General features: G+C 38.6%; 3 protein-coding genes across 4 annotated transcripts; all 3 read left to right on the top strand.

The window, feature by feature from the left end:
* Positions 1-49,869: 49,869 nt before the first annotated feature.
* Positions 49,870-52,023, top strand: LOC137271943 (uncharacterized). The gene is made up of 2 exons (XM_067804325.1): positions 49,870-49,962; positions 51,160-52,023. The coding sequence occupies exons 1-2, from the start codon at positions 49,870-49,872 to the stop codon at positions 52,021-52,023; spliced, it is 957 nt and encodes a 318-aa protein (XP_067660426.1).
* Positions 52,024-75,955: 23,932 nt separating this feature from the next.
* Positions 75,956-90,196, top strand: LOC137274122 (beta-1,4-mannosyltransferase egh-like). The gene is made up of 2 exons (XM_067807132.1): positions 75,956-76,086; positions 88,542-90,196. Exon 2 carries the CDS (start codon positions 88,638-88,640, stop codon positions 90,003-90,005), a length of 1,368 nt encoding a protein of 455 aa, XP_067663233.1. The 5' UTR covers positions 75,956-76,086; positions 88,542-88,637; the 3' UTR covers positions 90,006-90,196.
* Positions 90,197-111,041: 20,845 nt separating this feature from the next.
* On the top strand, positions 111,042-135,534 carry LOC137274128 (post-GPI attachment to proteins factor 2-like). Of its 2 annotated transcripts, XM_067807140.1 has the most exons (6): positions 111,061-111,335; positions 122,961-123,225; positions 123,627-123,736; positions 124,466-124,574; positions 124,965-125,001; positions 132,912-135,534. In XM_067807140.1, exons 1-6 carry the CDS (start codon positions 111,174-111,176, stop codon positions 132,934-132,936), a joined length of 708 nt encoding a protein of 235 aa, XP_067663241.1. In that variant the 5' UTR covers positions 111,061-111,173; the 3' UTR covers positions 132,937-135,534. The 2 variants fall into 2 exon arrangements, with proteins under 2 accessions (XP_067663240.1, XP_067663241.1); XM_067807139.1 differs by lacking the exon at positions 124,965-125,001 and having other exon boundaries at positions 111,042-111,335.
* Positions 135,535-144,179: the final 8,645 nt, after the last annotated feature.

The raw sequence follows: 144,179 nt of genomic DNA, 5'->3' as shown, positions 1-144,179 counted from the left end.
AGCGGGTACAATGTGTGAAGCCCATTTCTTATGTCCCCTATTGTGATTTTGTTGGAATATTGTTAAAAGTAGCATAAAAGTAAACTCTCACTCATGCTAAGAGGTCATCTGATAATGTATAGTAACAGGAATGAAAGTTTGAGATTAAGTGAGATCGCCGATGGAAACTGGTCATAACACCCTCTGTACCATGTTCTGTATGCCATCTGTACCATGTTCTGTATACAGTCTGTACCACGTTCTTTATATCCTCTACACTATGTTCTGTTTAGCCATAAAAACATAAGAATCAGATCACTGTTTTTGTAAATAGAGGAGTCCTTTTAGTTTTGTGCCAATTCTAACCCTGATCAAGAGAAAGAAGAATTAATGTTGGCTATATGTGATATATTGCATGCAAAGTATTACTATTACTAGTCTTTTCCTAAACACACAAATCCCAAAATATAATGCATCATTTTAACTTGGTAACCTCTGTGATTCCATTGTTGTCATAAAGCTTTTGAAACTGCACCTATGTGAATTATTCAAAAGAAAAAATCGTGGAATTCCCATGGTTTTAAATGCACACTGAGTGTATTGAACAGAAATAGTCTTGGCTGAATTCATTGGCATTGTTCCCACATCGATAATGACAGGGTAATAGCCCATTGGGGCATTTCACACTTACAGCCTCAGTGTCGGCTGGAGACTGGAGGTGGATCAGCAGGTGGGTGGGGTGACTGATCAGGGCAGTGATGACAGGGTAGGTGAGGGTGATCAGAGTTTCATGACGGGGTAGATGATAAAAATAATAAGGATATTTGTGAAGTGCCAGTGTCCATCCACAAATGCATGCTCATGGTGCTGGTGGTGAGTAATCAGCATTATGTGATAAGAAGATGGAGTAGATCTGTTGGTGAGTGATCAGTGTTAGTAGGATGGGGCAGATCTGTTGGTGAGTGATTAGTGTTAGTAGGATGGGGTAGATCTGTTGGTGAGTGATTAGTGTTAGAAGATGGGGTAAATATGTTGGCGAGTGATCACTGTTAGAGTATAGGGTAGATCTGTTGGTGAGTGATCAGTGTTAGTAGGATGGGGTAGATCTGTTGGCGAGTGATCAGTGTTAGTAGGATGGGGTAGATCTGTTGGTGAGTGATCACTGTTAGAGGATAGGGTAGATCTGTTGGTGAGTGATCAGTGTTAGTAGGATGGGGTAGATCTGTTGGTGAGTGATTAGTGTTAGAAGATGGGGTAAATATGTTGGTGAGTGATTAGTGTTAGAAGATGGGGTAAATATGTTGGCGAGTGATCAGTGTTAGTAGGATAGGGTAGATCTGTTGGTGAGTGATCAGTGTTAGTAGGATGGGGCAGATCTGTTGGCGAGTGATCAGTGTTAGAAGATGGGGTAAATATGTTGGTGAGTGATCACTGTTAGAGGATAGGGCAGATCTGTTGGTGAGTGATTAGTGTTAGAAGATGGGGTAAATATGTTGGTGAGTGATCACTGTTAGAGGATAGGGTAGATCTGTTGGTGAGTGATCAGTGTTAGTAGGATGGGGTAGATCTGTTGGTGAGTGATTAGTGTTAGAAGATGGGGTAAATATGTTGGTGAGTGATTAGTGTTAGAAGATGGGGTAAATATGTTGGCGAGTGATCACTGTTAGAGGATAGGGTAGATCTGTTGGTGAGTGATCAGTGTTAGTAGGATGGGGTAGATCTGTTGGCGAGTGATCAGTGTTAGAAGATGGGGTAAATATGTTGGCGAGTGATCACTGTTAGAGGATAGGGTAGATCTGTTGGTGAGTGATCAGTGTTAGTAGGATGGGGCAGATCTGTTGGTGAGTGATTAGTGTTAGAAGATGGGGTACATATGTTGGTGAGTGATCACTGTTAGAGGATAGGGTAGATCTGTTGGTGAGTGATCAGTGTTAGTAGGATGGGGCAGATCTGTTGGTGAGTGATTAGTGTTAGAAGATGGGGTAGATCTGTTGGTGAGTGATCAGTGTTAGTAGGATGGGGTAGATCTGTTGGCGAGTGATCAGTGTTAGAAGATGGGGTAAATATGTTGGCGAGTGATCACTGTTAGAGGATAGGGTACATCTGTTGGTGAGTGATCAGTGTTAGTAGGATGGGGTAGATCTGTTGGCGAGTGATCAGTGTTAGAAGATGGGGTAAATATGTTGGTGAGTGATCGCTGTTAGAGGATAGGGTAGATCTGTTGGTGAGTGATCAGTGTTAGTAGGATGGGGTAGATCTGTTGGCGAGTGATCAGTGTTAGAAGATGGGGTAAATATGTTGGCGAGTGATCACTGTTAGAGGATAGGGTAGATCTGTTGGTGAGTGATCAGTGTTAGTAGGATGGGGTAGATCTGTTGGCGAGTGATCAGTGTTAGAAGATGGGGTAAATATGTTGGTGAGTGATCACTGTTAGAGGATAGGGTAGATCTGTTGGTGAGTGATCAGTGTTAGTAGGATGGGATAGATCTGTTGGCGAGTGATCAGTGTTAGAGAATGGGGTAGATCTGTTGGTGAGTGATCACTGTTAGTAGGATGGGATAGATCTGTTGGTGAGTGATCAGTGTTAGAGAATGGGGTAGATCTGTTGGTGAGTGATCAGTGTTAGTAGGATGGGGTGGATCTGTGGCAAGTGATCAGTGTTAGTAGGATGGGATAGATCTGTTGGTGAGTGATCAGTGTTAGAGGATAGGGTAGATCTGATGGTGAGTGATCAGTGTTAGAGAATGGGGTAGATCTGTTGGCGAGTGATCAGTGTTAGTAGGATGGGGTGGATCTGTGGCAAGTGATCAGTGTTAGTAGGATGGGATAGATCTGATGGTGAGTGATCAGTGTTAGTAGGATGGGATAGATTTGTTGGTGAGTGATCAGGTTTAGTAGGATGGGATAGATTTGTTGGTGAGTGATCAGTGTTAGAGGATGGGGTAGAACTGATGGTAAGTAATCAGTATTAGGTGATGGAGGTGAGTAGTCAGGGTTGGAGCAAGAGGTAGATCTGATGGTAAGTAATCAGGTTTAGATGATGAGATATGATGGTAAGTAATCAGGGATAGAGGATGGGATAGATATGATGGTAAGTAATCAGGGTTAGAGGATGAGGTAGATCTGGTGGTGAGTGATCTGGGTTAGATCCACAGTTTCAGCTTAAATATATTTGATTCCCTCATGAATACAATGTGTGAAGACCATTTCTCGTGTCCTCCACCATGATGTTGCTTACATATCATGTATTTGTATGCCATGTATATTTAAAACTGGGGATGAGTACAAAGCCTTCATCCCATAATGTATATATTTTTAGACCAATCGAGAATACAATTGCGAAAAAATGGGAAGGGCTTAATTGAAGCTTATTAGAGACCCGGTGCTTATGAGAGACCTGGCTCTTAGTTTTTAAAGCACTGCTTTATTCTCAGTGCTTTTTTAGGCCCAGTGCTTAATAGAGACCCAGGGCCTTATAGAGGCAATATGGTAACTTTGTATGGTTTGAATAAGTACCTCCAGACTAATTTCCCAAATTTCCCAGGGTGATCATTTAGGTCAATGTGGTAAGATATAATTCAGTAGTCTCTGTTTCATGTCTGTTTTACAAACTGCTAATGACCTAACTGTGTAAATATTCTTCTAGCTAGGGTGAATTGTAAGCACTCTATGCTATATTTCACAAGTCCATGTAAACCTCCATTTACTTAGAGCCTTTTGTTGATAGAAGTATGTGAGCTGGGGCTCATTGGACATATGTCAGGACAAAAGGCTTCAACACTGTCCAGCAGCTGCCCCTCATAGCTCTGGACCTCACTTCCAAGGGAAAACTAGAGGTGTGACAGTGCAGAATGTTCACATAGGTATTGTGATATCTTGGAACAATGTGATTCAGTGTATATCATGACATGCTATCTTTAGTTATTTTCTTTGAAAAATGTATATTTTTGTAGCAAGGAACAGAGCAAATTTTGACATCACAGTCAATTTCTAATGAAAATGAACAATTTTAAGGTCAGTGATGCATATCACGATAAAAAAAGAAAAGCAATGATATATTTGTTGTCATATTTTTGATACAACGATATATCATGACAGCTCTAGAAAGTAAACCATTATAAACAGATGTTTGAATTACAGACATTTTTATTTTTAAGAGATACAGCATTTGTTCATTTGCGTGTATGGAATTGCTCTATCTGCCATCATGTATTTGATACCAGATACTTTATACTATGTTTTTTATCCTTCATTAACTGGATATGGGGTCTGTTGTATTGTATTTTGTGGATTATGGATTAGAATAGATCATACAAGTGGGATTGTGAGTTAAAATGCATATTCTGCTGCTGTTGCATGTTGTTCTTTAAGGATTGTGACTTAAAAAGGGTTTACCAACATCCGTTGCTGTTGTGCCTTTGGGACTGTGGCTTAGAATAGGTCTACTGGCAAGATATGCAGCTAGGACATAGTAACCTAACATTGGTCTACATCACTTACTGCATCAACCACATGTCAGTCTGATGCTCCTTTGTTTACAGATCACCATCATATAAATTGTTTCTGTAGCAATAAGTATCTGAGATGAATGCCAGAAATGTATAAAACAACACTGACGTATCTGTTGAACCCAGTGAGGATTCCTAGTTATGACTGGCCACCACAACCTATACTAAAGAACCAACTGGATAGATAAAATAAGCATGGCATGGTTGATTTCTTGATCACCTCACCTATGAGCATCTGTTGTGGCTCACAATATTGACCTCTTGATTATCCCATTGGGACATGATTGTTTACTTGTTGTCATTATGCTGTTGGACTTGAATAAAGTGTAAACAATGAACAAGGAAGAGATGAAAAGCAAACACGTCTGAATTTGACCCAGTATGAATGAAGTCACAGTCAGCGATTCAGGTCACTGTTTGTTTCTGATCTGTGCCACTTGATGCTGGTGTTTATTCAAGGGTTAACAGCGTGTAGGTGGTGACCAGTACCAAATCTATGGCTGCTCTGCTACTGGATGGGATGAAAATCAACCAGATGTATTTTGTCCTTGCTGCAACGGGTCTGCCATATTGTGTCTGACTGTGATAATTTGTGCTTTATAATGGATTTGTAATCTTCTGATGACCACCCTGTCCACCCACCCACATTACTACCCTGCCTGCCGACCTATATAACCACCCACCCTCACAGTACATTCACCCACATTACTACCCTGCCTGCCGACCTATATAACCACCCACCCTCACAGTACATTCACCCACATTACTACCCTGCCTGCCGACCTATATAACCACCCACCCTCACAGTACATTCACCCACATTACTACCCTGCCTGCCGACCTATATAACCACCCACCCTCACAGTACATTCACCCACATTACTACCCTGCCTGCCGACCTATATAACCACCCACCCTCACAGTACATTCACCCACATTACTACCCTGCCTGCCGACCTATATAACCACCCACCTTCACAGTACATTCACCCATATTACTACCCTGCCCACCGACTGGCATAACCACCCACCCCTACTCCTCATGTACATATCCACTCGCACAACCACTCACCCTACCAACCGACCCACGTGACCACCCACCAACATTACCACTCACCAACATAACAATGAACCTGACCACCATCCTAATTATCCACTCATGCAACCACTCACCCTACCACCCCACCCACATGACCACCCACCAACATAACAATAAACCTACTTTTCAAATTCGTCCCCTTGCCCCCTGACTCATCTTCCCACTCACAAACACATCCTACCCACCCAGTACTCACCTACTTGCTCAAACACCTTCCCATCATCCAAGGCACTCTATCCACACCAAGCCAATCCTACCATCCTAGTCACTAACTTTATCACCCAAGCACTTTCATTCACTTGTTTTTGTCTCAGTAAAATAGGTCTTCAGCAACCCATGCTTGCTACAAATGGCAACTATGCTTGTCGTAAGAGGTGACTAATGGGATCAGGTGGTCAGGCTCAGTGACTTGGTTGACAAGTCATCGGTTCTCAATTGCATAGATCAATGCTCATGCTGTTGATCACTGGGTTGTCTGGTCCAGATTTTATTATTTACATATTGCTGTTGGAACATTGCTGAGTGTGGCGTAAAACTAAACTCACTCACTCACTCACTTATTCACTTGATTTCTGTCCAAAAGAGATGGGTTTTTTTCTAACAAGTCCATAAAGGTTATGTTATATTATGAGCTGACAAGAAGAGAAGGTATTGGTAAAAGAACCATAAATATTAGCTTCACATATTTGAACAGCAATCTGTAGTTTGCCAAAAGCACCAGCAAATGTCAGCAAAATGTAGACACCATATATTATTTACTTGATTTCTGAATTCTGAAGACACATTCCAAGTGCCAGTCAGTGCATTAACGTTATCTCCAGGAGACGCACCAAAAACCACTTGTGTGATTGCATTGGATTCTCCCAACTATGAAGAACACATTATTGAATGGTGGAGCACCTGTGACCAAACACTACTTCTATAAAACACAACTATCACGTGTAAATGTCATTGTCAAGTGTGTCAGTGATTTTTCTGGGAATCTCAAAGATAGGCTGAAAATAGACACAGACTTTTAACTTGATTTGAAAAGAATTTTTTCCTGATCTGTCAGCCCCGCTCCTGGCAGAAAGGTCGTTTGGTCTATTCGGTATTTGATACAATGTTCCGAGGTGTCTGAAATGTTCACTTTCAGCAGATCTGCCAGACTCAAGTTGATGTATCAATAAGATGTGGAATTGCAGAGTTATATTTAGTGTACCGGTAATGTGTATTTGATGCAGTGCCAAGACGGGTGGTTTTGCCTGGCTACATGCTAGTGTGGTTGAACAGTGTTAACAATGTTACATTGCATTGCTGGAACATTATAGTCAGTTGGAGGGTTTTGTCATGGGTTTCACACTGGTTGGTGAGGTGGTTGCGTCAAGGGTTCACAGGGTTTGGTGAGGTGGTTGTGCCAAGAGGATGACAGTGGTTGGTGAGGTGGTTGTGTCAAGAGGATGACAGGGTTTGGTGAGGTGGTTGTGTCACGGGGATGACAGTGGTTGGTGAGGTGGTTGTGTCAAGAGGATGACAGTGGTTGGTGAGGTGGTTGTGTCAAGGGTTCACAGTAGTTGGTGAGGTGATTGTGTCAAGAGGATGACAGTGGTTGGTGAGGTGGTTGTGTCAAGAAGATGACAGTGGTTGGTGGGGTGGTTGTGGCAAGGGGATGACAGTGGTTGGTGAGGTGGTTGTGTCAAGAGGATGACAGTGGTTGGTGAGATGGTTGTGTCAAGGGTTCACAGTGGTTGGTGAGGTGGTTGTGTCAAGAGGATGACAGTGGTTGGTGAGGTGGTCTTTATCAGTCTTAATGTCGGACTCATCTGTCATGATCCAGACTTGCATTTTCTACAACTGCTTTCATTGTCTCTGGTGCTAGGGATTTGGTTATGATAGTTTTAGTTCTCGTACTGTTTTCTTCACAATCTGACTAAGTTTCGGAAATTCAGAGGTCAGCCAGTCATTCATCGGATTAGGTTATCCTGAAGACTGCTTCTGACTTCATGTTTATTGACGATTGTACACTTTCTTTTCTCATAAACATGATTTAGTTTCTCATTAAAATTCTTGATGTGAAGTGTAGCCTTGAAGTGTTCCTTAATATCAAAAACTCCAGAAGCAGCCACCCGTACTAAAATGGTGCAACAAGTGAAATGCTAACCTTCTTTTGACTTCCCAGTGACTCCTTTGAACATTGATATCCTAGGATTCATGACTGGTTGCAATCAGGTTTACTTGAGCAGGCAGTAACATGGTTTCAAAAATGATCATTTGTAAGGCCTCGGTAATTTCCGTATGCTTCAGGAAAATCAGAACATCTTCCCCAGTGCGATGCGCAAATGTGTCTTCTAGACAGAACTCAGTCACTTAATGGTGGATCATTGGTGTCTCCAATGGAAAAGCTAGTCCTTAAATGTTTTGTGTGTCACATCAACACAAGTCACCAACCGATACCGGATATTTGCGTCCCCATGTTTGCTTGTTTTGGTCAAGTTGGAATTAGAAGTTGATGTAACTCGTGTTCTGATTGGATAAAAAGAGGGGAGATAATTTGTGTTTAGATTTTTTGCCACTTAGGGGTTTTATGAGAACTGGGAAATATGGGCATATCAGAACAGAGTTTCGTAGGAAGATATGACAAGTAACCTCTGTGGGAAGAAAATAGCCCATCCATACAAGTTCAAATGTATGAACAGGTTACGTTTAACATTGTATGCAACACAATAGCCCTGTGGCATTTTCAGTGTTTACCATGTTGTTAGAAGAGGTTTCAGGAAAATATTCATGTATTAAATTTCCATCTTAAAAAAAAATATAAATCCTATATACTGTTTAACTACCAGATTTGAGGATTTTCCCTCAAGCGGATGAACAATAGCAACTTGATCCTGTCTGGCCTGTTGCTGTTTGTTCAGTCAGACTGTCGGTACTGTCGGTACTGTGTCACTACACAACATGCAACTCACTTTGCAAAGTTTTCATATTCTCAAAGCCATTGGGTGTTACAACAGTGTGACAGTGTAACACTAGGGGTCAGCAAGCACTCAACTGAAGGGGGAGACGTCCACAGAATAGAAGAAAGACAGAGTGTTTGAACTAGGTCATGGTAACGCCTCTCACTATCAAAGTAGGAAAAAGGGGACGGTGACATGAAGGGAAAGCTGTGTTACTTCATACCACAGTAGGTACTTTCTCAATACAAGCAGACTGCTGAGAGATTGTAGCGCACACTGTATGGCAAAGTTTATCATGTCAGCAAAATCACTTAAAACATATTGATTGTGAGTGTATGGGTACAGTTCTAGTTTGATCATACAGTTGATCTAAAATAACAACTGTCTATTTTCAAAGGATCTCATTCATTATTAATGTGAAACTGTCTGGGTTGTAAAATGTATGAGCTGCCATTGTCCAAACAAACATTTCTTATAAAAAAATTGTTTCATATAGAGGATATTATATGAGTGCCCACGTCATACTATGTTTACGACACGAGTGCCTAAATGTTGGCATTTCCTGAGTGAGAGCAAGGTTAGACACAAGTGTTGTAAACATAGTACGATATTACACGAATGTAATATTCTGTTTGTTACCGTTATCATCAAATTGAGCAAAAGTAAACCCAAATCTTCTTTCAAATACAGGCTGGCTACTCACCACCGCCACATGTAGAATGCAATGTCACAGAAGAAACGCAATGTCATAGCATTGTTCATGATGTCATGTCACCATGACAAAGTGATATTTTGCCCTAGGGCATCGTATGAAATATATGAACCCCGATATGTTCGCCTTCGTAGGTAATAAAGATATTTATCTTCCAAAACTCAGTATTCCACAGGAGGTATTGCTTGTGTGAGATCAGACGATATCTCCTAGGAGATATGGTTTTGACAGTAGATTTTGCACAATGCCCAGACAATGCTATGACATCATGAACTTGATGACATCACAATACTATGATGTTGCTGCACTGCATGTCAAATTGCAGTACTGATTTCAGAGATGATGTTGCTGCACTGCATGTCAAATTGCAGTACTGATTTCAGAGATGTACATTTTTCATTGGAAAGTAATGGAGAGTGATTTTGGATGATAAATAGTATCTCACTGATATCAAATATATCAACACATTGTTGATAAAAGTTAAAATGTAAATGTTAATGGAATTGATATCAGAAGACTTTTTGGGGAGATTCTCAATTTATCTGGATTTAAGAAACGTTAGAGCTTCACGAAAAGTTACTCAGTGATATAGGCTTTGCCTGATTTCTAATGTTAATTTATTATTCAATTACTATGATATTGTATGCTATGCAAAAATATTATATTGTACATATATGTGAGAGGGAAAAGATTTATATTCAAAATTCATTTTTAATGCGCTGTCATGTAGATGTTAAAGCACTATTTTGATACCCTGAAGAAAACATCATTGTATGTAAACACTTTTAGCTTGATAAGGATGTAGGAATCTACATTGAAACATGGTTTAACACAAAGAAGAAGCTATAATCCATGAAGTTGTTCATTTCACATTTTATGCATCTTCATGATTATGTGAGAAGAAGATCTATATTCAAAATCATAATATTTTTTAATGCCTTGTCGTGTATCTGAATAAAAAACATCATTGTATGAAAACACTTATATAATATATGCTCAGATATTACTTTCTGATGATTGATTTGTTTGAATAAGCATATATTAGAAGTAGTTGATAGTGAAGCTGTTTAAGGTTGCAACACTGTATAACCAAACATGCCTTAACCATGTTAACAGTCCATTTTACATTACGACTTGTATTGATGATGAGTGTTTGGGGCAACTAACAGGGTAAGGTGGTCAGGTCAACTGACTTGGTAGATGCATGTGATTGAGTGCATTGTCAGTTACTGCATTGTGTGGTTCATATTCAGGTCTAGAAGGCTTCCATCATGTGTATCGTTAACCAACAAAACGTGTTCGTTGTTTAACAACTAACTAACCAAACCGAAAACATTACAATACAAAATCACATACTAGTACTGAAACATTCAGCTTGTTGATCTCTGGACTCATTGTAATGTGTATAACTCTTTTGATGGATTGTTTTAACAACCAGTTCAAACAGGTAATTCGTCTCCTTCAATGGCATTAGAAGCAGACTAATGGCACATTTCTTTTTTTGTAATGTGTGATGATTGTTTGAAAAATTTATCTGGCATTGAAAGCCCATTTCTATGTCAATCTATGACCATATTTTGAGTGATTAGTGTTCAGTTACATACTGGATGTAGACAACGTCAGTGTTTCCATATTGATTTTGTTCTTGATGGGACTCAGGGGGCAAATTGATCCTGAATAACCTGTGCTTGTCTTCCCTATGGGAATCAAGCATAGAAGAGATCTATATACCCTATGCTTGTCTTTCCCATAGGGTGGTTTCAACAGAAATGGTCTCACAAATCAATTTCTGTTGTCCATACTGTGATACTGAATATGGTTGAATATTGCTAAAGGTGGCATAGAACTATGCTCACTCACTCACTTTACACAAAACCAGAGATAAAGGAATTTTCCTTAAATTACTTGTTAGGAGTAATGGGTGTGCCTTTCCACAGGATCAGCAGTTGAGGAAGTTGTCGGCTTATGATGTAAGTGAGGTAATTAAAACATGACCGAGCAGTTGTTGAAGGGAGATCCTCTAGTCTAATGATGTCTGATGGAATGTGCCCTTGATGTTGGCAATTAGAAGCTGATTAGTGCATAATGCCATGATGCAACCAATTGACATGATCTGTAGGTTAAGTAGACCCTCATCACATAATTCATCTAAGAGAATTAGTTGCCAAACCTCAGATGTAAAAACCCAGTTTAACCTCTTCCTGAGTGGGGTCACAGTGACCTATTAAAGCTGTTGGCTCAATATTACTGGTGTACCATGTTTTGACAATGCCTACAGCTGTAACAACAGCTTTATAGTGGTACAGGACTCATGTTATAAAATACTAGAGTAGGCCAGACTGATACATAGTCTCTGAAATGAACTGTTAGTAAATTAGTTTTCAGTTTTCATATAATAATTTTTTTTGCTAATTATGTACTTGTGTAACTGATAATACATGGGAGATTTGACTGATTGAATACTGAAGGTTGAAATGATAATGACAGTTTGTACATCAAGATTTAACTGATTGTGTATGGAAGGTTTAGCTTGTAATAAAGAAAAGTTTATCAGATTGTATATGGAAGATTTAACTGATTGTAATCGAAGGTTTAATTGCTTTTATGTGGAAGATTTAACCGATTGTAATTGAATGTTTAATTGGTTTTATGTGGAAGATTTAACGGATTGTAATCGAAGGTTTAATTGGTTTTATGTGGAATATTTAACTGATTGTTGTCAAAGGTTTAGTTGGTTGTATGTGGAAAGCTTTCCTGATAATACGTCATCCCCCGTTGTGGTCATCTGCCTGCGATGTATTTCCTGCATCAAGCCTTTCCCTAAATGTTAGTTTGACTTAAAAACTGACCAGCAACACCAAATACTAGTAGTATCTTTCGTGTGTGTTTGCTTACCTTTCAATTGTTTTGACTTATGTATTAAGGCAGGGGAAATATGCATAGTGGTCTGCCTTGGTGGGTTATACCAAAGACTGGGGTCAGTTTCACACATGGATACAATGTGTCAAGCCCAATTCTGGTGTCCCCTGTCGTGATGTTCCTGTAATATTGCTAAAAGCAGGGTAAAGCCATATTTGCTGAGCTACATATTAATGCAGGATAGTTAGGTGATGAGAGAAGGGTGCTTCACTAGCTAATTTGTTTTCACTATACTCATTGAATGTCAGAAGGCAATTCCTGGTGCCTCCTTCATCGATGGAGATGCTATCAATATCTTGCAAACAGTGACATAAAACTATACTCACTGAAATTGTGAAAGAACGAACTAGTTCAGTCCAATTTTACTGATGTCAGATTATATTTCAATTTTCATAAAACTCATGATGTCACCCATGGGACTCGCTTGGCTGGAAATTTTTAATCTGTAGACATGTTCATGAATTCATTTGAACCAGGTTATAAAAGCTTGATAGCAAATAACAACCTCCATGAAATTTTAATTTCAACACATATCAATAATTTTCTCTGCCATTTCAACCTAATATAACCAAGAGACTGGCATCGATTGTAGAGTTTTCAACTGGCAAATTGAGGGCATCTGTCATGTGTCATATTCTCATCACAAAAGCTGATGATGTGATTTCTCAAGGATAGTGCATTTGAAACGAAGTTGAGATTCCCTGATTGAAGTAATCGAAACAGAAGAATGGGCTTGACAGTCACAGCCTGGATTTGTGAAGAAAAGTGTTACAGCAGCTTGCTTCATTTAGTTTTATCTTCATGTGATTGAACTCATCTTTTGCCAACAGCAACCTTTCTTCATGATTTACCAGGATAATTTTGAAGGACTGATTGGCTTTAAAACTTCAAATCTGTGATCCACAAGTCTAAATAATGATTAAGTGTAAGAAAACCTTACAAGAGAGAATGTTAGGACAGGGATTCACTCGATATTGAGCAAATTGACTTCTGCTTGGTAGCGAGCTTCACTCTTCAACCCTGTCAATTTAGTGCAAGCAAGGTTGAGATTTACAGGAAGCACTGACATTTTAGGATTGATGTATTGGTACTTAAATAGAATGACTGTTTTAGGGTTTGTGATTGATAAGAATTTAATACAAGATATTTGGTTTGCTTGATGGAGGTTGAGAATGTTTCCACAAAATTTAACAGTCATGGATTTTTGCTTAAGTTTTTGTCTGGTTTATTTTCAGAGTCTGTTTATTGGTTTTTGGATGAAGAGTTGTGTGATCACAGCATGAGGTAAGTTGAGACAGGTCTTTAGGCATGTTTCAAGCAATATTCTTGATTTGTATGACCAGTTTTGAAGTTTGGTGAGGATGGAAAATTAATCTCATACAGATAAAAATGTGAGATTGAGAAAATCATTAGCTTCACTCAGTTAGATGCGTGCTTTGGGACCAAGTAATGTGACGTCTGCACTGAGGCTCAAGTCAATATTCATTGACATAATATGTCCATCCAACAGTATCAAAATATTCAAATGTTCCCTGAAATGCTGGAACTTGGATATTGCTAAATGTTGCATAGAATGGCTTTGATTAAGTTGCACAAATATATTTGAGGCTTTGGGAAGTTCAAATCCAAAGGAACTGAAGGAATTAAATGCTTATGATATTTACAAGGGAAGGATTGTTTTGTATTGAAGACTTTTGTGAATCATGAAATGGGACTCCAATTTTTCCTGTTAAACTGTCACATGATGAATAGGAAGTCAGCTGATGAATTTTACACACATTGGGCTTGACAAGGGAAATTTCTTGATCAAGAGCAAGCTTCAGTTCATGCTGTCCAGCAGAGCTATTCAGTGCTTGAAGGCATTTAGAGTATACGAGTGGCTGAGTATTTATCATCTGTTGTTCCTTTACATAGAGATGAGATGTTTTCAATGACAATCACAATATGGAGGGGTGTTAGGTAGACTAGTAGTTAAAGTGTTTGCTCATCGTTCCAAAGACATGGGTTCGACTTTCCATGTGGGGACAATGTGTGAGGAACATTTCTGTTGTCCCCCTACCATGATACTGCAGGGGTTAAAAAATCCCATTGCCCAATGCCCAGGACAAGTCAGTTTTCTTTAAGGGCAATCAGCTACTGGTACCTTACTTCTCCATGGACTACTACATAATTGCAATAAAAAAAGGTAGAGTTATCGTTCTTTGGAATTTATCACTCGTTGATAAATAGTCCTGTAAACATTACCATCAAACATTTAGGAGATAAACATCATGTGTTGGCCAATTTCTGGGTGTTATTGAGTATTTGAAGTACAGGAATGCATTTGGAACCGACGACGTCAGCCTGAGGTTTCACAAATGAAACATTCCCGTGTTTCAAATACTCAATAACACCCGGAAATTGGCCAACACATGATGTTTATCGACATTGTAAACACAAAAGTAAACCAAAGGGTTTTACTGTCTGCACTCGTTTACATCGAGTACAGGTACAGCAGTTAAGTGTCATCAGCAGGCCGTTTCAGCTGGTTCTCATGGTAGTGTCTGGAGTTGCTCATTTGTGACGTCATTCTGACTTTACGTCACAATATGATTTGAATGACGTTTCCACTGTTGATGACTCGACAAAACAATTGTTTGCGAGGTCAATACACAGTGAATAGTCTTCCAGTTTCTGGGAATCTAATACCATTTGATCATGTTTTTCAACCAATCAGATTACAGAACACAGTGACTTTTGGTTTACAATGTGTCATCAAATCTGGGTAAGTGGAAAATTAATTTGGGACAAGTTACTTTCTTGAACTCACGTGTCCGGTCACAAGTGGCTTTTAAAATAAAATCTGAACCCCTGTACTGCTGGAATATTTGTAAAAGCTGTGTAAAACTAAACTCATTCTCACTCACTCACTCACAGTTGTATGTTTTCAGCAGATGTCCTTCCAGGATGACATTTAGTACCTCAAGTTATGTTATGGTATTCAGTTTTAGATATATATCAAAATAAAAGAAAATAAAACAGCGTCCAGAACAGTCTTTGAGCTGAGGCATTTGGAACTTGCCAAATCATTCTACTTGCAAGTTTGACATCCATGTCATTCATTGTAGGGGAGAAGAACAATGTCATTTTGTCAATGTGTCAGTGATGTATGACTCACTATATTCAGTCCTTCACTGTCTGTGTGTATGTGACACATGACACATATCTTTTCCTTCACTGTGTGTCTGTGACACATGACACATCGTATTTTGTCCTTCGCTGTCTGGTGAGACTAGAGTTCAAAGGCCAACTTCCAGCTTTTGCGCAATTAATTGTCTTTAAAAAAATGAACAGATTTGGAAACCAAACAGGACTTCTTATGTATTGATTTCACTTTTGATCAACTTCTTACTTCAGTAAAGAAGCCATACTACAATGTTTTGGTATTTATTGGCAGGTTTCATCCAAAGTGGAAAGATATCTCACAGTGACACCAGTTTACACTCGGCTATAATCTTGAGTTATAACCCATTCCTGAAAGTGTAAAACATGAAACGTCCATGACAAGACTATAGATGAAGGCCTCTTAAACCAATATTTGTTGATGGAGAGGATATGGTTTCCGGATGACAGAAGGAAGAGTTGGTTCCCATATTTAGTATTAGATCAACATATTGAACGGTAAAACTAACCTTCCAGGTCATGTATCGAACAATATGTCATGCTGACCTTGAACATTGAATTTTCATAATCAATACATCATTTCAAGCAGGACAATGTTAGCAGTGTATCTATTGTTATATAACTTTTTTAACTTGATAAGTATAACTGTTACAACCATGATAATGATAATAATGATAATAATAATGCTTGTGCTTACTTTGGCTCTGTGAATTATACAAATGACGCCTTACTTAAAATACTCCAAAGCGACAAATGGCCAGCACCTCTCTCTCTCTTTCTCTCTCTCACACACACACACACACCTGAACAAAATCATAAAACAGGTGGATATATGCATTTTAAAATACTATAACAAAAGTGAGGTTCTTTGTGTCACCATAAAATGTACCTTGGAGGCAAGTCGAAGTTGGCATTGTAGATTAGGCATTACAAAATGTGTGTTGTCTTATTTACTGTCATAGTGCTCGTGATTTTAGTGTCTCATAGGCCAGATGGCCAGGTGCTTTTTATGTTTAATGTATTTTTGTAAAGTATTGTATCAACTGTAAAAGCATGTGACACTTAAATTAGGATTGTCTCCACCTGATGTTCAGGTTGTATCTATTGTATCTTGTGTAGTTACCTCTGTAATCTATCTCACAGTCCCTCAAACAGTATTTTTTAAGCCCAGTATAGATGAAGCTAGGCTACATTTCCCCAGGTTCCAAGTCACTGGGGCTTCTTTTCAATTTAAATGGGCTTCATTGTTACAATCAAAATTATATATTTTCAGAAACTAAGCATCAGTCTCTTGTATCTGTTGTACACCTGTATCTGTCATGTATTTAGGAATATGTAGAAAAGAACAAAACAAATTCCATTCTGTATGTAAGGATACATATGATGCTAATAAAGTGCATATCAAACCTTAAGGCATGTTGATAAACATTTTACCATTTAATACAGAGTGTTGTAATAGCTGGGTTAGAAGCAGAACCAATGACAGATTTGTTGACACAGATCAGTTTCCCCTGAAATGTTCTCTTGTTAGGAAATACAAGAATCAATATCATGATTATTTTTATAAATGTATGTATAATTACACTTGAAATTTGGGCTACCAAAAAAGTTACAGCTAATGTGCAAATGTTATGATTACTTGCAGTTTGGTCTTAAAGGGGCAGTGATGCGGGGCGAATAATGTTTCTCGCCAACGGTCTGATTACGAAACCAAGCTGCAAGTCGGTCAGCACCCGCTCCCTCTACCATGACGGACACGGGGACTGGGCTCCTGTCCGCATTAGCAGAATTTCTTCACCCTAAACAGTGAGGATGACCATCAAGACGTTATTTGAAAATATCCTTGGTATTCCTTGTTTGTTTGTAATAAAATATGCCAGCAGTGTAGTTTTTTCTGATGCCTGGATGGTATAGTGACATTGATCCCATTTCTGTGTTTTTGACCTTGATATTTAATCATGTCATGTAGAAATATGATGTCTACAGGCACGTAGCTGGCAAGTCCAATAGATTGTAATATTTTTTTATTTAGATTGTTTTGAGGGCTGGCCCATCTGTCATAGCAAAAATCAGACTTAAATTTTGGTATCTGTGTCCCTGGTTTATTATCTATGATAATAAAAACACATAATTAATTTATCTGAATTGGTAGAGAAATCTGATAATTTCTGAAAAAAAAAATGATTATACCTATTTACCCAAGTACACAGCAAATGCCTATATGTATTTATTGTGTAACATCGAAGTCTGATTGGTGTCCTCAAAACAGTTTCGGTGTTTTCAGGCTGCATGCGACGCAGAGATTACATCTTCCTTGCAGTATCCCGCGTTTGATAAACCTATGTATGTTATTTGTCTTTCACTTAATGGTCAATTAATGAATTTATAACAGTTGTAGTTGGTGGTAACCCTACTTGGATTACCTGACAGGTGCCCATTTGGCATTTCTAGAGTAAATACTCAACATTATAAATTAAGGTTTGATGTGGCAAATGTATTGCATGTTATGTAATATGTGCATGTAAGTGATGCAAGAGAGTTTATCAGCTGAGTTGCAAAAACAAACATTGATCTAAGGATTAACCGATAACACACTGATTGATTAATTACTTCCACAGTGGATTTGTCAAAAGGCAGTGTTTATGTGTGTGGATTTACTAATCTATACTGACTACAACTTGTCGTAAAGTGTGAGTGTAAAAACAACATCCTTCCTTCAAGGAATTAACCGCCACTACCTTGATTGTTTGATTGCTCATTATTGGCTAACTAATGGCGGACATCATGCAATAAGTTGACAGGTGTGCTATCATAGGGTGACCAATCTGACTATAGTTTGAAAAATTCTGAAACGATGTGTCACTTTTTCACATAGTAGACTGTTGAAAGACACAAGACATAGAGTAGGATCATATACCAGCTGCAGATGAATGGAATATCATTCTTGCATGTGGATATTGATGGATACATTCTTGAACGAGATAATAGCCTGGCATTGTTGCTATAACTTTAGTCTCATTTAGATTTAATATCTGCATGTTGTTTTAATTTATTCGTTGTAGCATTCAGCAGAATCTGTATTACAGAAAACATGCACTAGATCGTGAATAGGGTGTGTGTAAAATATGATTCATGTTGGCAATGTATACAATGTTAAGATATTACAGTCACGTTATAAATTCACTGTACGTATAAGCAGATCATGTGGGGTTTTTGCTAACTTTCAAAATGCATACCAATGTATCAAGAAACTAATTATGGTTATAAGACAAACTATTAATACATACACTGACTTCATTATTTTTTCAGTCCTAACCATTTTTTTTCCACTGGCAGATGATTAACTTCAAAGTGTTTCGTTTGTTGTCATAATAATGACTTCATCTTTGTTGATCAGTCTATGCTTAAACCATCAATTGCGCATATGGGTGGTGCAGCAGAGGTCGTGAACCAGTCACGAATTCTGGGATATCATCAGGGTACTCAAGGGAGAAAAACAATAACAAAAAACAACACCAGTCCACAGAAATTGCTCCACATCAGTGTCCCTTTAAGGTAAATTGAGGTGCTTATGTTTGAGGAGTGCTTTAATATGGTGATTCATCTACCTGTCTTTTCCAGAACAATATTTTATTCCACTTGATTTCACAAGACTTTTGCTCCTTGTGACAGAACATGGAAAAGTTAATCATTATTATTCATGTATGTAATAGGACGACATGGGGGAACACTTTATTAGTTTAAGTTGTAACCATGGTGATGGAAATAATTCTTGGTTACAGATATTTCTATTCTCTTGCAAAGAGTAGTTGGTCAAAAGTTTGGAAACAATATATCATTAAAAAGACATTTCAGATTACTTTTTGTCCTTAAAAAATGCACACATGAAGGTCCCGGGGTAAAATAGACCTTCAGCAACCTATGTTTGCCATAAAAGGTGACTATGCTTGTCGTAAGAGGCGACTATCAGGTCAGGCTTGCTGACTTGGTTGACACATGTCATCAGTTCCCAGTTGTGCAGGTCGATGCTCACATTGTTGATCACTGGACTGTCTGGTCCAGACTCGATTATTTACAGACCGCCACCACATAGCTGCAATATTGCAGAGTGCGGTGTAGAACTAAACTCACTCGCCCACTCTTAAAAAATATGTGAATGTCATGCCACGTGAGCAAGAATGTCTACGGGTCATGCAATCAAGCAACTGTACTCAGTATTTTGTGGTGAACACCTAAGACTGCAAGGGAAAAATGAAATGTGGTTATTGAATTTTTTGCTTTCAAGGAATCTATAATCCAGCTAACATGTACAAAGGGACAGTACAATGTCCAGGATTAAACTTAAAATCAAGGAGTCTTCTGTAATCAAGGGTCTTCAGGTCCACATGGTGGGGTTCCGCCAAGAAGCTTGTGCCTGACATGCAATGTGGCTCCTGAGTGCAACACCACTACTGCACTTGTAACATTGTATAATGTTTGAAAGGAAACATGAGTGTCTCTTATGTGCCCTGGTGTAACCCAAGTGTTGAAAGTAAAACAAAGAAGGGTGAAGATTTGAATTGAATGTAAAAGCAAACATCAAGGCACACGGGACTGATCCTCAAAGTATTTGTAACACGTCCATCAGCATTTGATAAACTGTAGTTATGGTAGCTTGTAACGATAAGAACACTTTGTAGAATGGGACCCTGGGCCCCATTTCACAAAGCTATTGCATACATAGAGTTAAGGTGATCGTAACAACAGTACGATAGTGCAAGTGCTACAGTCTCTTTGTAACATGGACAATCATATACCTGGAACAAAGGTGACTGTAACTATGGTTCATGATAGTCATAGTGCTAATGGGCCTTGGTCTGGTAATTTTGAACCCGAGTGTGAATGAAGGCATGTAAAGGACTGTCAGTCTTTGCATCTGCAACTTCTGATAAATGTTGTCATGGCCAGTAATTAGAGTAATGGTTCTTGATTGTCCCCACACATTCATGAATGCTTCCCTGAGGTGATTCTTAATGAGAATAGCTCCCAATCCTTCCATATGTGTGGAATTAAGAGGATCTTGTGTGAATGCCTAACCTGTCTGATGTATGTCAGCATATCCTGATGATGTGAAGTTTTTCTCTTGCTGTCCATCTTGTACGATTATACACAAGCTGTCGAGATGGAACTGGAATACCACTGACTCGTACAACAATTCACTAACTCAATACTGATACAGTCATTTTGCTAGGGGACATTGCTCAGTGTGTGTTATGTTATGTAAACCAGAAACATCTCCTTCTTGTAAACTGGAAAATGTACTGAGCATCGTGCTGCCTTAATGGATTCTCCTGAGATAGTGAAAGAATGGCAGAAGAGCTCCACTACCCAATTGATTACCAAGTGGCAGATGACATTTTTACAAAGTGATGCAGACACGCCAACTAAAAAATGGCTTTGGGGGGTTTGTTTAGATCTAATAAAATTCCCCCTCATGCATTAGAATGGTAAGCCATTCAGTGTGGATCAATTCCAGCACGATGCTGCTGCTGAAGCTGAGGCTGTAGTTTTCCCTCTCGCTGCTGCTGTCTTCAGAGCTTGCCATGCTCCACTGATCCTAGCGATTGCAACACACGAGTCTGCAGTGCCAGACATGAGTCATGCCGACTTTCCCCGCTTGCCAGTGTATGTGCTGAGACATAGAGAACGACTCACACAGACCGGCTGACTGATATTTAGGAAATCGGATTGAAAACTTGTTCAGTGCATATGGGATACCACCAACCATTTAACAAGATTGATACATTTGACATCCTTACCAGCATCAAGGTAGTGGAATGTTCTTTTTTCATCGTAGAAGATATGCAGGTAATGAATGTTTTGTCTTTAGACAAGTATTCCTGATTTGTATCAGTAAAGCTGGAGTGCAGTGTGACATACACTATATCCTGTGTTTGTTCAAGGGTTAAGGTTTTGAGATTTCAGTTATAAATGATGAATATCCTGTCTGAGGTAGATAAGCAGGTCTCATCCCAGCTTGTCGAAGTCACTTCAGTGACAGCCTCTTTGTAGTAGATGTTGGAATTTAGACTTCATGATTAGGTTGAGGTCACTGTAGAATAATATTTCCTTGCTGAGAGGGATCATTGAGACTAATTTGACAGACTAGTAAAGCCTAGTGAAGCCTAGTTAATAACACGTTTGTGTCACATTGGATACAATCCAAGCACCTCCATGTTGAGATTATCATTTTTAAAAGATATTTATTGGATGACACGTCCTTCCTTCTTTCAGTAGATGACAAATATAATTTTTAAAACGTTTAGATTTAGGTTATTTTCTGTTCCCACATTACGCTTGCAACAATACTGTTTTCTTGAATCTTGGCATCTATAATGATATAGTGTTCAATCTGGTATTCATGCTACATATGTAGGAAACAATTCCTTGGCCTTCATAGATGTTATGACAAAATTATCTCCGTTCTTTAGAAAAAGTGTTGAACATATTCTTATGATTAAGTCATTATTCATTCACATCTAAAGGTGCTGTTTCGAAGGAGTTTAAATGATAGATAGTATTCTGCTTGCCAAGTGTTTATTGATAATCAGGTTGAATATTTAAATAGATATTCTGGGTATCAAATACCAAGGAACTAATCATTACATTGTTAACTTTCATTTGTTCTACATTTGAATAATGCAGTGCCTTGAGATACCGAACATCAAATTATGCCTTCCTACCATATATTGCATACTTGAATTAATGAAATTACTCTGTCACCAAATTAACTTGCCTGTGGACCTATTTCCTAAGATGTGTCTTGAAAATCGTAATACAAGCTCAAGCTCTGATGTTTAAACATTAGGCCAGACCAATGTTTTACGAATCTGCCTGCCGTATTTTCTCAAGAATAAGAAAGAAATGAAAATTAATTTTCCCCACTCAAAAAATAAAATAAGTAAAATCCTAATGTTTCTATTGGCTAAACTCACAAGAAAATAGATTTATGTTGTTTTTTGACACATATTCGCTTCATAAATTGCTTCATAAAGTAAAATACTTTGTGTATTTAGAAGGAATATTACTTTGATCAGGAAATTTAAAAAAATAAATTTTCCTATCTGCCTTTAGATTTTTGGAGGACAAAAATCCATAAAACAAGAAGTAGAATTGGTCTGGCCTTATTAATAATGTATTCATCAAATGACAGTTCCTGGATACTTTACAGCCTACTTGATTATATATGGAATATATCCGGATTGGTGCAATATTCACTCACTTATTCCTCTGAAAAGGTCAAGGTCACTTTAAAAGCAGGATGTAACACTGTGGAAATGTGGACCCTGCAGTTAAGGGTTGGTAATGCTTATTAAGCATTATCATGAAGGAAATTTAACACTTATGAGCAGCATATAACAATTTAAGGATGAGAAGCTTGCAATTAAAGACAGGTAATATTTGCACTTGGAGGAAATTGTGATTTATAAATAACAAAATAAAACTATAGATTCTGCAGGTATCTGTTGTTGATTGACTAGGGGGGTTGAACTGCAATTTCAGCTGTACAAAGCTGATTAATATTCTCAGCCAAATCCAGAATGTAAGGTGTGTTCAAACTTGCTTCCTGACACCGAATATACAAGAGGGCCAATACTTGACTTTGAAATCTAGGAGACCTATGTTCATCTGGACGATTTTTCCATAAAGATGGCAGATTCAACTCCGATACTGAACAAGTAGACCTGCATAATTTCGTTCTGTCAGTCACAAAACCAGTTTGATATACACCATAACCTCCCAGAGATACTTATTACCCAGACCACTTGGGCATCCCTGAAATGCTGCTTCCCTACAACTGGGTATCAGGAGGTATATCATGCAGACACTCAGATGATTCTATCTGGCAGCAGACACAAATTGAATAATTTCAATTATTCAGTTTCAGTTGTTATGGCACAAATGTGGGTAGGTTGATTGGTGGTGGCCCATGGAGTTTGTGTAAAAGTCCTTGAAGGGAGAATGAATCAGTCTGTATAGACTCAGGAGAGAAAGCATTAGCACAGAGATAGAGGTTTGATGCTTATGAGGGAGATAAGCTAAACATGGATTCTCCGAGGAATCACCTTTTATCGTTAATTTGACTCAAGAACATTAGAGGACATACCATTTCAATGTCTGGCTTTGATATTGAGACAGTCAACCTGTTGAGATGCTATGGGGTAATGTAACTTTTATGTCCCTCTGTCAGTGATATTCCAGCTGTAGCGTAATCCATGAGTAAGTGACTGATTCTTGTGCAAGAAAAAAATTGATTGATTTTATGAACAACAATCCAACTGTGTGTGTGTTTTACCGATATTGTGTTTCAAGTTACCTGTATGTGCCTGACTTAGGATGTAAAACAAAGTTCTTTTATGAACATAGGTGGTGGAGCAGCCAAGCAGTTAAAGCATTTACTCATGACACTTAAGACATGGGTTGGATTCCCCACATGGGCGCAATGTGTGAAGCCCATTTCTGGAGTCACCCACCGTGATATTGCTGGAATATTGCTATAAGCGGCGTAAAACCATTCTCACTCACTCCTTCAAGTCAGTCAAGTGTTATCAGTCAATCAATCTATCAATCAATCAATTTTGAATCTTATTTTAAACAAAGTCAAGCAGTTTGGTCATTAGATCCACTTCAGACACACCAAAGACCAGTAACTGAGAGCTGGGAATGTCCCCATGCTGTGCAAACATCAGAGGTAGACTCAACAATGGTTCTGTGTGATGTTTTCATGCTCCACAATATGACAGCAGTCAGTAAATTAAAGTCTGGTAATCCTGGCAGTATAATGAGGAAAATGTCACAGTTCAAAAGCCTAAATCAGGGAGATAAAAATGCATTTTTTGAAAGGTGTCATAGTGCAAGTGTTAGTTTAATTTACATCATTTTAAAGCAGTACCGTTTTAATATTTATTGTGCTTTTGAATGAAAAGTAGTCACTATTTAGCACAGTGCAACAATCATATCAGAATGAGACAATATGCTGGTCCCTGCTGGTCCCTTATACAAACTTGTATGACACAGTCATCCAAATCACTCAGACCCTATTCAACAAAACTTCTATCTCAGTAACAGTTATAAGTCTATATAGAAGTTTGCAAATTATGATCATCTCAACCAGTAAAGGTCCTTGTTAGATTTGTTCTTTGCAACCCATGCTTGTGTTTGGAGCTAACTTGTGGAATAGGGTGTCCAACTTGGTAGACACTAGTCAGCACTGTATCATCTGCTTCAGACTATTTAGAATCACTGTCATAAAGCTGAAGTAATCCTGAGTGGTATTAAACAACAAACAACAATCACCTCAGAGCTTCTATAGATTTCTGGATCAGACTTCTGATCCATTTTGTCACTCCTCAGGTCTGCATAGTTTGCTGAAGGTCTGTTTTTCACATGATTTTCAGCTTCTTTGATCATTACAATCAGGATAGCACCACACATGATGCATTTGTAATGTCACCCAAATTAGTTGTGACCTGATTGGTTTTCTTGTGCCTGCTCTCTTGTACCAAGGTTTGCGTTGGAAGTTTTAGCATTTTTACAAGATGGATTTGTTTTTATGTAGTATCTTCACATGATACTGCTGAGAATGTGTTTGTTTCCAGGAATTGGATCCAAAGTTTTTGATCATCATATTTCACAGTTGGATGGTCCACTGTTCACTGATTAGCATTGCTGTACAAGACTTCATACCTGTGCTAGGCTCAGTTGTTGATGGATTCCTTTACCTCAGAGCTCATTGCAGAATATTAATTTTGTGGAGAAAAAAAATACAATCATAGCTTTTGTTTAAGAAGAATTGACAGATGTAAATATTAAATTGACCTGAGAACCATGAACTTGATGTGCAGAGTTACTACACAGTCATGCGAGAAGTGGTTGTATTACGTGCAGATGGAAATCTAAACGAAGAGTTCAGATTGACATTTTCAGTACTTGATGGGAAGATTTATCTTTCAGTATTACCACCAAATGAGGTATGTTTTTGGAAGTGTTCAACATTTGGTTTACTTAGTGTTTGACATTGTGCCTAGTCTTTCAAAACATCGATACATGAATCTTTTGTAATAGTTTATCTATTACATAAACATGCAGATTGCAGAATGTTTTGCAGAATTTTAGATGTGTTAGTAATTTCAAGTAAATGTTTTGGAATTAACTCCACTATCATTGTAGTATTGTCATCAGCCATATTCCTTATTACATTGCACTGTGAGTACCTGTTAGTTGCATTTGAATAATGATTTTTTGCATTGACATTGATACAATACAGGCATAATTTAATAAAGCTGTCATGGATTTAAAAGTGACTGATCATTAAGCAATAAACTCCTGAAAAAATCACAATAGAATAGGTCTTCATATCCCAATTGCATAGATTGATGCTCATGCTGTTGATCACTGGTCCAGACTTGATTATTTACAGACTGCCACCATATTGCTGGAATATGGCTGAGCACAGTGTTAAACAGTCAATCAGTCATTGAAGAACGTATGCTGATTAAGAGATACTAGTGATGCATTTGTCAGCATCCACGCTCATCTGTAACATTAAGTCATTGTTCCATGGCATGGGTGTAAGGAAACATTGTTCATTCTGCTTGACTTTGTAATGTAATGTAATATTTTGAAATGTGCATAAAAGCTTCCAGTATAAAAATCTCATACAAGATTCATGTGAAACTGCTGATGGCATTTTGGGTATTAATGGTTGGAGTCAAGGTCATAGCTTCATTTGTTGTGATATTACTCCTTGAGATGTTGAGCTAGTATCTTGAAATAGTGATGACATTTCAGACGGTATTGATATAGGGCATTGTCAGGCAGTATCATTTGATGTTATTGTAAGACAGTATCATTTGACGTTATTGGGAGACAGTATTGTTTGACATTATTGGGAGACTATCATTTGACATTGTTGTGAGAGGGTATTCTTTCACACTGTTGTTGGACATTGTTGTTAGCATTATTTAAGAAATACAGTTCGTTCTACCACCATGTATAGTGTGATAAAGCACACTTTTGCCCTGAAGTATTATAGTTAAAGCACGAGGGCGCTTGCGTAACGTTAAGACAAACCGTACTAGAAAAACAAATGATGAACACTTTGGTGAAGGTTTATGTTTGGGTTAAACATCTTCTCTGGATCATTTTAATTACATCTGTGATTCTCTTAAACCATACAAGGCAAAATGACCGTCTCATTTCTACTACCAACGAAAGTTTTGATCAGCACATTCAGCTGAAGCTGACTAGTCATGCGACATTCCACGATTGCATTGTTGGAATGTAAACATTGCAAACATGACTGTGTCTATGTAAAGTTTTGAGTGGAACTATGAGGCATTTTATCCTTCGGGAAAACAGAAACATATTGTTTCCACCTTGGATGTTAGCTGTTTGATGCAACTGCAAACCAAGAAACAAGATGCGACGAAGCAGTTTACTGTGGCAGGCTGTACGAGGCGATGGCAACCGACATCCATCATGACGTCGGTTACATTGTGACGTAATGCAAAAAAGTTCGATTATGAGGGGGCAGCCTGTAATGGCGCAGCAACGCCAACACATTGTGCCGTAATGCAAAAAGTGCACATTATCGTCTGATAAAGTATTGTCTGCACCTTTGATCTTTTGCCGAAGCATCTTAGAATTAACATTATTTGGAGACAATATCCCATCACGTTATTGATAGACCAAATTGTTTGACATTATCATTAATATTGTTTAACATTATTTGGAGACACTATCCTTTTACATTTTTGTAAGACCAAATTGGTTGAGATTTTTTGTTAGTATTGTTTGACACTATTGTGAAGCAGTATCATATGTTCAGGAGCTGTTGCACTTTGTCATGTTACAGTGTTCTGTAACAGCACCACCTGACAATAGCATGTGGTTATATTGTGTGATAGTATTGTATGTCAGCCTATCAGGAGTATACCTTCCTATAGTATCATATAGTGTACTAGGGGTGATGCCTTTATCTGTCAACTTGAAGTTTAAGGTGCGAAGAGTAGAACTAGTCCTATTGATACCATAACCGTTTATCATGACTACAGAACCCATTCTGTGACTGTGCCATGGCTTCTCATCAGGTCGTGATGGCATGTCAGGCTTGGTATTATAACAAGATACTGTTGTTCAATCAGGACACTGATGTAACCCACTGATTAAAGCTCTTGCTCCTCACACCAATCACTTGGGTTCGTACCCTGCACGGGTACAATGTTTGAAGCAGATTTCTGGCGTCCCCTGCTGTGATATTGCTTGAATATTGCTAAAATTGGTAAAACCATACTCGCTGTTATTTAGTCAATCCAATCAAAAATCACATTTGACAAGTCTTTTATGCTGTGGTGGACGTAGGTAATATTCAGCACCATCTTATTGTATAAAGAATCCCAGACTTTGTGAGGTATATTGTTTACACGTTCAATACACATGATACACTGATGATGATTCAGTGAGCTGGGTCTGTTGTGCTGTGTACACATTTCACCAGTTTATGATTTCTGTAACGGTGTCTGATGCAATGGTCTACTTCAACCAAATTCAATTTCTTTCATAACAGAAAGACTTCCTTGGCTAAGTTATAGATTAATGACCAAGGCGGAAGGTCTGTTCATCTACTCCCAGCCAGAAGTAACAGTTTGAACCAAACTTGGGCACCACCTCGGTGTTCCTGGTGTGTGTTGAGAGAATGTTCCATCTGTTGTTGGAAGCAGCTGATATCTCCATCAGCCTTTATGTGTGGTACTCTTCCATTCAAGCCATATCTGTACCCCAGACTTCAGGATCATATCCAGTGTTGGGAGTTTCCCCAAAGTTATGCATTAGGCAATGTCTGCTGGATACAACCTGTCTGATGTTCAAGCAGTCAAAAACAACTTTCTCGCCGAGATGTGCAAAGTATCTTCCATTGAACTGAAGATGTCTTTATCTTTAACTTTGTAGTCATGTGACGTCATGAGACAGCATTATTTTATGACTAATAGTTGTCTGATGTCAGTTGCACAGTGCACGTGACCTTCATGTATGCTTCCTCTTCCTTGTTTCCAAATGTATGTACAATTTTAAGTGTGAAAAACATCGCATCAGTTCTTGCTACGTAATTTCAATTAATTTAGGAAACTGAGGCAAATAATGAAATGAGATTTATAGTGAAATAATTGTACATTCAGGCATCTCAATCCAACATATATTCAGTTATTTAAATAAGCTGTCACTCTGCTAGTAGCAAATAGGCTTGTGTGACACGTTCTCAAATTTCAAATTTATGACTAGAAGTACTTGTGTGATGAAAGTCACTTGGTAATTACTTCATCATAAAAACACTTCCATAGATTCTAGTTATTAGTTGACATAAATAATATATATAACTTTTACTTTGTATACATGCAAACACTCATGACAAAGGTTAGGTGAGTGAGCTGTCCAGCACAAACTTCAGCTCAATGGACACACCTCAGCTTATGAGGAATTAGAAGGGAGTACCTTAGCAGCTAAACTGACTATCATTGTCGATGAGGATCCCTGAAATTCCTGGGTGTAACAGAAGGTGGTGTTACACATTAATTAATCACACAATCCAGTTTAGACGTCTGCATGCACTGATTAAATTACATCCTTGTAGTGAAGGGCTGTCCCTCGTCACCTACTGGGCAGTAGGCTGTCCATTAGGTGTGACGAGTCAGCACTTTTCCTGGGTAATGTTATTAGTGTACATTGGCTGTCATTCAGAACTGCTGATAGGTTTTATTGAGAACTGTTGTGTCTTTATTGCTTACTTTTTCGCAAGAACCACATAACTCAGATTTGTTTTATTTTCAATTTCTGATATATATGTTAAAACAGATATTGATTAATGTATTTCTTTGCTTGAAATTAATATATATTATTAATAGACGAATAAGCCTGAAACTGTGATGGATCAGTTCCTTATTTAATATAGTTTCTTATGCATGGGATCACATATGATCACATTTCATCCTATAAACACAAGTGTTACGATGGTGCAGACTATATATTTTTATGCCTGTGAACTTTGTGGTACCATTGGTTACATTTTCATCTTTTAACATAGTATCAAAATTCAATAACTGTTTCTGTTTTTTTGACAATATTCATTTGATTAATCTTAAAACATAGAAAAGTGATTGATTGAGTGAGTGAGTTTAGTTTTATGCTGCTCTCATAACACTCCAGCTATATGACAGCCATTGGAATATAATCGAGTCTGGACCATACAATACAGTGATCAATATCATGAACATTGATCTACGCTGTTGGGATACAAGGACATGTCAGCCAGATCACCCAATGCAGATGTTTGCTTCTTACAACAAGCATAGCTTACTGAAGACCTCTTCTAACCCGGATATACATGGGTTCACAATCAAGTACCTGTGTCAATGTGCATTCCATATAGGGCAGCAGATAAACTTAACTTTGAGGACCAAAAATACATTTTGTTGCAGGGGTAATTTCAACAATGGAAAATGATAAATTTTTACAAAATTCCAACCATATGACTTCGATCAGTAAATAATCATATAATCAAGTCTGGACTGACAAGATCTACAAAATTTGAACCTTGATGAAAAATTATTGCTTCACCCAAGTCAGTGAACTCAGCTACTCCATCTCCTTTGGTGGTTACCCCATAATGGTGAAATGCATTGTCGATCACCAGTTCTAACCCAGATCTTCACATGGATGAAAAAATACTGGGAACAGTAGGTTTGTTGAACAGTTAAGGACTTGTTCGTCATGTAGAAGACATTTTAGATGAAAATTGTACAAGATGCAGCTGTTGATTTCTGAACAGCAAGATGAAGGGAAATATTAGTGATGGAGCAGAATGTGTGGTAGTTAATTTCTATTATGTGTTTGGTGGAAAGTAGTCTGAAGCATTACAGTTATATTTACAGAACTGACAATTAAGAATCTAAGAAGGCATAACCAGCATTAGTTATCTGTCATGAATATTGTCCTGTAGGACTGCACTGTATTACCAGTATTTCACAATATGCCTTTCAAATGATGCTTGATTTGCATTTTAGAAGATGTTATATGTTGAACAAAGAGATTTTTCTGAGTTACATCATCTTGTTTCATTCTGGACCACAATGTTTCGGGGCTTGTTCTAGCCCCATCATCAGGTAGAATAGAGCAAGCCCCAAAATATTGTGGTCCAGAATAAAACAAAAATCTCTATGGTCAACGTATTGCAATGTATTTTCCCACAACTGTTATATTGGGTGATAACAGTACATGAAGTATACACAATGTTTCATTCACATTGAAGTTTTCCATTGTAATTAATGGGCAAAACAGCTCTAGATAAACAGCAATATGAATTGTAGTATGGGTACCAAATCACAATACGTTGCAGAATAATCCATTTGCCACTGCACAACGCAACTTTCCAGTTTATACGGGTGGTGGAGTTGCCTAGTGGTTTAGGCATTTGCTCATCACTCAGTAGACCTGTTCTTAATTCCCCACATGGTACAATGTGTGAAGCCAATTTCTAGTGTCTCCTGCCCTGGCATTGCTGGAATAGTACTAAAAAGGGCTTAAAATCCAACTCACTCACTCACTCACCATATTATAGCTGTGAGTTTACTGGGGAGATATTTTACAAACCCACTCCAGTTTTTAAACATTATCATCATCCCTTGAGATTCCACCAGTTTCTGATGGCAGCCAACACATTATAGCCTGATGCAGGAGTGTCTCCACTGATGGCTGACTGATTGCAAAGCCTGCAGGTCAGAGATGGGGAAAGTATTGACCTCTACTGTACACATTGTTTACAGTGAGGAAGGACATTCATATTGGCTATATGCAGTTGAAGGATCATGGAGAATAATCGATACTGTTTTTCAGGCATCCATGCCAAGATTCGTTGTTGAGTGTGACTGTTAGTTGGTAACGAAAGCAGCAGTATCGGAAATGATGTATTGCTGATAGTCAGTGATTGTTAGGTTGTTTACTTCTGAAGTGAAGCACTGCACTCTCCAGATTACTTGCCTTTGTAGTCACAGGATCTGCTGCTAAGTCCATAAGCCCCCAACTATGATCATATGATGATATCTTTTCTCAGCATGTCTCCTCAAGAGGTTTCATTCATCAGCATAAGAAACAGAATATAGTTCCCTAAGTAATAGTTATCTCTTTTCTTCTACTTATGTCAGGTTTGCTTGTTGTTTGGTGCTACATTATGCATTATATTAAATGTCTGTATATGGAAATAAACCAGTTAACACCACACCTAGTGACAGACAGCATGAGCATCAATCTACACTATAAGGTTACACTGACATTTATAAATGTCTTTCAGAACCTAATCACCCAATTATTCATCAAGTTCGCCAAGCAGGGATTGCTTCAGACCTTTTCTAACCCACATCTTCATAGGTTACTCACACTGACCAAAAATGGACATGTTCTATCCGGGGTGAACCTGGTTTGTTTGTGAGACACTCGTCCAGCACAATCTTGCATGTTCTTGGTCTCACAAGTTAAGTCAGTTCAGCTACATGCAGTATTTGAGTAGCTGCCTTACCTATGTGAGGACATCCAGGGCACTGTTGATGTACCCAGTGGAAGTCCAGCTCACTCTGTTTAATGTCCTTTGTTGTGAGTTCCATTGCAAGCATAGGTTAAAGGGAAAAGTCATTATTGGGGTGATACTAATCAGATTAAAAGGAAAATAAATGTACCACAAAGAACACTGTGCTGACACTGTGGTTCATTCAATCTTTTGCCTGGAAAGATGAGTAAGAATCATCAGCAGAGTGACATGACAATCTTTCCATGACAGACTACTTTCCATGCTTGTACCATAAACACCCACTGACAGGTAATGCCTTGAAGGTGATAAGCCAGCAATCGTGTTTTCTCCAGACATTTCAGTGCTTTCTCCTTATAGGCAAACTGAAATAGTAGTAAAGCTCTTGGTTGCATCCCCATCAAATGTTAGTTTGTTTGCTCTATCTGTAACTTTAAAGCCGGAACATTCGACAAATTGTTTTATGAATCCATTTTCACTTAATATCCATATAAAAGTTTTTTTACCAATGTTAAAAAAAACCCCAAACATTGTGGTTCTCAGTTGGTTTATTTGGTAAATGGAACATAAATAACAATGGTGAAGAATATTTTACTGTGGCTTTGAATGACACATTTGCTAGGATGATTTTTTGCCCAGAAGCGAAAAAGGAGTGCTAAAATATTGTTTTATGAAACACTTATTTATTTCCTATTGTGTTTGGTTTCGTATTTTGGAGATATGAGATGTGAAAAATACATATATAGCTGGCTAATTTTCCTGAAACTGATGTCATTTCTCAGAATTGAAAATGCAATGATGGATGAGTTGAGTCAGTAGGAGCTATATGATGGAGGTTGTTTGCTATAAAGGTGATGACAAGGGACAGCCGTTATCAGCACCAAGTTCATAACAAAAGGACAGCAGGTATTTTATTATCCAATTTGGTTACACATCCCATTAAAGAGAAATGGACATTGGCACCTTGTTGAGAGTTTTTCAAATGACCACCATCACTTAGTGTTCCTGTCCAGGGGATATTGAACTCGTAAAGCAAAATCCCAGAGTGCAATTACCTCCTGTGCAGACTGACAGACCATCAATATTACCCTGTAGGTCTTGTCTTCGGTCTGTTCACCATCTACTCAGTGGTCAGTTGGGGGGAACCAAAGACAATGTTGATAGAAATCTGACCAATCGATATTCCAACTTTGTATGATGGTCAGGGTCCTGGAAGTATTTTTGTGTTCATGGTAATGAAGGCGTGTCAGGCGCTCTAAGGATTATCACTGTGGTATATTTGATGAGATGAAGGACATGTAACTGCTTGGTCAGATAAAGGAACAATAAATGTGAATGTGATGGATTGTTTGGGAGGATGAGGCTGGCCAGGGAGTACTTTCTCTGTCATCTCATCATAATCATCTCCAAATGCCCCCGGATCAATATTGGTTTATTTCCTTCATTCATATATCCCTACAATGGTCCATATTAAAAGGTTCATTTTATCAGTCACAGGCACAGGTTTGCTGTGTTAATTTAATCTTGCAGTTTCTTGTTTTCATTCAATACTTTTATATTTTCTATCTGTTTTGTGTACAGGCTGGAGTTTCATGTTGAAATAGATCAGATGAAGTCATTGAGTTCTTAAGCTGCACATGACTGGGGGACCAGGATCCAGTGATTCAATAAATTCCTGATTTGCAAAACTTTAATTTGGTCTGTGAACACTATGCCCTTGAGCCATCTCCTGAGTTGTTTTACCAATAGTAAATGTCTACAATCTGCATCAATAAGTTAGGCCATCTCCTCACCACGAGTAAATGTTTGCAGTCTTCATAACTTAGGCCATTTCTTTTTTTTATAAACATCTGTAACTTGGGCCATCTCCGTACCAAGAGAAAATGTCTACAGTCTGCATCAGTAAGTTGGGCCAATTTTCCTGCTGTTGGAAACAGTAATAAATCACACTTGCTCACACACTTTGATCACATTCAGCTGTCATGCTAATGGTCATTGGACACATCTTTGTAAACGCATGCTATTTTCACTTGATGACAGCTTCAGAGCAGCTGTGGATTCCAACAAGTTCCTTCCATCATTGATTCGACCTGTATTAGCCCTCATTAACCATCTTAACACCTTCCAAGGAACATATCAATTATCCTTTTCTCTTCCATCATGTCTCAGCCCTTTAGTAAGATCCAATTCATATGCACTCTTCTATTGATATGGTGTTGCCTAAAGTATCTGGGAGTGGTCCCAGCAGGATTCTCTCCCTTGGAGCACTCTTGAACGTGTTGGTCTTCCTCACCGATCAGCAAGATGACAACTAATCTCTCAAAGCAAGTCTTCCCACAGGACCACTTGCAAGTCCATGACATCAGAGGGTACTTGTTGATGGGGCTTTTATCCTAACGATGTGTGTCATTATAGAGGAAAAAGTTGCCCTGAAAGAGTTTATTTTCACTTCAGGTGACCTTTCTGTCATGTTCCATTCTTCTGTTTGGTCCACGTGATCTAATTCCTGATACTGCGCCTTGTAGCTAGGTTTCTTGTGTTTACAAGAAAGTACCCTGAGGAGAGTCAAATCACTCACGTCAGCTAAATATGGAGTTTCTCAGTGAAAAGATAGGATATAGTATTTGCAATATGAGGACAGTGGCTCATTGGTTTGTGAAGGACACACTTGCTCATAGCTGCCTTTGGACATGGCCTTCATCACATGCAAGATTAGATGAAGCAAGTGGGCTGTATGTCTGAGTGCAGTGACATCAGTCAGTGATTACTGAACCATATATATTCACTCACTCGAAGAATTAGGAACTTGAGGAAAAAAACTTTTTCTCTTTTTCCAGATAGGGTTGTTTCATTTTTGTTCTGGATCCAGAAGATGTTGATGTTTGATTTTTTGTGTAGGTTTGTGCAATCATGTAGAGGGCAGCTGTTGATTGACTGCACATGGGTCAGACTAAGGGTGAACCAAAGGTGGGACAGGGAAAGATATAAAAGGTTTCACAAGTTCACAAGGTTTATAGTCTGTTTGCAGTGAAAACATTCTGATGAACGTCACGTTAAAAACAAGTAAGACAAACCAGTAATAGCAAGTTTACACTATGATCATTTCTTAAGCAACTCTTAGTCTCAGATAACTAAATTCTGAGATTAAAATAATCAATACAAAATTATTGATTTGCAATCTTATTTTCACTTTATTGCATTTACTTTTCGGTTTGAAGTGAAATTCATTGTTATGCTTTCATTGCAAGCAGACTATTGGATTCAGTGTGGATTCCAGGGCCCCGTTTCACAAAACTCTCGTAAGCGTAAGGTCTCGTAACTTCTCTCGTAGCATTTGTACCTGGCATACTGTAACATAGGAGGTGCAAAGGCTACGGGAAAAGTTACGAGACCTTAGGCTTACGAGAGTTTTGTGAAACGGGGCCCAGGCTTGAAGTAGTTCCAAACACCCATTATGAAGAAGTGATGAGCATCTGATCTGTTTTCAATAGCAGAGTCAATGTGTCCCGAGGTAGCTGATATTTTATTTCTCCCTATTTTTGTGTAATGACCTTTAGATAGGTTGTGAAATGTATGTTCAGAATGGCCACTGAAATCCAGACTTTGTATCCACTGCTACAACCATAACACGACCACATGGGAATAGTTACAAATGGGGGTGACACAATGGCTCAAGTGGTCAGGCTTGCTGATAGTGCCTGGCAACATTAATCATGGTTGTCAGTAATTCATTAGAGTGTCTGTTCTCAACATCATTTCCCAGCTGAAACGGCACCATGGTTGACCATGGTCAACCACGGCTTACCACAGTAAACCATGGTATTACCATGGTTTACCGTGCTAAACCGTGGTCACCAACATTTCTAGACCATGGTAGACCATGGTCTAACATGGTCATCATGGCAGACCATGGTCATTATAGACCATGGTCACCAGTAACCATGGTAGGCCATGGTCTTTTCCATTTTACCATGGTAGACCATGGTCATCACAACTCATGATCACCAGGAACCATGGTAGACCATGGTCATTGTCCTTTTGCCATGGCAGACCATGGTCATCCTAGACAAAACCATGGTAAAACATGGTGTTCTCCTTCAAAGCAGTGGTTGACCATGGTCATCTCATGAAAGTCCATGGTAGACCATGGTCATCACAGAAAAACTTTACATTTTAAACTGTGATAAATAAAAAATTTAAAAGGGGAAACCTGATGGTTTCATGACTCTGTGTTTCATTTATGAATAACAAACCTTGTAGGTTCTTGTTCTTATATTTGCCTGCATTAATCAACTAAATCTTAACACCTCAGTGAGTGTTAAAATGTAGTGTGATTTAATAAAAAAAAAATAGAACACGATGTCATAAAAATAATCATAAGCGGAACTATTCACTGATTTTACTTACTAATAATTGCTGCAGAGATACACAAACAAAACAACTGACGTCTTATACTCTGGAAAAGCAAAACAAAAATAACCCTGTGTTCATCTGAAAATAAAATAGGCATGGTTTATTTCTCCCGATCCCTTTGTTAAAGCTGTCCATTAAACTGTGTAGATCTCGTCTCTCTCTAATACTAGTTTTTGTGTGTGGGTGCCTTTTTCTCCTTGTTTTAAAATAAACACAACAAACATTGTACGACAGAATAGCTAAACAATGCTCTGTCTAACACGAGCTGTCTCAGCAATATAGACAGTTCAAAGAAAAACTCACCTTTTGTTAATAGCTGCGCAACTAGTTGATACTGTAGAGGTTTTCTAATTGCCCTGAATATTGATATTTAATCCATAAAGTACATACCCTGACGCAAATATATCCAAGAATACCCATGTAAGTCTAGAAAATATGGATTGTAGATTCCCTTAACTTCAGGCTGCGAATGAAGAAAGTCTCAGCGCTCTATTTCATTATATTATTATAGTATTATACTATAGTATTTTCAATATGAACTTTTTTCTGTAAATTATGTTCATTTCAGAGACTAGTTGTTAGCCTATCCATAAAGTAAAACTTTGAAGTACGCTGTCAAATTCGTCTCATTTCATTGAATTTCTCCCGTGATTTTCTCGATCGCAAGTGAGCAGATACTTATAAGTACGTCTTTCGCAGTGTTTATGGTGAAGCAAAAACATAAAACAGTAAAAACAACAAACAATTCACTTGGTACTATAAACAGAAAGAAATGTTGAAAAGTATTTTGATATTGATGGGTTTTTTTTACAGAATTTCAAACCCGTACGTCGATCTACCCGTTGAAAAAAATTCAGTGCTCTCCACTTTTGAACACATTTCACTGTCACATTCTGTTCACCACGTGCAGATACGACCATTAAGAAATTAGGTCAATTTTGACTAATGAAATTAAATTTATGGGCCGGGATATGTACATAAACTGTCCTTCCACAGATCGATCAAATCGATCAAGGGACGAGTGCACACAGAACATCAAGTTTTCGCAATTCCCACATATTCGAAAATAATACGACATATATATTTATTCAAATTTCGATGTTTATGCCGAAATACTGTAATTCAAGCCATTATTACATCGTAAGATTAGAAATTATCCACTGTTGTGAAGTAACACGATCGCGCGGTACATGGCTCCGATTTTCGCGCCAAACACGGCCACGCCCTTCGTTCTTCCGTAATCTATTGCGACTTCATGAGCGCTAACCGTACAGCTTATTTATTACACATGCAGTTACGATTATATTCCTGGTCGTAGTAGATCCATGTGTATATATCTATGAAAACGTGTTGGTTTTAATTTTTTTCTTAAAAAATACGTTTCCACTTCTAACTCGCACCATTCCGGGACAAGCCGAATGGGGACGATCTCTTCGCGGCACGATGCCATTGCTGCTAGTGCTATGTGTCACGTAGACCTGTGTGAGCGCGCAAAGCGAGCGAGAGGCGCCAAACACAACTTTTGCCAACAGACAACGATCTAAGCGAAGAATACCCTAACGTATTAGCGATTCACGGATTTCGAGGATAATCCAATGTTGGATATGTGAAGAAGGAACAGACTAGATTTATGCCGATGGATACGTCTCAGGTTGATTTCCAATGGAGATGAGCACGACCGGTAAGTAAACAACAGCAATATTGAAATCGTTTTGAGTGCCCCGATATTTAAATTGTTTTGAGTACCTTAAGGTTCGCATACGAACATAGGTAAAGGGGTAAGCAACACTCTTTGATTAGAATGACGTAAGACAATGTAACAATAACATATATAGCAATGTATGAAGTGTTTATGTCGTACATTCTCAGTGAATATCTCTCAAACGGAAGGAGTAATGTGTGATGAACGTTAATTTGAGCTTTCATGTAATATGTTCCATTCATTTATGTTTAGACACGATCAGTATCTAACGGTACTTTAAAAACCGTTATGACTTAAAAAATTGTGTAGCACAAGGTGTCAAAGTTCACGGTGCCTGTAAGGTCAGCCTGAAAGATTCCGTTTGTTCTCAGATTACACACACAATAAAATACACGCAAATGATCATAAAAGGGAGGTAATTGCTATAGGCACGTTTATGGACATTCCATTTTCTTTCTATGGTATAAATTTGTATTCAGCTTTGTAATATAACTGCTGTTTGTAAACCAATACTGAATGTGTCAGTACATTTTGCCATTCATTTAAAGTGGAAATAGGTTCAAATACTTTGAGATACGTTCATATCAATATTATGATAGTGCTGATTATTATAAGTATTATGAAATTTTATGCATCATTTCAGAATATTGTATTTGGTTATGAATGTAGACAAGTGATTTGGAAGCCAGTTTTGTGTTTTAACTTCTATTGCATGTTTTTCTACTGATATACACTCTTCACATTAAAAGAAAGTGATTCAAAGTCATTAATGTATAGAAATATTTTTAAATAATATGATTTAGTATAATACTCAGGTGAAAAAATATCCGAAGTATGGGAAAATACTTAACATTTTTTCAGCAGTTATAAATATACAATTAAACAACACAAGAACCTTTGAAATGGGGAAACACTGTTATTAAATGTTGTTTGTGTGTTTTTCAGATTTCCACTGGACAGTTCTGAAGAAATGGTACTATTGTTGAAACACTGAAGATTAAGTTATGTTCCAGAGCCATTTGCTCTTCAAACTGAAGACTTAGATTCGATTCCTCTCGTGGGTACAGTGTGTGTAGCCCCTTTCTGGTGTCTGTCGCTGTGCTATTGCTGGAGCATTGCTAAAAGTGGAGCAAAACTAAACTCAGTCAGTCACTCATGCACTATCCCTGAAGCAATGTGGGTATCTTCTGTGATGTCCCCACAGCTCTTCCTGAAGGTTCTTCCAACATGTGTGTATAATCCTGTCTCCTCTGAGAGAAATTGTGATGCCCCCTGTACACATGGTACAACTTCCAGGTAGATGATTTGGGGCACTCGTGTAAATTCTTTGTTGGTTGTGACTCTCATTGTGTCTACTTTTAAATCATATAGTCTAATGGGATTTCTGAAATTGTATATTACTGCATGAAATGTTGTCCCGAAAGAGTTCATTTTCCTGGATACAGACTGAAGGACATCCCATTTCTGTTTTAAAATGATAAATAATAATGTCTTCTGAAAAAAGATGAACATGTCCACATATCATTTGTCCTCAGCAGTTTAACTGGATTTATAATTCTAGCTGCACAGGATATCCCACAATCCCTGTGAGCTTTCCAACAGCTATCGTCAAATTGTCTTTCATTTAAATCTGAGGCAATGTTCGTAATAAACTTTGTCTTCGTAATGTAAACAGTTTGTTTTCAGTGCATGGGTCTTTTTTATGTTAATTCTTTAATATTTGATATTCTAATTGATTTCTATGCCATGGTGTTTGTGCTATATCAATTTTCTATGTAGGTTGTGGTGTGATATGGTTGGTTTTCAACATGGTCTCAATAGCCAAAGGTTATTCTGATGGTAAACTGTTGTGCAATCTAACGAACATGCTGTACTTACTATGGTCTCATTTTTTTCAGTAGTAATCCATGGTACACCATGGTCTCCTTTTACCATGGCAAACCATGGTACACCATGGTCTCTTTCTGCAATGGTAGACCATGGTTTCACTTAACCATGGTAAACTGTGGTGCCATTTACTACCACCATGGTGTTTTGTTACCATGGTAGACCATGGTTAACCATGGTCTGTTTTTGCCATGGATGACCATGGTCCACCATGGTCTTATTTTATTCTGGTTTACCATGGTAGACCATGGTATGCCATGGTTTTTCTTTTACCATGGTTTACCATGGTACACCATAGTCACTTTTTACCATGGTAGACCATGGTTTTATTTTACCATGGTAAACTGTGGTGCCATTTACCGCCACCATGGTCTTGCTACCATGGTAGACCATGGCTTACCATGGTCTAATTCTGCCATGGTTGACCATGGTAAACTGTGGTGCCATTTACCGGATGTGGTAAGCCATGCTAGACCATGGAAACCATGGTCTGTGAACCATGGTCTACCATGGTATACCATGGTATACCATGGTTTTTTCATGCTTATTTCAGCTGGGTATCTGTAGACCACCATCATGATAACGCTGGAACATTGGAGAGTGTGAATTTTACGATAAAAAAATACTCAAAAAGCATCTAGAATTACATTACCTGCACCAGTATGGCCTTGAAGTTATGTAATAAACAGAAGGGGTTTAGTTGTCCTTCAACAGTTTGAAACCTCATTGATCTCCTTGGTAAATGGCAGACAAGGAAGCATTTCTGTGACCTACCTTCCAGGGCTATTTTTCACTTCCTCTCAACCTATACTCATTGGTCGTAGCTGATTGTCTGTCCTAAATGACCTCCAAACATAATTCTCAAGTTTGAGTCCACCCATTAAACTTTCTGAATTTTGAGTTCACCTAGTAGTTCTGAATTTTGTATCAACCCGGTGATTTTGAATTTTTAATCCACCCAGTAGTTCAGAATTTTGAGTCCTCCCAGTAATTTGGAGTTATGAGTGGCTTATTCTGTAAACTACCCATTGTCATTTTGAAATAAATGATAGATGTGAAATGTCAGCTCAGAATACAAACCACAGCCTATTGTTCAAATGTCGTCAGATTTCAGGAGCTATTTATGACCTTTCATGGTCTGAACAATGAAGAAATGTGACAGTGAAGCAGGTGACTTGTCAGCATTGTGTATTGCTGGAGGACACATGCCAACATGTTTATACGAGTTTTTCCATTCAGTGTTATCGGTAGTATTGTAATTATTGTTCTACATTTCTGTAATTCTATTCCACAGTTGGCTGTTTCAACAAGCCTTGCTGTTAGAGTACACTTTCCTGTTCAGGTTCCTGACTGGTTCCAATTTCACTGGATCATGTTCTAGGGTCAGTCCACACATCACCTGTGCTGGAGGGATACATGACTTGAGCTCTCGGGTTTGGAGGGTGGGGTAGTCTAGTGGTTAAAGTGTTGGCTCGTTCATGGAAAACCAAGGTTCGATTCCTTACATGGGTACAATGTGTGAAGTCCATTCTGGTGTCCCTTGGCATTATATTGGTGGAATATTGGTGTAAAACTAAATTCACTCTCTCACATAAGCTTTTCTTGGATATTGAATTGACATTCCTGTATGTTGCAAGACAGATTTTGTTCAGCCTGACTAATGCCAAACCCAGACACCAGGTGAGTGGGGATTAACAATTGGCTGAACAATACCTCGACCTGGAACCACCAGCCAACCCTCTGTTTTACAAGGTTAATTGCTTGCTCACTCCCTCACTCACTCACATGGTTAATTCTGTGTTGCCATGCTATGTTGGAGTAATGTCTTGACTCACAGAGTGTCAGTTGTGTGAATATGACCGCACAGATTCTTGTGTTGTTTGTTACTCATACCATCAGCCTTTAGTGTGCATGCTTCAGACTGTAACTTTCTGGACACATGATATGAAAATGGTGCTCTCACCTAAAACAGCATTCACTCACTGATGATTGTATTGTCAAAATGCAACAGTGTGAATCTTTGCGTATGTGCTAGTTCTTAACTTGTCATGAGCTTTTAGATAAAACTAATGTTTTCATCACTAAACAAATAGTTTAGCTGTATTGATCAACTTGTGACTGATCCTTCTGTTTCTGTATAATGTGTTCCAATGAGACCTGAAAGTGGGTGCATTTGTGTTCAGTGTGCAATGTTAGGGCCGCAGAGTGTTGGGGTTATCACTGATGAAGTCAGTTATAGGATGCAAGCTTCACTGGTCATCTTGGAACTCCAACCCTGAGTTTAAGATCCACCGATGGACAGCCTAATCTTACACAATGTTTCTTAATGAATATTCCAACACGCTTTCTTTGAATGACAGCACCTATTACAACTACGCTGGCCAGTGATATTAAATCAAGCTCAAGAGTCTTCCTTCATCACTGACCAGATCAACACCCCCAACCCTCCATTCTGTAATCCATCTATCTCCCATCTCCTGTCCCGACCCAATTCCACAACTACAAGAGCCTAATTCGATCCTTATCAAGACCATTGTCCCTCTCTACAACACTGAGATACCTATGATGCCAAAAACAAATCTCCATTCCCTCCCTGCCCAAATCCCATCTGTCCTCCCAACAAACCCTCCTCCCATCCCCTCTAGAAACCAGGATGCAAACCCCTCATGACCAAAGCCCAGTTCCTTTATAACCTCGTCTTTATGACACAGTCCCCTCCACTCCAGATGCTTGGTCCCCTCTTTGACTAATGCTTTGTCTCTGAATATATATAATTTTAATAGTAACTCAAACACCAATTAAAAATGAAAAGGAGCCCCAGTAAACCTGAGAATATCCAGATATGCTTCATTTAGGGCTATAACATCCCAGGGAGGGCTAGGAAAATAATGTTGTTAATGGCCTCCCTCCCAAACCAGGTGCTTTCCTTCCAGTCCCTTCCCCAGTGCAGTCTCCTTGTTCCCTCCAACAAGCACCCACAAACCATCTTGATCCTCCAGTGTGACAGCTCCTGCACTCCCTACCCCTACACCAGCCTGCTCTGTCAGACCAGTCGACATTACTCATGGTACTTGTCATTATGTGATGAAGAGTCATTTCTACACCATTTGCAGCACAAGCACTGACCATTGATCAGTCTGACGTATGAGGAGGACATCACTTTGATAGAGCAGGTCCACCATGCCCTTCCACTGATTCGCTTGGAACAATTCCACAGAACTCATGCCTTCTATGTGCATGATCAAGGAAAGACTAATGCTTAGTTTCGGAATTTATATATAATTCGGATGGTAATAAATAAACCCTTGAAAATTAAAAAGGAGCCCAAGTGAGATGAAGTATGAAATCAAGACTTGATTTTTTTAAAGGTCACATGCAACGTAGAGCACAACTTTGCAGTTTCTGATGCCTTTCGGTATGCACTTGCTGAAACAAAATCATCAAAAATGCCAATTCAGCCTTGAAAAAAAACCAAGATGATAATAAGCCCACCAAGTCGGAGTTCAAACGATTCACTAATTTGGGGGGGTGGGGGGAGTGGTTTCAACAGCTATGAGCACTGAACTCATAATGCATAGCTCATAATGCATGTGCGACCCGCGAAGGTCCCAGGGTAGAATAGGCCTTCAGCAACCCATGCTTGCCATAAAAGGTGACTATGCTTGTCGTAAGAGGCGACTAACGGGATCAGATGGTCAGGCTCGCTGACTTGGTTGACACATGTCATCGGTTCCCAGTTGCGCAGATCGATGCTGAGGTTGTTGATCACTGGATTGTCTGGTCCAGACTCGATTATTACAGACTGCCGCCATATAGCTGGAATATTGCTGAGTGCGGCATAAAACTAAACTTACTCACTCATAATGCATGTACAGTGAATAGGTTGAAGGGGTTGCACTCATAGTGCATGTGCTGTAGAGCATGAAACAGTATGCCTGCCCGGAGCATGAAGTCATGAGCAGTAGTCTAATTCTTGGTTGTGTACACAAACAAGCAAATAATCTACTCGTTACCTAAAACCCATGTTGATGTGGTGTCACAGAGAAAACCTTATGTCTGGTTTATTGACATTTATATGTCTGCCTGCCTATCTGCTAATGACAATATGCAATGCACAACTTCAATCACTGACCACATGCAATTAGCAACTTCCAGGCTTATAAGCTATCAACAAAGAGCTGGCTAAGTGTATCGGCAAATGAACCAGTGGTTATCGAAAAAGCTGCGTTACACTTGAGTGCATTCCCACCAGCTCTGACTTCAGTAGTGCTGTTGCTTCATTTCGAGGGAAGTAAACCCAAGTACAAAATATTGCACTTTTGATTTGCGATTATATGCTCATAATTTTGTTTATTTGTTTTTTCTTAACCAGCAATGCATTTTATATATCATGAATAAATGATAACTGTGTTTTGATAATGTTTATTTTTTGGTTGCTTGTGACTTTAAGGTTTGCATTGCAGAGAGGGCTAGGCAGTAGGGAAAATAATGTGGGTCAAGATCTCTGAGACAGACAGGTTTACTTTAAAAGTGAAAGTCTGTGGTTCAAGAAAGGTTCCCCTACTTTTTTTTTTAAGAGTATATATGCTCACATCTATACTGTGAAAGTAGAGTCAGGTATTCCGACTGCCTGTGTAGGGACAACCGTGAGCAGAATAATGCCGCTCCTAGGAGATGCCCGAGGGTTTAGTTGGAATTCCGCACACCCCATTCATGAATATATGCTCACATCTATATTGTGAAAGTTGAGTCAGGTATTCCAACTGCCTGTGTAGTTACGACCACGAGCAGGATAATGCTGCACCTAGGAGATGCCCAGGGGTTGAGCTGGAACTCCACTCACCCCATTCATGTATACCTGTTTGTCATGTCTTGTGTCAACAACTAAAGAAGTTTGAATTCAACCTGTCCTTCGTCTTTGTCAGCATATTGTATGTATGATTCTCAGGTAATTCTCTAGTCAACACAATGTATCTATTCCATGAGTTCACAATGCCTACACTCGCACTTGAACGCTTAGGGTGTTCAGCTATGCAACGTTTGAGATTTTCCTCCTCATTAAACTAACATTATAGAAAGAGAGAAACCCAACTCACTGATTTTACCCTGAACCTTTACAAACCAGAGCTATTGTTAGCTGGCACACTGTGGAAAGGTGATGGATGACGTACATATGGATTCATATTCAGACATCCCGATATTGATACAGTTCTTGTTAAAAATATTCAGTTTTGCAGAGAAGTCAGTGTTTAGCCCCTGCCCCCTGGGTCAGCAGTAACAAGGGCTTAGACTACTCCAAACATTCCATACCATGTTTTATTTATCAACTGTCACCCTACTGGGCCTACAGCATCAGGTTTAATGAGCCAACAAACCTATCACTTGCATCCTCAATTGCAGAGAGATGGCTGACTTGCTCTTGAGGAGTCGTCCTTGTCTTGAAAAGATTACTCCCTTTTGACAATAAAGATGGACGGAATGGTTTATGACAAACCTTGACATCAGTACAGACAAGATTGGGTTTGCTGGCAGGCTCTGGAGGTTTCTCTGACCTCGCATCTCGTGGTGTTGGTGATGTGAATAAATGTTTAATTATTTCTTGGTGTTTGAAAGCTGAGATGGAGATGATATTGGCCTGTGTGTCCTTGTTTATGGTAAACAGTATTGATTGACGGGGCTATTGTTTCTGCAGATGTTCCAGCTGCTGGAACTGATCGAGGCTATTCGTGAATTGAACTCATACAGTACGATGCACTTACTTCTTGATAAATATGTCATGATAAAAGTAGGATGTGTATGTGTTTAATTATACATACCTCAGGATACTCTTAGTGTATGTTGTGACCAGTATTAAACATTATTCTCACCGCACAGTAAGATGGGGCATAGAAAAACGGTCCACTTGTCCTTCCGTCTGCTTTTCAATGTGAACAAATGTTTTTCAGATATCTGCTGAAGATAATCGATGATTTTTTACCCAGATGAAATTTAATGCCATAAATTATTTGTTGGTAGAGTTACATCCCTTGGTATGTGTTGTTTAGGTTTTGTATATCCTGCTATCAGTAAGGTACAATTTACCTGAGAAAAAATGAAAATGTTGTGCCAATAAGAGAGGCTTGTTTCATAGTTAACAATATGAAATGAATGAACAAAATTCTTTCATACCCTATGGGCTAGTGATGAAATTGTTTTCATAACTCTACTAAACCAAACATCTCCAAATATGTTTACAGAAAGTTGAGTTCTTCTTTAAATGTTCAGTCAGTATCATGGTAATGGTCGTTTTCTTCCCACAGTGGTTACTTGTCACATCTTCCCACAGTGGTTACTTGTCACATCTTCCCACAGTGGTTACTTGTCACATCTTCCCACAGTGGTTACTTGTCACATCTTCCCACGTAACCTCTGTTCTAATACGACCCTTTCGTGGTGCGAGTTTTCAAGACTCATGATTGGAGGCTATCAGATTTAGTTGTGCAGTCAGCAACCTTGTTTCAAAAGTGATCGTTCGCAAGATCTAGGTAATTTCCGGATGCATCGTGAAAACTAGAACCTCTTCCCGAGCGCGATACTCAAATATTTCTTCTAGACAGAACTCAGATATGTCATATTTGTTTCTCCACATTGCTTGCATTTATCAAGTTGAATCTAAGTCGATCTAACACGTGTTCTGATTGGACAGAAAAAAGGGAGATAAATCTGCTGCCATTTTTTTGCCGCTAGGGTATTTTATATATGCGAAATATGACCGTATTAGAACAGAGGTTCGTAGGAAGATATGACAAGTAACCTCTTTGGGAAGAGAATGGGTAACGGTAATTCATTTACTTTTAATCATGTGTTTTGTTGTTTGCTGTTGAGCACCTCAGTCAGCATTTTTCCAGTTGTAAGTATGGTGTCCTATGATACCTCAATACTGTCTGTATGATTTGCACACAAGTAAATAGATCAAAGGTGAAATGTTGTGAAGTGAGCAGTCTGGTTCTTTGTGATAGGCAGTCCTTTGTCACCAACAGTACCACGGCAAAATTAATAAAGGCCTTAGCTATGAATTAGGGTAAGTCTTGGATATATGTCCCTGATCTTTGGAATGTGAGGAGTCATAGTCTACAAAATCCACTCTTGTATCTTGGTGACTTGTGAAGGGGAGGGAGGTAGTAGAATAGGCCTTCAGCAACTCAAACTTGCCATAAAATGCATGATCGTGAGAATGTAATTTTTGTTGTAAAATATTCATCACGGCAGCACTATTGCTGTGCATCAGTTACAATTGTGTGCTTGGGTGATTGGTTTGTGAGTAATGATGTTTTGACATAAATCAGGTATGACAATGCAAAGCTTGAGGTTGTCCAAATTACATGAAGATACTATTGGGAACTGAAAGATAAAAAGTTCATTTTGTGTGAAAATGAACATAATTTACAGAAAGAAATGGTTATTAAATTGTTGTTCATGAAAGAACAAAAAGAATTATGTCAAGTGTGTATTTGCAGGAAATACAATGAGGTATGTTGTTTTCATGTCTGTTTTTCCTGTGCAAATTGCATTTCTCCTGTGCAAACATGCAATTAGTAATACATTGTGAAACCTTTTGTCTGAGGTTTAGCCTGGAGCCCCCCATGTATTCATGCCTGTATCCGTGTTGTCACCCCAACGCTCAAGGGATGCAACTTTCTACCCCCAAAGTGAAAATGCATACCACACAAAAATAAACATGCGCAAATATTTTGAACATATATAGTTGTAAAATATAATGAAAAAACATCCAGACTAGGGAAATCTGGCGAGAATAATTAAATCTTTTTAAGTCTTTATATGTAGGATGTTCATGTTGAACTCTGGAATAACTCTATTTTGTGGTCTAAAAAATAATATTGCAAGTCAGTATTAATACAATCTTCATGCAAGTCAAACATAAGCAAAATAGCCAAGAACATGACATTTAGTCTGGACTTTCATCTTTCAAGAGAATATGGAGATACAGCAAGGAGGTCAAGTAATGGTATAAATGACAATGTCCGATCAGATTGAAGTGATGTCAAGGAGGAAGAACTTCCTCTGCTTCCCCAAAACACTGCTGCAAGATTGAGTAAGTCAAGCAACAAACAAGTGTAACTTGTGTAATGAAATTGTGTACTGTTGTGAACTGGAGCCAGTTTGACTTGGCAATCTCAGTGATGGACTGTTGGAACTACCATGTTATATTTTTTTAAGAAAAGTTTAGTTACAGGCTTACGCCACAAGTGTTCCATGAAACTCAGCCCTTGTGCTTTTTAAAAAAAGATTCTTTGGCAATGAAGTTGACAACTAGGCATTTCGATTTCCTTTTAGGATTTTTTTCAAATTTTGGCATGTCATTTTATATAACATTGCCAAGTTGGAAAAGAATCACCAGAGTGTACACTGTTTATGTCTGTCCAAGGTATAACTGGAATATTGGCAAGTACTGGTTAACAATAAACAATAAACAGTAAACAATAAACAAACAACTTTCCTGGGAGGAGTTACGAAAGGCAGCCAGTTCTTTCCAACTTGTTGGAATTTTGTGGTAATTGTGTCTAATCGGAGATCGATTGTTGCTGATTACCTCTTTGTCTGGCCTCTACTTCAAAATGTACAGACTGCCATGATGTATTTGTTTGTTGTTTTGACCCATGAAGGTCCCGGGGTAGAATAGGCCTACAGCAACCCATGCTTGCCGTAAAAGGTGACTATGCTAGTCGTAAGAAGCGACTAACAGGATCATTTGGTCAGGCTTGCTGACTTTTGATGGCACATGTCATCAATTCTCCAATGCTCATGCTGTTGATCGCTGGATTGTCTGGTTCAGACTATCATTTACAGACCTCAGCCTATTTGAATGAAGAGAATATGAAGTAAACAGTAGATGTTTTAACTGATGATAGGACAACGGCCAGCGCTGGGTGTGTCATTATGACTACTCCCAGTTCGACTACTCATGAACTTAAAGGTCACATGCAACATAAATCACAGCTTTGCAGATTCTGATACCTTTCGGTATGCACTTACCAAAACAAATCATGCATAGTGAATATGTTCGCAGAGTTTGAAACAGAGTTTGCCTGCCCGGAGTATGAGGTTGTGAGCAGTAGACTAATCTTGGTTGTGTACACAAAACAAGTCAATAACCTGTTCATTACATAAAACAAAATATAAACATGTTGATTGTGATAAGCAGACTCTGTCACAAAGAAAACTCAATGTCTGATTTATTGACACCTATATGTCTGCCTGTCTGTATGCTTAGTAAATGACAATATGCAATGCACAACTTCAATCAATGACCACATGCAATTTAAAATTAATACCTATCAGGCATATAAGCTACAAACAAAGAGCTGGCTAAGAATATCGGCAAATGCATCAGTGGCCAATGAAAAAGCTTCATCACACTTGAGTGCATTCCCACCAGCTCTGACTTCAGAGTTTCTTCATTGCGAGGGAAATAAACCCAAGTACAAAATACTGTACTTTTGATTGGCGAATATGCACTTATAATTTTGTTTATTTGTTTTTTCTTAATCAGTAATGCATTTTACATAACATGAATAAATGATATCTGTGTTTTAATTATGTGTGTTTACAAAGACAGTGTCGCTTGTGCTGCCCCTTCACTCTTCCACACCAATGACCTTATTTAATTCGCTGAAAAATATTGTATGAACTTGGTACAGCTATACTTCTGTACAAGTGTTGGTGGAAGAGTCTACTGTCCTGCTGGAGGGGAGGGAGCTTGTAATTACAATCCAATCAACTGGAACAGATCGTTAATTGGATGGGTAGTCAATATGTAATCTCAGACTGTGACAAGCCTTGAGTCTTCCTGGGCTGCAGGTGAGTAAGGATGGGATGTTTAGGGTGGTATGTATGTGGTGGCATGATCAGGGTGGCATGTTTGGAGTGGTTTGTATGTGGGGGCATGTTTGGGAAGGCATATACAGGGTGGTATGTTCAGCAGGGCATGTACAGGGGACATCCCCCACAAGATGAGATGTGCATTCAAGGTATTGAGGTGAGATGGGCAAACTGGCTAAAGTGCCAGGCAAATGATCCACCAAGGTTGAGGTGCTGGGATTGAGCCCCCCTGTGACCAAGTGAAAAACGTTGGTGCCAACATTATGTTCAGACTCTTTCAGAGTTATCACAACCCCTAGTGTACAGTGCACAACCCCTAGTGTACAGCACACAACCCTGTTCACTTAAAAGAACCATGAATCTGTTCTTATATGACCAGATGATGGCCACATGAATGCTTGCAAGCATCTAGTTATCTAGTAACAGGTACAGCAACATGGACTATACTTGAACAGAGTACTGAGGCTATGTGTCCCAGTCCACCCCTGTGAATTGGGTACCTTGCATAAATAAGAGAGCCACAAAAACTTGAGTTGTATAATCCAAAGAAAGGGTGATAATGTGAAGTGACATTGAGATTGACATCCAGTGGTTGAGGCAAACAAATACCAGCACCTTGAGCAAGCGGTAGTTGCATGGATATGTGCTTGATTTAAATATCCAGTAGATAGATATAGAGGACTAGTTAACGTTGGATTAAAGGCATTATTGTTCTATTGATTGTTCTAGTTTTATTCAGTCTTCCAAAGGATGGAAATGTACTTCCGATGAATCGACATTTCATTCTGTTGTTTTTACAACAGCCAGCATTGGGTGTGTCATGGGCTGTTAATCAATAGCCAGGTTTGGGATGCAGTTGAGAAAGGACAGGGTGGCGCATACGCTGTGGCATGTTCAGGGTGACATGTACAAGGGATGCTCCCAGAAGACTAGTTGGGGAATAGTTCACGTGGGATTCAAGCATTATTGTTCTATTGATTGTTCTGGTTTTATTCAGTCATCCAGGGCATGGAAATGTGCTTCATATGAATTGACAGAATACATTTCATTCTGTTGTTTTTATATAGAGAGAAGTGTGATTAATTTGAATGTATCATTTATCTGCTTCTATTTGTCTGTTGCCTTGAGTCCAGTAGTAGCTCTGATCTAGACATTGTTCACTTTTGAGTCACCTGGTCCACTCCAACTGCTCATGGAGATGGTCAGATTCTGTATAACATTTACCATTCAGGAACATTCTGTCTTCACTTATATTTGCAAGATGGGAAAGGAGGTGGTGAGTTACTTTTGAGCTTGAATTTGTTTCTAATTGTATCATATGACTTGTATCATTTCTTTTATGTTTACATTTCAGTGTATATCCATAACATCTTCTGACATCCTGTGTCACCTTCCAACCCATCTCTCATCCTGCCTCACCTGCCTCACCCATCTCCCATCCTTCCTTGCCTTCCAACCCATCTCTCATCCTGCCTCACCTGCCTCACCCATCTCCCATCCTGCCTCACCTTCCACCCCATCTTCCATCCTTCTTTGCCTTCCAACCCATCTCTCATCCTGCCTCACCCATCTCCCATCCTGCCTCACCTTCCACCCCATCTTCCATCCTTCCTTGCCTTCCAACCCATCTCTCATCCTGCCTCACCCATCTCCCATCCTGCCTCACCTTCCACCCCATCTTCCATCCTTCCTTGCCTTCCAACCCATCTCTCATCCTGCCTCACCTGCCTCACCCATCTCCCATCCTGCCTCACCTTCCACCCCATCTTCCATCCTTCCTTGCCTTCCAACCCATCTCTCACCCTGCCTCACCTGCCTCACCCATCTCCCATCCTGCCTCACCTTCCACCCCATCTTCCATCCTTCCTTGCCTTCCAACCCATCTCTCATCCTGCCTCACCTGCCTCACCCATCTCCCATCCTGCCTCACCTTGCACCCATCTCTCATCCTTCCTTGCCTTCCAACCCATCTTTCATCCTGCCTCACATTGCACCCCATCTTCCATCCTTCCTTGCCTTCCAACCCATCTCTCATCCTGCCTCACCTGCCTCACCCATCTCCCATCCTGCCTCACATTGCACCCCATCTTCCATCCTTCCTTGCCTTCCAGCCCATATATCATCCTTCTTCGACTTCCAACCCATCTCCCATCTTTACAGCCTCACCCCATCCCCAATTCTGCCTTGTCCAACCCTTAGAAATCAGGTGACACTATAAGAGGGATGTTTGGTTATTGACAACTCAGGGACTTAGTGCAGAACATCTTGTCAGATGATAATTGTCAGTGGAGACACCATTGCTTATATTCCATATTCTTTCCATATTGTCCCATAATGAAACAGTCCATCTCAACTGTTAACCTTAACTTTTAAATATAAAATACATGCAAGATGAGAAGTAATTATGGACAAAATATGGTTTTAATCATTTTTTTTGCCCAAACCCCAGGTCTGTATGTAATTGTGTTTACTTTTTAACTTTTAAATATGAAATACATGCAAGATGAGAAGTAATTATGGGGAAAATATGGTTTTAATAAATTATTTTTTGCTCAAACCCCAGTCCCATATGTAATTGTGTTTAATTTTCACAATGTTGCATATTAATTTACAGTCGTTTCGATAAATGGTTTTGATAATGTACTGTCATGGCCTTCCTGCTGTAATTAACAAAATCTTAGTATGTCTCTCAGATAGTAAATAAAGCAGTCAAATGAAGTCTAGAATCATTAGGCAAGTCCAGACTGCCTGTACGAGGATCCTTTTGGATTGCATTTTATTTTTATTTTGTAGGGATACCATTTTAAAAATCATTTTAACTTTCAGCATCATGTGAGCAGTCTTGATGATGATGATGATTTTGCAGATATAACATCTGACATAGTAGATATTTCATACACGAGCCCTGGAAGGCCATTTACTTTTTGATCGAAAGACCGATGATTTGACCCAAAGATATAGCTACCTGAAAAGGAGCATTAGTGTTACAAAATTACAGTTGCATAAATGTGGAAATTTGGCAGAAAGTGTAGTGTGAAAGTTCTTAAAAAGTTGTAGGAGACAAGTCATAGGCAATGATGCTCAATACACCAGTATGTTAACTCAACAAGGCCATACCTGTGATGTTGTGTTAGTGGTAGCCAATGCATGGTGAGAGGTGTGAGGAAACGTGTCTGTATACAGGGCAAGACACTGGATGATGACAACATGTGGAGATGGAGTAGATTGTGTTTTTGTTCTTGTGTTGGTGGAATCTGGCTTGTGTTTACTTCACTGTGGCATCTCTGTAAGTTGAACAACCTCTTACACAGACTCAAGGAGCATATATCAGACCAGACATGGACCGTATGTTGAAATGGATAAACATGTCAAGTATGTTTGACAGTCTTGATGAGCCCACCATAAACTTGTAATATGGTGTTGAGTGAGTAAGTTTGGTTTTAATCTGCTTTTAGCAATATTCCAGCAGTATCATGGCGGTGGACACCAGAATGGACTTTATGCATTGTACCCATGTAGGGATTCGAACCTGGGCCTTAAGTGTGATAAGCGAATGCTTTAAACAGCTGGCTACCCCACTGCCCAGTTGGTGTTGATGTACAAGAAAAAACATCTTGAAACATGTCAATAAGATATGTGAAGATTGTTAATTCACTTCTTCCAAGCCTGAGGCAGCAATGAATATTTTGACTGAATCCAAAAGCAAACATATATAACATATTTGCAGTGTAAGAACAATGATTTGTAAAGTTATCAGAGGGGGCAATTGGGAGTTCATTTGTACCAGGAAGAAATGAGTATGCAAAATTTTCTGTTTATAAATTTATTTATGCCTTAGATTATTGTTATCTGACACTTGTGCTGAAAAAACATCCTCGGGTTCTCAAATGCAATATAGGTATTGATTTATTAAAAGGTTTGAACAACCTCTTACACAGACTCAAGGAGCATATATCAGACCAGACATGGACCGTATGTTGAAATGGATAAACATGTCAAGTATGTTTGACAGTCTTGATGAGCCCACCATAAACTTGTAATATGGTGTTGAGTGAGTAAGTTTGGTTTTAATCTGCTTTTAGCAATATTCCAGCAGTATCATGGCGGTGGACACCAGAATGGACTTTATGCATTGTACACATGTAGGGATTCGAACCTGGGCCTTAAGTGTGATAAGCGAATGCTTTAAACAGCTGGCTACCCCACTGCCCAGTTGGTGTTGATGTACAAGAAAAAACATCTTGAAACATGTCAATAAGATATGTGAAGATTATTAATTCACTTCTTCCAAGCCTGAGGCAGCAATGAATATTTTGACTGAATCCAAAAGCAAACATATATAACATATTTGCAGTGTAAGAACAATGATTTGTAAAGTTATCAGAGGGGGCAATTGGGAGTTCATTTGTACCAGGAAGAAATGAGTATGCAAAATTTTCTGTTTTTAAATTTATTTATCCCTTCGATTATTGTTATCTGACATTTGTGCTGAAAAAACATCCTCGGGTTCTCAAATGCAATATTGGTATTGATTTATTAAAAGGTTTTCAGTTTGGAAAAATACCTTCTTTCATCTAGTGATTATTTTTTTATTTTTTCATCCTAAAGTTGCTAAGATCTATCTGACAAACTGCTCTGCAAATAGTTGTCAGTCAGCACATACTGGTAGGTTTGTTCATGCATTTCATTTTATCCCATATGCAAAGATTCATACTCAACTGCCTCATTGGCGGGTACAGGCTTCAGTATTCACAAGAGCGAGTATGGTTTTGTGCCACTTTTAGCAATATTTCAGCTGGAGACACCAGAAATGGGCTTCAAACATCTTGTATGGGGAATATTCACAAGGCAGTCATTTCATAGCTTGGGTATTGCTGAGTGTGACTTTTAACAACAAACTTCCACTTATCATCATTTATTGCTCAGCAAGTGGTATTGACAATTGAGCAGTGTTACAAGTTCAACCAAAACAAAACACAATGGTCAATTTCAGTATTTCTTGAGGTAAGACCTGACATCTATTTGCCAAATGAGTTTACCTGATGCAAATTATTGACATAGCTAGCACATTAGACACCTTGCTATCAGTAAATGATATGCTGATTCGAAACAAGATGAAAAGACACTATTCTCACTATCCATAGTGACAGAATCTTGATCAGATAACACAAAGAAACTTGACTGTAAGACATCACCCAAGCCTGTGATGAGGCTCTCTAGTTTCCTAATCACCCTCTGTCACCACCAAGCTGAACAATAGTCCTAGTTAGTCATTAGCTGTCACAACAGCCAAGCCGCCTAATTAGTGTTTGGCCAGAGTGAATGAATGTATGTATTTGTGGGACAAAGAAAGACAGTGTCGGATTACGGAGGGTGTATTGCCTCCCTCCCTCCCCCACACTGCTGCAGCCTCTTGGCCATTTGCTCTCAGTTTACTTCAGGCTGAGGTATTGTTAGTCTCAGTTCAGATAAATTCTCCAAACAGTGATTTCCTTGGATTATAGTGCAGACTCCGCTTAGCAGGTAAAGTGTGGGAATGATGTAGTGACTACTTGTGGCAGGTTGTCTGACCTGTAAATGTGGCTGTTAGGCTGATTATAGCGAAATATTAAACATGCAACTGGGATTTACCTTGAGTCCTGTCTTTGAGGGTCCCTGGGACTCATTTTTTTAATTTTCAAGGGTCCTGGACTACAAAATGGGGGTGTCACACACTTAAATATTATTATTACTATGTTATAATATTGTTTCAATTCAGTTGCTGTTGTTGTATTGTGTATCATGATCATCACAGTAATTAAACTGCAAATGATATCATAACCCGGTCAGTAGCGGCCTTAGTGATAACTTATTTTTACTAGATCAACATTGTGAAAAAAGTATTTGGATTTCTTCTACGTCCCACCAGATGCACGGATCAATTTCATTGCACCTGTTGTCAATTTTTAGGTGTATAGGACAGAGGAATTTGCATGCTGTAAATCCCTAATGCAAGACAGTCTGTATAATGTACATCCTTGATGCCCAAGTTTGAAATAGTCATTTGTGGAAACACCTGTTTGGTATTTTTCTGGATATCATAGGTAAGAGGATATCCTGTGCTCATCATTGATGAAGTATGTTCCTAGTCACCAATATAGCTGATTTTGAACTCGACGAACCATCTTCATTTCTCCTTGACCAACACAGCACTGTGCTTTCTTTGCTTTCTTTAGTTTTGTTCCATTTGAAATGGTCTGAAAAGTGGGCAGTGGAGAGTAGAAAAGGGCTCCAGTTTTTGAATGTGAGACAATATGATGAATCATTGAGGATGGAAATGCACTCACTGCACCCTGCCCTATGCATGTGGGTATTGTGATGTAACAATCAACAATCTCCCTGGGGATTCCTGCACCAATCAGCTCTTAAGTCTGTCTGACCTGCAGGAAAATGTGGCCATAATCGTGGCCAGTTGCATGTTGCTATGTGCTAATGTTGTGGATCATTGCTTGGATTCTCTGTCAGATTCTTTGTGGTGTGGATGGAATATCCAATTCACCATCAAATCACCATCTATCTCTGGAACAGCATGTTCATGTGTACATTAACACTGTTCAACTCAACTATGGAACAAATCTTGACACTTTCCACATTACCAGTCCGAGACGTAACGTGTACGCGAGACGGCCTATCGTCTCTTGTCCGCGAGACGGTGCGCTCCACGGTACTAACTGAAGCGCTTCCCCCTAATTAATTCAATCACCGTGGAACCACCTCGATTGGGTGCGAACACGATGCAGGGTAATTAAAGCGTCCCGTAAAATCCCCAAGGGTGGTGGGGTACTTGACAGTCGTGAATGAACAGGTTTTTCGATCTCGGATGCCACGCTTTCGTCATTTGCACTTAGCAGATTACAACTTGCAAAATACAAGTTGTTTGTCCGACAAAATATTTACAATCATCCTAGGTTGATGCATACTGGGCCTCTCTATTTTTCGATTTTTTCGGCACGTGAAAACATCGGGAAAGCAGAATACCACGCCCAAGGTCGGCTGTTTACATATGCCAATTACACAAAAATCAATTCATCGCTCATGAAAAGGTGATTTATTTCATTTGAATGTATCACTGGTGGAAATGTCAACGTATTCATCTTGCAGAAAGTTACAGACTATTTTGAAAGTAATACGACCCCTACCGCATCTTGCATGAATCAAAACTTTGCCAACTTCGTCAAAACAGAGACCATATAATAGATGGCCAGCCATGGTCTATTATATGGTCTCTGGTCAAAAGTAATCCTGCGAAAACTATTAAATCATTTGCATATTTTTCGGAAGTGACGTACGTCCATTGTATTACTCCACACAGTACACTGAAAAAAGGGACTCGCGGTGCCAGCCATAGCTGACATCTCGTACTGATCAAAATTAGTGTTATACTAGAATACCTGCTTCGATATTTCATTACAGCTCATGGTGTTGACGTGTCGATATCGTATCTTCCAGAGTACATATCAGGTTATGCCCGCATTAGCCGTGCATGCTGTTTTACAGAACATACAGTCCCTGTAAACGTGCGCGACTGTTTCACCCAATCAAATGAAGCGTGGACCCCTCGTATATGAGGTGTTATGCGAAGGAAGTGAGCATGCAGTTTCATCGGTATACACACTATTTTGTAAACACATCTGAAAAAATGTTATTGATGTATGAAAATTAGGCTATGATGCATATCTCTCTGAATATCTCCACGGGTATGAATCTGCAATACTTCATTGCCAATACGATTATAGCAAACAGATTTGTAGTCCTAGCTAGTGTTCACCATTGGAACCGAACCAAATGCAAACGTTTCTGAACCTCTTGAAAGAGAAATGATGTTTCTTTTAAGACCACCGTAAATAGATGTGCATTGTGTAAAATGACAGAAGTTGGGAAGAAAACAAACTAATTAGACGCAAACTGTTATAAGGTTTCTGGTGATCTCGTGTTTGCTTATTGCAAGTTGAGGATGGTGTTCCTCTGTACGGTCCAGCTTGCGAATGATGACTTGTTGATCATGAAAATGCATATAAGTAACTTGAACCTAATTTATGCCTTCGGAAATTGACATGATTTGATAAAGGCATTTAAAAACAGAAATCACACTTTGTGACATAATTTCGAAAAGAAAAAAGTACGAAAATACACATTTAAATACGCAAACTTAACGCCGCCTGCAGGTTGTAATATCTTTCGCCCCCTCTTTCGATCAAACTCCACATGACCTGGCGGATACATTACGCATTCGGTAAGCTCATGTTAACTCTACAAATCATCATTTTCTGAAGAATTGTGCATCATGTCGGCGATTTGCTTAACATCCCTCATCCTGGAAGACATCATTCCTCCATCCCCATCAGTGTGCACAGTATATTCAGGTAAGAATGTGTTGTTTCACTTACCCTGTACACATACAGGTAACTTCAATTAGATCGAATACATACGTATTTGCACACATACCTTTTCTACAACAAAACTAACAACACACATTACCAGATCCACTTCATGTAAAAACTGGGACTTTCTTGTTTACACATATTCTTTGTATATGCTTGAAACAGAAAAGGTTTTCGTTCCTGGAAGACAGCATGGCCAGTGGAAGACAACCAGCCCCGTGTACAATCCTGCATGCTGCGTTGGACTGGGAACGGCAGAATGAGGGGACACGCACATTCCAGGGAACATTGCATTATTTGTTATAAAAACGAAAATGTATGAAGCTTTCACTGAATGTTTGAGATGTATGTAGTACAACTATGGTTATGAAACACAGGTACATATTTGAAATACATCAGTGCGGCGAATTGTGCTTATCTTGGTTCATCTTTTTGGCCGAATGCAACACAATTAACTTTCATTTGGATTACGCAACTTATTGTATCACACACGTGACACTGGAGTGAAGACTAGGCCGAACGCGGCCAGACATAGTTAATTACTGTAGTTGGGTATCATTGAATATACAGGTGGAAACCGGCAACAGGTGTGATGCAGTACAGCACGTTACTTCAGAGTTTGCAGACAGTTTACACGGCTATCTGGTGGACACGGGGGGCGATTGTGTAATTTCCTGTTTACGGTGCCTTTGTCGTCCGAGGTATATTTTATGATAGCTTGAAAACACGTAATTAAATGCTAATTACATGCATTCCGTTTCCTGTTTGTGTTTGATAATCTGTGAAAGGCCATAGAAATGTTTATTTTGTGGTGACAAATATTCAAGTCGCATGGAGGTGGGCAAAATAGCGTTTTCTTACTTCATTCCGATTGAACTGATCACGTGATAACGATCGCTCACGTGATAATGAGATGACATATTCATGATGAAGAAAGGAGTAAAACTGTTCCACATGATTACAAACTCAAAATATTGTCCATAACATTACTGATCGACGACTTATAAACAGATTTTTATTGCCTAATGTTATAGTGTTTTTCAAAGTGTTCTGTTTTGGTATGAAGGAGTTATTCTTGTACTGATTATCTTCGAAGAGTACTTGAAAGTGCTGTGCGTCGTTGTCAACGCTATCATCGGCTTTCCTCTCTTTTACTTTGGTAGATGGTTTAAATAGTATGCATAGATAAAAACAATACATTCAAAGGACAACACAGAAATATATATTCTATGAATAGGAAATAGGAAGGGTTTCCTTCCTGGACGACAGCATGGACAGGGGAAGACAACCAGACCCAGCTACAGTCCAGCATGTTGGTTTGGACAGCCTTTTCAGCCATCATCTGCAGAATGAAGAAATATGTGTATACCAGGGAGTTTTGCATTATTTGTCATAATTACGTAACCTTTCACTGAATGTTTTATATGTATTTAGTATAACTATGGAAATAGTTATATATTCTCGGACACAGGTGCATGTTCAAAATTCTTCAGTACGGCGAATTGCATTTGTCCCCTGACAGAATGAAACACAAATATATTTCACACAGATTATGCAATATCACACACGACACTGTTTTCCAGCAATGATTAAGCCGGAATGAAGAGGATGCAGTCAGGCATAGTTTATGACTGCAGTTGATTAGCCCTGAATATACAGGTAGGAGACTGGATACCCATTTATTGGGTTTGGAGACAGCATATTTGCAGACAGATGACACGGCTGTCTTGTGGACACACGGCCAGTCACGGTGCAGTTTCCTGCTTACGATGCCTTTATCGTCCGTGGTAAACTTAAAAACGCACAATTAAATGCTAACTATTTTGTTTGGTGTTGTTAAGCTGGTAAAAGACAGAATCATGTTTATTCAGTTGTGACAAAAATTCAGTTGATATGTAGGTGAGCAAAATCTGCTCAGGGAAGTGGCATCTTCCGTGTGTAACAGGGATGACTCGACTGATTTATTGCTGTAATAATACAGCTTTGAAACAATGTCAGTCTAAGTAAACTGAGTCTCAATGTTATTCCTTACACTCCACCACTGAGTTTAACAAACCCTAGCAGAAGGTCGCATCAGGCAACCTTTGAGCGACCTATGACCGTCCAATCAATAGCGAGACGGTTATATAGATTTAACCAATCAGACAACGGCTACAACTTAGGGGCACAGATCTCTCCACAAACAACAATCCGCAGAAAATACAGATATTTGACCTGCGGTATATACGCTTTGGGGTTTCTGTTGACATGGTTACCATTGGCTAATATTTCCGCAAGATGAGATCCCTTGAATATTGCCAAAACACTGTTTTCGGAGACAGTTTACTCTGTTGTCATGGTTGTAATGTGCACCGTGTGTATCACCCAGAAGCGATCATACGCTAAATAACATTCGGAATCGTTCGGGTACGAACCTTTTCGAGATAAAAAGTTCAAAAGGTGTGTGCGAATGTCCACTTTCGCGATTTGGAAAGCTGTGTTCTGATTGGTAAGTCCCAAAGGTTACCTGACGCGACCTCCCATAAGGTTTTGTTAGACTCAGTAGTGGAGCCTAAGGAAAAGTACTGAGGCTAAGTTTACTTAGACTGGAAACAATATATATGAATACATAAATCTCTTATCACATTCACGTCATCTGTTTAAAAGTCGAGAAATCGTATTTCTATAATATTACGTGTTGATGACAATGACATAAAACTTAAATAAATGAGTGGTAATTCCTGCATGCAGTGTGTTCAAGAATACATTTTGTTTAAACTATTAAAGGTCATGCAGTCCTCCGAATTTACGTACCACTTGATGCGAGTGAACATATTGAGCACCGGGTCTGCTCCCGTGGCCAAAGGCGTCTCTCGTAGCCGTAACGAAATTGTGACTAAGGTTTGAGTGTCTGACGAGCAGTGGGAGGAAAGTAGATGTGTTTCAACGCGATGCCACACCTATGTGCGTTCGTGTACATGAACGAGTACTTGTATGGTGTAAATCTGCATTGAATATGCTTTCAGAACATGTTAGGTTAATGTTTCTATGAAACTGGCACACATGTGAAAATCGTCGTCAAAACCGACTACTTTTGCCTCTCGAACGTCTGTTGATGTTGTGAGGTCGGTGTGTGTGTCTGTGGCCAATAGCAGGAAAGTAGATGTGTTTCATCGCGATTGTACACCTATGTGCATTCGTGTACACGAACAAGTACTTATACGAGGTAAATCTGCATGGAACAAGCTTTCAGAAAATACAAAGATCATGTTTGTGTGAAATGTGCACATAGGTGAAAATTGCCGTCAAAAACTGACTACTTTTGTTCGTGCTTCTGGGTAACGTCTCTCGTACGCGTAACGAAATTGTGAGGCCGTTTGTGTGTCTGTGCCGAGCGATGGGTGGAAAGTAGATGTGTTTCATCGCGATTGTACACCTATGTGCATTCGTGTACACGAACAAGTACTTATACGAGGTAAATCTGCATGGAACAAGCTTTCAGAAAATATAAAGATCATGTTTGTGTGAAATGTGCACATAGGTGAAAATTGCCGTCAAAAACTGACTACTTTTGTTCGTGCTTCTGGGTAGCGTCTCTCGTACGCGTAATGAAATTGTGAGGCCGTTTGTGTGTCTGTGCCGAGCGATGGGTGGAAAGTAGATGTGTTTCATCGCGATTGTACACCTATGTGCATTCGTGTACACGAACAAGTACTTATACGAGGTAAATCTGCATGGAACAAGCTTTCAGAAAATATAAAGATCATGTTTGTGTGAAATGTGCACATAGGTGAAAATTGCCGTCAAAAACTGACTACTTTTGTTCGTGCTTCTGGGTAGCGTCTCTCGTACGCGTAATGAAATTGTGAGGCCGTTTGTGTGACTGTGCCGAGCGGTGGGTGGAAAGTAGATGTGTTTCATCGCGATTGTACACCTATGTGCATTCGTGTACACGAACAAGTACTTATACGAGGTAAATCTGCATGGAACAAGCTTTCAGAAAATATAAAGATCATGTTTGTGTGAAATGTGCACATAGGTGAAAATTGCCGTCAAAAACTGACTACTTTTGTTCGTGCTTCTGGGTAACGTCTCTCGTACGCGTAACGAAATTGTGAGGCCGTTTGTGTGTCTGTGCCGAGCGGTGGGTGGAAAGTAGATGTGTTTCATCGCGATTGTACACCTATGTGCATTCGTGTACACGAACAAGTACTTACACGAGGTAAATCTGCATGGAACAAGCTTTCAGAAAATACAAAGATCATGTTTGTGTGAAATGTGCACATAGGTGAAAATTGCCGTCAGAAACTGACTACTTTTGTTCGTGCTTCTGGGTAACGTCTCTCGTACGCGTAACGAAATTGTGAGGCCGTTTGTGTGTCTGTGCCGAGCGATGGGTGGAAAGTAGATGTGTTTCATCGCGATTGTACACCTATGTGCATTCGTGTACACGAACAAGTACTTATACGAGGTAAATCTGCATGGAACAAGCTTTCAGAAAATATAAAGATCATGTTTGTGTGAAATGTGCACATAGGTGAAAATTGCCGTCAAAAACTGACTACTTTTGTTCGTGCTTCTGGGTAGCGTCTCTCGTACGCGTAATGAAATTGTGAGGCCGTTTGTGTGACTGTGCCGAGCGGTGGGTGGAAAGTAGATGTGTTTCATCGCGATTGTACACCTATGTGCATTCGTGTACACGAACAAGTACTTATACGAGGTAAATCTGCATGGAACAAGCTTTCAGAAAATATAAAGATCATGTTTGTGTGAAATGTGCACATAGGTGAAAATTGCCGTCAAAAACTGACTACTTTTGTTCGTGCTTCTGGGTAACGTCTCTCGTACGCGTAACGAAATTGTGAGGCCGTTTGTGTGTCTGTGCCGAGCGGTGGGTGGAAAGTAGATGTGTTTCATCGCGATTGTACACCTATGTGCATTCGTGTACACGAACAAGTACTTACACGAGGTAAATCTGCATGGAACAAGCTTTCAGAAAATACAAAGATCATGTTTGTGTGAAATGTGCACATAGGTGAAAATTGCCGTCAGAAACTGACTACTTTTGTTCGTGCTTCTGGGTAACGTCTCTCGTACGCGTAACGAAATTGTGAGGCCGTTTGTGTGTCTGTGCCGAGCGATGGGTGGAAAGTAGATGTGTTTCATCGCGATTGTACACCTATGTGCATTCGTGTACACGAACAAGTACTTATACGAGGTAAATCTGCATGGAACAAGCTTTCAGAAAATATAAAGATCATGTTTGTGTGAAATGTGCACATAGGTGAAAATGCCGTCAAAAACTGACTACTTTTGTTCGTGCTTCTGGGTAGCGTCTCTCGTACGCGTAATGAAATTGTGAGGCCGTTTGTGTGACTGTGCCGAGCGGTGGGTGGAAAGTAGATGTGTTTCATCGCGATTGTACACCTATGTGCATTCGTGTACACGAACAAGTACTTACACGAGGTAAATCTGCATGGAACAAGCTTTCAGAAAATACAAAGATCATGTTTGTGTGAAATGTGCACATAGGTGAAAATTGCCGTCAGAAACTGACTACTTTTGTTCGTGCTTCTGGGAAGCGTCTCTCGTACGCGTAACGAAATTGTGAGGCCGTTTGTGTGTCTGTGCCGAGCGGTGGGTGGAAAGTAGATGTGTTTCATCGCGATTGTACACCTATGTGCATTCGTGTACACGAACAAGTACTTATACGAGGTAAATCTGCATGGAACAAGCTTTCAGAAAATATAAAGATCATGTTTGTGTGAAATGTGCATTGTTGTAACGCAAGAAAAATATTGCCATGTAAATTACGTATGCTTGGGACAGTCCAAGACGCAAGACGGATGTTTTGACTGAGCAATTTAGTCAGGCATCAGTTACCTCCCATTAATGACACGGTAACCCAGTCACTTCTACGCGAGACGGTTCGCGCAGTTTCGAAGAAAGTAAACATGTTTCAACACAATAACAAACAGGTGTGCGTTGGTGTGCATCGGAAGCTGCATATATATTATGAATCTACGATGAATGAGCTTTCAGAAAATACTAAATTTAAGTTTCTGAAAAATATGTACATAGGTGAAATTCTCTGTTAAATATCGTCAATTTTTGCTCAAATTTTGCACTTTTTTGTCATTTTTTGACAATTTAATTTCCTCTTTTTATGCTTTCATTCACGTCATCCAATAACGTGACCATCAGTCAACAACCATAGCAAATTTTCTTTAATTATTTTCATAAATAACACTTTTAGACGCGTTTTTGTGTGACATGCAGAATTTCCCTGTCTGTGATCAGGCAGTCACGCGTATGAGTGACCCCCTCTCAGGTAGTCACTTGTACACGTAACGGGAGACCGTCTCGCGTACACGTTACGTCCTCTACTGATTACCAATCCAGTCTTCAACCGATCTAGTTAATGGATAGTGCATGGATGAAAGATAATCAGTTGTAATCCGAACAGTTTGAAAAATACATTTCTGTTTATTAATTCCATCATCCTGAATACAGTTTTTGATTCAAAGTGTGTTCCTGTAATTGCCTACAATGGGCCTCTCTCTCTGTAGATGGCAATACTTTCATGTGACAAGGAATAATTAAATTCCCCTTTGAGTGGCATTTTAGAAGTTGGAAGATAAAATGTTGAACAAACTTTATGGATCTAACTTCTTTTATCACACAGTTTGTTTAATATTGGAATTAAATTCATTGATAGTGTTCTGAAGAAATGTGCACCGAACAATAATGAATACCCCAAGAAAAGTAACATGCTTTCAGCTCTTGGTCCTTCATGTAAAACTCTCAGTTTGATTCGATGCCAAATCAGTACAATAACTGACTTACGATATCAGCAACATGCTTATTGACATTGACTCTTATTCTGATCAAAGTCAAGTCATTCACATGGCACTAATGCAATATGTCAGTAGTCACTTTGGAGATGAAATGTTACTGAATGCAAACTTACAGATTGTCCGTTGTCTTTCTGTGGGCAACTACAAAGGATATTTTCTTCTGGTTTAGGAGTGTAGTCATCAACAACAGTGGTCCCTTGCCTTTCATTTCTGTTCAATAAGTTTTGGAGTCTTGCTGATTGTAATTAATTGGTTGAAACTGACCAGTTGTAAGAGGTGATTGATGATGGCATTGTGATTGATTCCGAACTTCACGGTTGTGTAATATGCCTGACAAGATTGATTGTTTGACTGTTATTGGAGGAACTAAGCACATCACTGTAAGGTCAGCTGGTGGAGGCAATTTTGACGCTTGCATGGTATTATTTCTTCATCATATATGCTATGTACACCTGCAGAACGTTCTACTGCAGCTTCTGTTTCTCACATGAAGAAGACAAGGGATCAGTGTGTGAAGCCCATTTCTAGTGTCTCCTGACGTTATATTGCTAAAGGTTGGTACTAATGTATTCACTAACACAGCAGGTTTTCGAAACAATACCTGACCAATGCTAGAACTACCCAGCAAATAGTGCAATAATTTGGACCCAGTCCTAAGTAACCAAGTGATCTTGGCCTGATGATTATGTGTCTGTCAGGACCATAATTACAGCAGTAATAGTGATGAGTGATTTTCTGATTGTCTTACTTGGATGTTTGGATCTTGAAACTGTATTTTGGTCATGATTTGGCCATTTTGTGAGATTGAATTGACTGTGAATGTTCATGAAGCTGATTTTCAGCTATGAAATACCAAAGTGCTTGAGCTTATGTTCAAGCAGTTACTTAGCTATTATATGAGGACAATAATATTTACTGGATGCTGTCCACTCACTGCGTCAGACTGAACAGACATTCTTCTTATGCACTGATGGTTTTTCTGAATTGACACAATCTCCTTATGCTGCCTTAAAAAGAAATTCACTGAGGTGCGATCGCCATTGTGGAATGAGTCGTCTCATCTGCAGTGATTATGCTTTTTCCTGTTTGTAGCAGTTGTTCAGCATGGCTCTTGATACAAATACATATCCAGTCAAAGACACGGAGCTGAAGGCATCTTAAAGTGTCAGCCACATGTTTGATGGCATCATGCAACATCACCCATGAATCAGGTGAAGCTTGTAAAGACAGGATGAGATCATGGAATTACATGAGATGAATGTATAAGTAGACTTCAACATGTCATCTAAACTTCAGTTAGAATACTACCTTTCTGGCAGTTTCAGTCAGGAAATAGATCATCAAGTTTTTCTAATGAGACAGTTTCCATAGAAACACACAAATTTATTTATGCAAGGAGCTGCATTACTACTCATTTGATCGCTGATCATGCTGCTAGTGGGAAGTGGAGGTGTCGCTTCACAGCTGGATGTACAAGATTGTGTACAAGATGGTGTCGCATCACAAGTCCCTGTATCAGAGCCTACAGCGTGGCTTGCAGCCGGGTCATTGGGAACAGCAATAATTGGATCAAAAAGGATATGGTACAGTGTCATCTTTTTATCATTCATTTCTTTTCAATACCCAAGCAAGGTTTGTAGAGTAAATTCTATGCTGAGTTATTATAGGTGATTTTAGTGGAGTCAGTTGGCTTTTCCAGCTCAGCAGGGTTTTTGTATCCTCTAGTAAAGAAGTAAGCTCCAAGTGTTGACAATGCCCTACATGTTAAGGGGTAGATACCACTCTGATAAATCTACCATGTCAAGTTTCATTACTGTTTTTTCTACATGAGTGAAAGGACCTCAGTCTGTTATTCATTACTCTGTAGAAAGTATCATTTAAACTGTTATTTTATAAGTTAGAGACTTGTGCAAGTCTAATGAAGTATTAAGCAACCATGAGCCTCTTTTTATCAGGTCTATTACAATGGATTGCTTAGTGGTTGATTAGTGAATTTATTAAATATATATTTAGAGGGAAGAAAGACCATGCTGAATAAATGAGGTGTTTCACTGTTATTACTCTTCTTTTGTGCGTTTGGTGTTAAAGACATCCAGGGAATTTTTTAACTCCAGTCTATGGACATATCAAATATACAGTCTTTTGTCATGCTTTTGAGCCTTTTAAATATCTGAATTAGCATTTTAATATTGACAAGTCTTTGTCTGAAACTTGAAAATATCTCTTGCTGGCCTAACTTAACTTGAAAGAAAGGTTTTTAAAAGCATCAGAGTTTATTAGCATCAGTTTTTACAAGACCCAGTGAAATTAAGAAAGATTGTTTGCAGTTTCATTTTTCATCATTCTAATGATTTCTTTATACAGTGTGTGTTCAAACACAAAACAGATCATTATCAAGGGTTATTATTCACATGGAATAAAGCACAGGAGCGGGATATTCTGAATTCAGGTACATGAAATTTATTGTAAATGGAGAACAGTGATGTCACTGAAGGTTCATGAAGCCTTGTCATGTTGACTGTGAGTACTTGTTTGGTATGTAACTTGCAACATTAGGCTGGCCTGGTGGCTTATGTGTCATTGGTGTCACCAGGCAAATAGACAGAAACATGAATGACCAACCATGATCAAATGATACTGAGTTGGTGAATGGCCCTTTTTTATACCAACGTTATTATGATGGAACATCAAAGATGGCCTGTGAAATGAAACTCAAAGTTGTGGCAAGGCATGTGAATGCTTTAACAACAAAGCTACCCAGCAGGACCCCATTTTATAAAACTGTTGTAGTGCAACGTCTGTCATACCTCCTATACTGTAACATTAAAACAGGGTCCAGAACTATTATTAGACTCTAAAATAATGTCCAATACTGTGACATAGACTCGCTACAACCCTGATGTCAAGATCATTTTGTGGGAATTATTTCACCAACGGGGGACTTGTAAAACCTGCAAGATGCAAGCCACCTTTCATCTTTAATTACTGCAAATAGGAGCTCTTATGAACTTAAGGGCTTGGACAAGCTGTCAGCTTGTCCCCTGTGGAGCCATTACGTCTTGATACACAACTAATGGCAGAATCTGTGACCAATTTTCAGGAATGCTGTGCCTCGGTTTTCATTATGTCAGTGTTGATCTCGGAGGCAGGGTTGGTGTAGTGGTCTTGTGTGGTAGTCTTGTGTGATACCTCCTTGTATGCTTCTCTCTGAACAGAACTGACAAGTGAAGCCATGCATTGACATAAACTGTGATTCCTGGTTACGGTTATTAATGAATGTCTTCACTAAGGTGTAAATTGTGTTAGTGAAAGTTGTGGTTTTTATCATTGGTTGTTTGAAATAGGCCTAAGTGAGTGTGTAAATTTGGTTTAAGAGTGTTTTTAGTTGACTACCATTTAGTCTCTCAATACATACAATTTTAATAGAAATGGATAAACCCATTTTAACTGAAAAGAAGCCCAATTGAGATGTGGGAACTTGAGAAAATCTAGACTTGCTTCATTTAGCGTACTCACTTCACCTCTCCTCACCTTACCTCACTTCACCTCACTTCACCTCAAGCTGTCAGGGTTCCCAAATAACACAACAGAGGACTTCTTGGGGTAATGTTGACAGAATGAATTATTAATATGCAACACAGTTCCCCCAAATGAGACTGGCTCTGTGTATTATTATGTTGATAATATCCCTGGTCTCTAATGAAGCGTGACCTTCTGGCGTTTTCTTCCCATTGTCTCCTCCTTTTCCCTCTCAGCAATGTAATGTGGCTGAGTTTTCATGCACATCAGATTTCCTGGTATGCCAGCATATACTAGATGCTGATCCAGCCCCAGCCTATGAAGCTGAGGAATCCCCCTGGGGAATCTCCCACAATAGGTCACGCGAAAAACATCTCTATGTGAAGCAATCAGTGTAATAGGCAGGGGAAATCTGATGGCGCTGCACAGAGTTCGGGTAATGATCCCACCAGTTTATGCTGTTCCCTATTAACAGTAATTCCTCCAACCCTGTTAAGAGTTTCTTGTAATAAACAAGTCCAAGCCATGATTCGCACAAAATGCTGACAGTGCTTGGTAGAATATATAGAAAGTCAGTTCATAGTGATGTAAGTTGGAAGACAGAGGAATTTGAGCCTTTGCTGGAGCGAGAATGGAATGACGATTATTTCTTCCTGTTCCTGTGTTTTTATGAAAGTTTGTAAGACAGGCCAAGTTCAGTGTGTGCAAGTGCAGCTGCCAGTGAATGCTCCGCTCCGTCTTGGTTGTACTTAACTCACTCTTAGCCTCTTGCCCAGCATAGAAGGGATTAGGATTGTTTGGGGGTTGGCAGGGATTAACAAGCTTGCATGTGTAACTATGTACCTTGCCAGTGCCATTGTATCACATGGTGCTTGGAGCTAGTTGCTTTATGAGTCGGTTAGGGAAAGGGCTGGTAAGGTAAGTGGAGACGGATTATGAAGGAGTTACTCCAAGCAGACTGATTTTCGCTATTTGCGGAAAGATTTCTGTCTTCAGGTTTGTGTAGTTTTATTGCCTTTGTCTCTTTGTTCTAGATTTTGTTGGTTCACACTCCTGATAGTGTATTTTGTAATTACAGTCAGTGATGAGTCAAATGCTGGCATCTTGAATATTATGCATAACGCAAAGTACCTGTCAGTCCCAACCATTTTTCTACCATCATAAACATACCTATGTCTCAAGTACATCAATTAGTCAAATTTAGTTTGGTCCACTGCGATTCATCTCATTGGGATTTGGCTGTATATGGTTTAACTGGATAAGAATGTCCTTATTTCAAATCTTGAAGATTTCCCATTGAAACAGAATCAAATCTGTCAACTACAGCTATCTGTATTGTGCTGCTCCTGGAGCAAGCAATAATTACTACTTGGAAATGAAAATAACCTCAGTGTTGATACTGAGTCTTCAGTTGTTTATAGAAAGCAACAGTTTATTGTGACTTTGGATGCTGCATTTTGCTCAGCTTAAGTGAATATGATTTGAAAATTAATCTGCAGCTAATACTGATGTAAAACACATACTTTATGTTTTACATTGCTATTTATAAGGTTTTATTGTCTCATGTAGGTAAATGAAGTGTAACCTTGTAATCACAAATAATCTTTTGGTATTTACTCTGATAACTGATTTGATCCATTTGACTATTAAAGGTGCTTGGCAAATGTTTTAGCTAGCCATTCCATCTGTTCCTGTATCTGAAAGTTTTTGCAAGGTTTTCGTCACTGTTTGAAGCTATTTATGTAATCTAAAAATAATAAAGTGATGAAATTCTGTCTGATGATGCCAGAACATCAGTTGTAGAGGAAGGTCGTATGTCTATGAAATGCAATACACTAGAACCTGTTCTGTACAGACATACGTGCTTACTGTAGCTGCATGTATCTTTGTTAGATTTAAAAACATATGAAACGATATTTCCTTTGTGCTTTTATGTAAGAACATACACCGAGAAAACTGATATATAACACAAATCCAGTTCTACATTAATCATGTAGTTTGTTTCCCTATAGTTTCAACATGTCAAGAAAACATTCAGTAATTATCATCCTTTGAAATGTCAAATAGTGTTCAAGAAAGGAAGTTATTTAACGCTGCTCGTTAACTGCATACATTGGCTGTGATCATCAGAGCTTCATTAACTCCTCTACAAACATCGTGACTAAGTTGTTAGCCTGTTTGATCTGAAATAACAGATTTAGACAGTATATTTTCATTTCTTAAAGTTAATAGATTTCTTCTGGAATTTTCTGTGGACAAAAAGGAGCGAGAATTGTTTAGATAAATTAGTCATGATTTTCTATTTTCATTTCTTGATGGTCAAAAAAGATTCTAATCATGTTTCACTGGTTTTCTCAACCAATGTTATGAGAATCTTATGGCATAGTTACACACGTTTTCATTCAGTATTGATCAATTATGGTAAACAATCACCAGCGATCATTTTAGATTTTGAAAAGAAGACATGTTGACTGAGGTGAAACAAACATGAAATTAAGAGGTCATACAAATAATGCAACTTTCATATCAATATGTGTGACTTTGGCCACATTGATGACTACTGCGGCACCCAGCGAACACAGACATTTTTCTTCATTTTGTACAATCATCGTGAAAGCCAAAGCATGTTTGAGAGAACTATAAATTCTCTGGTTTTCACAATTTCCTGTTTGCAAACATAAACCAGTTAGGTTCAAAACAGTGTTTATGCCACCTTGCCAAGCAAGAACTTTGGCTATCACTGAGTTATTGGATCAAAGGCTCTGGACGTTTTAGAACCTTATACTCAATCATATCGGACATTGTCTGCCCCAAATGTGGGAAAAGTTGATAGGAGGTTGTAATCTTGGGCTCCTGGTGGTGCGTCTGGTCAATAAGGGAAACCCAGCTCATTAAGGAGTTCTGTTTGTCCTTTCTAATCAAGTGCTATTGCTAACCTGCCTGATATGACAAATTGAAGGTTCATGGACAGATACACAAATGACCATCTAGCCTGGGAACCAAAGGATCAGCTTAATTGTTGTCAGACTAACTACCCGCCAATGTCAGTTGACTCTTCCAAATGTAATGTTGGTCAGACCCAAGCTGCCGTTTCAAGGGGATAGGGTCGGAAGGGATTAAATGCTGGTTGTTGGTCCTGCTGGGATATTGACAAGCTTGTGTGAATGCTGTTAAAGGATGTTATGGCAAGGTATGTCAGTTGTGTTGTCATTACGTTTGCATCGATGGTTTTCCTTGTTGATTTGTTTAGATGATCCTGAATATGTTACCCTTTGCACACAGGAGAATGAGCAACATGTTCTTTGCACACAAAACTATTTCAGAATTGCCTTCTTCCTGTATCAAGATGAATATTAACTTTGTATAGATCTTGGGAACAAGGAGTGATTATATGATAGCTTTTCTCAAGATGGTTACTGATATTTCTCATTACCCGACCATGCCTAACCCCACTCCACTCCGGATCGTCAAAATTTCTTTGAACTTGCTGCCTTACGACATTATTAGAGTAAAGTAGATACAAAAACCGGACATTTCAGGGAACAATATGATCAGATGAGAACATTATCCTTGCTGCATCAGGCCATTATCAGTCTCTTCCTCCTTGTGGCTTGCGTGCATGAATAATGCTTTGTTTACTTGTATTTCATGGACTACGTACACCATTATGGTGGATCAGATCAGTCTCCCAAGTGATGCAGAATCTGCAGGTAGACCCACATTCATGCTGATAGTTTGTTCTTTAAATATCATAACCTCAGAATGGGCACAGCGGTTACATAGAAGTAGGGCTCTTTCTACATAATCCTAGAATTAGCATCAAGATTGCTTTTTAACTATCTGACTCAGAGACTTGTGTGAGACTCAGAGAGTGAGTGAGGCTTTGAAATTATAGGTGTGAGTGAGATGGTCAGTATCATACATGGGTGTGATGTCCACTACCCTTCATGTCGTTTCCATTTGTGGTGTCCCCTGCCATGAATTGCTGGAATTTGCTGAAAGCAGTGTAAAACTAAACTCACTTACTCACACACTGCTGTTTCATTGACCATGATAGATCCCATCAATTACTCTTTGGAGTTACACTTCACCTAAGAAGATCCGGGGTAGAATATTGATACTCTGTAACTCATGCTTATTGAAAGAGGAGATTGCAATAATAATCAGAGTGGTCAGGTTCGCTGACATGGTTGACACATGTTATTGGTTTCCCATTGCGCAGATCGATGCTCATACTGTTGATCACAAGATTGTCTGGTCTAGACTTGATTATTTACAGACTGCTGCCATATATCTTAAATATTGTCAAGTGTAACATAAACCTAAACTCACTCACTCACTCACTCTGGTCTCCCTGGGGCTCCTTTTCAATATAAAGTAGGTTTGTTTTCTACAAAAGTATATGTATTCAGAGACATTTAGAGATCAGTTTAAAGTTTTGTCACATCTGCACCAGAATAAATTATGAAATCACCATCACCATCAGGCAGGGGCTGGGAATCATGGCTGTCACCCAGCTATACAACATGGCAGACTGCCAGTTCATCTCATTCCATTTGTCATTAGGTTAACCAGTGAGGTTTTTTTCCAGTGAAGGCTAAAGTTTCCTTTGAAGGAAATAAAACAATATTTTGCAAATGCTAGATTTTCTTGAATTATTGTCCGAACAGTAAAGTGATGAATCTCTGGGTTGTCCCTACAGAGCATAAAGAGGATGCGTTGCAAGGATTGGAAGTCTGTCTTCTTCAACCATGTCACCCACATTAAGTAGTCTTTATAAGCGATGTAAACACACATCTCCCATTTCCATGGATTCCCATCGATTGTTCAAATGATGAGGAGAATTGTTGCTCTCTGTCAGTTGTGTGCTGTCTCACTCAACATATTTAAAAGTAAGCTCATGGCTGAAAATTAGATTTCTTCTCTTCAAGAACAGCTATGTTTAAGAGAGTGCTGCAAAGTTTGTTTTTTGAAATGATTAAGAGGGCTCAGAGAATTGCAGAAGGATTTGTGTGGGTACGAAGTTGAAACCTCCCAGTTTTCTCCCTTGAGTGGTGGTGCAAGTTGTCATCGAACGTGAGACTTAGCATTCAGCGATGCGACTCTGTTCAGCCACTCCCCATTAAGAGGGATGTAAGAAGAACTCAGGGCTGAAATTAGGCTCCATAATGAAAATATTTTCAGAAAACATATTACGTGGTATATCATAAAAGAGCCCAGTGGGCTTTTCTCGACCAGGCTCTAAATTGAAGCATTCAAGACTTAAAAAAGTGATCTAGCCTTGTATGTGTATAATGAAAACACATTTTGATTGAGGCATGGTGAACTGTCCCCTTGTTACCTAAAAAACACATTTTGATTGAGGCATGGTGAACTGTCCCCTTGTTACCTAATAAGTCTAAGCAACTCACTTGCTTTCCCAGTTTGTAACCATTGCACTTCCAGTGTGTCTGCAGCTCAGTCGATTGCTTGAGATATTGCTGAGGAAAGGAACACTATTTTTGGTGTTGCATGCTGGGATTAATCTTGAAAATAATGTGAATGTGCCCTGACCTGTTCTTGCTTACTTTTACTGGGCCTTTTCCAAAAATATTGTTCTGAGCATTATCACATGTCAGCCAACTGTTGCAATTTCTTGGTTCCAGTGTAAACAGCCAACCTTCATCATCTGTAAATCACCATCCATGGATGGTTGGGGTTTGGGGTTTTGTTGGATTTTTTTTGTTTAGGAGCTACCTACAAGAGCATATTGAACATGTTACAAACCCCAGAAGCTTGACCATTCATAGGAGACATCGTATTTCCAGGAGTATTTGCAGAAAAGCTGTCAAAATGATTCTTCCAGACTACTTGCTATATAAGCAGTCTGTCACCAAGTTTGATGTTCCAGAATTGATCTGATCCTTATTGACCATTTGAATTCACATCATACGTATTTCAGTAATCATATGGGGCAGGGTCATGATTCACCCAAAGTGATCCTTCTGTATTGATCTAGGATTATGTCGAGGATAAAGAACGACTCAGAGGTTGTGGTTGGAAAAGTAAGGTCTAAGACAGGAGGGTGGGGAGAAGACCAAGACCGTGTAGCCCTCAAGGATTTACTTCTCTCCACCCGATGGTTGAAGACTTACTTTCCCAACCACAACAGAGGAGGAGTGCTTTATTATGCATATAAACTGTCAATGATGGATAATTAGATGATGGTGTAATGACGCTACGTAACAGTAACTAAACAACTAGTGAAATCAATTTAATGTCAGGAACTATAAGTAGACAGTTCATCCTTGTGTCTTTGTTGGCTTGGTGCCTGTGAGGTGGAGCGTCCATTTACGACATCTGCGGTTCCTTCCTGTTAGAGTACCCATTTTCACTTTAAAATTTATCTCAGATGATATAATATTATTTCCATTTTTGCAAACACACATCATCTGAATTTGAGTATTGATGTTGATATAGTTAGGGAAAAGGAAAGCCTGGGAAGAGGTCCTACTTTCCAAAAGAGAGCACAAGAAAGCCTCAAATGCGATTATTCCAAGAAACATGGTAAGCTATGAAGGGTTAGTTTTAATGGGATGCAAATTTTCTACTGATTTGTTTTCCTCTCTTTTCACTCATGCCAATTCTCATAGCTGATTATATTGTACTCAGAGAGCTTAGGGTCGCAGGTTTTATCCCTGGCCATGTTACACCAAAAGACATCAAAATATGGCACTTGTTAGTGCCCCCCTGGCCCTCAGCATTAATGGGTACAACTAGGACTAGTCAGTTACACTGTGTCTGAGTGGGGTATACATGCTTAACTGTGGCATAGTACTTCAGTGAACTAGCACCATAAAATAAGCTTAAATCTGTGCTAGTACAAGCTGTGAACTAATACATTCACATTGTCATATTAGCGAAATATTCTTAAGTGTGATGTTAAACCCTATTTCACCTCACTTCATGACTGATTATATAAATGGTCAGTATTCCAATGAGTTTCATCATGCAGTTAAGAATTACAGCTGACATGCAATATATCATTTTACACACCAATCAATTTTCAGCCAGCAGGTTTACTTGAGTAAACATTGATGCCACCACGTGTATGTTTGGGATAAATGTCAGCTTGACACTACATCAGACGCTGCTGTCACCTTTTGTTTGTTTTCTGATATAAAGTTCAAATTCAATAATAACCTCATTGTTTTGTGTGGTTTTATCCAGAATTATGGGAGTGTCTGGAACCCACACAAGATATCTGGTGGATAAGTGATCAGTGTGTACATTTGTATGTGTGGCAGGTGGCTCGTGTTGGTTTGTTTGCGACCAGTTTCTCATGCATTGATTCCTGTAGATATCATAACGTTGACATATGTATTTCTGTTTTCAGATATCAAGTGGTGTAAAGCAGCTGCAGTTGATGGAAGGGCAATGGCCTTGTAACCACCGCAGATACAGCTTCACCTACAGCATTACCTGCCCACAGGATTAATCTTGCCAGATATCTCCATCACCTCACAGGTAACTATCAGGTTAATGTTGCCAGATATCTCCATCACCTCTCAAGTAAATATCAGGACAACTGGAACCTTAGCATTACCCATGTCTCTCTTGTGATTCCAGAACACAATATTGTGACCTTTATCCCAGGTATAGGGACTTGGGGAAGACTGGTCCATGAGCATGTCACTTTTGTCTTCTGACATGGGATTCCAGAGGGCAGAAAAGAACCCCAGTACCTGGTACTTGTGTTAGCATTAGGGAATAGGGGAATGAAGTACCTCTTGATTGGTTCCCCACAGGTGTCCATGAGCAGAATAGGCCCTGAGTATGTGATGCTTTTCTCCTCTTAGGGAATTCCTGACTGAACAGGCTTCCAGTATATTATGTGGATACATATTATCACATGTCATCACATCCTAATTCCATACATATATGCTCATGCTGTAAAACTAAACTCACTCACATATTATCACATATCAGATACCACAGCAAGATAAGACAGAAAGATTTAAACCCACAGTCACTGAATATTATCATCTGTATCACCACTGTAGAGAAAGTCTGCAGCTAAATTTATCTTTGAAATAATACATATAAACAAGACACAACCAACATTAATCAACAGGATATTTCATTAGGCCACTGACCATAGCCGAGCGGTCAGTTGCAGTTATGTGACACTGGAAAGTTCTGCTGGTTGTAACAGGTTGGCCAAATGGAAGGGATCAAGTGGACTCGGTAACTGTGCTGTACCTTATCCATTCTGCACTTGCACAGGTCCCCTGCACCCCACTGCTGGTTGTAACAAGATGGCTTCAACTCTGCAGGACAGCATTAATTCAAATAGGCCACTGACCACAACTGAGCAGTCAGTGTCAGTTATGTGACACTGGAAAGTACTAAGTCTACATATCACAGAAGTTCACATTCTATAGTTGCTTATGTTGAAGAATACACCACAAGACATTTGGTTGAAGCTTTGTGCTTTAAAGAATTCCCATGTGCAGACAATAAAGTTAACTTTTTGAATATTCATCGGTGGGCAAAGAAGGTCAGACTAGCTCTCAAATAACATTATTGTCTTTCAGAAAATTTGTGGTGATAGTTTCGCCATCTGGTGGCGTTGTATTCCCTCCTCCTCCTCTGCTCACAGTTGCTGTGGCAAGCGGGAGTGGTATTGATCTCCTAAATTGATTTACAGATTCTCTTGTTTCTATTAGGTAGTAAAATGTTTATCATCACTGGACTTGTCCATTAATCTGTCAGGTGAAAAGCCTTTTTCAGTTAAAAGGAGCAAAAGTATCTGTTCTCTGACATAAGAAGGAATAGCCATGTGTTAATGCTTGAAGCCATAGAGGATTATCCAAATGGTAGTGGTTTACATGAAGCACCTGCAGAGATAGTATGGAGAATGTCATGGCCACATATTTTCTGTTTCTTGGTGAATGTATTTTTCACAGCTGAAGAGTAGTGAGAAATTGGTGTCTTGTCATACTTCTTCTGCAAATGCATTGGAAAGTGCACTTTCATAGGTTCTATGAACCTCATAACTGGTTGTAACAGGTTGGCCAAATGGAAGGGATCAAGTGGACTCAGTAGCTGTGCTGTGCCTTGTCCACTGTGCACTTGCACAGGTCCCCTGCACAACACTGCTGGTTGCAACAGATTGGCCAAATGGAAGGGATCAAGTGGACTCAGTAGCTGTGCTGTGCCTTGTCCATTGTGCACTTGCACAGGTCCCCTGCACCCCACTGCTGGTTGTAACAGGTTGGGATGGAGCTGGATTTCCTCTCCGTGATGCAACACCATCACGTTGTTGGCAGCTGATCTGTGGCACAGTTCAGTTTGGCAGAACACCTTGATACACTCAAGACCTGACACAGTCATGTTAAATATTTAACATACATGACCTCTCGACTTGAGAGCACAGGTGGCTTTTTGTTGAAGAGCCTTCAGATTGATGACCACAGTTTGCATCTTATAGCTTTCCAGGTTCCAGTGATTATGTGTCAAACCACAGATTATTTTGTCCCAATAGTCTTTGAGCCCATTACAAAGGATTGAACAACTGATGCATTTCTAAAGTAACTGAGGCAAGCAGCAGTAAACCCAAATTATTCATACTCACTCTAATTCGCTGTCCCAGTTCACATGCTCACTCACTCACTCACTCACTGATGTTTTACAGTGTCAGCAGCAAGAATCTGCTGGCATTTAATCAGGATCATTAGAAGGTGTAGTTGTATTCAGCAGCAATTAGGCTGCATTCAATACATTCCCAGATTCCATTTGCTTAGCAGTCTCTGAAGGCTTAGGGTTTAAATGTTATATAGAAAAAAAGTCCTCAATGCTTTCTTGGGATTACGGAGTGTCCCAGTGTTTTATGTGCAGTTGATGTGTGCAGTAAACTCGGGCACTGTGGGGTTTATGACTTGGCTTGTGGAACTTCCATTTCCCAGCAAGCCTAACTTCACCAGGTAATGGGGCTTATGCCTCTTTAGGAGAATCCTTCCTCAAATATCAACTGCTGGGAAATAGAGAGATTCAGTTCTCAACCAAGCATTTAGGTTTGAAATTATGAAGTTGAATGGCAGTTTGGTAGACGTAATGAATTGTCATTCTGTAGTTGATATGCTATTGTGTGTGATTTTTTTTCTCCCTAGACCATTTCTGATTCAAGAGATATATGAAATTTAGTGTTCAAAGCTAGAGAAACTATTCCCCTTTCCTCCCCAAGTTAAATTTGTTTTTGTTTTCCACCATAACTGGTTATGACAAGGTCCCCTTGCTTTTCATCTGAGTGTTTACAGTCTCTAAACAACAACCCTCTCCTCATAAGTCAATCCATTTTCCAAACTCCTGGATCTGCCCATCTGAACATACATTTTGATCAAATAACATTGCAGGAAGAACATTAGCAGAGTAAGACAGCCACAAGTGTCATAATTTTCTGGAAAAGTTTCTCCTGGGATATTAGTCGCAGCTGTGACATATGAAGCCATAATGCTGAAGAGATCATGGACTGGCATGGTATAATTCACATGTCTACATATAGTGGTTAGGAAACTAATGTCCGAGGATATACAGTTACATGGAAAGTGAAATGTTTGACACTGTTGTGGAATGCTTATGCTATGACCGTCAATATCACTGGCCTCCAAGCATAAGGGGCGGGCGGTGGGGTAGCCCATTGTTAAAGTGTTCACTGATCATCTGAAGGAGCAGGTTCGATTCCCCAAATGGAACAATACAGTCCATTTCTGGTAAAGAATAGGGGCTGAAATATTTATGTCGTTTGGATTTGATATTCACGAAAATGTGACACTTTCCATTGTATGTTTGTATACCTTTCATCCAAAGCATGAAGCATGACTTTTTCATGTGAGATGCAATAACTTGCATTGCTGAAAGTGTAGTTGTATTCAAGCAATATCATTGTTATGAAAAATATATGAAATAAATTATGAAAATATAGTTTACAGTTGCCATGAGATGATAGTTACTATTTGATTCAGTCTATTCAAGACGAATAATTGAAAGAAGAGCATCACCAACTCTTTCTCTGGCTAAAGGCTCATTATAATTAAATTTGCTTTTGTGTTAATTCCAGTTTTGTTATGTGTTCTGGAGAAATTTCCTGTGCATATTTGAATCATTTCCAATAACAGGTCCAAGACAGTGAAAATGTGGTAACCATGGTTACATGATGCAAATGATCGGATTGGCTGTCATTCATGAAATGGTAATTCTATCTTTTCCAAGATTGGGGTTCAAGGAGGCAGAATAGCATTGATTTTAAGCTTGATTGTTTTCTTTGACAACAGAAAGCTCTCAAGGTTTCTAATTTTCCTTGTGTTCCAGTTTTAATGGATTTTTTTCTCATTAGAGACTGATGATTGTGCTTTTCAAAGTTTATTTCAACAAATTTGTGATTTGCTTGCCCAACTTTAGATTGTGTTGATTCATGACACAGTTTTTCCTTCATTCATAATTAAATGAAATGACTGCTGCAGTTCGCAGGTTTTACAGGGAGTGGCAGATTTAGAACCTCCGATTGTTTGGTGTCGGATTTCAAAGCAATGTTTATTTTTTCAGCTAATGTATTACATTGGCATCAGAGCATGAAACTAACAAATAGTTCCACAACACGCAATTGAATTCTGAAAATTCATTGTGATTTGTCGATGAGGGATTATGCGATCAGGCAGTAAGCAGTTCTTCTTGGTACTGAAAGATAATTCTCATCTCTGACTTTTAATTCAATCAGTTTTACGCCATGATTTTTACATTAATCAGTTTAGAATGTGCTGATTTACATATTCACCAGATAAAAACTGTTTATGATAATGGTGGTGGGGTAGCCTAGTGTTTAAAGCATTCTCTCGTCACGCCAAAGACCCTGGTTTAATTCCTCTGATGAGTACAACATGTGAAGCCCATTTCTGGTATGCCCCGCCATGATATTGCTGAAATATTGCTAAAAGTGGAGAACCTAGTTCAAACTAGTAAGCACTGACTTGATTTTGAATTAATATTTTGCCTTGTTTCCAAATATTATTTATTTTGACATGATTAAAGGTTTAATTAAGGTTTCATCAAACATAGTGATTTTGTTGTCTTTTTGTTTCATAAGTCAAGCATTAGCTTTATTTTAAGTAATGTTTTGTGAAAAAATGTTCTAGCAGTATATTGCAATATGTATCGCAATATATGCTTTCGTATGGCAATATATCGCAGTACAAACATTCTCTTCAATACGCACCCCTAGCAGATGTACACTTCAACAATACCAGGAATTTGTAATACAGTGTTGTAAATCAATAATTTACAGCTTTCAGCTGGTCAGTAATTAAAACAAAAGCATATGTAGCACGGAGGAGGATTGAATAGGTTTGAGAGTTTTCCAGCTCATCCAGTGGACAGGCACAGCACCTGTTAGCAGGTATATGATGTGATCAACAGGCCGAACCTGCATGAAGCAGGTATATCCAATGTTCATTTGGCAGGTCCTGCATTAAGCAGGTATATCCTGTGTTCAAGTTGTGACCCTTCACTTCAAGCTTAACATCACTGTACAGAATTGTCACTTTGCTTCGGGCCAAGACTCACTGTTCACAGTTGTTCAGCATAATTGCTAGTTGAATTGAAATCCAGCATAAACATGGTACTGGTAGTGAACTCTGTATCATGCAATCATGTAGCTTGGTTCACAACAGACATCATGAGATAACCTGCACCAAACAACTGACTTTACAATCTTTTGTTAAGGGTAGCGTTAACACCAACAGCACTCATGTAGTTTCAGACTGAGGACTCTACTGACGTCTGAAAGGCAGTAATCGACATGATGGTTTTTCTTCTCATCTTTCATCATCTTTCATATGACATTTCAAGTGTAAAGGGAATGTGAAAGCTGTCACCCATCTTTTCATCAGTATCCTAAAGAAACTTACCACAGCAAAACCAAACTCATTTTCGACTTGTTTTTGAAACAATTTCAGCTGCCTGGACCTAATTGATTTATAAACAACTTACAATTTTCTTGCCCAGTTCTGTAAATATTTTGAAGCGAAGCTGGTCCTTTCATCTGACTTACTCACTGTCTACAAGCTTTATCCTTCAAGTAGATGTGACTTAGGCTGGTTCCACTACTGCAACAACAAAGGATGGTGAAGTGTTTGATGTCAGTGTTGATGTCCCCAGTTGGCCATCATTAGGTGACAGTGGAAGCTGCCTAGTGGCAGTGGAAAACATTGACCTGTACTTGCTTCTTCAGCAATCAGCTAGATATTTTCTCCTCTTCAGACTTCTAACATTGGCATTAATTCGGAGGCTGCCATGTTTCAATGTGAATTTGTAATTTGCAGGATGTTAACCAAGACTCTCACAAAATGATTTGTCTACCCTGTTAAAACAAGAATATTTACTGAAGTATCTCATCAGTGTATTTTTTTATCCCTTACACATTCATTTGTGTTGGATACATTGCAATGTGAAAACAGTGTGACCTGATTTTGATGGACAGTATCATCTCCAGGGACATCACTAAGTTTTCATGTTTCCTATTATGGGGATATTGTTTCATGGCAGTCCAAAAGGTATTCGTATGGAAACGCGGAGTGAGTGAATTAAAATATTTTACATGAAGACAATTTAGAAAAGAATTCATATGGAAGGTGGGGGATGTGTTGATTAAAATCTTTCTGCTTTCTATGTAAAATGTTGAATCCTGAAGCCAACTATTTCTACTAGCCAAACCAAACTTAAAATAAAAGGTGATTAATGATCTTATATTAATAATTAATGAATATGGCCTTGATGGGTTCTTCATAGTGAATACCTAATGCAACATGTGTTTGAGGCATGTGAAGATAGTGCTATCAGGTACAGACATACTTCAGGAAAAGCTATTTTGCATTGAGACTCAGCATTGCTGGATGGTAACTATTTATGTTCCATTATATATATTGTATGACTCATACTTCTACAGATTATTCATAGTTTATATAGCTGATCCACTACTTTATCATCTTTGGAGGTTTTGATCAGACAAACAATGCTGAAATAATTTCTAGGTATATTTCCATCCATATGTTGAGATATTTATTGTATGAGTCACTTCTCATGTTATCTCTTTGTATCACCTGTATATCCTGTGGATGCACGAAGATCCAGGTTAGAATTGATCTTCAGTAACCCATGCGTGTCGTGAGAGGCGACTTATGGGATCAGGTGGTCACAGTGCGTAGATCAATGCTCATGATGTTGATCACTTGATTGTCTGGTCCAGATTTGATTAGTTACAGACCACTGTCAAACAGCTGGAATATTGCTGAGCGTGGCATTAACAACAAACCAACCATATCCAGTCAGCATGTGTGGAGATATTTTTCTGTATCACATACCTCCACCTTTGTTATTATTGGGTCCTTTAGTGATGCTTTATGTCCAAGTGGGGACCTTTCAAACATAAATCTATTGATAGATGACAACAGATTCCTTTTATTACTTTTAATGAAGTCGGATTATATGCTGGTTTTTAATTCTTTGGAATCTCAGCAGACAGATCTCTCTGTGTGGGTGGGTAGGGGGAGGGGGGAATGTTGACTTTTGTTGTTGTCATAGTCCCCATAATTCAGAAAAAATAAGTATGATGATGACAAACAAGCAAATCATCTACAAGTCTTCAAATATATATTTTCCTAGTACACTCCCTGCTGTGAAGTCACACATGACTGGATCAGAGGAAGAACAAGCCCATGTGATAAGCATGGAAAGGGAGAGGTCAAAGGTCAGTGGGTTGAGCGAAATCTGGCTTCCTTGATCAGTGGCGTGGGGGTGTCTCCAGTGGTGAACCAGTGAAATAGTTAAGTCGTAATGGCATGCTTGTTAGAGGTGGTTTTCTGTGACCCCTTGTTGGAAGGTTCCCAGGATATAAGTTCACACAAAGAGGTGAGATGTGTTACTGTGTTACTGTGAAGTTAAGAAACACTAATAATTGATAATTAATGATTTATCATTAGTCTACTAAACTTGTTAGGTGACTGTTGCCTGCTGTCGACATATCCATCTGACAGTGTAGATATCATGTCTTCATTGAAAATTAATGTGTTAAAAGAATAAGGAAATATTCATGAGCTGTTTTATTTGAATCAAGAATTTAGGAGTCTCCTTACTTGTCTTATTGTGATTGTCCCTGTAAGGTTTTCTTTCAGTACCTAACCCTCCAATTTATAATTAAAGTACTACAGTCAAGTTTCGTTAATCTGACATCGTCCTTTACACAGCAATTTGTCAGATTAAAGAGGATGTTGGACAACATAACTGAGACTAAATTATGTTTTTTCAATTTGTTGCTATCAAAAGCATTGGATAAAGCCAAGTGTTGGATAAAAGGAGGTCGGATTAACAAGACTTGACTACAGATAAATAGGTCTGGCAAACCTATGTGAATCAGTTCATGGCAAGTTAGTGAAGCTTGACCTCAGGAGTGTGTTTTCTCAGTGTGACCGTCACAGTAGAAGCAAATGTGGAAGTATTTCACTTGTACTACAACTTCACTAGTATGTATTTATTAGATTATTGAACACTTTTAGACTGCAAGACTAAAATGTTCTTAAGAAATACGACATACATTTTTGTTAAGGAAAGTGTTTTAGTTTGACCAAGGAAGTTTGCTTCAATGTATATATTATATCGCTCACTGATAAGGAAAAGCATAAAGCGATATCTATCCTGATTCAGTAAGTACTTCACGCAGACAATTAAAGTACTTCATGCAGACACTTCCGATGAGTATTGCATGCTGAAGTACAATGAACCATGGTTGATAAACAATCAAGTGAACTACTAATGATAGTTTGCCATACACAGATATACATCATGTTGCCAGGACTGAACAGACAGTTCATTATATCTGTGACTTTGTTATGTCATGTTCGTAAGAAATGTATCGGTACTTCGGCATCGTAGTACTGGACATGTAATTTTGAAGTTGACTCTTCATAGTAAAGGTGAGTGACCAGTGATAAGGGCATGCGGTCAGTAGTTACAAAGGATTACACAAGGCCATTTAGAAAGTGGTCAAATTTAACATATGTTATATTTTGGATTACATTCTCTTAGTAATGTAATTCTAGTACTTTTTTAAGTTGAGTCCCATCCAGGATTCAAACCCTCACCCTCAGAGTCAGGCACCTAATCACCAGAATTGCCTAACTCTGAGGGTGTGGGTTCAAATCCCGGGTGGGACTTAACTTAAAAAAAAGTACTTGAATTTGTATTTTACTAAGAGAGTGTAATCCCAAATATAACATGTCAGTACTTGCTGTTATAATAGTGAGATAGCTACTATACAACATGTAGATATGGGTAGCTATGACTGGTTATATGATTGTTTTAAATTATGGACTTGCTATCAGTGTATATTTTTTTATTTCTTATGTCATCAAAACAAGAAGTTGTTAAATTGTGTTCTCCTCTTTTGAGACCTCCCCCACCTTAGCTGGTGTGAACACGACAGGGTTTTATTGACACTCAGAGTATTCATTACTGTGCCGAACATGCTCCTGTCAATAACACTCCATCTGCATTCCATCTTCTAGCAACACCACTTGTGACATAAAACACAATTGTGTAAGAATTTGATGGATTGTTTTATGTGATCTACACTCAGGATTTGATTGTGTCAAGCTGTTTTGAGCCAGTGCAATTTGCACTCACTATTGCTTGTCTTACTGTGGGGACCCAAGTTAGAATTAAAGGCTCTTCACCACCACTTGCCTACAGTTGGGCAGTGTTAGTATAGGCCCAACCCAACCCAAACCAACCGAACCCACCAACACAAACACCTTTTGCCTACAGTAAGGCAGTGTTGAAATAGGCCCAACCCAGCCCACCTATACCGACACCTTTTACCTATAGTAGGGCTGTGTTTAGGGCATTGTTAGAATAGGCCCAACCCAATCCATCACACCAACACACACCATTTGCCTACAGTAGGGCAGTGTTAGAACTCCCTATTACTTGTCAGCTCTGATTCATATAGGTTCTCACTGAAAATAATAGAATGAAAATGTGATAACAATAGTCTGTTTGAAGATTTGAATGTAACATTAGTTTTAAGCCCTGGACATAATAAAAGGATATATCTGGAGCTATTTTATGGCTCTGTTTGCATGAACCACGGTGTCATTAAAGGATAAATAACAAGAAAACCAGTTTTATTACCAGAAATCAGTGATAACATTGGGAGCATAAAACATCATCATTATTTATTAAAATTTGTTGGTATTATGCCTGAAAGATTTTGCTATTGTTTCTCTGTATATGTTTAAGTATGTTTGTCATACATCTGGTGTCAGTGGAGTTGTTCTGAGGAACTCAGTTAATGATTTGAGGTCAGCAGGGTTGGATGTGCAGCCAGGCTGGGGTCAGACGGGTTTAGCTGCTTCTAATCATTCGGGTGTATTTGAAGACAAGAACACCATGGAAGCAATTAGTGATAGTGAATAAGTCATGGAGGCTATTGATAATCGGAAATGTTAAATACTTGTGTGTTCAGATGATGAACATGTCTTAATCCTTGACTGAAGAGTGAAACTGAAGTGTATAAAATAATTTTTATTGTTTATTCAGCTTCTGTATATAATCTGAGCAAGTTGAGTTTAACATTTTGAGAAAACTACTTTTAGACATTAAGGGAAAAACTTGCTGCTGAAGCTTTAAACACAATTACCAAAACGAGAAAAAAATTTAAAGTAACAGCAAAAAATCACATTTTTATTCTTGTGCCGGGTTTTGTCAGTGACAGATGGCCTGTTTAAGATTATATTGAAATTTTGCTGGTTCCACACACAACTGTCTGATCCATGATGATGTTTTATATGTGTTATTTCCCATTTCCTGATGTTCTGACACCAGACATACTCAATCAATGACCCCCATGTGACCCAGACATGCAAAATATGAAAGTTTGATCATCACATAACAATTTGCCTATCATCAACACAGGAGTAATGTGAGTGTTAATGTTGGACAGTTGGCCATGGCTGGTAGCCATATGGAGGGTCTGGCTATATCCATTGTAACAATATGATAGGTCCCGCAGATAACTAGATTATGAAGTTTCCAGGAAATGGGAAAAAAGTTTCTATTGGATTTTTTTGCCTTAGGATATAAATTATTCAAAGAACAAGCATCAAAGAGGATGCTTCCCTTGCCATTTCATTATTTGGTGCACTTTATTCTGTTGGACCTTTGTCAAAATCAACTTGGAGCTTGCCTATTGGAAAGGGCAAATTTGATGGAGTTTCTTGATGAACGATCCCCAAGGAGGTACATAATGTGCCAATGAAATACCGATATGGTCAGTATGCTCCAACTTTCGTAGTTGCCATTTTGATAGTCTGCTGAAGTGCTTGATCATTTGGATCTACTTGTAACAAAGGCAGATTTCAGTTTAACTTCATTATCACCTGAAGAGTACATGCAACTAGTTGTTTAAGAAATAAATGAATGCAAATGGTAAGAGCTTACCCTTCCAGTTGATTATTCTAAAGCTTCCTTCCTATCTTAAACTGGAACACTTTTCCACTTGAGAACAAGTTTCACTTTCTAAGTATATTTTGAGTCATGAAACAACAAATCCCAGGTATTGTATGCTTGTTGGCCATGAGGGGCGTCTAGGCAAGTACAGAAACCACAGTATGTATTTGCTGACCATATGAGGGTAATCTGGCTTATATAGTGTTTTGCCCCCAAACAGGGATCATTGTCATAATGTGTAAGTTTTATCTTCTATGCTGATTAAGGACACTGTTGTCATTAGCAGTTGGTACTGTAATGTAACTGCCTCTAAATATAAAATATTTAACATAATGGCTACAACAAGGACCTATTTCATGCTTAATTTGGAGCCATTTTTAAAACAAACTGGAGGAGTACAGCTGTAATTCTTCTTGTTCGTAAACCAGTATAACTCACTCACTCACTCACCTACTCCATATAATCCCAACAGGTGTAAAGCCACATCAAATTGCTTCTGGGCATATTATAAAGGGAGGTAATCAATAACGCTGTAATTTCAAACTTTGATACTGCCAACACCCCTACTTTATGTTTAGGTTTCAAACATGTGAAGCTGCCAAGAATACAAGCCCTGATCCAGGGGTTTCCCTGTGAGTTTAGAGTCAATTGATTCAATCACTTCTGTCTTCAAAACCATTCTCCAAACACAGAGGACCTATTATAATGTACAGGTTTTGAAGCTGGTAAAAGTACTTAACAATCGGTCTGAGCGACCACTTGTAATAAGTTTCTAGGAAGCCCTAATCTGTTCCTTGAGAAGCTTTGTGGTAAATCTTTAGTTGCTGATGTCAGTGCACAGAACTGGGGAGGGAAGCCATTGAGGTATTGATTGAGGGGGCTAGAATGTCTGTAAGAAGTTTAGATTGTACCCTTATTGACACAATGACAGAAAGTGCATGATCCGTGCCTTGCAGCATGCTATACAGAGGATTTCATTGGCAATTTCAGAGGATATTGTTGATGTTACAGGTTGAAAGAGTTTATTAAAACAGTCATTTGGGGATCTATTACATGTTATCCTACATCCTTTCATTGTTGCAGGTTCTCAGTGATTATACAAGGGCTTGAACAAACTCTGTATTAGTCAGGATTCTGTAATGCTATTTAGTGGCAAGGATGTTTGAAAATACATGAGTTGAATTAGCAACTTAGAGTGGGTTTCCACAGGGATAATATTATTGTACGGTCTAATTCAGATATGCAGACTTTGAGTAAATACTTTCATAAACAGATGAGTTGGATTTTCTTGTTATATTTGCAGGTTTTAAGTGCCATCCGGAATGGATGAAAAGATTTATCTAATCATATTTACTAAACATTTTGCATTGTGGTAATATTTTATTAATTTTATTCAAAATTTGATTGTGATATTTTTGTTTTTGCAGATTGGCAGCATGTTTTAGAGAGTAACCTCTGAGAGATATTTCATCAAAAATCCTGAAAACAAGGACAGTGGATTAAATCAGCATATCAGCGGCATCATGAGCATCATACGGAATCTTCAACATGGTGGCTGCGTGTGTCTTCTGCTACTTGTCATATATGGTTATTATGCATTTCTCAGTGGAAATGATGATAGCGGATTTGACCCATTTGAAAAATATGGCTACTTTCTAACCTGGATCCTGTTTGCTCCGAGGATATTCCTGTACTTCCCATTAGTATTTGCTTGCTTCAATTTCCTTGGCATCATATGCTATCACACATTTCCAGAAAAACCACAACTCCAAAGATCTCCACTTCTTGGACCGTTTTTCTGTTTCCGTGTTGTGACACGTGGATTATTTCCAGAGCTTGTACGTGAAAATGTTGAACGCAACCTCCAAATCTGTACAAGTGTGGGACTGCAGAACTTTATGTTTGAAGTAGTAACTGATATTCCTGTAAACCTTCCCAAAAATCCCCGCACAAGAGAACTGGTTGTTCCTCACAACTACACAACAAGGAACGGAACACTGTTTAAAGCTCGAGCCCTCCAGTACAGCCTTGAACCTGGTGTGGACATCCTCAGTGATGATGACTGGATTGTGCATCTTGATGAGGAGACAATTCTCACAGAAAGCTCTGTCATTGGCACCATTAACTTTGTATCAGAAGGCAAGCATTCATTCGGGCAAGGTGTGATCACGTACAGTAAGGATAAGATTGTAAACTGGGTGACCACATTAGCTGACAGTGTTCGAGTAGGAGTTGATTATGGAGCACTACGCTTCTCACTGCGTACTCTCAACAAACCTTTCTTCAGCTGGAAGGGGTCATTCATCATTGCAAATGCCGCAGCCGAGAAACACATAACGTTTGATCATGGACCCGAATCTTCGATCGCGGAGGACTGCTTCTTCGCCATGATGGCCTTCAAAGAGGGCTACAGTTTCGGCTTTGTGGAGGGAGAAATGTGGGAACGCAGCACCTTCACACTGATGGACTACATCCGCCAACGTCGGCGCTGGATTCTGGGGATCTACCTTACAGCCAGCAGTCGAAAGATCCCTTTCAAGTACAAGATGGGCGTGATACTTATGAGTGCATCAGGCCTGTCTCTCCCCATCACAACTATGGGCTTCATTTTCGGCTACATCTGGCCCCTCCCGGCCTGGAATGGCATTCACCTAATCCTGTGCTCATTTCTAGGAACTATTGTGTTTCTGTTCATGTTCGGCACAATGAAATCCTTCAGTATTCGAAGGACGGGAGCTGTACAGTGTGTGTTACTGGTGATAGCCTCTTTGTTCTGTGCTATCATCTCTAGTGTTCTAGAAAATGTAGTAGCCATCATGGCCTGGCTACCCCACAAACAGCCGGAATTTCAGATAGTTAAGAAAGACATTCGACTTCAAACTATTGTCTGATTCTGACCATCTTTAGGATTTTCTCATTACAATCAAAGGGAGGTAATTTCCTCCTTGCTGCATAATGCATCAGGACTGCACTCTGGTGTGAAAGTTGAATGATGATTCTCCAGTGAATGCTCAATGCTTTAGCACACAATTTTAATTGTACATTTTATGTGTTTGAATTTTACCAATTTCCATTCCAAAAACCATGTTCCATTGTGGAAGAATTTAGCTGGCAAATCACATAACCAAAGGTATCCAATGTGTAACTTTTGAATCATTTCAAACCAACACCAAGAATACTCAACTCAGATTTCAGTGTATGGTGATAGGTCTGGCAAATGAGCTTGAGTTTGTCTTTTTAAAGAAGCCTCCTGTTCTCCAAATACTGGAGTGATTTGGCTTTGCCTATGAATATTTTTTTCACAAATTAGCTATGTTAAATATTTAGGCAGCTAATAAGTCTGTCGCTTGAAAACTGACACTTTTGTTCTCTGTCAGAATCTCATGTAACCAAAGTGCTGATCTGTGATGTAAGACTCAGAACCAAAAGCTCCAAGACAGCAGTGGAGGACATTCATCTACTCAAGGACAGATTATACTCCCAAACAGTCATGACTCTCCTGGCCATATCAGATGTTGTATCAACATCCTTGACAAATACTTATATTTTGTTTTCACAGGAACAAGAGCGGACTTTACATCGAAGACACATCTCAGCATTGTATGACCACCAAGACAGACTTGGTGTGAACACACACCTGTTCAGTCCTTATAAGTATCACCTGTCGAGCAGGCTGATACTCCTCATGGAGGGTTAATATTCATATCACTGCTCCAGATTAAGTGCAGTCTGTTTTACAATAAATTTTATATCTCTTATTGAACCAATCTATCGACCATAGTGTCTCCTGTGGGGCAAAACAGTATTATTTTATTCCTTTAGTGTAAGAAAGTTGAATACATTCTAAGAAGGTTGGTTGGGGAAGTCTTAAGAAAACTAACATTGTTGTGGTTTGAATTTATTTGGCATATACTCAGACCACTTGCCATTTTAAATTTTATGGACTAATGTCCTTCCCTTGGACTTTGCAGTTGAAGGGAGATAACTCATGTTGATAGCGTAATTCATAGTGACATTTTACTTCAGTTTTAAAAGTTCAAGAGTTTTACATCTAGTACAATATATTTTACTATTTTTACAACCAATCAATGACTGATACCACTAGAACCTTCAAACGGAGTAACTATTTGGCAAGCATTTGACATCTGAATGATTGTTCACTGAAGGCACTGATGAAGATACTTCAACTTTCCTTGCCCTTACTTATGTGCCCTGAACATGACAGAAGTAATTAAAAAGCTGTCTTCCATACTAACTCTTATGAAAGATATTATAATATTCTCAAAGTTTTTTAATGCACCAGTAATGTGAGCAAAAGGATCTCTAAAGTTTTCTGAACTTTTTGTTACAATGGACTTGATGTGATTTTAAGTATTTCTAATAAAGCTTTTGTTTAATTTTGTGATTTTGATTTTCACTGAAAACTCAAGCCCTACAATGTTTTTATGTATGCTTTTTAATTTCATCCAGATTGTGATCATCTTTTCTGTTGTGTTAGACATAGTGCTTTTGTATGTTTTGAATGTAACCAAATACCGAGTCAAAAAGCGAATTTGTTGAACAAGCAGTTTTACGGAGTAACTTGGCTGTTTTCTTACAATGTGAGTGTGTTGTTTAAAAGGAATAACTTGATTTTGTTTGATCAGATAACTACAAACAAAACAAGGCTTTACTGTACAGCTGCTTGAGCAAACAAATGTTACAGCAAATTAATGACATTTTTCGATAATATTATTATAATATTTTGGTAAAGATTCTGTTGTCAAAGCTGAGCTGTCCTATATAACTTTGCTGTCTTGGTGCAGGTTGTATTTGGTTTTAATTCTGAACTGTGCCAAGTTTGCACCAGTGCAAACAAAAAGTACTTGATATATTTTGTTTTGAGGAAGCGTATTACTTACTGACCAAAATATCCAGGACAATAATTGTTTTGTCACAGCATGAAGGATTTGTGAGCATGATTTCTCAAACCGCTTCTGGTTATTCATGAATGTACAAATACTCATGTGTAAGGACATCTTGCCATATGTGTAGGAAGGAGATACTTCCATGTGATTTGTCCTTCCAGTGGAACATTATAGTCATTTACATCGGTTGACAAGCTTTTTTACAAGCGTGTGATGAGTGTTATGTGTGAGTGTGCAGCTTAGAGTGTTGACCAGGCAGACCATTGAAGCTTACAGAGACGGCCAGACTCTCCTCCGATGCCAAATTACAGGTAGCCCAGGATGGGAATTCTGTGGATGGGAGGTGTTCCTATGTCGTACCATCAAAAGTTACCTAATATTGTTCTGTTTAATCTTCGAAAGCCTCGACTTTGTCTTACTCCCTTTACTGAATCGCTTATTGAAGATAGTATTCTTGGCCTGCTATAAAAATGTATATATGTTGAAATTAATATTTACTGGAATTTAGTGATTTATTGAATTCTAATGAAACATTGAATTTGTCAAATATGGACATGCATGACTGTTCTAAACTCAAAATTTTCAATGTAAATGCCATGGCATAACAAATTTGGAGAAAATATTTCTGTGAGCAGTATGAAACCTCTTAGAACTTAGACATCCAGCTGCGCTTGAAAAATTGTCATCTGTAACTGTTGAGGGTGAACCTGCCCTTTAGCTGGGAAAGTGAGTTCCATGGGTGGAGCAGTAAGTTAAGGGGTAAGGACAGAGGATTCAAAGGGTGAGTTCTTTCGGTTTGGCAGAGAGTTCTTGAGTTGGGGCAGTAAGTTTTAGTTGGAGCGGTGAGCTCTAGATAAGACTTCTAGGGATGGAACAGTGTGCACTAGAGATGGGTTGAAGGGGTGGGGCAGTGAGCACTAGGGGATGGGGCAGTGAGTTGAGGGCTGGCCAGTCCCTGGGTGGAGGTCTGCCGAAATGCCTAGGTCTGCTATGCGATGAAACAGTATTTATTCACCACCACAGTGTCAATCTTTTCTCAACATGTGTGTAAACTAATTGTCTGCAAATTACGATAAGTGAAATGTCTAGTTTCTTGAGGCTTTTTGCTTCATTGTGATTAAGGATTAATTTCTATATTTTCAGTATATGGTAGAACAAATGCTTCAGTAAAATGACTTTTAACCAAGAAAAAATAAAACCTTTCTATGTTTGAGGCTATTCTCATTCATACCCTGCACCTGGTCTAGAAGTTGTGCAGACATTTTTGTCTTATTTATTGCTACCTAAATCATGTAGCTTGTATGCTTGGGTACATTTTGTATTCTATTTTATTTTTTGTATGTTTTGTATATTATTTTGTCATGGTTCATATCAGTCAGATGGAGTGAAGTATATGGCTTTTGATCATTATCTTTGCTTCACCCATCATCATTGCTGCCCATTCCTTTATTTCATGTAACCAAGGTGATGCTGCCATGGTACATATCAAAGCTTTTCAGTGCTCTTAAGTTTTAGGTTTTGAAAGTAGTGTAGCACCTTAAAGAAAAACTCATCATTTTTTTATATCCCATATCTACCAAAATTTTGATGTTTATTTATCTAATTAAACTTCAAACCATTTGAATGTGAAAAATGTCATCAAATATATCATGGGAACCACACATTCAGTTGTGTACTGAACAATAGTCAGTAATGACTTGGCAAGTCAGCAGATTAACATGTGGAAGATATTTCTCACTTTGTTTGCGGCATCAGAGTTTAATGGACCATCTATGCACAAACCACTATCTTTCAGTAGTAGACCAGTATTTATATCTGTAATAGAGCACAAAGTGCTGTAGAGACCGAGAGCTCTGTTCTAGTAATTTCATGTGTGTAATACAGAATTACTGCCAAAATACTGAGATATCAATTTTGGGAAACTTAAAGGGAAATCTTGGAAATTCTGTCCAGTTTGTTTAATGGTGTGTCTCTGTTTGATGGAAGATGTTTGTAGTTCTCAAACTCTGCAGTTGAGTAACTTGGAATTGTCTCCCTTGGAAAACAAGATTCTCTTCGATCTTTTATTAAGATTTGGTGAACATTTGTTATAGGTAGATTGATAATGTACTAGTGTGTAATTTGTGTCATTTATCATTTAACTGATATAATAACATTTCATTGTATTAATATTTATCTGCAGTAATGTAAAAACAGGAGTACTTCATCAAAATGTACCGTATTCAGCCCTTTAGACCACAGAGGCGGGATTATCCTAAAATGAAAATAACATTTGTTGTCATTACATTTCGAGTAGGAACAACACCTCAATGATAATATGTGTGACAGATATTATGTTTATATTTAAAGCGCTTGTAAAGAATGTGGCACTTAACTGGATGAGTACGGTATTAATTGTTGGTGTGCTTCGTATTGTGGAAATTAAATATGTTCAGTATTAAGATAATCGAAATGTTTTCTATGAGCTGACCACAGGGCTTGTATTACTCACCATACAAGAGACAAGATCAAGCCTCTGTGTCAAATACAAACCTCAATCCCCCTGAATGCAAACTAATTTGTGAACCTAAATGTCATATTTGTCATTTTTGACCAACAAGCTTTAATCATTTTCTAATGAATGTAAGCAAATGTTACATTTTACATGCATTTAATACATTTTCCTGTCATGATGTAATGTTTTCTATTCATTCTGGAAAAATCTATGAACAAGAGATTATTAATAAGGCTCATTTCTTCCTAGTTATTTGCATGACTAATAAAGTATTATTCAAACAACATTGCAACAAAGCTTTGTACCTTTTCAGAAATTGGTTGTTTAAAATGCACTGTTGATTATAACTGTGGAACTAAGACATGAACATTTCGTGGGGAAATGCATAATACAAATGGAAGTGAAAGCATGCCTTGCTTGATACCACCTTCATGTTCATCTTCCTGCCCACTGTAACCATGGTAACTGTGAAGAAAAAACACATTCTGGATTCACTAGATTATCATGTTTGAAATGTTTACAATGTCTGAAGTGTTTATGTGATGAAATGTTGCTTATTGATCTGTGTTTGATGGAGGCTGTCAAGAAATCTAGAAATATTGCTGATTCAGGTTTAGAAGTTTTGAGATATACTTTTCCGTCTTATTGCAGAACAAAATCATATTGTGTTTTATGATTCTATATTGTTATTCTGTTTGATATTTTGAAGAAAACCTATTGATAAAAAGATATCCATTTTGAAAGTAAGTAAAACAACAGTTGACTACTTTTATGACGTATCATGCAAAACCAGAGTGTATTTCTTTTTGAGGAAAAAGCCAAAACTACAAACAAGAGAATTGTATCAAGAGCATCCACATAGCAACATGCTACATTTACATTTCAAAAGCTGCTTTGAAACTATGATATTGCGATATTGCAAACCACAAATGTAAACTTGTTGAAGTGATATTCTGAACTCTGCTGTCATGCAAAATAATCTTACATTAATGACCTGCTATTCCAATGACATTTTTGTTTATGTGTCTTCATGTTTCAGTTTGGGCATGTTGGTCAATACAAATGAATCTGTAATACAAGAAAACTGTAAAAAGATTGCTCACTTTTGTTAGACTTTGACAGTGTTCCTCCGACACAGATGCTGCCATGTTAGGCACTGCCATGTTGGATGCTGCGGTTGCTGTTGTCACAAACTGGTGTAATAAGCTCTTTGTTCAGCATGTTCAGTCAGCTCACTATCTTCAGGTCAAGAGGACTGCTTCCTGGGTCAACTGTACTATCAGATCAAGATGGCTTGTGTACCTTCACGTTTTGATAAGCTGTTTGGTCAACCCTATACTGTCAGGCCCTTCTGACTTGTCTGTGTAACAGTCAACCCAGTAAATTCAGGTCTTCATGACCTATTTATGTAGCAGCCAACAACATGTTTTCAGGTCTTGCTGGTTTGTTTATGTAACAATGAACCAGTCAACCTTCAGGTCATGCTGACTTGTATATGGAACAGTGAATCCTCTACCTTCAAGTCTTCATGACCTATTTATGTAGCAGCCAACAATATGTTTTCAGATCTTGCTGGCTTGTTTATGTAACAATCAGCCAGCCAACCTTCAGGTCTTGCTGGCCTGTTTATGTAACATTCAACCAGTCAACCTTCAGCTCTTGACGGCTTGTTTGTGTAACAGTCAACCCTGTACCATCAGGTCTTGCTGGCTTGTTTATCTAACAGTCAATCGCATATCTTCAGGTCAAGATGACTTATATATTTGTGTGTGGTCATGTGAATATGTTCTGTAGGGGCTTTTTTATTACATATTAAACTTTTAAATATATATTTCACGGGTCAGTTTTCATTTCTTTGTTGTTTGCATCTGCACCTGCAAACAATGTGACATTCCAGCAAGTGTTGGCAAGGTAGTAAGCCAAATGCATTAAGTGTATGTTTAGGGTTACCTTGTGTCCAACATCAAAACACATGTGAAGGTGAGAAGGAAACAGTATGGAAAGTAGGTTGCATTATGTTGGCACTTGTAACATAGGAGCACATGCTTGAAATGCAGACTAAATAATAGGAATGATAATTCTGATGACTTAGAGTGAAGGGAGTTTTGCTATAGTCAGTGTGAAAACATGGAACATTGTGTTTGTGGACTGAAAGATACAAAGTAACATTCATGACAATGACAGGAACAGCTCATATATTTTCAAAGTATTTAAATCCAAATCACACATGTACTATAAAAGCACCTGACGTGTAATGAAATATAACATTTCATTACTCAAGGTCATCGTCACATTACATCACAGTTACTTAGAGGTCAAGGTCACGTTACAACATCACAGTAACATAGATCTAACTACATGCACGTGTTAATACACACTAACATCCTAAAAAACCGAAATATTTAGATATTTCGATACAGATATATGTTGACCTGCACCTGTTTTTACTGGTAGCCACAGCAGAGACACTGCTCAGTTTTCAGCACATCTGCCCGAGCTATGGCCTCTGACACCCTGTTTTGTTGTCACTGATGCAATAATTCTCGTTTTCCCTATTCAGTTTTCCGATCACGAAACATTCCGTTCTCTCAAGTTTGTGCCACATATGCACATTTTGATATTTCAGTTTAGACTCGCTAGAGTAAATATAGCCACTTTAGGGCAACTGTTCAAAACATTTTACAATATTCCGCACTGTTTCAAGGTACTGTTTACACATGAACTGGTGTGATGTAAAACAAACTCGTAACGTTGAAAAGATTATAGTCATGAGGTAAGTAAATGGTAAAAATCAGTAAAAATTGACGAATTTTTAACAAACCCTTACACCAATGTGCAGCTGTTCAGATGCACGATATTTGCACATACTTTTCAGCAATGTGATTCATGATTGCACAATGCCACAATATTCTAGTATTTTATTTTTAGTTGAATCCCATTCGGGATTCGAACCCACACCCTCAGAATCAGACACACAAAAATCAGCCGTCTAACCCGCTCAGCCACCGCGACTTCTGCAAAGTGAAAGTCGGACAACTGATATTATATTTATACACACACCAACATTTCAGACGTAATGACAACCAAGTGGTGAAGTGGGATAACACTGAAGTACAAAGTGAAAGTCTCAACGATTCCCCAGGCAGTTCTTGTTCAAATGGAGGCACAAGGAGAAGGAATGAGTTTAGTTTTACCCCGCTAAGTATTAGGAATATTCCAGCAATATCACAGCGGGGGACACCAGAACCATGTGGGTAACCATGTGTGGAATCGAACCCATGTTCTCGACATGAGCGAAAGCTTTAACCATAATGATACCCTACCGCCCACATAGATACAGAACTACACCACAGACAGCTCACGGGCTATAATTCCCTCTTTGTCCATCTGTGGCTGACAAATATCACTGCATTTTAGAACATTCGATGATGGCTATTTCCAGAGAAAATGAATCCGGTCCATAACCGCCATAAGAATGGCGTGTACAGAGAGTTCTGTGGGGATATTCACTTCAGTCGATTCATCCATTTAACTGAGACAGCGAGCTTTCGGTAGCTCTGTACTGATTAATGTTCGTAATTCGCAAGCTATTTTATATTGTATAACATCGTTTCGGATAACTCCACTATTAACAGCTTTTCGGGATCAATACACGCAGTCGCGTGAAGGTCCCGGGGTAGAATAGGCCTTCAACAGCTCATGCTTGCCATAAAAGGCGACCGTGCTTGTCTTAAGAGGCAACTAACGGGATCGGGTGGTCAGGCTCGCTGACTTGGTTGACACATGTCGTTGGTTCCCAATTGCACAGATCGATGCTCATGTTGTTGATCACTGGATTGCCTGATACAGACTCGATTATTTACAGACCGCCGCCATATAGCTGCAATATTGCAGAGTGTGGCGTAAAACTAAACTCACTCACACACTCACTCACTCACTCACTCACCCAGTGCATGTGAAGGAATACACAAGCTCTGGGTCCCAGATGATCTCCGTAGACACCTCCTCTCTTACCTCTAATAGAACCAGCAGTTCATTCTTAAATTCATCGTGAATACAGCAGGATATACCCTCCCAGTTAACGTGAACATTCTGTTCTGTAAAATACGCCTTTCAACTTCTGGCCACGTTCATCATGAGTCATCTGGCGGTAGGAGCGCCTAGTGGTTCAAGCGTTCGATCATCAAGGTTCGATTCCTCACATGGATGCGATGTGCGAATCCTATTTCTAGTGTCCCCCGCCGTTACATTGCTGAAATATTGCTACAAGCGACTTAAATATAATCTGACCTGACGCCGGACAGTCGTGATGTGAAACCCGTTCGTCTTCTTACGACATACAACTGGGAAGTCAATCGAGTGTTGGTCGCCATGATTATTAATGAACAGAACCAGATACTTTTTCGGTTGAGATATCCTTTATGAAATTAGGACTCAGCTTTTACCTCAAAAAAAAAAAGAAAAGAAAAAAGGGTCATCCTGGTTTGCGTTCAGCAGTATGTGCTGATTTAAGCTGTAACACGTTTAAGACAAAAGGTTCAAACACCATTTTATAACAACAATATCACAGTTCACGTCTTGGGGTGTTAACATGATAAAATACCCCATTTGGTACCAGGACATAAAGGGGCATGAGTCAAATATTGGGCATCGGCTAAATTCTGTGACCTTTTGACCCTTTGTGACTTCTGATCTACCCGATTTGCGAGTATAATGTGAAAGAGAATTTAAATGCCAACATTTTGAGTGGTAGTTTGTTACGGCAAGTCACTTCAAAACACTTCAACAAGTTTTTACTTGTGGAAATTTAATATCTGCACCGAGGCATGTGTAATCAACTGAATCTCCAGCTATAAACACTCTAAAGACGCAAAGAATTTCACTGGATCAGGGAAGCTGAAACTCGCAATACACGCTAAGGCTATGAATGACACTAGAATCTGTTCAACCCGTTCAGATCAGCAGCCATGACGAAATGGTTATTAATAAACCCATTATCTAGGAACAGTAATTGTGTTGAAAGTTATATGAAACCATGCATACGTGTAGTGATACTCGACGTGTCTTTTCTTGTGCAGTTCATACGGAGTTTTTACTTTTGCGTTTTGATTATGTTCTCCTCTGCAAGCACATTTAAATATCTACGTATACGCAGCCAATACGAAGGGAGATTACTTCACCTTCGGGCTGAGGGAACATAAACAAACATGGAGGATACACCAACCCATGGCCCCTCCGTGACTAGTGAACAACTAGTGATCCAACATATACATAGCTTAGAATGTGCCAAATATTTTACATCTGAATGGTGCCTCTCCCGATTTGACACTTCCATCGGATGTTGACATGGCTAAAATCAGACTGTTCAAACTGACAATGAGGTCCCAATTGTTTGTGTCCCTCAGCTGTCATACCCGATGATATGCCATCTTTTGGCTGTAGACGCCATGCCTGAAACCTGAACTGACACCACAGTACAGTATGTATGAAAGATACACAAAAATGCAATGGCTTCACTATACTTCTTAACTTATTGTTTCTTTTTTTCTTTTTATCTATCTTTTAACTTGTCAATTAGATTCCCTTTGGAGATACAAAACGTCTGACTATTTGGGTAATATGGCGATTTTATAATCTTTGACTTGGTTGATCCTCAGATCTTCCCACAGCTAGGTATCGTGAAGGCGTTAAACATCTACTATACTACACTGAACTTTGTCATATCGAAATGTTTTCCTAAAATCCAAGTTTGACGTTGCACCGGAATGAACGATCGCCCTCTAAAATTACATTGACGTGCTTAATGGTTGTCTGTCACTCCAAGTTGATAGAAAGAAAAAAACACTTTTAGAGGTAACTTTTCACAAATTTACCAATATTAACTAAGTTATGGACGTCACAATACTGTCAGAGAAAAATAATGAACAGAAGATGCTGTGTCAAAGAGTAAGAGTAAAATTACATGTTTCAGGTTGCACAACCGTTTCCCGTAGTCAGCGAAAACACTTTATTGTGATCTTAGACAAACATGCAAATTATAGTGTTTAAATTGAATTCAAAATACTGTTCTTACAACCAAACCCTCTTGTATCGAACTCGTCGAGATCAAGGAAAAAGTTCGACTTATCCTATTTAGCGGGTTAAACTGATTAGATATCATAACATTAATCTGGCAGATATGAGTTCGAAACAACCGACAATTCGTCTCTACCGACTTTGAGACATTGGGGTTCGACTATATATCCATGATGACAATAACGGGTCTCAAGGGGTCGTCATGGGTACTACAGATATTTAGACTGACTAAAGCTTATTGAATTTATTCTTAAATTTAATCGTAACAAAAAGATTTAAATTGAAAACAAACTCCAGCGAGACCAGAGGTCCTGAACCCGGAGAATCTAGACTTGCTGCGTTTAGAGCTTTAGCATGGCAGGAAGGGCAAGGTTGTATGGAAAATAATGAGGTTCAGCGACTGTGAGACAGACTACTATTTATACAGAAATGTAGCCATGGCCCTTATGAGTTTCGCCATGACACTTTGAACCGTATGGTCCTTTGCTGCTTCAGGCCAATTTCCACTGACGGCGTGGTCGGTGACCTTTGACGTTCACGTCTCCCGTGCATGCTGCAGTCAGAGAGAAAGGTCAGGACATTGCATTATGCAGGCGTCTTCCCTCTGGATGCAGTCACTTACAGTGCGTGCACAGAAAGCATGAGCAATATCGGTTTGAAAAGCAAAGCGTGGGCGTCCCTGACCCTGATGTCTCGGAATTGTCCGGTGATTCTTGTGTGGAAATTATGCAGTGGAGTGTCGCAGGCTGTTTTCACATTTATTGAGAAAATAAAGACGCCACAGCGTTCTCAGCAGAAATGACCAATCGTGTTCAGAATGTTACGATGGTTTGAAATGACCCGTGAATGAGATAAATTTTATGTTGAGACAGTTTCTGTTGTGAGTCATGTCCCTTGGAGACTGTCGAAACTAATAAATGTGTCTCTCTTGTTCTAGAACATCGTTGTTGGATATCGGGTGATGGCTCATTAAACCAATAAATTGGACATAACTTTTTAATTCCACCTCTACAAGCTTACAAGAAGAGATCCCACGAAGTACATGCAATTAATTGTAATTTTCTAATGGGTGGTTGAAAGCACCTTATTTACGTATTGGTACGGGATGGTGCCACCATCATCTTTTATCTGGCAATTAGGAAGATTTTTATATGGCAAGTGCTACAGCAATGCAAAAGAAATTTGTCTTTGACATGCGTTTGGCAAGAACCCTCGATCGTTAGCCAAGGTCGTTCTGTGTTCTTGCAATGATGACTTCCTGAGCTAGGAATGTTGCACACACATACATTTCACCATTAAAGTGCACCGGCATATGCCAACGTGGTATTGTGGGCAATTCTCATCTCCATGTTCAGGGTCAGGAATCACATTGATGGAAAGGAAGCCAGCTTTGGGGATGCCAATACCAAATTCCGATCTTTGTTGTCTTAGATACACCTAATGCCTCACGCTTTTATATCTATTACTTTACTTTCGAAAAGTAACAGTACCCGTTTTGTGTGTGAGAGCTTCAGAGAAGCGTTCATTTGCCTCCAGGGCAGGGTGACATACGCGGCGAGCGGGTATAAAAATGTTTTATTTTTCTATCTAGGAGAGGATATACACGCAAGAATGCACGGGTTTGTTTATGGATGGTAGGGATTCCGTAGTTGGGCATCATGACCTCGCTACAGCTTAATTCCGTATATGGCTCTCTCTTTGAACTCTGTTTTGTTTTAGGATTTATTAAGAGAGGGAAATGAATTAGTAATAAAAACTATTTCAGACACATTATACTTGATTCCAGTTTCTCATGAAGGTGTCCATCTTCACCACCCCGCCACACCACCACCTTGCTTCATCTTGTAGTACTTCCAGAGATTAACCTTTGTCAACAAAAATCAGTCATGTCGAAAAACTCATATCCTGTTCAATAATATTTAGTTATCAAGAATGCATAAGTATCAAAATTAATGTTAGCAGTGTTGCGTGGAAACTACCAGATACTTGTGCTTGCTTAAAGGTTCAAGTGTAATTTTAATTCTTCTGGAAAGCTATCTGCTGATGCAGCATTACATAAAACTTCCTGGAAACAAGCCTGACTTATGTAGGGACCGGGCGCCTGCCTGTATCATATCACATTGCATAAAAAGGGGTTGAGTGAAGATTTTCATCCCATCCTGAAAAATCCAACTTATATAGAGGCCTTTTTTGAAGTTGACATATTTCATGCTGCCAATTTAATCGTACTGCCACTAACTCTGTTGTGTGCTACCAGTATTTTTACTTAGTAACAGTAGTAAAGCTTTGTCAATTTAGTTCCTTTGGTACAATTTTTAATCACAACACATTTCTGGTTTCACTCCGAACTCTTTTGAATATAAGTTTTTATTCTGTGATATATAATAACTGATCTATACTGAGCATCAAAAGAAACGCAAGTTTCGAAAAAAATGTAATCTCAAAAACGTAGGCCTTTGTGTTTCTATTTCAAAACTTTACAAAGTTGCGTTTCTTTTGCTAGTCAGTGTACATAAACTGACGAAATTAGAATTAGCTTAAGTGTTTTAGTCTGGCGCTGGCAGTACTTGAAATCATGAACAACGAATGTTTATGGGAATGATGACACACTAGCAACCATGCCGCCATAATTTTACAAGGACCCTTTTCTAATGAATGAAATGTCACAAGTGAGTGCGGTTTCACACCGTCCTTAGCAATGTTCTAGCAACATCACTGCAGGATACATCAGAAATGGACTTCACACAATGTGCCCATGTGGGGAATCAAACCCAGGTCTTCGGCTCATGGATATTCCACAGTTACCTGTCTTTGGTAGTCTTTGGTGGTTAAAAGTGTTCGTTGGTCACGCTTAAGACCCGGGTTCGATTCCCTACATTGGTACAGTGTGTGAAACCAACTTCTGGCGCGTCCTTATCTACCTCGCTCGCTCGCTCGCTGGCTCGCTCGCTCACTACACGCACTACACTCTACACTCGGATGCCCAACGCAGTATACCTCCGTCTTGCAAAACGATCTTGAACCTAGGTTTCCATGTGTACGTACGTAATTGCGTGATACGTACTACGTTTTACGTGTGCGTAGTATCCAATTCCATGTGTAAGCATATAAGGGCTACGTCATATGTTAAATCAAGTCTTTCTTTCCTGTACGTGAAATTTACGCACTATGCATCACGTCTTACGCGTGCATTGAAACCGCTACTGCTATTTAGATATGTATACCTGTTACGCATCAAGCACCGCGCACACATGGAAACCTGGCACTTTATGCTTTACGTATGACAGTCGTAACGCAGTGATTGTTCTCTCCAACCGCATATATAATAACCATATCGTTTACTTGACGTCTGCATGGGGATCGAACCACCGACCTCTCTGTCAAAGCACACGATCTATCCAGTACGCCACGGAGCCAGTCGGCGTGAAACGTCAGATTTGTGAAGCGTTTCCTTTCCATCAGGAGAAGCCCATGCCAAGGGAGACTCCATTCACCTCTCTCTGTTCATTCAGTCATCTTCGGTATTTGTTTTGGCTGCCAGTCTAGGCAGGGGGAGCACTTACAGAATCTTCCTGCCAGGTCGGAATTCCGCGGCTGTTATTCGGAATCAGGTTTTACACCTGAAATACTTCGTCACTTCTTTGCCCGTCTGCAGTTGTGGTAGAGTCAGTCTGAACTGTCTGACTTGAAGTAAAACAGTGAAGAGTAGTCAAGTGCACATATGTTGTTAATAGGAGATTGACGTGTGTTTGTTTGCTTGTTTGTCTCACTCAGCAATATTCAATATTTTTGGCGCTGGCATGTAAATAACATAGTCTAGAACGACAAAGCAGTGATTGATGTGTAGAGCGTTACGCCTTTTATTTGCTCATTACGAATGTCCCTTTGATTCCCAACAAGGACACAGCGTATCCAATTCAACTGTACCCAAGTCTGATCTAAAATATTGACAAATTAAAATTAGGATATTCCAAAATCATTCAAAGAGTACATACTAGCCTCCGCAAGAGAAATCGAAGATCACATAAGAACACGTGTGATGTTATGGCGCTTGGTGAAGGTGCCAGAGTACCACTTCAGTATAACTATATGTTAAAACTAATAACATATTGGTGTAGAATAACTCAGTTAGATTATAATCGTTTACCGTATCGGTTGTACTTAATTCTTAAAAGTCTTGATGTTGTGAGTAGAACTACTTGGGTCTCTCGTGTGAGAAATATATTATTTCAGTTCGGTTTTGGAATTGTGTGGACAGGACAAGATATCGGCAATGTGGAAATGTTTATTTCTATTTTCAAACAGCAAAACAGCAATTATTTGACTCGTTGACCCAGAAAGGGCACTGTACTAGCCCACAGTCGAACAAGTGTCAAACCTATTGTCAGTTTAAGACAATGTTACGAGTACATATTGATCTCTAATTTGCAATTGACATCCCACAACATCCAAGAACTGTTATATGTAGGTGTAATAGTTTTTAGCTTAGCTATTGATACAAGAAGCTATTGTAATTTAACTGCTAGTTGACAATTTTGTTAGAAGTATGGCAGGTACTGATATATACAAAGTTTTTAGGATAAGAAATGCAACAAATAAAGATTAGATCTTCAGTATATAAGTTTGATAGTTTAGTGTAGCCTTTTGTTGGATTTGATGTTTTTAGAGAGCTCTCCAGTCTTGTCCAGTGACAAGATAACTGTAACAAGGCCAGCTTGAGAATATATGTAAAAATCCCTATGTAATAACGGCCGTGGCCCAGAATGTGGAAATAAATTGTCTGGCTGGCTGTCTCATCACGAAGAAGGCACGGGTTTGATTCTCCACATGGGTACAATGTGTGAAGTCCATTTCTGATGTTCCCCGTCGTGATTTTGGTATCGCGATATAGCTACAAGCACGTAAAACCTAAAAACCTAAGCTCACACACTCACTCACTCTGGCAACCAAGTCACATCACAGGTTGCTGGGAAATTATTCGAAGGTCCGCTCGTCACGCCGAAGACCCCGATTCGATTCCCAACAGGTGAACACTGTGTAAAGTCCATTTTGCTGGAATATTGCTAAAAACGGCCTAAAACCATACTTACTCCATCACTGACTGGTTTCACGGTTCAAGAACGGACACATACCTACATTCATGTACACGTGAACTCAGATGAGTTGTTTCAAGCTCGGACATGTCGAATGACAGGTTGATCGGAACTCACAGTTCGTGATGTACACTCATTATGCATAGCTGTCAGCACATGCATCTGGCAATTTTAAAAGAATTCCTTTGTGAATGTTTTTAATTCCACGAGACCAGCATAAATTAATGTCCAGTTACCTTGCAAGACCTATTACCAGCAGGGATTCGAAGTGTATGAATTGCTGTTTGTAACAGAACCCTATCATCTGTCGTGATGCTGTTTTTCTGTAGCCAACCCCGGGGCGATTAGATATTGACACGGTTAAGTTGGAGTATCGATAACAAGTAGGTCAGCATCTGCTGAAATAGAAGAAAGCGATCCGTTTGTTCACATGCTAACTGGCAGTATATGGCCGTCTTGTTTAATTACTTGTTACACTGGCATATACAAACATATACTGACGTTCAAAAGAAAGTACGCACATTGGTGTTTTGGGATCAGTGGAGGTCATAGATGGGGGCTTCGAGTGTTGAGTGAGTTTAATTTCACTCCACACTCAGCAACATTCCAGCTATATGGCGTCTGTAAATAATCATTTCTGACCTGAAAATCCAGCGATCAACGGCATGGGCATCGATCAACGCATTTGGGATAGGATAACATGTGTCAGCCAAGTCAGCGAGCTTGGGTTATACATAATTACTGAAGACCAAAGCTAACCCGAATCTTCACGGGTCTGGGGGTTTCGAACGGCCATATTGCCAGAATGATTGGTGGTGAAGCCTTAGCCAGAGTCACCAGACACCCGACAGACCCGGAATGAGTGAGTTTAGTTTTACGCCACACTCAGCAATATTCCAGCTTTACTGGGTGGGACAGAAGCAGAATCAGGGGACTGAGAGTGACCACTACGTAAGATAGTCATCTGCGCTTCCTCCAATTCCTCCGAGCAACAGGATGCTCGTAAACAATGATGTAGTCAAGAGCAGCAGGAACCCAGTCATGAGGCGTTCAGTCAGCAGTTTGATCAATCAACATCTCCTGAATTGTTTACGTTCGCGAGGAACATAAGACACAATGCTTATGAGTTATAAGGCGCAATTAAAACAGACATTCAGATTAGTAAGGTCCTCACCCAAGTAAATGTTATTGTTTCAACTGTTAAAAAACATGGAGTGAGTGAGTAACATGGATTTTCTGCCGCTTTTAGCTATATTCCGGCAATATCACAATGAAGTACGCCAGAAACGGGATTCACACATTGTACTCGTGTGGGGAATCGAACCTGGGACTCTAGCAGTACGAGACCCAATAAAACAACGACTGGCGGAGTCGGTATACAGTGTCTGAGGGAGGGTATCCATGTTAAATTGAGGTGCAGTTTGTCAGTGAGGGGGCATTGTTCGCTACTAATTCATACACTAATCTTATACAAGTAAACTCCTTGTTATTCCACCTACGACGAACATAAGTTGATGAGAAGAAATTCAAATTCAGGATCAACAGTGTACGCTTTGTTTTCTCAGTAATATTCCAGATACGTGAGGAATATTAAATCGAATCTGGACAAGATAGTCCAGTGAGCACTCACCTATGCAACCGGGTAAACGATGACAAAATATGTCAGGGATCCTTACCATCCGAATCGTGTCTGACCACTTCCAGCACGGAACTTCACGGGTCGTGATACATATATACACATAAGATTTCTTATATATTTACGCTAACATCCCATAACTTCCAAGATTAGCTCATTTACTACTATGGTAATAGGCGCGTTTTAATTCAGATCAGTCGATTTTTCTGTTCAACCTGACGTGCAGACAATGGCCATGGCTGTAAGTTCTCACTGTCGTCCAGGAGACTGTCAACGATGCATCCAGTACCCACCCTCGATATTAAACAAGGAAAATGTTTAATATTTAACAGCATCGAGATCCAGGCCGCCCGTTCCCATTATGTGTTGAGTTATTCACATTTATAAACAAAACTATGTGAAGACCAATGTCACTCGGGAATTGCTGTTTGTGATTTGAGATTAACGAAGCATCGAGTTTCAAACAGGCTTTGTTAAACTTCAACGCGCGCTGGTGCACATGTTTACAACGCCGTGTGTCCCACTGGCGGCCGGGTGTGACAAAAAGCAACAAACTTCATATTTCATTAATGAGGTTGTGTTGTAGGGAATAGTCTGTCTTTGGGAACACCATGCATTTTGTGTTCTCCAGAACTATGTGATAGAATTAACTGGAAGCAGTTGCAGTCTTGGTCGTACAAACAGCTGAATCACATATCGGTTCAAGGCACCAACATGAAGCGATCTCAAAATGTGAATTCAACATTCCACATTTCAAAACACATACTAACGACCAAAAGACGGTTTTGAAATATCAAAATGAAATAATTGGAATGAAAAGTAGTTTTAACTCTCTTCTCTCTCCCCTCCGATTATAAACACGTTGCCTTCCATCAGCACTGAACAAGGCACCATGCTCTCGTCACTGAAGACCCTCTGCCAGTCACGTCGCTGCCATCGACGTACATTTCTGGCCCATGTCAGTCTCCGACGAGGATATTCAGCGGTTATTAACTGTCTTGTAGTGGTCGGTATGCTATGATAACATGAGCCCAGAGTAGCTCTGGATTTTCCCGATCTTGGTCTGTCTGAGGTCTGATCGGTCTGTCGTAAACGTTGCATCAAGTTGGTAGTTTCTTTTAGTCTTTAGTGTGTTTATTCAGTCAAACACCAACGCGTGGAAGCTGAAGGATCTATGTAAATTGTCCAAAATTGGACACAACCAAAGACGAAATAATTGCGCATAGGGCAAGCCAAATTCGACACCTCGGTGGTTGAGTTACCATGCATATCAAATTTGAACCAAACAAGCCAAACCCAAGACTCAAATCAAAGTCACTTTAAATAAAATTGGATCTTGAATTCCACTTGAATAACATATCTTTCTAAACAAAATAAAACGAAACAAACCAACGACATTATATGATAAAAACCACTTATGTTTGTCCTGTGTGCCTTAATATCAAGTAAGTGAAGAGTTTGGGGGCTACAGAAAATGAAACTGAAACCCTGTCCGACCAATCATAACCCTCCTCACTTTCTGCTTTTTAACGCAAATGCGGCGTTGTGAAAGTGAGTGGGTTACACTTTCATGTGTTGGCCAACGAAAACATCAAAGCAAATTATACCGTATTCAGTTGATTATAAAAAAAAAACAACAACAAAAAAAAAGAAAAAAACAAAACACGATTGGTGGCTGAAAAGTCTTGAGCCTAACTATGATGAAGTGCCTTCATGGAGTTGTTTGCGGTTTACTTCGGAGATCCACACGTTTTTTGCAAACGAGTTTTGGGTCACACAGGCGGACGTCTTCCTCGTGCTGGTGTAAAACGTCCTCCGTATTAGGAATGTCCATATCCTCATTTTCTACAAATCTTAGTGAAAGGTAGAATTTTGATGCTGCCAAATCTGGTGAATATGGAAGATGTTGTTTTGAGGCAGATTTAATTCAAGTGTTCTCCCACTTGTTTCCGGGTGTGCCTACATCGATGATACCATCCCGTGGAAATGAACACTGACAAGCTGGCAGAGAATTTAGTAAAATGTGAGTTTGCACAGGCACGTCTGGATTTCTTACTTGTGGCAATCCTTCTCACCACTTTTTTGGCACAACTGAGTCATTTCTCAGGAATTTTCTTCTCCTCAAAGCACAAAAGTTTCAAGAATCTCTCAAACTGGCCACAGATGCATCACCCATTGGTGATGGATCTGTCTTGTTGTAGGCGGGCATCAGGTAGATCAGGCATTGATCATCCTGCTTGTTCTTTTTTAAATTTCACGAACATCAGAGAAAATATTTTGCCATTGTAAAAGTTTATTAGTAACTTTAAAGTGTACCTTGGTACAACTTTGTTTTCCATTTAAGTGAACACTGATTTTACTCTACTTACTTTTCTCCATAAAATGAACACCAAAAACAGTTGAAGTCGTCTGCGATGGAGCTTGTCTTTAGAGGAATTGGATTTGGACATGGAACATACTAAAGACAAAGAGGTCATAGTCGCTGATGTAGCATGAGGGACTGGGTGTGGGTAATACGTGTTAATTGCACATTTGAATTGTGATTGAGTTTGGTTTTACTGCGTTTTAGCAACATTCCAACAATAATACGGCGAGGGACACCAAAAATGGGCTTCACACATTGTACCCATGTGGGGATCGTCGGGTCTTCGGCACGACCACCAATGTTTTAACCACCAGGCTGCCTTACCTCCATGATTTCAGTTGCTATACTTTAACTAGCGAGGAAAGGCTGCTTTCTTTCTTTCTTTCCTTCCTGTGTTACAGGTATAAAGTTGCACATAAAGACTGATGTAGTATTGTATGCTACTTTAGACTTTTCCAGACTTGTGAATATGAATAATGATCTGTAACTGGTTAAAAGAAATATATTGAGGAATCAACTGCCTTAGAGATGATTGTAACAGGAGTTTACTCGTACCTCGCATCTCTCAGCTTTCTGTGTGGTGATCATATACCCTGCCTTGCCTCATGATCATTTGCTATTTAGTTGGCTTACTGTTGCTGAGAAGTGAATGTTAGCATCATAGATAATTGCTATAATCACCTTGTATGCAATATAAATATTACTCTTCTTGATTCTCCACTGAATGTTTGACTTTAATCCACCAGTAGATGCAGAGAAAAATTATGACGGTCCCCCTCCCGTTCTATTTATAGGAAAATCAATAATTTTATTTTTATAACGTACTTAAGCGGAATATTGAACGATGTGCTTAATTGTATTGATTGTGTTTAAAATATGTTTTGTTTTCAATGGTACTCAGCTGTGAATAAGGTCATCGTATTTATGCATTGGCCTATTCCCAAAGACCTGGTATAAACATATTTTGCCAAATAAATAATTAAATCTAGTGGGGATTTTAATTAATATCAAACTGGTGTTTCATAGTTTTAATATACAAATAGTTTTGATTGTAAGTGATTATGCAAACTTGGCACTTCATGGTAATATAGACGGTAACGCTGGTCACAATATACTCCACAGCATAGATTCTGTACACTGTGCACAGTGTAACCTTCCATTGCAGAAACAGCTGTTGCATTGTCTGATAGTTAACCAACTGGGGTTGACTGAGAAGAATAGACACGGCAGTATTTATCTCTGCAGGAACATAGACGTCCTGTGACTGATGTCGCCAATGCATAAATGTGCACTAGCCCGAGATATACCAATCCAGATTCGTAATCTGAACCGTGCTCGAGTTTTTTAACGAAACCGTGACCACACCTTCGGCCACCACTTCCGGTTGCCTCTGTCAACCAAACGCGAACAACACCAAGGCGTGATTGAACGAGGATAAACTTAACTGAAAGTGATTTTCGTGAACGAGAGCTGTAGGTGGATAGACACCATGGGTAAACCGCTGGAAGGAACGATAGAAAAGGTTTATTTGCACATTCCAATCTTGAAATTTGCTGTGGTTACCGTCTCGCTGCCAGCGTTTGCCCTCCTTTTCTGTTTCGTGACAGCATTTCTGTTCCGCTTCGACGATGTCAACGACACACAGTGTAATGTAAGTAGTGGCCATTTGAGGGACTGTGGAAGATTTTAGTCATTTCCTTTTCACACATTATTCACACTTTCTTGAACCCTGTGTTGTGTTTGTAAACAAACGTCAAAGTTAACAAATAGCATGCTGTGATTTTTTAAATGTAAAACCTGAGCATATTATTATTTCGACCCCTACTTTTGCATAAACATCATTAAACTAAATTGATAATTCTTTAAAACGTTTTAAAGATATATTCATGTAATATCATGAGAGAAAACTGTCCGATATATTCCGTGGGGAAGCTTTGTTAGACAAAAAGCATTTGGCCACAAATGTTGTATCGATATTGAGATTTTAGTTCTAGCAATGGGATTAGGTCCAGAAATTGTTCCTGGCGCAGGTCGTGGATCAAGTTTTCCGTTCAGTGTTTGATGAATATTTTTTTCAGTAATTATGGTAATTGGACCACATTGTTGTCAAGGTGAAATTATCTGTCAGATAATGCTGTAAACTTAAATGACCCTTATATTATTCTATGCTTACATAAGTTATAAATCACCAAGTTTACCACACGTTTCCTAACTGAAAGTTTAATATTATGTCTATTTATTTTTTGTTTGTTGTCATGTGAGGGAAGACAGATGTTGAAACATGAAACTTTGCAGATTGTAAGAAACTTATGAAATACATCCATGTTTTACTCAAATCATTTGATATCTGTACAATAAATGTAGCCAGTCCGAGACCATCCATTTGTATTACATGTTAGAGAATAATGCTACCACACTAATGTGAATTTTGTTAGGTTTTTCATTTTTGGTGCCTGCTTTACAGAACTGCATAATCCACCATCTCTCAACTATTAATAGAATATAGACACAAAATGAAGTAAAAACCTTGTAACATATTTACAAATACTAATGAAATAGGATGTCTAGTGTCAGAATAAAAACATCTAAACGTACTGTTTATGCAGACTGTGAAACAAAAATAAGGTCAAACTATCCATCCACCTGTTGTCCTTTCTTGTATAATATGTAACCAGACCATCAGTTGGTGGGGCCTTGATTGTGTAGATGCTAATTGCCAATAGAGTTAATTCCTATTGTCTTAATTAGCTTTATTATGGCAAGTATTGATCATGTGCTTTGTTCCAGATCCTAGATTAAGCAGACCCTATGTCAAGAAGTGACACAGTATTATAATATACCCAAACACTTATTTGCATTCCTTGTGATTTCATAGTCTTCAGAATTTTATAATGTATGTATTTTACGTATGTCAGATCAGGAATCACTCACAAAAAATATCATACATTTGAAAGTTCAATTTATGGATAAATCCATTCAAAAATGCTTTAGCAAGTTGTATACGCTGATTAAAAATAACATATTATTTCCAGTTAAATTTCCATGTAAGTGCTTGGCTTGAGAAATTGTTTTCATGAGATGTTAAATGTGTTTGGGTGTTTGATAACAAAATGTTTTGTAATCCTGTTGTTGAAAAAAAATTATCTGCAAAGACTGTTAAATACCGTAGAAGCTTATTCAAGGAATTAAGTTAAATCTTAAGCTATTTCCAGTTTATGTTTCAGTACAGTGTTATCAAATACTTGGAGTATAAAAAGACTGTAGTATTAGTAAACCTTCCACAACTGTTCCAGTAATAGATTGATATGTGGGTTTTAATGGCTCACCCAGGTACTTCACAGCGATTTCAAACCAAGTGCCTTTGACAGGTACTTTTGGTGAAAGGTTCTTTAGTGTCAATTGCTCAGTGAAATAAATATCAGGTACCTGTACAAAAATGTATAATTAATTGTTAATGAGTAACATGAATAGTGAAGTTTGTGATTCTGATTTTCGGAATGTAGACTAACATATCCTGTCAAATAAGGCTAGATATAGGTAATCTGTTTAATATAGATGCAGCCTCTGTATTAGTAGGTAAAACCATATCCTTTTTTCCTGTGGGAGTATTTCTAAACTTTGAAACTACTTCAGGCCTACCAAAGAAAATGTTCCAGCTGTGCTGAAAAACATGGAAAAGGAAGTTTCGACCAAATGTTGCTTTTTTCCACTTTTAACATAAGTTACATTCCTTTTTAAAGTATTTCTGTTTTGTTATTTGGCATTTATCATCATTATTATACTTGTGTGCACATTTGTTTAGTTTACTTTCCATTCATATGAAATGACTGACACTCAATGACAGTAATTATTTCAGCATATCATATACTTTTTTTGCATTGGGCAACTCATGGTTGCTTTGAAATATGACAGAAGTGCGTGTTGTAGTGTTCATGCGCAGTAGCGGTCAGTGTCCACAGTTTCATATTCTGTTGTTGTTGCTTTCACTGTTTCATTAGTGAGATAATATGTTTATGTTGCTATTTCCATGATTAATGTGGACTTTTCTGCATTTTTCTGCACAATGGGAAAGTTTTCTTTGGGAGACCTGTACTTGACTGTACTTAGTTCTTGATTAGAATCACAGTGTTTGACTGAGATTATGAGTGCCAGTAGAATGTGGCGTGATCCAAGCTTTGGACTTTTGGCTAGGTTTGGAGAATGGTATTGGGAATTACATGCTGAAATTAGTGAAGTAAGCTGCTCATTGCGTTATATTTGGAAATGGGGGATAATATTGATTTGGTGCCAGTATGAGAACAATTGGATCATTTGCAAAAATACTTGCTTCAATATTACACACAGAGATACATTTACATACAATAGTACAATCAATATCGATGCTGAGTGAAATCAATCGATGCCTACTGCATGGTCACAGACTATCCATACTACTGAAATCATTGTGCTCACGCAAAGGTATTGACTCATATTTTGTGGAACTCTCATAACGCACTGACACTAATGGTTTTTCAATTATTTATTTGTTGACAAGATTAACTGTAGTAGTTCTCATGCAAGAGTTGTCTTCTCTTGTTGATCCTGTTCATAGTAATATTGAGTTAGAATTGTGACAAATAAATATTTAGATTTGTTTATCAGCAACAGTCAAGACATATTTGCCTTATCCACTGTATTATAATGTCACCTTTATCATATTCAACAGACTTGGCAAGTCATGTTTACTTCCTGCTTACTTAAAGTGGTTTAAACCTTTGCTGATCACACTGAAGGCTCAATTTTGATTCTCCACATGGGTACAATGTGTGAAGTCCAGTTTTGGTATTCCTCCTAGGTGATATTGCTGTATTACGGTACAAGCAGCATATATCCCAACTTACTCACTAGAGGTGTGATGATACACAAAATTCACAATATGACATGTATCGCAATATCTTGGAACAGTATGATGGGATTCAATGCACATCACAATATGCTGTCTATAGTTATTTTATTTGAAGGAATTATATTTCATATCAAGTAACAGTGTAAATTTTGACATAACTGTCAATTTCTGATGAAGATTAACAATTGTTAGGACACGGTACGTATCATGATAAAAAACCCCATTTATGTATTGATGAAGTATCACAATTATCAATGCTGTGATATATCGTCACAGCTCTCTTACTCACTTCTGCTTACAAATGATACATATGTGTATTTCTCTTGAAATAGTCCTTGCCGTACTCATGGTATGTTGACTAAACAATTTATTTCAAATCAGAATATACAGGTAGTCATGATAAAATCTATGGTATATGGAGTATCATTGTAATGTGTTGCAAAACAGGTATCTGTATTGTCATACATATTGAATTATTTTGGGAGATCATGTGAGGGATATTGATTGTACATGCTCACCCTATTCTATACACTAAGGTAAATGTTACTGGTCATGATCAGTCATTTTGTTGTCATGGATACAGGGGAAGTAACATGAGAGGGGAAAATCACTTCAGTTTTTGTTGGTTTGTTATCAGTTATGAAGGGAAACATCATTTGTGGAAGAATTTCTTAGAGGTTTCACGATGAATGATGCAAATAACTATTTATCATCCAATGTACAGGAAACAGAAGAAATATTGCAGTTCATATGCTTAATAAGGGGCTCGTGACGATTTGAGTTAGAAATGGTCTTCGGTGAACTATGGTTGTCATAAGAGGTGACTAACGTGATTGGGTGGTCACGTTTGCTGATTTGGTTGACGTGTCATCACATCACCATAGTGTAAATTGATGCTCATTCTGTTGATCAATGGATTGTCTGGTCCAGACCACCACAATGTAGCTGGAATATTGGTGATTGCGGTGTTAAACAACAAACCAACCAAATGTTTAATAATGGTATTGTGATATAAATCGGTAATACCATGCGGTCCTTAAAGGGAAATTGTGATTTCACTAATCATCAGATTCATGAGTATATTCTAGGCTTCACAAATCCAATCTGATTATAGATCCAGGTGCCTAGTTATATGCAACTTTATGCATTCTGTGTACAAAGGACAGATGTGTATATGGACAGATGTTTCCCCAATGTTCGCCATGCTTGCTGGTTAAGGATATGATGAGTCAGAATTTCTTGCCTGAGTTTGGCAGGGCCTGATCAATTTTTCGTGTGCCGTATAACCTGGTTTACTGAAAGCAGAACCCAGTGTAGTTAACACGATATTTGATTGAAGACCATGCATCTATATTCAGACTCCTTATTGACACTGTTAGTGAATGTTGTTCGAGACAGAAGTCAGCATATTCCAGCCGTGTCACGCTGGCCTGTTAGTAATCAAGTCTTAGTAAATCATACCCGGTTGAGTTGTTGGTGATGCAGTCACCTCCAAATACTTAGGTGATGATTAGCCTGAACCTGCTTATTAGCATCAGCAGAAATTAATGCTTTTGTATTTACTACAGTGAGCGTGGTAAACAAACAGAATTCCAGCTTTGGACTAAAGGCTACAGCTGCAGTTTTATGTTGCAGTGTCTCAAGCAGACAATATGATAACACACAGTCACCTTCAAGCACATATTCTTAGTTCCCACTTATGACAAGCATGTTGCTTATCATGTCCTACAGGGCTTGTTGTATGATGGCATTTTGTTTGCCTTTGACATCAGTTGTACCTATTTTTAAGGACTATGGATGCTTAGAAATTGTGACAAAAGTGCTTATCAAAAAGAGAAAAGTTAAATTTATAATCTGAGATTTCAAGGAGAGTGAACAAAATGTCAGTGAAACACTTTTCAGAACAGATTCAGACCAATTTCTTTTCCAATTTAATCATCTATTGTCTCTACATTTTCAGTCTTCAATCATGTTGATTGTAAGGTGGGTGGGTGGCAGGGCTGTAAAGATCACTTCCAGACTGGTCTAGAACTAAAGCCGTAAAGGTGTTGGATGGGATGCTGAATGTCTTGTTAGGGTAGTCTAGTGGTTAAAGTATTGGCTTGTCAGTAATGTCACACTGAAGGTCCAGGTGTTCAATTTCCCTCAAGGGAAACTCATTTCTGGTGTCCCTGTCCTTGATATTGCTGAAATGTTGCTAATAGCAGTGTAAAACCATACTTTCGCACTCACTGACACCCAGACTGGCTACAGTCAAGAATTGTGGATGTAAGCTTCTTCATTTTCTTGATTTAAAATAAATAAGTTGACATTAATAAATTCTTGCTCTTATGTGTAGCCATTCAAAGATTTTACTGTTTTATAGCCGTGATATTGTATAGTGCAAAGTTCAACAACAAACTGGTTGGAAGAAAAAATGAATAGCATTTTGAATTCTGGGTGTTTTCATACATCCTATTAGCTCATGATAGAAATTCTTCTGGAACCACTGTAGACATGTGCTATTTATTATAGCATATGGCAATTTTTGGTAATTGTTTAAGAGATAAACATACTTCATTTGAACATTAGATGCTTGTTAGACCGAATTGATAGTCTCTAAATTTCACCTGAAACTGAACACTATCTTTCGAGATTCCGCATAAAAGCGTTTAAGGTGTGATTCGAGGTCTTTGGGAAGTGCTTCAAATTTACAGGATTTCTCATGTAGTGTAAACTGAAACAAATATGTTGTTTAACAGGTGGGCAAATCTTAATATTATATATAGTAATGTTTTGTTTTATATTTCCTATAAATAGGGATGTATTTTTACAAGGCTTTCTGATATTGCTTGTTTCTGGCTTGGAATGTACTAGGTAATATGAGTTAAAATATTCTTATAATAGAAGGTAATATGATAGTGAGGTTCCATATTAATTGTAAAATATCATGTAATTGTGTTTTTTGAGTTTTAATAAATGTTTTGCTATTAACGTTTCCATCACATCTGTTGTGTTAGTGGTCAAACTGAAGTAGCGTGGCAGTCTTGTGTATGTGCATGGTGATGCGGTCTTAAAAACAAACACATGTTCAATCCAAAGTGATAGTCTCATTTTATGGATTGTCTAGTCAAATTCCAGTACATAGCAGTCTATGCCAAACAGTTTTGAACTTGTTTATCTGGATGTGTAACTTGACATTATTTTCAACAGATCTTACTGTTAATGTTTTGACTTGCAAGAAAAGGCCACCATACCCACTTACATTTTACATCACTTGTGACTATAGAGAGGGACTGTTATGACATCACCTTCTTTTTTATATGTGTACAGGGATTCAGATCAATTCATGTCCTAGGACATTTACTTGTCCTCCAAAGTCCTCCAAAATAACCTAACAATTGGTTGAAAATATACTGTAATGCCATGGCAGACTGATCTAATGCAAGTACAATTTTAAGCCACCAATATAGGTGGTACCAACTATTATTAGTATGCAACATATGTCATATTTGGGATTTCACTTTCTTAGTAAATTCATTCATAAATGGCAATGTGTAATCATTATTATTATGTTTCCCTGGTCAACAAGTTTTTCAAAAAGAGAACTTTTGTGAACCCAGTTAATCAGTTTTCCCTACGAACACCAGGGATATCACTTGTCATTTTGTGATAAAGAAATGACTGTTGCATCTATTTCCAGCAGGAATGGTGCTATTCTCATACTTCCAGTTATCACACCTTCCAAGCGTGTGTGGAGTAATCTGGCAATCAGTCTGTACATGAACATAGTCAGTGTGTAATATGTCTGAAGTAGAAGCACCCAGGCACGGGATGCTCTTCAGATTCACATTCATCTCAATGTGGGGCACATTTACCTTGCTTAGTGGTGTTGGGAATTGGGTAGAAAGCGTTGATGGAGGATTGGATTTGCACCATTTCCCTGCTTGTCTAGGTCACACATACTGAACATATATATTTTCTTCTCACATTTTTGTGGCTAGTAAATCCTTAGTATGTGTGTACATTTGTTATTTGTTAGGCTCTTCAGTGAATAGTGTGTATATACATATATGTGTTAACATGATTTAGAACATTAGACTGACCAGTAGCATTTGTATTTCAGTACTGAAATTGAATATTAGGACATTGTGATTTCTTATTGTCATTTTAGGCATTCAATGTACGTGATGTAGGTAAAGAAACATTCACTTTCTATCATGTCTCTATCGATATTATTTGAAAAACATGCGTCAACATAATGTGTCAAACCCTGGATTATGATAGTCAATCTATTAGTCATGTTCTCAGGAGTTTGAAACCAGACTGTGTTGTAGAAATGTAAAATGGGATGTTTGCTTCTGGGTTGCTAATGTTTGCTGAGGGATAGTATTTGTATTATCAAACTAAATATCAGGTATTTATATATGACATGAAAAATATCTGATTATACATTATGAGGTAGCATCTTCCAGTGTTGTGTTCCCTTGTAAAGGTTCAGCTTCTTTTATGCAAAGTATGGATCAACTTTCAGTAACATCTGTCTGGTTTGTCTCATGTTAACATGGTTTATGCACAGCCAAAGTGCTGTGAATTTGTTGATGAATGGAAATAATTTCATTGTAGAAGATTATTCATGAGAAGTACATCTGTCTGACATATTTTGTGAGTGAGCCAGGTGTTGATGATGCATCAGGTTGAGTAGTTTCCGCATCAAGTGCAGTAGGCATGATGTTTTGTGCCATAGCAGATGTGGTGAACCTCAGTGCTTCCTTCTTCTTTGGGACTGTTGTGATAGTTGGATAGTCTTTCTCATCATGCTTATCCTTGAAAGTTTTTATTACCTTGCCTTCAAGCCAGCATACTTAGTCCATATTCTGTATTACAGTTTAAACTGTATCATCTTAACTGTGACATGTTATCTCATTCGGCTCATTTTCAAGTCTTGATACAGCAAATAGTTCTTTGCTATTTAAGTGAGATAAGTCTTAATGTCATTTTAACACCATCTTAGCGCACATTATCATTCTTCTATCCTCTCACATCTTACATGACATGATGTACTTTAGAAGCAAGTGTAAAGAAATTCATAATTTCTCATTTCTCATGCTTCAAAATTCCACCTCACATCTTTTATGAAATTCTTCTGGTATTTCCTAATGACAAAACATTTAGTAAAACATTCCTTCTTTTCCTTTTCTGATATAGTTTCAGAAGAACCCCTCAAAAAACCCTTAGTGAAAGTGATGTTGTAATGATCCTGTCGGTTTAACCAGGTCAAGAAGAAGCCACTGAGGGCTGTTATTGGTTGAACATCTAGGGCTAGAAACATTGAATCATTTATTGCCAACACACCTTTGCTTTCACACACATTTCCCAGACTGGTCAATACCGTCCTCTCTTGAACTCCAGGCAGCCGTCCACCTGAATACCAATCACTTTACCAAATGGCCTTTATTCTGGGAAACAATGTAAATTTTCTTTTTGAAATGATACTATATGGGCAGATTTGGATGTCATTGTTACTGTTTCTGAAGGGTTGAAGTAATGTTGAACCATTATGATACTGCTGATGATGTGCTCCAACATGTTATTTGTAAGAATGGAGAATATGCTGATGTGCATGTTGTATCATTTAAGGTAGGCAGAACAATCAAAATGTGTTTGTATTTTTGATTGTTTTACTCTGGTATCAGATACTGTATCAAATATTGTATGTCGTTTGTTCAAAATATTACCAACTAAAAAATTTTGCAAAAAGTTGTCTGACTATCCTCTTATGTTTATATACTTTAAAATGTAAAATCTGTTTCTGTGTTAGGCAGACAGTCTCTTTGAAAACAATTATTCAAATCAGGTTTGTGAACATTAGATATTCTTGTTTCAGACAGGAACTCTACTTACAGTTGTGCAAATATGTACTGAATTTTGGAGCACAGTTTAAGATGTTCTTGTTCATGTAAACAGATATCTCTGAAAACAGACCAGTTGATATCCTGCGCTTCCATGATACATGCTGATTAGGTACTGGACCCAAGCATCTCAGGATGGTCAAAAGATTGGTTCGTCATGCACAGTGACTCAGTTGATTGTCTTCAGTTGGTTGTCAGTGTGTCTCGAAGGCATAGGTTGAAGCCCACAATGTCTGTTTTGCCTGTAGCAATAAATCATAACATTAAACCAGTTTGGAGTCCATCAAGATCTATGAACTCCCTATCTTTATGACTGCCCTGCATTCACTTCACCTGCACAGGTAAATCAAATGTCACGGTAGACGCCCAGAGTGGTGTCCAACATTAAACACATGCTATATGTGATGTAAGGGTAACTTGAGCCCATCGTGAAAAAACCCCAACTAACATTGTTACAAGCTGTTGTTTTGCTGGAATTAAGCTACTGGTTATGTGAGCGTAAAGTCTTGACTTGCTTATAAATGTTTATGATTCATCTAAATGTTTTAAATGTAAAGCATAATGATAAGTAAATGTTACGACATGATACACATGTAATTTTCTTGTTGTTAGTAAACACAATCTCTTTGTTCAAAGTAGGATGATAGTATTTGAAAACAGACTGAGTATTACTTAATTCTGGCAGACAGTTTCTTGTTACCTAATATCAAACTGTTATACCATAAAGTAATACACCCTACTTACCTTGGGTCAACATGCCCTTGCTCATTTTCTAGCATTTCCTGCTTTGCTATAAATAGCAGAGTCTGCACAATAACTTCAGGCTTATATGTTTCTCCGCTATGCTTTCTAACCTTGATTACACGATGCCATTTAGAAAGTGGTCAAATGCAACATATGTCATATTTGGGATTTCACTTTCTTAGTAAAGTACAAATTCTAGTACTTTTTTCGGTTGAGTCCCATCCGGGATTCGAACCCGCACCCTCAGAGTCAGGCACCTAATCGCCTGCACGCAAAGTCAGCCGCCTAGCCCGCTGAGCCACCACGACTTCCACTAAGAAAGTGAAATCGCAAATATGACATATGTTGCATTTGACCACTTTCTAAATGGCATCGTGTAATCATAGCTTTCGGCTGTGGGAGCCGTGCCAATTTACACTCATCAGAGGGGTACACAAAGTACGCAGTCTAGACTACCAGTTGTCCGACTTTCATTTTGTGGAAGTCGCGGTGGCTGAGCGGGCTAGGCGGCTGACTTTGTGTGCTGGCGATTAGGTGCCTGACTCTGAGGGTGCGGGTTCGAATCCCGGATGGGACTCAACCGAAAAAAGTACTAGAATTTGTACTTCACTAAGAAAGTGGAATCCCAAATATGACATATGTTGCTTTCTAACCTTTCCTACATGAAATGTGACAACATACAATAAAATGTTATGATTCAACACCAGAATGAGCTCATGAAATAAAAGTAGCGTCCTGGGATATCAATCCCACCCATGGATATTAGAAGGATACAAATTGTACCAAAGTCTCACAATAATGGTACACCTCTCCCAGATAGAAATTGTTCATGAATGGTGTTTTGAAGTAACAGGACATTGGGTCCTGTCAGTTTCAGATGTCTGTCTGACTCACTGAAAATTCACAGGACTCATAGAATATACACTAAACAAATATTTCAGATTTTACATGTCTTGTAATTGGCATTGAAGTTATTAACAAACATAAAATTTATAAACAGTGTGTCACAATTAACAACTTCAGTCAAAGTCATTGTGAAATGCAGCGGAACACTGGGGCTGGCGGGTGGTTGACTCCATCAACAAATCTGGTAGATTTGTCTGAGGGTCAGACACTATCTGTGAACTCCGGATAAAAGTTAGTGAATTTGGATGGTTTTACACTGCTATTAGCAGTATTCTAATAATATCACATTGGAGACACAAGAAAAAGGCTTCGCACATTGTGCCCATGTGAAGAATTGAACCTGGGTCTATGGCAATGACAAGTGATTAATCCCTCTCAGACTGATAAAGGGATCAGCACCCCTTTCATTTGCAAGTTAAAGACATGCTTTACATTCCTCTAATGCATCTTGATTGTGCTGTATCTGTCTTTAGTCTGTGTTAGATTGTCTCAGGACTAAGAAGAGAAATACTTTTATTGTGATGCTTGGTTATGACAGCACCCCACTGTTCCGGGCTTCACTGTAGTAAATCTCCCAGCTCCACCATTGGCACTTCCTTTCCTTAACAAGTTCTACTAAGTGATGCTAACATCCATCTTACTCAGTCCTTCAGCCCAAAGACTAGGCAGTGTACCATGTTCGCAATGAATCTGTAATAAATCCAAGATTAGGAAGGGACATTTTGAGGGTTTTTAAGTTGGTTATGAAGTTGATTAGTGGACATACAAACAGGTTATGATTGTTTTTCTTAAATAGCTAAGTGAAGTAGCCATGCCGTCATCAAAATATGTATTTTCTTTTCAATTTCAGGTAACCAATTTCATCCCATCCATTAGTGCTGTGACAGGCATCACCCCCCAGAGTTACTTGTGGAGGATATGTGTTGCCCTCCACTCCACACCACGCTTTGCAGTGGCCGTTATATACTACAACATGTACAAGAACCTCTCAAACGTTGTCAGTAAAGAGTACCGGGGACTGTTCCTCAAACTTATACGACTCAATTACTGGCTGAACTTTATAGAAAACTCAACACTTGTTGGGGTAACGTATATCTCCAACAGAGATAACTATCGTAAGTTTCACCAGTATCGAGGTCACTTTTGTTTTGTTTTCTGAAACTTTCTGTATGATTACTACTCTTACCATTACCACTAGAATTATATTATCACATGAATTCCTGAACATTGTTGTGTCATGTTTTCATGTTTGTCAGTTAATTTCAGAATCATCAGTTTCACTGTGAAATTGTTTTCAAATAATTTTCAAACGTAATGCATTCTTTTCTTGATATTGAAAAACGAGCTACCTGTTTAAATATTTAATATGTAACTTCATCAGTTATATGTATAACGTTTTCACTGGCTCATTGAGAGTATGAGAGGTAGTCAGTCATTTGATTTAATTAATACATTGCATGTTGAAAAGTAATTATCTCCCAAAAGTATGATTCTGATAAATTTTATGTTTTTGCAGCCATTCATGAGAAGTTGTTTGTAGTGTTCATGACAGCTTCCTTGTGCTACATGCTCTTGAACACAATCATATTCAGGTGGACGAGGACCTCAGAGAAGTTTTCTGATGATGTGAGTTGATACTGAGTGAACTGGTGGGTGGGTGCCGTCCCCTTTTGATTTCCCTCAAAGAAGTGTCTGATAAACTATTGTGAGTCTTAATTGTGCTTCGTCAAAGTGGGTACTGTATTTCAGTAATGTAAAGGTATTTTATTTCATTTCAAGTTACTTGTCCTTAGGGACTGTTCATAATTTATGGGTATAATAATGATTTTCAGGGGGTGTCACTGATTTTGTTTTGTGGAGGTAGGGGAGGTAATCAATTTTGTACCAGGGGTCATTAATTTTGTACATATCACTTGCAATATATAAAAATTATGCTTAAAATATTATGGGGGAGGTGGGGGTGTCATCAATTTTGTGCACATGTCCTGGGGAGTCATCAGTTTTGTACATACCGATAAGAATATTAGAAAGTTATGCTTAAATAGTATGGGGAAGAAGGGCATTCATTTTACACTTATTTTGTACATAAGTTTTAGGGGAGTCATTCACATTGTATAATGCTTCTCCCCACCCCATAAGTTATGCATGATCCCTTTTGCCATGTTGAACACAACCATAGGGAATTGTGATCAAACTGTTCCCGTTGTATCATGAACATAACATAATGTGAGTGGTATATTTTTGATCATTGGGAGTATGTCCTACTGCAAGGTAGCTGGTGTCAGACCAGAGGTATTAACAGGGGTTTTAGCCATTGCCACTGCTCACTGATGACACACGTCTGTTTGTTTTCAGGAGGAAATCTCCTACAAGCTGAAGAAGATCATGTTTGCTCTGAACTTCCTTTCTACGATGGGCTTGCTGTACTTTTTCGCCCTTCATCGTCTGTATTGTCAGCCAACAGGTAAGTAGATCAAGGTGATATATAGTTTGTGTTCAGAATAGAGACAGTAGGAAAGGTTAAGAGGATAGTTAGGGCCAAGGTCAAGATCAAATTTTAAAACAGCAACCAAAGTTTTTCTTCTGCAAGTGGGTGATTAGTTATTGAGCATTGTCATGTGACCGAATCATATGTCATCAAAAATAGCTGTGTGTCTTATATTAAAAATATGTGTTTTATTTTGAAACAAATAATTGCGTAACAATTTTATAATGCTCTTTTGATTTGGTCACATATGACACAGGATTGTACAAAGCATAAAGTAACAGATATTGTGTTTGTCAGTCTTAGCTTTTTACTTCTTTCCCATGTTTCTGTTTCCGTTTCCGTTTCCGTCTCCGTTCTCTTGGGTAGACAGGATACGCAGTGATGGCAGACTTATGTATGTGATGTAAGTCTGTCAGATATAAAGTTCAAACTTTGTGTTTTATTTTGAAACAAAAATGATGTAACAATTTCACAATGTTTCTGATTTGGTCATGCATGACATAGGTTTGTATCATGGTAGTAGTGTTCATTATCCCACAGAGGAAGGACATTCAGAGAACAGGAGAATAAATGTTGATACTAGGTTGACAATAGTGAGGAAATGTTTTGATGACTGAACATAAAGAATCTCATTAAACTCCATTTTTTATTTCAAATATGAAATCTGTCACTGTCATGATGTAAAGAAGCTTCAGTGGAACATCTTATCAGATGAACTCTGAAGTAAGACAAATTTTTCCTTAGACCTGACTCATGCTTAATTGCTTATCTCCTCTTCCTGGCGAAGGTAGTGGAACACCTGAAATCCCTTGAAGTTCCCTTCTAAATGAAGCAGACATAAATTTCACACTCACCCATGTATTACCTCCCTTCCTATGCACATGGTCAGCTGATTGGCCATGATACTTCACTCATTGCCTATCACCCGACGAGGACGGGTGGAGGCACCCGGGGTCCCCGTATAGGGCGATAAGTCATTCATTCTTTTGGTTTTTCTAACTAAATTTGTGTTGTATGCAGTTTTTGGCTTATATACCTATACAGTAGACTATTTTTATAACGAACACGGATAGTCCCGAATAAATCACTATATGTTATCAGATAAAAAAAAGTCGTGAATAATGAAGGTAACACTAATTAACTGTGTGAATAACGAACTGAGCGAACTCAATCAGTGTCATTGCCAGTTTCACTTTGAAATCTGACCAATAAGTTAGACGTCAATGGCTAACACATTTGTGTACAAAACACACTCCAGTTTTTACACCCATGTGTAGTTGTAGTTTGCATTATTAACCAATCAGATTGCCGGAGGCCATAAAGCCTGTCGCTTATGACCTAGTTTTGTATACTTCCACAGCAACTAGGTCTTTGGCGATTTAATAGAAAACGACAAGTGCATCATCCCCTCAAAAGGCCTGTGTATATGCCTCCCACACACATCAGAAATGTGGACAGAAGCTTTTGATACTCATGAGTATAGTGTGTTTTACTGTTCTTTCAATGGATTTTCGTGAATAGCGAACTACGGATATAATGAACTAATTTCAGTGGTCCCTTGTACGTTGTAAAAGTATTTTACTGTATTACCGTTTATAAGCCGACCCCTAACTTGATCCCCAAAATCAGTGTCAAAATGGTATGTTTTGTGCATAAGTCGACCCCCCGCATCAGACATCTGCCAGTTACAGTCTTGGATGTAAAACGTAAGTATGGTCGCGGTCAATCTACACAACAAGACATCTTGCAGGTACAGTCTTGGATATAAAACGTAAGTATGCAATGTGAGAATAATAACTAATAAAGATTATACTGACCATTATTCTAAAAATCTGTGTTTGTTTTCTGTTCTGTATCCACAATAGTACATTAACCCCGACAGAATTATAAACTATTTTTCCCTGATTTATTGGAAAAAAATTCTCGTACATGTGCATCATCAACAGGTCCATATCATCAAGTTGTCAAAGAGCAAAGTAACAATGTTTCGGGGAGATAATTAATCAAAGTGAATAAGCAGAAGAATACAATCAACATCAGTACTCGTAAAAGTTGTCAAATGAACATTATAACTTAATACGTCCATCTTTTTTCAGCGATTATGTGCCATACTTCAAGTGACATCTCGACTCTCATCGCCTCAAACTTGAATCTCGGATATGATGTTCAATGAGAAAAAATGTGCAAAAAGCATTTTTGTCAAAGGTCACAATCTAGCACGATACATGCACTAATGTCTGTAATGTATGTATAGCATGATTTTACTCAAAACTTTCATCTGAATCTATAGTATAGGTTTACAAAGGACATTCTCCATTGCTGTTTTCTGATTGGCTGCCATAGGTCACGTGTTTGATTTGGACCATTCACGATCCTTATGGCAGACTGTGGCAAATAAGCGTCATTAGAAACTAGTTTTTATCCAATAAGATTGCTTCTTACAAATCGGAAAATACTCTTGGCAAGGTTGATGTTCAGAGCTTTCGAACGATACCTGCCATCAAACGAATCACTGCCTCACATGTTATTTGTACGGAATTTCGAAAACGGAGGTATTTGTCCCAGTTGTATCCCGTAACCAAGTGGAAAGCCAATGATATTGGGGAAAAGACGACATAGATATTTGAGAAATCTGTAGTAGAATAATTTTCCGATTACGCCAAAATGAAAATATAAAAGAGTGAAGGGAAACTTAGCGGTATCGCATCGTGGGTCTCAGCAGAGACCATATAATAGATTTATTATATGGTCTCTGGTCTCAGCTAGGGGATATAATGACATGTTACAAATGAATGCCCCTACTCCAATAATCGCTCACTTCTTTAAAGTGCTTGTGCAAACAACAAAACAATAGCAATCGGGGCCCCTATCGAAACAACAGGAAGCAATCACCGTATGTGAAGTGACAGGAAACAGCTGATCTGATTGGCACGTCAAATGGGGACCGGACAGGATTATAACTTGTTAAAAATTGACGTGCGTAAATAGGTAGGTACGGAACTTAATAATATCTAAGGGCAAAATAATTTGAAATGATGAAAACTGTTTTCTTCGATTTGTATTTTGTTAATGATGTATAACAAAGTGGCTGTAATCGTCATAAACTTCCTGGCAGGGGTAACCTAACCTGTAAAATCGTCCTGACAGGGCTCTGATGACCAGAAAAATACTTTCGAGAAATTGTGCCTCATAGATAAGCCGACCCCCTTCTAGAAACAACATTTTTTGGTCCTCAATATCTGGCTTATACATGGTAATATACGGTATATATATTATTATTATACAAATTTGTGATTATTGTACCTTTTTCTAACATGTATTTCATCAACTGAGACTTAGTCTCAGATGATGAAATTGTATTTTCAGTGCAGGTTATGGCTGTCAGCGGTTGATCCGCATTTACTTTGCCCCACGTGTAAACCTTTATGTTCTGCTCATACTCATAGTAAATTTTGTATTAGTTTGTCTGAAGCAGAATTCTTGATTTACGGTCTCTGCACAGACATGCTAGAGATAAGCAACATCAGCTCACATTAGCCATGTCTAAATCTGGTGAAATAAAATCTCGTAACCGTTAAATTATTGATGCTGAGATTCATTCCAGGGATATGCCAGCCATATTTCCGAGGTTGTGTCCAGGGTCGGGCGAGTCCCCTCCCAAGACTCAGAAGATACCGTCTGTTGAGGCAGAGCTGTCACAGCCCAAGCAATCTAAGTCATCGCAGAATCATGCCTCTTTGATGTAGATATCATTCAGGGAAGAGATCATCCCCTTAGAAGAACGTCAATTATTTGACGAGTCTCCAGTGATGATACTGAGTGAAGACATCACTCAACGGACATCAGCAACTAGATCGACACCGACGGCATCATCACCGCCTCAGAACCCTTTTGATCTACAACAGACATCGCAGATGTCAACTGCAACCTCAGGCATCGTAGACAACTCTTCAACACTGTCGTCAATGCACGCACCACATGCATTCGATGCAGATGCCTTCATGCAACAGTTCACACCGCAGATGATGAATGTTATGGAGCGACAGTTGGAAGAGGAAAGATGACTGCACTCGTCAATGATGTCGACTGCGAATCAGCGAGAGCATTCATCAAGACCTGCACTGATGGTGAAGAAGAGGTGCATGCACGTACTCCAGAAGTTCCAGGTCCCGGTCATCGGGTCGCAGTACAGAGAAGTCAGTCATCATCCCCTTCACACTTAGACTCACACAGTTGGGATCATCGGCAACCTATGAATAAATTTCACTCTAGGCAGAACGAAGTTAGACACCATCGTGATTTGTCATCGGAGGAAGCCCAATTTTCGAACTCACATCATGGATCATGGATGGCTTAAACCTTGTTTCACCATCTAAGGATTCCAAAGTTATCAATTATAAAGATTATAAAGTTATCAATGCAGCTCGCAGCAGATTTTACAAAGTAAAAGACAAGAGACAGGTGCAACTTGACACTTCTATGAGGCGAACTTTCTTCGGATTAGCTCGATCTAGAGCCATCAACGAGACTCTCATCACAAAATACAGCAATCCTGCCAATGAGGAAGGGAGGATGATCCTGTCTGTTATTACACAGAGAAAGGATCAACAGTTTATGTCTGAACATCTAGCCTCTACTACTGCTGGTTTTAATTTACTTCGGAGACAGGGGCTCTTGTCTGCCGCGTCATGGAGTGAGAACTTCACAAAGTCTTTGTATCAAGCCCCATGGTCTGCACCTACTGTGTTTGACGGAAGGATTGAAGAGGTAGCAAGATCGGTTACTCAAGATTCAAGGGAAGTCATCGTGATAAAATCCATCGGCACTTTGACTTCTGTCATTAAACAGACAAATCAGCGTTACACTAGCAAGTCCAAGTTCTCCAGGGTTCAAAGAGCAAGGGACAAGAAATTCAACAATCGAGTGGAGAAATCGTCTTCTTCTTTTCGTCACCCCTATGGAGGAAATAAACGAGCTCAGACGTCAGGAAGATCGTCTAGAGACGTTGGAGGGAATAAGCGCTGAAGATCATGTTCGGAACGACTGGAGTCTTCCACCCCCAGCCATTCCCATACAACCGTCTCAAGTGGGTGGATGTCTTCAACTCTACTGGCAAAATTAGGGAATCCTCAACGACAACTATGTCATGAATATTCTATGAGACGGCTACAAGATTCCGCTGGAAAATACACTACCACTCACAAAACTACCAACTCCCATCATCTACGCAGACAATCAACTAGACAAGTTGACCGATGCTATATCAACACTGTTGCAGAAGGGAGCCGTAGAAGTAATACAGCCACAGAATCTAACGCCCGAGGAAGAATTCCAGAGAGAAATTCTGACTCGTTTACAATATGAAGGAATTAAACAAAAAGTTTCTACGGAAGCCAGAACATTTCAAGATGTTCCTCAACTAAGACTCCTCATCCGACCAGCAGACTATCTACCCAGCACAGATCTACAAGATGCATACCTGATATATCCCGATTCATCGAGAGTCCAGGAAATATCTGTGCTTCCTTTTCAACGGCCAGCATTACCAATGGACAGTCCTACGGTTTGGAATATCTTTGGCCCCATGGCTATTGACACGGGTAACCAAACCCATCGCCAATTATCTGCACCTCAGGAGGCTACGCAGTGCTTTTTATCTGGACAACGGCATACAAGTGCATCAACGGAAAAGTCAATTGAGACTACAATTAGACTTCACAATCAGGCTACTAACACAACTGGGTTGGTTAGTAAATTACCTAAAGTCGGAACTGGAACCTCAACAAGATATCAGATTCCTCGGGATTCTTTTCAACACTGCATTGAATCAGATTATAGTTCCTCAAGTCAGCGCAAGATATGACCAGAAGAGGAAGAATGCAGTTGCATCCCTTACAACGATTTTTGAATCTTCATCTCAACAACAGAGGACAAATTCCGCTCCCAGACAGCCAGAAGCCTTTTCTGATATGGTGGACTCGCCGATCGAATGTCTGCACAGAAACCTATATGTTAGAGCTGGTATTCAACAACCACCTCTATGTAGATGCATCTCCACAATGATGAGTAGCTCATCTGGGAAACGAGGTAGCACCAGGAGTCTGGAACGAAGAGGAGCAGTCTCTTCACATCAACCAGCTGGAATTGAAAATGGTCATTCATGCCATCCACCACTGATCGTCAACATTGAGAGACAAGTTATTAATGATCCACACGAACAACTCAACAGTAGCTTTTTACATAAACTTACAAGGGTCAACGAGATCACTATATCTACTACACCTAACGTTTCAAGTCATCAACTTAGTCGACAGTTTGAATCTCCAAGTAAAAGCATGTCACATACCAGGAGCCTGCAATGTCATGGCAGATGCCCTATCTCATCCTCTTCGTCCTTCTCCAGCAGAATGGATGCTGCATCGGGAAGCGTTTTAACTAATCTGTCAAGCTTTCAGATCACTGCAAATAGACCTATTTGCAACAAGATTTAACAAACAGACAACAACCTTTGTGTCGCCAGTACCAGATCACTTAGCCTGGGCAACAGACGCTCTGAGCATTCAATGGGAAGGACGCATTTCCCACTCCAGTACTGTTACCAAAAATCATTGAGAAAATCAAATAAACGAAGAGGTTACAACTGATTTTGGTCGCACCCGACTGGCCAATGAGAAATTGGTTTCCAACACTTATAGAAGAGCTAGGACAGCCAGCACTACAATTACCAGAGTGGAAGAATCTTCGCATCCACCCCCACACAAAGCAAATGCACGCCAACCATTGGTATTTTGTCTTTATGTATGGGCCATATTAAGTCTTGTTTGAAACGCAGAGGATATTTGACAAGAGCAGCGAAAACAGTCACCTTAGCCTTACAGAAATCCACTCGCACATTTAATGACTACAAGTGGAAACGTTTTGAGGCATATGCCAGGAAAAAGGGATTTTCGGCGTACAAGGCGACTCATCCTCAAATAGCAGATTATTTATGCTATTTACGTCATTCTAAGGGTAAGAAAGGTTCTACATTATGTACATACTTAGCAGCTCTCAGCTCAGTCGTCACCATGGGAACAGAGACCAGGCTGACTAAAGTACCAAGAGCTTCTTGCCTTACTATGTTCGTTCAAGTCGGAAGATCAACAACAGAGATTTAGAGCTCCAGCATGGGACCTAAATATTGTACTCCAACATCTTACAAGTGATGCGTATGAACCACTTGTTCTGACTTCAGTTGAAATGTTGGCTCAAAAGACGCTATTTTTACTTGCCCTGGCCATAGCTGCAAGAATGTCACAAATTCATGCTCTAGACTTTAATCGAACGAAGTTTGTTACAACTCAGCAAAGAAACAGCTCATTTGCGTCTAAGATAGGATTTCATATTTAGTGGACGTAATTTGGAACAGACAGCAGAATCCAGCATGGTCTGACCCACCACCGTTTCCGTCAGAATCTGTAAGCAATTAAGCATGAGTCAGGATAAGTGAAAATATGTAATTTGCAGAATAGAATTGATATGTTATATTTATCCTGACTCATGGTGAAAGCCCCCCCAGCCGCCCCTCACAGACACGCTGAATTCTCGTATTCTTGTGTCAGGCGATTATAGGAGAGAGTGAAGTATCATGGCCAATCAGCTGACCATGTGCATAGGAAGGGAGGTAATACATGGGTGAGTGTGAATTTTACGTCTGCTTCTTTTAGAAGGGAACTTCAAGGGATGTTCCACTACCTTCGCCAGGAAGAGAAGGTAAGCAATTAAGCATGAGTCAGGATAAGTATAAAATATCAATTTTATTCAGAAAATTACATTTTTGGATACTTCTGAATTCAGTAAGAGTAAGCAAGGCATTTGCAACTGCAGGTTTTTTGCTAATGATTGACTGTGTTCACACAATTAGTATAAAAGTGGAGTGGAACCAACTGGTGATTTAAAACATTTGAGAGCTGGCATCACTTGCTTAGATGTGGCCCATGAATATCTATTTTAGAATTGATCTTCAGTAATCTGTGCTTGTCAAAAAAGGCAACTAAGAGACAGTTCATAATTTATGGCAACTGGGGTTGGTGATGATGATTTTAATGGAGAACCATATACAATTTGAATGATACCCCCTACCTCCCCACAACAAAGTGGATGACTCAACCTTGAAATAATCATCACCCAACCTAGCCATTCATTATGAATGGTCCCTAACGGGATCAGGTGGCCAGGTTTGCTGACTTAGTTGGCTCATGTCATCATATCCTGTACCAGTCCAAGTAATACGAGAAAAACTTACCGTGTTCACTCTCTCTGTTTCATGTGCAGCCTTCAGCTACTTCTCACTGTGTGAATACATCATCGGCTACACCAACATGGCCTACCATATATCAGCATATTGGGACTTCAAGGGGATGTCTTTCCTGGCAGGCACACTGGGGATACAACATACCAATGGCACCGTCCTGAACAATAACAACAACAACAGCAAAAAGAAGAGATAGGAACATCAAAACTATTTCTACTCAAATCAGTGTCACATTTTCCTATCGAAGTCCTTTGTTGACATGGAAATTTGTGTATCAATAAGCTGGGTTATTTTAGTTGCTCACTCCTACAGTGTTCTATCAATGAATCCTGACTTTATGTATTTGGGTTAATTGTGAACGTAGGCATATATATTCCCAATTAAGTAACCATTATCCTCTTCTCTAACTAGGATCCAGTAGTCATTGCTAAACAAAGTGGTATTAGAGCTGTCTAATTTTCTATAAAAATACAGAAAGAAAAATGATAACTACTGCAAATTTTCTTTTGATTTTGATATGGGGTAAGGCCATGGTAAATTAATTAAAAGATTTTCATCTCCATCCAGCCTACTTCCAAACACTCCACCCCACCACAAGTCTTCATATGGTGCATGATTACCTCAAGTTGAGGAAATCTGATGCTACCAAAAAGTCACACTTCATATCAATCAGTTTTTTGAAACACAGAGAGGTTGTGAACAGCTCAGATTTCTTCCTGCTTCAAATTTTTTAAAATAAAAATCTTTTAGTCAATTTATTGTGGCCAAACTGTCCATTTTTAGTAAGAATTAAGATGAGCATTAAATTATGAATATGTGTATCATTCACAACCTTTTAAGCACCTTCACATGCAGTGGGATTCAGAAGATACATCCCAAGAAAGCTTGCAGTGGTAGTTCACATAATGCAAAACATAATCACTGTTTACCTTTAACCTTGAAAAGCTGCAGCCCCTGAGGACTCAAAACCATGAAAAGTTGGGGGTTCTGGGGGTAATTCGCAGCAAACAAAAAATGTGACACCTAAGTTGAAGAGTTTAATTGAATACTAGTGACTGATAAAGCCCTGCAATGCATATGGATAACTTGGTCGAGGTTAAAATATATCTCAGTATATTATTTTCTGAAAAATAAAACTCATAGTTATTGGTAGTGAAAAAAATGTCGGCCATAAGGACCTGCAGAAAACAAAGGCTGTGGGTCTTGAGTGGTTTTCCATTGGACCATTGTTAATTTTGAAGGCTGAATGCACCTATGGTCAATGTTTGTGAATGGCCAAGAAAATAAACATTTTAGGTGATGTTGTCACTGTTGCCATCTGAGTATCCCAAGTGCTCAGGGCACTTATTAGAACAAGTACCACATGACATTTTTATGCATGTTAATTGTTATGGTATTTGTGACATGTATTTGGATTGTTGTGCAAGTCAGATGTTTTCGTTTGACACACAAACTGTTGGTTTCTTTTTGTAAGAGCTCATTTTATCGTAAGATTGTTACAAACATTTGTTCACACATCATAACAATCACCCATTTTTTCAGAGAAAATCAGTGTATATAGATCAAATATTTATGGCAATTTTATTCACATCCTTTAAAGCAGTGATTAAGTGTCAGTCATCGTGTATATAGATTTTCTGGATATATACTGGACAAAAATAGTTAGGGATATTTGTAAATTTTGAACTTATGAATAATGATGTATTTATCCACAGACATACTGATAAAGTACCAGTCATAAAACACCAATATCCTTAACATATTTTGTCCAGTATAGTACAGACTGGAAATCTAAGTTACATGCAAGTAGATATATGGTAGCAATGGTTAAACTAATAATGAAGTTGTCAAATTTCAGCGTTGTTCAATACTCATTCTCTTCCCACAGAGGTTCCTTGTCATATCTACCGATGATTTTTCATTCTAATATGGCCTTATTTGCTGGTTCTCATAAAATCCTCTAGCAGCAAATAAGCACAACTAGAAGTATCTCCCTTCTCTCTATCCGATCAGAACGTGTGATACATCGACTTCCATCCAGCTTGACTGACCTAAGCTAGTTGGCGACTTGTGTTTGTGTGACACCCAAGTTTAATAGCTAGCTTGTTTGTTGTCAACGAGGGTGATTGAGACACCATTTAATCACCATTTCATGGATGTGCTCTGTCTGGAAGAAACATTTGCACCTTGTGTTGGGGAAGAGGTTCTAGTTTTCCTGATGTATACGGAAATTACCAAGGCCTTACAAATGATTACTTTTGAAAAAACATCACTGATTGCACAACTAAATCAGATGGCAACCAATCATGAATCTTGAACACTCGCACCATGAAAGAGCCATATTAGAACAGAGGTTTGCAGGAAGATATGACAAGTAACCTCTGTGGAAAGAAAATGTTCAATACCTTGAACAACAGATAACATTGTCATTGTTCCTTTCTTCTGTTATGGTGGTGTTTTTAATAATGAAATTTTCAAATATTGGTCAGTCAAGTGTAATAGAAGTCATCAGTGTTGTTTCATATTGAATAGTTTTAGGTAGGTGTTTATGATTAAGTTTGTATTTATGCCTTCTATATAGGTATATCATCACAAGAAAGACTGCCTATACTTCGACTTGAAAGTAGGAAAAACAGAAGAAAATGAAATGAAAGAATAGAAAAAGCTCTGGTTGATAATATATACTGGACAAAATAAGTTAGGGATATTGGTATTTTTATGACTGATATTTTACGAGTGTGTCAATGAATAAATACATCATTATTCATATTTTCAGAAAAAAAATTTCAAACTATTTTTGTCCAGTATATGTTCAGAACCCACCACAATGATATGCATGTGATTTGGGTGTTGACAACCTTAATGATTTAAAACACATCCTTGTATATTTTTATAGGTCTTACAACTTAATGAGGTGTTTCAGCAACCTATTGTTATTGAGGTGTCAGTTTTGCCTGGTCAGTTTTATGCCAGACTGGTGTGGGTTAAAGTACCGTTGAAACAACAGAAGATGAAGTCACCCAGTTTGTGAACACTTTGTAAGGAGTGTAGGTGTAGGAGTTGTTTCCATGTGACTTATACCAGAGCATTAATCAAAATATCCAGAGACAAAACACTACAGTCTGGCAGTGTGTTGAGCGTAGATAGCATAATATGGCCAGATTCACTGTGTTGGCAAGATGCCTATCTGAAAATATCTCTCTGACATATTTGTCTGAAATTAGGCATTAAACCTTACAAAAATGATATTTGTTTAACATCAAAAAGATCAGGAAAACACCTCTGAAGTTGCTGTGGCAGAGCATGTAAGGTGGCTGATTTTGTGTGCGGGTGATTAGGTGGCTGCCTTTGAGGGTGTGGGTTCAAATCCTAGATGGAACTCAACTCACGAAAGTACTAGAATTTGTACTTCACTAAGAAAGTGTAATCCCGTATATGCCATATGTTATAATATATTTTGTTTTAGTACAAGGGAGAAATTGACACCTATTCTCTCAACAATCCATAGATGAGATTGAACTGTCTTGGCATGTTGACTTTTGGAAGAGTTATACTCTGAGGCCAGATAAAAGTACATATCATGTCATAGATCTCAGGCACTTACAGGCCGACAGCCAAACCGGCATAATCAACTGGCTAGGAAACCCACATGTGCATTTCATTGAAAATGACAAGTTTTCAGTCATGCTTAATCAAGTTCTGCCTGTTTTATTCTTTGTTTTTCAACTGTAGTTATATTTTCTGTGAGATAAAGAGCAATTTTGACAAAAGTTGATATGTTAACAGTTTCAAATGGTCAGTATGAAATATGTGTACTACTGAGGTTTCACAAAATGATGTCAAATATATTCAAATTTTAGATGATGTGTCATTTTGTTAAAATTTGATAGATTGCACTTTTTATGAATGTTTAGAATCAAAAGTGAATCTGTTACTGTCATGATTTTATTGCAGTGCCAGATAAACCGGTCCTGTTATTGAATTGCAATGATAATGCGATCAAATCTCAAACTGTGAAGTTACCAAGCAGTGCCCTTTTCTGTTAACAACTGCACTTATTGATTTCACACAGCTGTTATATTTTATATAATCTTTATGATTGAAAATATTCAAGTCCAAGAATCAGAGGATGCCAGTTATATTTTGCACTTTTACTTCTATTTCCATAATTGCACAACAATCATATTGGCAATACAACTTGTTTTCCACTGAGTAAATATTGGATTCGTTTGTGATTCTTTAGAGAAACCTGCAGGTTGTTTCAAGGTTTTTTGCCCAGTTGTATCACAACTTACTGAAAGGCAAAGTGCAATTTGAAACCAATTAAAGGGAAGTCATTGGTAGTTTGTAGTTTACTGTTTTGTTGGATGTACAGTTGATAGAAGCAGGACTAGCAGCTTATCCTATCTAGATGTTTGAAAATATTTTGCTAGAGAGTAATAAGACAAACAATTTCTGTGAAAATATTACAGAACTAGATAAGGTTTTTGTCCATCAAAGTATGTTAAAGTTGTGTAATCGAAGTATATCAAGGTTAGTATTTCAATCCGGGCCTACTAAACCTCTTCCATTTTGGTAAGGGATTAATTCGCACTCACACAGTAGGCAGAGTCTGTGTACACAATGTACAGAGTTCTCATTGTACAGATAAATTCGCATGAAATGTTTTGCCAACTGCAAGGTGAAGTTTGAAGCAAAGGGAAATAATTCCGTCTTGCAACTTATCTGCCGTTCAACTTTTTAAGTGAATAGGAATGTTCTAAACTTTTGTTATGGTCTTACAATACCTTGACAAAAATTCTGTTGGCATACAATTGGGAACCTTCAGTCACACAGATGTGAGACAATCATTGCTGATAGGCACAAACTACTTGAGGACATTTCTCAAACTTAAATTTAGCATATCTTCATGATTGCTGTTGTATAATACATACTTTGTGCAAGTGGGCCAAGCATATTGAGTCACAAAGTTTTGTTTTGGGGACTGACAAGGTGAGTGTTGAACACCGTGAAACTCATGCCCCAGGTTAGTGCAATAGTGTAGCCTGATGGTTGCCATGGTGATATCTGTATGCTACCTCATCTTCAGTTATTTGTTGGCGACAACTGTTGGGCTAGGTCTTTCACCTTCACATGGAAATATTGTCTTGTAGAATCATTTATTGACATGGTTCAAGAGTCTAGTTTAGATCGGTTTACTGACATAATCCACAGTCAGTACACACCTCTTCTCATCCAAGGGGTTTGGTAGTAGCTCCAGTTATCAACAACATATAAAATGTGATGTTCTGTTAACTCAGAAATGTCCACTGAAGTTGCAGTTTTCACAGTGTGTGGGCCTAGACTTCTTTTCGAAGCTGTCTTAGCACTAAATAGTCATGAATTAATGTTAATGTATAGCACTTAGGACTGCCTTTGCGCTATGAGAGTCTTGAAAATCTAGGCCCAGCATGGCATAAAGGGTTGCGATAGAGATTGTGTCAGTCCTGGTGAGAGACGCATGACTAAATACAATAATATATTGCACTGGCAGTATTCTCTATTCCGGGATTCTGATGAATCTTCTTTGTTAAGAAACATGGATTGATGAACACCCTACTCTCACAACTAGCGATAAAATAGAGAATATTTAATTCTCTCTGATGACATTACACTTCCATGACTCTACTCAAGGGTTTTCTCTTCTGCCTCATTATTCCACACTGGACAGTCATGTTTGATGGACATGCAGAATATTGGCAAGATTCTTGTCAACAAATGACTGATGATGACTCTACCTCTTATGTTTTTAATAATATTTGATGTTAGTGTTAAATATTGTGTAATATATGTATCATGATCATTCTGTTTATCATATTGGTCGCATCTTGAAATGATATTGATATCTTACTGAATCAAGAGCAGTTTCATTGTTTACTTGTTTAAACAATCAAACAGATTTGATAAAAAACTGACCTTTTTCTGCTTAAGTATTTTTTATTGGACTGTTACACAAGGCTATTTAATATACTGATGCTGTCCTGCTGAATTAATTCTGTAATTCAAGGGATCAAGAGTCTTTGATTTTTCAAAATCATTAAAACAGCGTTTTGCTGTGATGTTTCACTTAAAACATGTTCTAACATTTAAAAACCTTTCTCAATGTAGCTTATTTTGAGCTTGGTCATAAGGTGCATTGACAGTCCTGATAGATCTCTTGAATGAATTCATTCCGCTTCCTTCATCACAGACTCTTCTGCCAATGCTGAGAATGACTTGAACATTTGAAGCGTTATTGTGTTTTCGCATTAAGCATGGATGTCTTGTCATAGCCTTTGTGGTCAGTGCTTGACCTTAAAAACTCATGGGCAGAAACCCTATCATTTCAAACACTGTTAGAGAGTTCCAGTTGTAGCCTTGAAAATTGAATTGTTGTCCTAGAAAGGTCATCTAATATTGTCATTGTATGGACCTAGGAAATACATTCAGTAGCTACTGTAAATCATGAAATTAATATCTGAAGATATTCTCAGCACATATTAACATAGTGATGCATTTTTGTCTGGCACAGGCAAACTGTAGCGCAAATGGGGTCGCGTAGCATAGAGAATATGACAAGTCTTCATATATGCGAGCGAAGTGAGCAAAGGTTGGCAACGTACTTTCCTCGCTTCGGATCGAAAAATATTTTTCATGTCAAAATAAAATATCACCACCGTCAAAGGTACACTTTCCTCACTTGGTTGTGCTCTCACATTTCCTCCCCCATATTTAATTATTACTTATTACGTGAAATATGTACTTTGCCTCCATTACTTCTTCCATCTTCGGTTGAATGGAGTGACGGAACAAGAATAAGCAGAAATTGAAAAGAAATACCATATTGCCTAATTTTATCATGAGTCTGTTGGGGTTAATTTGTCTTATCTGTCGTCGCTATTGTTAGAATTTTGGCAACATTTATTCTACATAAAAACACTTCTGGCGTAACGGGCAAATGAAGCAGGGGAGGTAACTGTAAGTATTCTACACAGAATAATACCCTCCTGTTCCTTCACTCCCTTGAACCGGAAGCTGGAAGGGGGAATGGAGGTGAAGAACAGTCTGATCTACCATGAGTTGCGTTTAAAATGTTGAATAAATAATATTTTACGTGAGTAATTGTTTAACATGGGGTTGGAAATGTGAGAACACAACCATGTGAAGAAATAGGTGTACATACTTTTGATGGTGGCGATATTTTATTTTGACATGAAAAATATTTTTCGAACCGAAGGAAGGATAGTACATTGCCAGCCTTTGCTTACTTCGCTCGCATGTAAGAGGACTGGTCATTTCTCTATGCTGCGCAACCCATTTGCACTACAGTTTGCCTGTCTGGATACAGTATAGTTTATTGCAACTTATCGTTTTTTTGTAAAACCGTACTCATTAACTCACTTTACTTAAATATACTTTAGCACTGCTTTCAGTGGCATGGCAGTTAGTTCACAAGTTTAGTGGGCGAAGGGGTAATAGTATGGTTAAAGTGTTCACCCGTCATACTGAAGACCCGGGTTTCATTCCCCACATGGGTACAATGTGTAAAGCCCATTTCTGGTGTCCCCTGCTGTGATATTGTTGGAATATTGTTAAAAGTGGCATAAACCCAACTAACTGACTCACTCACATTTGTAGCAGTTGAATCTAGACTTGTGGGAATATTAGCTCACACTATAGTCACTGCTTGCTGCATCTATGGATAGTCTTGTTATTATGGTTTGTAGATTATTTAAAGTGCAAAGGAAGGGATAAGCAGGTACATTAATTTGCAGGTGTCATTAATATCATGATTTAAAGTATGTCATCTCACTCTCATGAACATATTCAAAGACACACTACAAGTGATTTTATAGTAATGCTCTCATACCCTCTAATGACATGTTGTGGGGTGGTGGGATAGCATAATGGTTAAGACAGTTGCTCATCATGCCGAAGACCGGGGTTCGATTCCCCCACATGAGCATAAAGTATGAAGCCCATTCCTGGTGTTCCCCACATGATAATGCTGAAATATTGCTAAAAGCTATGTAAAACTAAACTCACTCACTACTGACATGTTGAATATTAGTGTTTTTTCAGGTAGTTGTTGATGTTTTTGTCTATTGTTTGCATATTGATGACAGTTTTGGTTGCAGATACTTTGAACTGTAATCTTAGTGGATAGTTTTCATTTTTTCATGAGTGAATGTGCATACATTTTGGGTAGAAAGTGTTTGAATTACTTAATTTTGAGTGTAAATTTCCTTTTTGTGTTTCCATGTAACTCTTCAAGCCATGATTTTTGTGTTGGCTGAAAGATTATTGTATAGTTAATCAGGTGTTTGAAATATGCTCAAATATGTTTCAGTTTCATAAATGTTTATTGTATTGTATTAAATCATAGCAGCATTCTTCAACTTTTCGTCAGTTGCCATCTGCCAGTTGTTATTTATTTGAATCTTGTTGACATACCAATCATGGGATATGTTAACTTTTGGACCACATTATCTTCAAAACATTCTCTATTAGCAGATTTGGTAGAAACCTCTCCCGTCTTATAAAAAATGTCTGATTTTAGCGTGTGATGGTTAAGCGATATGTAATGTTTTCGGACATTTTCGAATTGTTATTTAGGGCAAATGATAGGTAAATACTGATATGTGTTAGTATAGAAACTATTCATCAGATGAGAGTAACCTCCTGCCTTATTCAGAAATTGCTCATGTTGTCATTGACTTTCTTTAGCATAGGAGTTATTATTGTTGGATTTCAGAACTGTTCTCATGATATGGATCGTTTTCGATGCCATCAAGGAGACATCAGAAAACATACGAATCACTGAAAGAGCTAGTGTAGGTCAGATAGCAGATATTACAGTAATGACATAGGGAATGTTACTAACTTTATTATAGGCTTGAATGTTTTCTTAGACATCGTGTCAGTGCCTCGTGACTGTTGTTGTCTGATGAACGTGCATGTGTTTTGTAATATCTTTTCAAATATTTTAATGTCAGGTGCAAATGCAATGTTTTAATGTTGACACTCACGGAGTCAGGTTTTATTGATGATGGAGAATGTTTTAAGCATAACGGCTCTTTCCTGCAACAATAAACCACATTGTAGGAGGATGCAAGACCTTTCTCTCAAATGAAGTCTCAACTGTACATGTCACATCACAGTCAGCTGAGACTTGCATTTCTTGCATTTGGCTTGGGCCCCAAATGAGGTGTTCATATTGTCTGGTAGTCAGCTTGGGCCCTGAACACCTGGTGTCTGTTGTCTGGTAGTCATTTTGGGCCCTGAACACCTGTTGTCCATGTTGTCTGGTATTCAGCGTGAGCCCTAAACTCCTGTTGTCTATGTTGCCTGGTAGTCAGTTTGGACCCTATCACCCTGGTGTCCAAGTTGTCTTCCAGTGAACTCAGGGCCTTGCACACCTGGTTGTGCTTACTTATCTCTTCGTCTGTGTGTATGTAACTTTAGGATGACTGGTAGCAAGTTGTCTTTTTCTTGAATTTGGTGAAAATTCATTTACATCAATAATGAGACATAATTGTGGCTTGTAAAAACGCTAGTGACAGCTTGTCATTTATGTTGTCTTCCTTCCACACCAGCTGAGACTTCACTGGAAGTGAAAGGATAGCCTTGTCCCCATGATGAAGTCCAGTTAGGTGGATGTGTACTTGAACATGACAATATTGTAATTGGCAAAGTACCATGATGAAATGAATCACTAACTTTGAGTGGGTATTGTGAATTTCGGTATTATTTTGAATAGCATCTGTGAAACAGTGTATTCAGCCTAAAACAGAACTTTATACATTTTGAGTATAATGATGAAAAAGAAATTAAAGCTGACTCATATTGTAAAAATTCTTTTCTTGATCCCTATCTGTAACTGACGAGTTATGTATGGTGTTGTTTGTTGGGAGAAGGTTGTAAGTGGACTACTGTAACACTATTGGGTTTGTTGAATTTCCATTTTGGTTGAATTTATTGGCTCCACCATTATGTGTCACAAGATTATAGTTTCTATAAAAAAATTGTATGTATTATAAGTTTGAGATTAATAAATGTATTTGTATGACATGTCACATGATGTTTGTGATACAGTCATGAATGTCTGAAATTAGAAAGTAATGTTTAAGAACTTGCTACTGTAAGATCTGTTCAGAACAAAACTCCTTAACTTGCGGGACATCTGTGATTGACCTTTTTTTTTGTCAAAGTGAAAAGTCACATGGGTACAATGTTGAAGCCAATTTCTGGTGTCCCTTCCGGGGATATTGCTTAAAAATACATAAAAACCATACTCACTGAGCATAAGATTTCTTCTTGTATTCAACTGTAACAACGCAAGACCTGTGTCGAAATGTGTTTATATTGTGCTGGTGAAATGTGTTGAGGACACACCGCTGCCGTCCGTCGGGTTTTGTATGATTGTCCTGCCTTATTATCTGTTGTACCTTCTGCAGAGTTTGTCCACATCTACTTGGAGCAGATATATAAACTTGTGATATTTGTTCAAAATACTTTGCTGAGAGGGAGAAATTTGCAGGTTGTTGACTACGGACTTGCTACACACATATGATTTTAATGAACAGATTCCAGTTCCTTGTCATTTGGAAAGAAACAATTTTTCAGAGGGAATGAAAATGATGTAGTAAGTATTTAGATACAACAGAAATTTCAATGTAACACTATCAAATAATCCAGGGGTAAGTAATGTTCATTTTATAAAGTTTCTGTGATTAATGGAATTTTAGTCATATGTTGTAATGCTATGAAGAAATATATAGTTATTTGGGGTGGATACAAAATTTAACTTCTCGACATCAATTCTGAAACCTGTGTGTAGTGTTGTTTTTTAACTGGTGATTTAGTGCGAAACTGGTGCTCCATGGATATTGTGTATTGTTAGACTAGTGTTGCTCAGGCCCTGGCTAGATGTTTGACTGTTTGATGGTTCATGTGTTGGATTTTGCTTTGTATTCTTTCCAGGGTCATAACATTTTGGATTTAAGTAGTTTATGGTTAAGTATGCATAGTTTAGTGTTTAAACATTAGTTAGAAATTAGGTGAGATCTGTAATTTTTTAGTAAAAGATCTGAAATTATTTTATAATGTTGAGGTTTTGTGGATGTTTGGTGATAGAGATTACAGTAGTTTGAAGAAGCATTACAACATTTTGGTGCAACTCAAAATCTCAAGAATGTTTGTTTTGTAATTGACTTTGCTGTCTTCTATAACACATAATTCAATATGTAATTAGTTTAGTTTTTGTGTGT

This window comes from Haliotis asinina, chromosome 2, assembly GCF_037392515.1.
Source record: "Haliotis asinina isolate JCU_RB_2024 chromosome 2, JCU_Hal_asi_v2, whole genome shotgun sequence".
Lineage (NCBI taxonomy): Eukaryota > Metazoa > Mollusca > Gastropoda > Lepetellida > Haliotidae > Haliotis > Haliotis asinina.
The sequence above is the reverse complement of the archived record's forward strand: the minus strand, read 5'-3'. Positions and strand labels throughout refer to the sequence as shown.

Bases quoted from the DNA above. Each gene is read 5' to 3' on its own strand.
- LOC137274128 (XM_067807139.1), top strand. From the start codon at position 111,174: ATGGGTAAACCGCTGGAAGGAACGATAGAAAAGGTTTATTTGCACATT. The intron at 111,336-122,960 runs GTAAGTAGTGGC...TTTCAATTTCAG, and splicing joins TCAACGACACACAGTGTAAT to GTAACCAATTTCATCCCATC. The intron at 123,737-124,465 runs GTGAGTTGATAC...GTTTGTTTTCAG, and splicing joins CAGAGAAGTTTTCTGATGAT to GAGGAAATCTCCTACAAGCT.
- LOC137274122 (XM_067807132.1), top strand. From the start codon at position 88,638: ATGAGCATCATACGGAATCTTCAACATGGTGGCTGCGTGTGTCTTCTG.
- LOC137271943 (XM_067804325.1), top strand. From the start codon at position 49,870: ATGTTTGGGAAGGCATATACAGGGTGGTATGTTCAGCAGGGCATGTAC. The intron at 49,963-51,159 runs GTGAGATGGGCA...TTTACATTTCAG, and splicing joins TGTGCATTCAAGGTATTGAG to TGTATATCCATAACATCTTC.